The 116190-nt window shown below is 47.7% G+C and overlaps 1 protein-coding gene, 1 long non-coding RNA gene and 1 pseudogene across 6 annotated transcripts; 1 reads left to right on the forward strand and 2 right to left on the reverse strand.

Annotated features, from left to right (window-relative positions):
• Positions 1–860: 860 nt before the first annotated feature.
• Bcas1 (brain enriched myelin associated protein 1) lies at positions 861–83907 on the reverse strand. 5 transcript variants are annotated; one of them, NM_001415675.1, is made up of 13 exons: positions 83751–83850; positions 76627–76703; positions 74901–74979; positions 61418–61992; positions 42849–43004; positions 42221–42265; positions 38866–39000; positions 32579–32791; positions 24675–24716; positions 19517–19684; positions 11980–12045; positions 5458–5736; positions 861–1997 (listed from the first exon to the last, which is right to left on the reverse strand). In NM_001415675.1, the coding sequence occupies exons 2-13, from the start codon at positions 76696–76698 to the stop codon at positions 1923–1925; spliced, it is 1905 nt and encodes a 634-aa protein (NP_001402604.1). In that variant the 5' UTR covers positions 76699–76703; positions 83751–83850; the 3' UTR covers positions 861–1922. The 5 variants fall into 5 exon arrangements, with proteins under 5 accessions (NP_001402604.1, NP_663703.3, XP_063139162.1 ...); NM_145670.5 differs by lacking the exon at positions 38866–39000; XM_063283092.1 differs by lacking the exons at positions 19517–19684; positions 38866–39000 and having other exon boundaries at positions 1018–1997; positions 83751–83898.
• On the reverse strand, positions 2296–2827 carry Rps23-ps5 (ribosomal protein S23, pseudogene 5; annotated as a pseudogene).
• On the forward strand, positions 13978–32546 carry LOC120101805 (uncharacterized). Its single transcript, XR_005502763.2, has 5 exons — positions 13978–14102; positions 21783–21887; positions 27882–27988; positions 29342–29553; positions 31975–32546. It is a non-coding gene; the product is annotated as an uncharacterized LOC120101805 (long non-coding RNA).
• Positions 83908–116190: the final 32283 nt, after the last annotated feature.

Genomic DNA, 116190 nt, shown 5'->3' on the forward strand with positions numbered 1-116190 from the left:
ATTACCAATTTCCCAATCTGTTCTAGGTGTGGCTCCTGTGCTCTCATCCGTGCTAGGACAAGATATTCAATAAACATTTCTGACCCCTGTGATAGTTCTCATGTGGGGGGAGGGGGAGAGAGAGAGAGAGAGAGAGAGAGAGAGAGAGAGAGAGAGAGAGAGAGAGAGAGAGAATGAATATTTACCAGTCTGGCAAGAATGAAAGAATGAATATATTCTGAAGGAACGCATGCAATCTTCTTTGACTATCCTACTATTGAAACAACCAACCCCGAGAAGTTAAAATTTCCCCAGGAGTCTGCAAGAGGAGAAGGAGAAAGCTGAAGCCCTGGGTGGGTGGAGTGGGGGAGGGGTGCCGGAGGAGGTGTTTGTTTACTGGAGCAAGGTTTACAGCTCGTAAGGAGAGACGTGAAGCTGAGGTAGAGGTGGGCAGAGAACCTCACCTGGGCTTCCTGCTTTCTATTTGAAGGACCTTGAAGATGGACTGTGGGAGGTGGGAGAGACTCTTGGATCTCTTTCTCCCTCTTCCCAGTGTGGCCGCATTGAGTCATCTGTATTTTGTTTTGTTTTTTTAATCATTAATTTGGCTCTTTTAATGGACTTATGAAGGGACTGGTGGCCAAACCTCGTTTGCTGGGACAGAGGCTGTGAATTTAAGTTCAGGCGTAGGTGTACACCTATCTGTCCTTGTCTCTATGAGAACGTAGTAAGTATGAAGGTTCGTGTACACGGAGTTGCGTGTGAAGGTGTATTGAATGTGTGTGGGCATCCGTAATGGACACTGATTTTCAGCTGCTTAGAAAGACACAACCCTTGCAGAGAGAGTCAGCGAGCTGCATTTGAAGTTTAGAGTCAAAAGCTTTTCTAAAATTCATTTTTTTTTATTAAATTGGAAAAAGAAAGGTACGATACAAAGGATTATCAGTCAATCAAACGCTGCTTTGCGATTCCGTCTTAATGGACTCACGGTCCAACTCTGTTCTCTGTACAAGAATTAAAAAAAAAAAACACCTCAAGTATTTGCATAATCTGTCAATTTTTATTAACTGGGTTAGGGGAGGGTTTTTATCAGAGCACATTATGAAAACATTAGGATATTACAGACAGGCGTGAGATAAGCGTCAGACGGAACAGATGAAGCAAGTCCCTCAGCCATCTGAGAAACATTAATAACGAAATATTACAGAAACAAATCTTTGTTAGGGGTACCGGATGCAAAGGGGAAAGCGGAGGTCTTGGCGCCCCCTTGTGTCGCAAAACGAACCTGCAACTTTCATTTTGCCGTTTTTTTTTTCTTTTGAAGTTGGTAATTCATGCCCTTGTCCCTGTGCCTCAGAAGTAATTGTTCCCCCAAATCACTGTGAGCCCTCCTCAGCGAATCACTTCCCCATCACCGATAACTTTCAAGGACCCTATTTGAAAACCAATTCTTTTATAGCCCACACATTCTATTCCAAAAGTTGGCAGGTGCCCAACGTAGAGCCTGCCCTGAGTCCTCCTTCCCCCAAATGTGAAATGAACTAAGCCAGTCTTCCCTTCCCCTCTTCAGGTTCAGAGCGTACAGCAACACTGGCTACAGAGCCGGATATTCTTTTTCTCCTAAGCACTTTTCTTCTGCACCTTACTGGATACCTGCCATTTTTTTTCATAACTTAACACAAATGCCTTTATCTACTTACTTCCTCCCACCCTGGCACTCACCTGCTCCCCTAGATCAACTGGTTAACCTGCTAACCCATTTATACACTTATATGCCAGGAAAGACTGGACCAGAGTCATAAATAATACACCTTGATCTACAACAATTCAGGCAGAATTTCATTGGCTGGCCAGAAGAAAAAAAAAATATATATATATACACGGTGTGGGTCTAGACAGGAGATGGAGTGGGAGGAGAACCTGGTGGGAGCTAGGTGATTTGTTTACTTGGATTTTCCAACTGGTCCGATGGATACGGGGTCCGTTTGCACTTGAGCATCCAACATCCGCTTTGGTCCCTGGAGGAAAACACAAAGCAGCCAGTATGAGACCAACAACAGCAAAGGGTACCTAATACATACTTATTCTGGCTAGGTCGTCCTGTGCGACGTGAACACGCTGTGTTCATGGATGGATGTCTAGCTTCGATGCCTAGTGACATTGCTTCCCAGGTTTGTGAAATCTTAGACACGCTACGATTTGATTTTAAAATGGGGATGCTCAAACCCATCTCGTAGGGGAGCTCCCAGATAAAGTGTGCTCACACTGTGACACACGTAGAGCAGTCCTGGGTTGGGAGGGGACGACTTGCTATTCTTTTTTTTTTTCTGGATATGAAAATTTATTATTCTGTTTCCATTGTCAAAAATTTATGATCTTGGTCTTTCCTTCTTGCCTTTGTACAGAGCCAAAAGAGACACAGTGGCTACTTTAACCACCTTAAAGCAGACTCCAGGAATATATCACCCACGGCATGGCCTTTGTGACCAAATCCAGCAACCAGAACTTCATCGTTTTCCTCAATGAAGTTCAAGCAACCGTCATTGGGCACGAAGGCTGTGATCTTCTTGCCGTTCTTAATGAGCTGCACCCTGACACACTTCTGGATGGCAGAATTTGGCTGTTTGGCTTCAACCCCTACTTTTTCCAGCACAATTCCCTTTGCGTGAGAGGCACCCCCAAACGGATTGGCCTTCAGGGCTGTGCCCAAGTGGGCTTTCTTGTACTGTTTATCATGCCGCTTCTGGTCCCGTCGGTGACTGCGGAGCTTCTGGGCAGTACGGAGACCACGACACTTATCCATCTTGCCGGCGCCACGGGCCGGAGAGAAAGAGCGACTTGCTATTCTAATTCATTCTCCACCCCTAGTTACTGTCAAGTAGCTCCTTCTTCCCGTGCCTGACAAGATGGCGCCCTGGTTTGTTCCCCAGCGCTATCTGAAGTGACCTTACTCTCTTTGATCTGGCATCCTCCTCCTCTGTGGGCTTAGTCTGCTGCCTCCTCATGGGCCATGCGAGTGTCTGGCGTGTGGAGGTGGCACCTTGCTATTATCTCAGTGCGGCAGGTGGATGCACGCTGTTGTGACTGTACTATTGTAGTCTTGCCCTTTCTGTTAAGTGTGACTCAGACATAGTCAAACTCGTCCTTCCTGCGTACAAGTTCTACGAGCTCAGACTCTTACAAATGGTCGTGTTAGCACCACCTCAGTCAAAAGATGTACCTCCCTTGTCTCTCCCCATCTCCCAACTGTCAGACCCACTTACGAACCCTCATGGCGTACATTTTTCTATTCTACAGCTTTGCTTTCTCTAGGATCCTCTGTGTGTTTATTTTCCAGGTAGCATCTCACTGGGTAGCCTCGGCTGTCCTGGGACTCGCTGTTTAGCCCAGGTTGGCCCTGTTCTCACAGCAACCCTCTGGAGAGTTAGGATTGTAAGCCTGCACCACTATGCTGAGATTTTCCAGGATTTCATACCAAGGACTAATAGAATCCCTGTCACAGGGAGTAAGAAAACCCCTGGCCTTTGAACACAAGATCTTTCCTGTCACACGTGGGTTGAGATTCATACATATCACATAGATCAGAGACACTGTTGCCGGTGCCTCTTTTTTTTGCAGCCTTCCAAATAGAACCTCACAACACAGGATGGTGCACAGAGCACAGTAAAGGAACATACAGTACAGCTGTATGTGAGGTTCCTGTGCTTTCGTCCGTGTAAGTTATATGTAGCATAAAGGATATAGTATACTATAGAGGGCATATGCACAACCATGTGATTACTATATATAGCATATAGTGTATGTTACATAACATATACATACTATCTGCCACTTTCTAGTGTAGGAAACATGACAGTATAGTTTTGATTGTGTGTATGTGTGTGTGTGTGGTATGCATGTGTATATACATGCTCACACTGTATGGTACACATGTGAAGGCTGCAGGTTGATGCCAGGTGTCTTCCCCAATTGCTCTGACAGTGACGGAGGCAGAGTCTCTCACTCTCACCAAGAGTACACAGATCCTGTTAGTCTAGCTCCAGAGATGCCTTGTCTCTGCTTCCTTAAGTGCTGGGGTTACAAGACTAGGGCCACACCCTCTGGCATTGACATTGGCCTTGGGGATCCCAACTCTGATGATTTGACTGGATGGTTGGGACAAATCTGATTATCTTGGCCTCTCTGCCTAAAACTGCAACAGCCAAAGGAATTCTTCTGGCCCCATCAGCCCCAGTGGCTCCTTCGGTGAAGAAGTAATTCAACCGAGCATTTATATCCCTGACAAATGAGAGACCATAGGCCTGAGGCTGGCTCTTTAAGTTCTTATGCCACAAAGTACTGTGTGACTGAGTGGAAAAATACACCAAAAGAGAAGAGTATACTTTATGTAGCAAATAGCTGAGCTTCAGCCAATCACAGTCTAGCTTTGACCAATCAGAAGCTGGCAGTTTATCATACCATGCACAAATTAGCAATAAGGTAAGTGACACATCCCACCACTCTGACACCAATCAGTGATTACTTTGTATCTGTATCCAGCCTGTAAGCTGGTAGCTCATAGGGCAGAGCTGGACTCTAGGTTTCTCTTCTGGTTTAGTGCTCTGCCTGATCCACGACCCCCATGATGGTCCCTCCCTCAAATACTCCATATTAAATCTGTTGAGTTTTTCTTTTAACACTCAATAATGATATAGTACAAATGGGTCTGTGCTGGTTAGTTCTCCTTGACTCAGACAGAGTCATCAGGGTAGAAGGAGCATCATTTGAGAAACTGGGCAGTAGGCAAGTTGATGAGGGCATTTTCTTGACTGCTGATTGCCGTGAGAGGGCCCAGCCCACTGTGGGCGGTGCCGTACCCTAGGCTGGTGGTCCTAGGTTGTGTAAGAAAGCAGGGCTAGCAAGCCATGTATGCAGCATTCCTCCATGGTCTCTGCTTCAGTTCCTGCTCTCAGGTTCTTGCCCTGACTTCCCGTCACGATGAACTGTAGGCTGAAAAAAAACCTTTCTTCATCAGGTTGCTTTTGGTCATGGTGTTTATCACAGATAGAAAGCAAACTGAAACAGACCTGCAGCTGTTACCATGACCTCAATTTGACAATGGGGGAAACTGAGGGTTGGGTTAAGTGACCCAGCCAAGGACACAGAGCTAGAAGGCAGCCAGAGCAGGACTGCAGTCCGGCTGGATGGAGTGGCTAAGGAGCATAGGTGCTTGGTATTGTTCTCCTCGGCTCCGTTCCTGTTGCTATTTAGATGGTCCTGTCCCCAATACCAGGCTCAACCTTCCTGCCTCTAGCCTTGAGCTCAGGAACAGCCTGTGTGTCTGCTGCTCTCTGTGCCTAAGTGCCTGGTGGTACCCAGTAGGCACACAAGAATCATTTGTTTTGCCAGCTTTCCGGCGAGCTTCCACTTTGGAGTCGAATGCCACACTCCTTAACCAAGAACCGAAAAAAAAAATCCTCAAACACCCCATCTGCTTACCAGGCCCTTCAGAAAGCCCCCGAGGGACTGTCGCCGCTTCTCAGACCTCTTTGGGGTCTTGTCCCCAGTCTGCAGCGCGTTCACCTCCACCGTGGGCTGCTGCACACACGGCGCTGGTTCTCTGGCTTCCGGTTTGCCATTCTTCTGCTTGTTGCTCTCAGCCGCTGACTTCTTGTCCACCGACTTCTTGTCCTTCGAGGAGGTCTCTTTGTTTTTCTGGGCTGTCCCCGCGGGCTCCGGCTCTGGGGGTGAGGGCGTCTTCTCCGTGGAGTTTGATGTCTACAGCAATTTCAAACAAAGGCCCTGTTTAGTGCCCCTGTTTAAGATGATTCTTAAAAGCAGAGAGGCAAATGTATTAAAACAGAGATGCTCAGATGTTGCAAATGAGTTTAGGTAAAATATGGGGTGGGGGATGGGGGAGAAATCATCAAGGCTGTGCATAACAGGTGGCATTTATTTATATATTTATCTTGCATCTATCCATTACTTATCTCTGTTTTCCCTGCAAGAACTCCCTCTGTTCCTTGGCAAACTACATACACAACTTGGGCCGAGTCACTTAATTCCCCAGAGCCTCAATTTCTCCATCTGTAAACTGAGGCAGTAATGACAGCTACCCTATGACACCTAGGCAAATTAATCCCACTCCAGGTATGCGGTCCCCAGCCTGGCCAGTATCAGCAGCGTACATGATGGGGCATGGACAGCTCTGATTGGTTCAGGATAGCTGAACACAGTTCTGATTGGTTCAGCATAGCTGAGGACAGCTCTGATTGGTTCAAGATAACTGAAGACAGCTCTGATTGGTTCAGCATAGCTGAAGCTATCACTGATTGGTTCACGATAGCTGAAGACAGCTGTTGGTCTGATATTTGAGCTTTGTTAGAAATACTCCAGAAGGGGCTGGGGATTTAGCTCAGTGGTAGAGCGCTTACCTAGGAAGCGTAAGGCCCTGGGTTCGGTCCCCCAGCTCCGAAAAAAAGAACCAAAAAAGATCCAGCCGTTCCTGGAGCCCTTTCACGTGTAGACCGGTGTGGACAAAGTGTCCCATAGTTAGCATAAGTGACTTATTTCTTGAGGGTGCTCACCTCGAAATTCATAATTACATATGCCTTATATCTTTATGCCAAACTGTCCTTTTATTTCATAAAATGGTAGCTCAAAAAATACTTATTTTTAGTTTCAAATGCACATTTTTTCAATACCAAAATGAGAGGGTAGCTACAATGTAAAGGTTTTAAACAAACAAACAAACAAACAAACAAACAAATAAAACAACCCAGTCCTAGAAGAGTCTGGAAAAACCATAGCTACATTGAACCAAAACCCCCAAATCTGGTAGGCTATTTGGGGTAGATGGAGAAATTTGAGGAACTCAGGTCACATGCACCATACTGTGGGCTAGTGAATGCTCGCTGGATCCCAGCTGGGAGACGTCATGCCTACACGGTCAGTGCCAGCCTCAAACTTGTGGTCTGCCTGGCTTGGCTCTGCCTCCTTAGTGCTGGTGTTAGCGTTACAGGCCCATGCTCCCCTGAACCCTTGCCAATGAACTCTTATGAGATACAGTCCACATTTATCTTTAAACAGCAGCTTTGAAAATCACAGTAAACCTTGCAAGTGTAACTGCTCCCCCCCCATGGGTATATTCGGCCCCCTGGATACACGTCTACAGACTCTGGTTCACGAAGTCCTGACCTGTACCCAGGCAGGAAGTCTGACGGCAGGCAGAGCTTCAGTGTTGAGCGAAAATAGAAGCTAGCGTTTTACATCAGTGAAGCCAGCACAGCCCTGAGAAAGCAGCAGAAGACCGAGTAGAGCGGCTGCTCTGAGCCCAAGCTCATGGAGACTGCAGCTCCCTCAGGAAGCAGATGCCCATGAGTGTGGCCAGCACCCTTCAAATTATTCTGCAGACAAGTCCCTAATCCTGTATTTCCTGGCAGTGCTGAGACTTGAGGAGAAACTCTGAGTAGCATAGGAAGCCCAGAGCAGCTGTCTCCTCTGGAAAGGCTAGGGATGGGTACTGCTGTGCCCACAACTTCCACAAACTGCGTGGAAGGTGTCAGCATCTAGCAGTGACTCAAAAGCTCATACTGGAGGCAGAGCCCTGGATTGAGTGTAGTTCTATCATGTCCGTGCCGTGTGAACAGGCATGGAAGAGTCTCTCCATGACCTCTTCTGTGTAAGGAGACCTGAGGGTCCAAGTACCACAGCTGGCTCATGTGGAATGCCAAACTCGGAGTAGAGATCAGCTTGGGTTTTCTTAGAGGGAGGTGGTTCCAGGACACGGAACTGTCAGCTTGACGGACAGTCAGGAAAGTCCCTGACTAACAGGAGAGCTGGTCAGCCTCTTCCCACCGACTGCCTGCAGTTCCTCTTTTTAAGGAACTGTGAGGTTCTGACTATAGTGTGCAGATTAGGGGATGGGAAACGATGAGCCAGAGCCACAAGCTAAGGGCACACACTAGGGGCACATACTAGGGGCACACACTAGGGGCTCATACTAGGGGCACACCTTAGGGGCACACATTAGGGGCACTCTCTAGGGGCACACGCTAGGGGCTCGCACTAGGAGTACACACTAGGGGTGCACTCTAGGGGCTCATACTAGGGGTGCACACTAGGGGTGCACTCTAGAGGCACACACTAGGGGCGCATGCTAGGGGCACACCGCCCACACTTCCCAGCTGCAGGGACTCCCCCTCCCTTCTCAGGAAAAACTCCATTTGGGAGTGGGGGATTGGAGAGGGTTCCCTGTTATCCTGCCCAGTCTCTTGTTAGGGTCTGGGATGCAGGCTACTGTGTTTTAATCAAGTCTTGGCTCTTGGAGATCCTGTCCTGGTCCCCCACCCCCTTTAGAACACTGCTCTGATACCCTCTTTCTGCCTCCTGGTGCCTCAGGGAACACCGTGGCCTTCCACTCTTTATCCAGTACCAGGGAAGAGTGGCCACAGAGGGGTTTTCTTAAAATGTGTGGAATGACTGGCCAGCAAGTCACACTCTGTGACCTGAAGCCTTCCTAGATCACTGTGAGTCAGGACGGCGCTGCACAAAGGACCAACGGTGGGTTCCTGTGAGAGAACAGGCCCTGAGTGCCTCTTCCCTTCCTTGCTTACATTTTCCTTTTAATGGCTTAAAAATGAATTCATGTATGTGTGCATACATGTGTGTGAATGTGCATGTATATTATGTACTTGTGCATACATGTATGTGTATGCACATGAATATATGTAATATGTATTACTGTATAAGAAGGTATGTATTTATGCATGATGTACGTAAACATGTGTGTATGTATACATTGTTTATTTTCTCAGTGTACCTCTAGTTTCTTGGGCTGGAGACATGGTTTGGATGTTAACAGCACTTGCTGCTCTTGCAGAGGACCTGAGTTCAGTCCCCCAGACCCACATCAAGCACAGCCACCTGTAACTCCAGCTCCATGGGATCCACACCCTCTTCTGACCAAGCACCTGTGTTCCCATGATCACTCTACATGAAGACACACAATTAAAAGACACGTAACTAAAAGTAAAACAAGTCTAAAAAATAATCTGATAGAACGCTTGCCTACCAAGCGCAAGGCCCTGGGTTCGGTCCCCAGCTCCGAAAAAAAAGAAAAAAAAATCTGATTATTTTCCCCGAGACAGGGTTTCTGTGTAGCTCTGGCTGTCCCAAACCTTGCTCTGAAAACCAGGCTGGCCTTGAACTCACAGCAATCCTCCTGCCTCTGCCTCCTGAGCTGTTACTCTGGCTTAGGGAGGTGCTCTCCCACTGAGCTACATCCACACTTTCCTCTATATTGCTTGAAGCTTTAAAGCAGGAATTGATCGCTAAGTCGACCTGGTGTCCTTGAACTCACTCTCTACCTCAGTCGGGTCTGGAACTTTCAAATCCTTTTGCTCCAGAGTCTGGGTCACCACGCCTGGCTTAATCTGATCATTCCCTTGAGAGCAAGAATGGCTTTGTTATTAAGTACTGAAACCCTGACTGTTTTACCTCGAGTCTGACCTCTTTTACAAAATCTACACCAGAAACATTCACATGCGGACCAGCCAAGCAGGAAGTGGAGGCTCGTCTCGTTTTATTTGGACTCTGGAGACCACCTGAGGCTAGGAGTGCTCAGGTTTCTGTGAACACCCACGAGAGGGCAAACCTCAGAGGACAGGGTGTCTACTTCTCTTCTCCCTCCCGATGAGAACACTTCTTAAGGCAAGGTCTAAGGCTCTGGAAGATGGAGTTCTCAAATGGATTTTCGAACCTCCAGATTAACAAGAGGAGGATTCCCACCATGAACGTTACCGCTGTTATAGAACTACTAAAATTATTGTTATGGCTGTCCCTCTGCAGGGTTCAGGTGTGTGTGTGTGTGTGCACTCACACACTCATGCTTACGTGCAGTATGTATAGTGTGCATGTGTTATGTATGTGTGTGCAGTATGTGTAGTATGTATCTGTATGTGTAGCATGTGTGTGCAATATGCGTAGTGTGTGTGCATTTGTGTGCAGTATGTATAGTGTGTATGCATGTGTGTGTGTGCAGCATGTGTAGTGTATCTGTATGTGTGGCAGGTGTGTGCATGTGTGTGTGGTATGTATAGTGTGTGTGTGTGTGTGTGTGTGCGCGCGCGTGTGCAGGTCAGAGGACACCTTTCAGAGTCAGCTCTCTCCTTCCACCTTGTTGAGGTGGGTCTCTCTTTCTTTTGGGGTCATGGCTTGTTTTTGATTCTGTGCTGTGTACTGCATGCTGGCTGGCCCATGAACTTCCTGGTAATTATATCTTTACCTCATATTTTTTCCAAAGGAGACCTGAGATTACAGATGTGTACCATTATACCCAGATTTTTGTATGGTCTGGGATTTGAACTCAGGTTGGCAGGCTGTCATGACCAGAATTGACCCACCGAGGGATCTCACTGGCCTGTATTTTCCTTTTGGTATAAAGCAAGTTTACTGTGTTTCCAAGGTGAGCCTTAGAGTGCTTGGGCCCCAAAGTGCCTGGCATTGCATGTAGGTTTGGAGGTCCAATATAGATATAAAAAAGAAAAGAAATGGAAAAAAATCATGTTCTTTAACATTATATTTATAATATAGGAAAACAGTCGTAGTTTTATAATTATCAACAGAGGTAGAAATCTAGACTGTATTCTGAATTGTGCTGTGGATGCATGTGATATGAGCAAAACAATGGGGTGGTGATTCCCTACCAACAGCTTAATCATAATGACAAAGAGCCCCTACAGTTGGCTGAATCATTTTTTTTTGGTTAAGTTTGGAATAAAATGCTAATTCATGTTAAAAATGGGGTCATACAGATGGAACCGATTCCAAAGGCTTAGCGTCATCCCCGGAAGAGACACCAGGGGGCGCTCTTCTTCCTTTCTTCCTCCTCTTTCCTCAGGTTTCCCCCTGAGAGGTGGAAGGCAGCCATTTGCATGCAAGGGAGAGAGCCTGCCGTGGAGACTAAACCACGCAGCCTTTCCAGTCAACAGAAACGTGAGGCAGATGTTCCTATGGTTTGGTGTTTCGCTATGGTGGCTTACACTGATATTAAGTTATTTATTGAGTCCCCACATCAGGAACGTTCTTAGTGCTTTCCCAGTACTGGGCCATCTAGGTGGACGCTCTATTGACTCTGCGTCCCTACATCCTCCTAAGTGAGGATACCGGGGCACTGGGAGATTGGTAATCTTTCAAAACAAATATAGCAAAAACCCACAAAAACGAACAAACAAACAAACAAACAAACAAACAAGCACGCCTTAAAAACCCAGGATCCGACAGACCCAGGTCCTACGAGTCTAAAACACAGGCGTTTAAGCACTTCTTTGTATTGTTAAAGTTAGCACAAGAGCTCTGATTTTTTAATAGAAGTATCTATTTAAATGAAAAGGAGTGCCAGATTATAAAATAGTAACGATGTTGAACACCTAACTTCCCTCCCTCTGCCTCTCAAGTGCTGGGATTGCAGGCATGTGTTACAAATCATGGTTCTATGTAGTGTTGGGATGGAGCCCGGGGCTTTGCATGTGTGAAGTTCGTGCACTAAGAGAGCTGCTGGCCACCACCCAGCCCAATGGCCCCATTTTAAAAGGAAGGAACCTGCGCGACTGTCCAGTTCTGTTGGTTAACAGTAAAGAAGGTACCACAGAAGATGAGAGAAAACCAGAAGCACCTGCTTGTTCTACAGTGTTCCAGACAGGGGTGAGAAGGATCAGGAGAGACAGAAGAATCGTTACAGTGTCACGAGGTGAGCAAACCCTATGACCAGGATGACGGAAGGGCACAGGAGCTCTTGGAGAAGGTGACATTGCTGCTAAAACCCGAAGGCTGGGATGAAACTTTCCATATGGAGAGAGAAGAGCGCAGGACTGGCCCATGCCATGTCTGCAGAGCCCAATGCTGCTGGGCATACAGTGGGTGCTTAACCAGGCAACGTCTCACAGGCGTCTGAGAACTGCACTGAGAACCCGGGGGACGCAAGGCTGAACCGGCCCGCAGGCTGAGTTCACAGTCACTTACTTGGCAGCTGGAGTCTTTCCCGTTACTCTCTTCCGAGCGGGTGATCCCTTCGCTCCCTCTCACTGACTACAACAACAAACAGACAGCGTCCTCTCAGTTACCACAGCACAGCGACCGTGCGCAGGCGCACGCACTTCTTCCAAAACCGACGGCGACCCCTTCATTTACCGTTGATATTGAGGATCGAGAAAGCAGAAGAACAACGGGAAAGGGGGCCCTGGCTGTTTGTGTCATCAGAGTCTAATGAATTCAAGGGTTAGCGGCCCAAACGAAGAGCAAACAAACAAAAACAAACGAAATAAAAAGTATATATGGGGTAAAGAGACATTTGCTCCTGTCTCCCCAGGAAAACACTCCTAATCCCAGCATTTAGGAGCCGAGGCAGCAGGACTCATGAGATAGCCTAGGCTAAGTGAGATCCTCTTTCAGAAGGAGAAGATGAAAGAAAGAAAGAAACGTTGGAAGGAAGTGGTGGTTAGAGATATGATGAATGAATGAATGAATGAATGAATGAATGAATGAGTGAGTGAGTGAATGAATGAACTGGTGTATTGGTGCCACTTGGCTACCAATTCTTTTTGTTACTTTCGGCAAGTGGAGCTGGGTTAGCGCCCCCTGGAGCCAGGGGCTTCCTCAACAGGGTGACATCTAGTCGAATCACCGTCTTTGGTTCCTCGAAGCGGGTAATCTGAGCTACTGGTTCCAATTGTGTGGCCACAGGCCCAGGGGCGCCAGACTCACCTGAGGATTTGTTAGAGAGATGCGAGTTCTTGGGACCTGTTTAGATCCAGAGCCACAGGATCAGAAACTCTGGGCCTGGGGCTCAACCACCTGCGTTTAGCAAGGCTCTCGGGGTTCTGAGCAGTGCTCTAACTGGCTACAGCCAGACTCGGACTCACCCTGGGCCCTGTGACTTTAACTGTGAGTGGCGCGATCAAACTCCCACGTGACGTGAGGATGAGCGCTCATTGGTTAGCACCATCTCCTCCCAGTTACTCATGGAGCCCGCAGCTGCACCGCTGTCCACTGGGATGTTCTCTTAGCGGACAGCATACGCTCAGCGTGCATAGCTAAGAACACTTAATCCTAAGAACATGAGAGGTGGGCCGGGAGCTGGCCTGGAGTTTAAAGCACCTTCCATGAAAGCGGCAGGTGTAAGGAGACAGTTCAGACCCCAGGAAGCTGTGTGGGCATGGCGGCCACTTGGATCCCAGTGCACCGGAAGGAGGTGGAGACAGTATTCCCGGAGATCAGGCTACGTAGGCTAGTTGTATCTGAGAGCGCTCCTGGTTCGACCAAAAGACCAGGCCTTAACATGTAAGGGAGACTCTCAACACACGTGCACATGTGCATGCACACACCCTCACATGTACACCCATGTACAGGCAAACATGTTTATAAACACGCGTACCAAACATGCACGACAAAGAAATCCTTACAGCTGCTCAAATGCACTCTGAGGGTTTAGGGTTACATTCTCGGGTGTCTGAGAGACGACACTCGAAGTGTCAGAGGTAAGTTCAAAGGTTAACTCTGAGTGGTCTCTCACTGAGGGCAGGCACTGTGCAGAGAGAGAAAGATGTGTATGAATGGTTCGCCACAGCAGAATCTTAACAGAGGCAACCATCATTTTACAAGCAAACAAAATGAAAGCTCAGAGGCTCTAGGCGGGCTGTGGAGCTAGGCGGTTAGAGACCCGAGCTGTGACCGTGGGCGGTGACTCTAGGCTCTGTACTCTCAGCGACCTCTGCATTCTACCGCCCCAAGGAGGGGCAGGCACCACTCAGTCAACTATCAAAGAGTGAACATTTACTTAAAATTAGATTATTTGAATTAGATAAATTGAATAAGTGAAGCAACTAATGCGGGCTTGGAGAAGACAGAGGCCGATGAGCCTCGAGTACAGATTTTTGTGGGACACGTGTGGTATGATGTCATACAGGTGAGGCGGGTACAAGATAGAAGGAGGCCTGTCATTGGATGAGAAGGAAGGATGGGCGGGAGAAAGGTTTGAGGGAAGAGGAGGAGACTGGAACGGAAGGAGACTGGAGACCGGAGATGAGAGAGAAGCCGCTGAGAGAACATGGAGGCTGACCTTAAGATTCCACTCTGTGTATTTACAGGTTGCTATGAATGTTCTTAAGGGATGGATGTGAACAGGGCTTTGTATGTGTAGGTGGGCAATTTTATCTTATCAATTGGATTAGAGATAACCTCTGATTGTGTTGTGTGTGCTTTCTTTCTTTTTTTTTTTTTTTTTTTTTTTTTTTTTGTTCTTTTTTTCGGAGCTGGGGACCGAACCCAGGGCCTTGCGCTTCCTAGGTAAGCGCTCTACCACTGAGCTAAATCCCCAGCCCCGTTGTGTGTGCTTTCTTGTAGCGATGTAAGTGTAAGCGAGTGTGTGGTGGCAGACACTGGGCCGCCACGGAGTTGGGATGTGTGTTTCTGACAAGATGTCTACCAGATATCTTGGGGCACTGTGGTGCTGGATCTAGAGGGGTAAAAGAAAACCATTTTTAATATAATTTTACAACAACAGACATGCCCACTCAAAGGTAGAAACTACGTTTCTCCAATAATGACTCGACGTGGCTCTCCAGACAACAGAAGCACCGACTAGGGCCATCAACAGTTTGGACAGAGTGTGGGGATGGCGGGGTCTTTCCCTATCCCTAAAGCCACATCCCCAGTGCACCCCAAGTACAGAGCAGTCTCGGTGTCTCCTGACTGGCTGGTAATGGAGAATGGGGTGCTGCCAAGCTCTGTGAACTTGCTTTTTCTTTCTTTTTTTGAGATAGGATCTGCTACACTGCTCGGGCAGGCCTTGAACTCACCATCTCTCTGTCTCAGCCTGTACCACTGTGGTGGATTGAATAAGAATGGCGTCTGTAGGCGCATATAGTTGAATAGTCAGTCAGTCTGCCTCTCTATCTGTCTCTCTGTTTCTCTCTGTCTCTGTCTCTCTGTGTGTCTGTCTGTCTCTCTGTGTCTGTCTGTCTCTCTATGTCTGTCTGTCTGTCTCTCTCCCTTCCTGCTGCCCGTGGATAAGGCTCAGGATCTCAGCTACCTCTCCAGCACCGTGCCTGCCTGTGTATCACCACGCTCCCCATCATGATGATTACGGACTAATCTCTAACACACTGTAAGCCAGCTCCCGGTCAAGCGCTTCCCTTTCTAAGAGTTGCCTTGGTCACGGTGTCTCTTCACAGCAATGAACACTGACTGAGATGACCGACCACCGTTCCTGGCTTCCACACACTCTCCTTAGAGTGAGATTCACCAAGGTTTCCAAGTAAAGACCAGTGTGTCCTCTACATGGGACTGAGGCCCTCGAGGATGGAGAGCCACTCTTCCTCCCGCTGGGTCTCCTGTGCTCTTCTGAGAGGCTCAATCTTGCTCGAGAATGCCGAGAAGAGGGAATTGACTCCTCCAGCTATTGCTGTCGTCTGCTACTGTCTGACACTTTAGGATGTCACTCGGCCCCTCTGGCTCAGACTGTGTAGAAAGAACTCCTTGTACTCCCCTCACCTGCACTCCAGTGTGGCCTTCAGAACATGGCTTCTATCCACATCAGTTAGGCCCTGGACACCATGCATGTTTGTCGGTGCAGGTGAGTGGAGGCGCTCCCGGGTGGCAGTGTTCCTGTGCATGTGGAGGCCACAGGTCAACACCGAGTGACATTCCCCAGAACACATTCGCCTCTTAAGCAGAGTCGCTGAACCTGGAACTCGCCCATTTAGTTAGGCTGAGTGAACTTCAGAGATCTGCCTGCGGCTGTTTCTTCCATGCTGGGATTATAAGCGCATGCCGCCTGGTCTTTAGTGGGCTCCGGGCGTGAAACACAGGTCCTCATACTCGGAAATCCAACAGTTTACCAAATGAGTCACCCATCCCCACCCCGGGGAAAAGTTCAGTTGCAAAATGCAAACATGTGTGGTGGCTTGTATGAGGAAGTCCCCAGAGGCTCTGGCCTTTGAACACTTGGTTCCCAGCTGGTGACACTGTTTGGGGAGGCCTGGGAGGTGTGGCCTGGTTAGAGGAAGTGTGTCACGGGGGGCGGGCTTTGAGGGTTTAAAGGCTCTCACCACTGCTGTTTCTCTGCTTCCTCCTTTGAGCTCAAGATGTGAGCTCGCAGTTTCCAGTTCCAAACCCCATGCCTCTGAGTTGCCACAGCTCATTCTTACCTCTGTGGAGGTACAGGCCCGACTAGACTTTCTTTTACAAGCCGCTCTGGTCACGGCGTTTTTATCACAGCAGTAGGAGAGCAACCAACACAACATGCGTGAGAGGAATAGCTTTTCGAGCCAAAGGAGCAGTGCGCGTCAGGCCCCGGCCTCAACACAGCTTCAGGACAGCAATGCTCCGTGCATCCTAGGAGGGCGAGCACAATTGACCTTGACTTCCCCTTACTTCAGGCTCGTGTCCCTCCCTCAGAGGCTTCTCCCGTTCAGGATCTGGAGCTTCTTCCTTTCCCTCCATCTCTTCCATTGTCTTGGAGGAGGGTTGGGTGGGATTGGGTGAGAGCAAAACTCCAGGCCTCCAGGAAGATCACCGCCAATTTCCTCCCTTTTACAGAAAAGCACGAGAGAGTCCCCTGTCGTCGGCAACTTTTCTCCATTCCGTTTTGAGGCACAGGAAGCCACATGTACCTCAGGCTGCTGGCTTCAGATAAAGACATCATCAAGCTCGCCTGAGGTCACTTCCTTAATAATCCCTATTATGAGGACAGCCCCTCCCACCTGCCCTCCCTCACCCTGCTCCTTCCTTCTGAAGCCTGCAGAACCCTGTTTCAGCGATACAACTCAGATAACCCTGGTTGCACTTTGCCACCTAAACAACCCTAGCCACTGAGGCTTCCTTTTACTGGCTGTCAAAAGCAGCCGTTACCGTTTGAGGATGCTAAAAGCTCAGAGGCTCAGAAGCAGTTTCCGAGATTTTCCTACTCTCTGCCGAGTAACTTGTTCCGAGTGTGGTTTTCTCCATGTGACTCAAAGGTGAATCGTTTCAGCCTGCAGTTTAGACTCTGGCTTTGGTGTCTGGAGCCTTGCATGTTAATGATGCTGGTTCTTATTGCTTGCACGTTTTGATGCTTCCAACCCCGGTCGCTCAAAGGGTCAGCATTTGAGCAGAAACATTTGGTGATCGGTTCACGTATTGTTTGGAAAAAGAATGCAGATGGACTTTGACCCCTCAGTGATATCTGACAGTTAAAAGAAGAGGGATGGGTGTGGTGGTGCAAGCCTTTGGTTCTAGCACCAGGGAGACAGGGACATGGTAGATGTATTAGTCAGGGTTCTCACGAGTCGCAGAACTTGTAGAATGGTCGTCTATGACTTAGAGCTGTAGTCCAGTAATGCAAGAATGGCTGGCTGTGAACGGAAGGACCGAGAATCCGTCATTTCTTCAGTCCACAAGGTTGGATGTCTCAGCCGGTCTTCAGTATCTGCTGGAATCCCAAAGAAGAAGGTTCTAATGCCAGCGAGGGGATGGACTTGCTAGCAAGATGAGGACAAGCAGCCAAGAGCAAAAGTTTCCTTCTTCCATGTCCTTCTATAGGCTTCCAGCAGAACTCGTGGTCCTGATTAAAGGGTGTGTCTTCCCACTCAAGATGGGCATCAAAACCATGTATCTTCCTTCCTCAGAGGTCTGGACTAGGAGTGGATTGACCGCCCAGGCAAAAATGAGTTCTCATAGCTGTGCCTCCATTTCCAGATTGTAGTTCATTTCAGATGTAGTCAACTTGACAACCAAGAATGGCTATCTCAGTGGAGCTCTGTGAGTTCAAGGCTAGTCTGATCTACATAGTGAGTTCCAGGTCTACATGGGGATGTCCTGTCTCAAAAAAATAAAAGAAGTAGGGCGATCTATCTATCTATCTATCTATCTATCTATCTATCTATCTATCTACCTATCTATCATTCTATCTTATTTTATCTACCATTTATCTATATCTATCTATCATTATCTATCTGTCTATCTCTATCTATCATTATCTATCTATCTATCGTTCTCTGTCTATCTATCTATCTATCTATCTATCTATCTATCTATCTATCTATCTAAAGACAAGGCTCTTGTTCCCACCTGCAGTGTTCAGCTGCCTTTTTTTTTATCTACACACTGATTAGACCCCTGAATACAAAAATAGAGGTGCCCGATGGATGGTGGGAAGGATGGTGGGAAGGATGGTGGGAAGGACGGTGGGAAGGACGGTGGGAAGGATGGTGGGAAGGATGGTGGGAAGGACAGTGGGAAGGATGGTGGGACAGATGTTGGAGGACTTGTACTTCATTAACAGAATTGCACAGCGGGCTTTTCTGCTGTTTCCTGGTGACTTTAGTTTTCTTGTGCCCATTTAAGTTCCTAGATAGTGAAAATCACGGGGACCCAAAGGTGTCTGCTCACATTCTTTCCAGCCCACAGAGATTAAGAGCATGGCAAGTTCACCAAGCAAACTATGCAGCCAGACACTTCCCCTGTAAGAATATCAGGCAGCGGGGTTGGGGATTTAGCTCAGTGGTAGAGCGCTTGCTTAGCAAACGCAAAGCCCTGGGTTCGGTCCCCAGCTCCGAAAAAGAGAAAGAAAGAAAGAAAAAAAAAAGAATATCAGGCAGCAAGCATTACTATGTCCCAGTGACCTAGGTCACGCATATGTCACCTTCAGGAATTCTGTACTTCGGTCTGTGGCTTTGGCCTTTTTTGTTTTTCAGACTGAGTTTCACTGTGCAGCACAGTGTAGCTTTGACCTAGGAATCCACCCCAGCTTCTTAAGCGATGGGATTACAGGTGTAAAATCCTATGCTTGGCTATGAGTTACACTATTAAATATTTAATCCAGAGAATGCCCTATATTGTTTTTAAGGGCTTGTTTTAATTTATTTATATACTCTTTATTTTTTAAATGTGGTGTGTGTGTGTGTGTGTGTGTGTGTGTGTGTGTGTGTGTGTTTGCTTGCTTGGTTGTATGTGCATCGTGTGTGTGCAGTATCCTCAGAGGACAGAAGAGGGCATCAGGTCCCTTGGAACTGGAGATACAGAACGTTATGAGCCACTTGATATAGGGAGGCACCGGGAACAGAACCCTGGTCCTCTGCAAGAGCAGCAGTACACTGTTAAGCGCTGAGCCATCCCTCTGGCCCCATCTTTATATATCCTCGTGTTCTTTACATAAGCAATCTGTTTGAGTAAGAGGAAAGCTCGCTTCATTACCAATGGGAAAGCAGAGTCATCACCAACAACTGAACCAGACATCAAATGTAGGGCGAGAAGCCAGTAACGGAATTAACTTCTGGGTGGATACTGTTGCCAAAACTTAGAACCGAAGTTTCTTAATTTACTAGAAAGGGAATTATCAGTGGCAAGGAATGTTAGCAAGAAATAGGTCTCATGATGGAATGAGAAGAGCGAATGGAATTTCCCATGAGCCCACCATAGTCCCCACATCTCACCACAGTGATGCTCACACAGGGGTAGGACGCTCCCTACTCTCAAGAGATGGGCAGGCACGTCCTCTCTTCGGGGACGGGAAGTGGCTTACCATTTGTCTGAGAAACGCCATCAGAGGGGTCCTCCGGGGTTTGCTTTCTTCTTTGACTTTCACATCTGTGGGCTCAGTCTGGGTTTCTTTCTCAGTGAGATCCACGGTTTGTAAGGTGGATTCTACTTCCTCAAGCCTTACAGTCTCTACTGGTGGCTCACACACCGCCTAGAGTGTTTTGCCAGGTAATAAGAAAACAAAACAAAACAAAACAACCCCACCACACCCAAATACACCCCCCACCCCCCAAAGCATGTTTTATGAAGGAGTCTTGGTTTGTTCTATCTGCAGAGTAGCTGTGGGCTTGAACCTGTGACTCGTTTCTGTGCAGGCAAATCTTCAAGGGGGCAATATTCAGGATGTAAACAATGAGCTCACAGACATATGATTGTAGATCACCAGACAGACAGATGGACAGACAGACAGGAATGGAGTTGACAGATTCCTTCCCTGTGAAGGTACAGGCATAGACAGGAGTCTCTTCCACCCTTCCGTTCAGGGTAATTACATCCAGCCCGTGGAGAGGTCTCGTGGTGGTTTGAATGAGAACAGCCTATAGAGGCTTGCAGGTTTCAATGCTTGGCTCCTAGTTGGTAGAACTATTTAAGAGCGATTAGGAAGTGTGGCCTTGTTGGTGGAGGTGTGTTACTGGGGTGGGCTTTGAGGAACCCCATTCCAATTAGCTCTGTCTCCCGCTTGTGGATCAGATGTGAGTTCTTGGCTACCGCCCGGCCACCATGCTACCTGTCTGCTGCCATGCAGACAGGCATCATGGTGGCCATGGACTAACCCACTAAAACTATCAGCAAGCCCCCAAGTCAACACTTTCTTTTGTAAGTTGCCTTGGTCACAGCAATGCAACAGTGACTAAAGGATCATGAATAATGAGGCAACACGCGTCAAGTTCTTAGGCTTCTAACAGGTACCACAAACACTCAGCTAACCCTACCAGTTCATACTCATGTTAAGATTAAACCTATCAATCCCATGACTGTGTATGACCCAGAGCACCCAATGACATATGGGTCCATTTAGACCACTTTCCATGTCTGCTGTTGTACAATGTACTTCTTACATACGACCTTGGGACAAGGTTACAAAGGTAATGTTATCTCCATTTTACAAATAAGGATTATGAACAATTGGCTAACTTGGCCAAAGTCATACCAGAGGGTGGCAGCCATTTTGAGGAGAATGGGGGGTTTCCTGCTGACCAGTGAAACAGAGCTCTCTATGGCAGCATTCTTGAGAGAGCATTCGAGGCTCTGCCAACCTTTAAGAACTCGGACCCTCTGCCTCCTTTGGCTCCACTGTCCTTGGTCCCCTGGGATTTCATCCTTATGTTTGCTACCTTGTGGCCACAGAAGAACAGTTGCTGTACTGCTGTGGGAGGGTGGGAGAAGGCTCCCAAGTAGGTAAGAACTGACCTTGGCCTCTTGGCCTGGATTTAGAATTATTATTCTGTCTTCGGAACATTTTGAGCCTTTGTATGTAAGAACCTAGAGGGGAAATCCTGAGAGCACAATCTATAGCACGGTCATGAGTTGCTCTGTAAAGTCAGAACATGAGTGGATGCTGACCCAGCGGATGCTTCAGGAGCCCCGCAGCCATGCCTCACACTTAGCACTGCCTCCTCTCTGCTCCCTCCCTCTGATACCAGCAGGAAACAGTTACAGTTGTGGCTCCTCTGGGACAGCGCTCACCCAGTGTGCAGGAAGCCCACTGGTCCTCAGCACCACATAAACTGGATGTGACAGCTGCAATCCCAGCACTCAGGAGGAAGAGGCAGGAGGATCAGAACTAAAGTCCTCCAGACTGCACAGTTTGAGTCTGGCCTGGGATGCTTGAGACCATGTCTTTAGGAAGGGCTAGTGAAGGGGGCATACACTGAACTTTGAGACTTTGTTACCACAGCATAGGCTGACAGAAGCTGTGTCTCCTCCCTCCAGACTGCTAGGAGGCTGAAGCCCCAGTCACAGCCCGGCCAGGCTGAGGCAGACAGGGAACCCAGGTCCAGCCATGTCAGAAACTAATTCTCCTCTCAGCCGTGGTGACAGTGAGGCTGTTTTCTTTCTCATCCAGGCTGGGCGTTTTGTTTTGTTTTTGTTTTTTGTTTATTCATGTGCAGCTTTCAAGTTCTTGCTAAAAAGTAGCAGCTGCTACTAACCAAGGCCAAAAGATTTTTGTTTTACACCTGAGCTTTTCCGTAGCTGCTATAGACGAGACAGATTTTATTTTATTTTAATTATTTATTTCTTTTGGATAGAGACTGTCTAAGTAGCTTTGGCTGTTCCGGAACTCTCTGGACCAGCCTGGCCTTGAACTCACGGAGGGCTGTCTGCTCCTCTGCCTCTCAAGCGCTGGGATTAAGGTAAGCACCACTGAGCTCGACTGCTTCTCAATCCTGTAAATGTTTACTTATCTGTATGCGTCTGTGATGGGGGCATGCCCACGACAGAACATTCTCAGGAGTGGGTTCTCCCCTTCCACCACGTGGGTCTCAGGGATCCAACTCATACTCGCAGGCTTAGCCGCAAGTGCCTTTGCCTGCTGAGCCATCTTGTTGGCCCAGATTTTGTCTCCTATAGGATTAGAATCAAAACTTAGAAGGAGTTCTAAACTTCTGGTGGTCTTTTCATGTCAACGTGACATCACGTTGACGTCACATGCACCTTCTGCTCAGGGTGGGTCACGGTGGGCTGTGCACTGGCTTTCAAAAGGGTGTATATGGGTGCAGAAAAACGAAACAAACCAAAGCAGTCCAACCATGCCGCTCCAGAACTCAGGAGTCAGGCTCTGACCGCCCTGCTGTGGGGGAGCGCTGGACATTGTCACAGTGAATACGCTTGCTTCTCCAGGGACGAAGAAATGAAATGAACTTTGTTTGCACACACTCCTGCGCTCCAACTGGATGCCAAGCCAGCTAGAGAGAGCATCATTTCCCTGGGAATTAGCACAGTAATGGTGGGGCCAGCACTTTCTATGCTATCTGCCATTCACCCGTGCTCTGCTGGGGGTAGCCAGCCTTCCTGCAAAAGGTGTTACCTGTCTTGACCCACCTGGCAAAGCATCCAGAGTCGATGCATAAAGGGACATGTGGCTGAGTTCTAATGAAATTTGTCAACACTGGCACTTGAATTTATGTGATTTCCACATCCCATGAAATTATTTTTCTTTCATTTTTTCCCGCCAGCCTTTAAAAAATATAGAAGACCACTTTTAACTTGTGGGTCAGATTTTAAAAAAATGGGTGGCAGACTGAATCTGGTATGACAACTGTTGTTTACTGATGCCTAAATGAACATCTCATTTAATTCCTGCTACCACCGCAAACTTGTGTTCAGTCATTATCCCCATTTAACAGATGAGTAAACTGAGGTTCAAGCAGAAAATGTGATGTGGAGATAATGATGCCTAGGCTATAACTGTTTAGGCTCATTCTCTCCACGGGATGGGCAGCTAGATGGTGAATGTGGAGTCTTCAAATCAGAAATGGAAGTTATAGGGCTAAATGGGGAGGGGGAGCAATGTTTAAAACATTCCTTCATTTCATTAAAAATGTCTTGCTTTTCCTCACATCCCCACTAGCTTTTTTTACCTCTTGATATTAGGAACAGATCAATTAATCCAGTCCTAGTCCATGTTAAGTGTATGGCACGAGGTGAAATGCACTTGGCTGTTTCAGATCAACTCCAGATTTTAATACCTGAGCTGCAGGGACTATGGGGCTCCTGGAACACACGGATTTCTCCCCCAAAGCTCACAGAACTCAGAATCTCCAAGCCGACTGGTGCTTTTCAGGTTGGTAGGAGAGAAGATTCTGGGTTCTTAGAAAATATTCAGGAAATTCACAAGAACTTTCTGGAATCGTGAGAGACCCGAGCCTTGCTGACTTATTAACTTTGACTCAAGAAATGAATGCAGAAAGGAAAGAGTCAATGAAAGAACAAAAAAATGTATGAAGGGAGGGGAGGAACAATAAATATCAAAACCAACACATTGTCAGGATCTTTCTCCGAGTAAGAATCATAGCACATCTAGGGGAACAATGGGAACTGGCGAGGGGAACGGGAAGGGAGAGGAGGGGAGAGGAGTGTGGGGGTAGCACACTCAGAGTATACTCCATGCTCGTGTGAAAATGTCCTTATGTAATTTAATACCATGTGAAGCACATACACACACACACACATATAACATACATATATGCCAATGAAAACAGAAAGTGCACAAAACGAATCACACAAAGCCATTCCAATGACTACCCCCTATCGTGACTAACTTTCAGGGAAGATATTTGGATTTCCAGCATCCATTTGGCTCCAGTACCTGAAGGCTTGCATGCTGTTCACGGTAAGTGGACATGAGACTCCGGAAAGATCGAGACACATTTTGCTTGGGCAAAGTGATCACGTCCTATTGTATCTTATGAAGCTGTGGAGTCACTTATCCCAGTCATAACAATGTTCAAAGCCTGCACTGCCTTCAGCACTGAGAGCTGCTGTCTTGGGCCGGAAACTACCAACGCCCCCATCGATTAATTGCTCGGGATGACATTTTCAGCTACACATATGTGTGTGAGAGAAAGAGAGAGCTCACACAGTGCCATCCCTTCAGACGTTTTGACTATCTCTAGGACATTAAAGGCCAGAAATATCCGGCGATCAGTCCTTCTGGTGCAAACCCCTGCACTCAGCTTTCTAGCGGAGGCAACAGCCCATATTATCGCTCTATGACATTCTCTCTCATTGCCTGAGGCAATGGCCGGTCCTGAGTACCACCCAAAGTTATCGAGAATCTGGATAACCACGGAAATGAAGGCGAAGGAGAAGTCGATGCAGAATGAAGCAGAAGATGCAACCCCATCCCTCGTGGATGTGCAAAGCCATCACTCTGTGGTAGACTCGTTCAGCCCTAAAGCATGACAAGCTAGAAAAGAGAATTGCTGATTTTGCTCTTGCTTTTTTCCCTCTTATCATTGAGAATCGTAAAAACATCGATCCGGTCTTGGTTGCCCTGGTCCTGGCGCCCCTAATGGTAAAAGGGGATGAAAGAGTCTAACAGAGCATGTGCCAACCAGGCATCTCCGCGCTCAGCACCCAATGGCCCGGCACACCGAAGATGACAGGGGGATGATTTGAGATGGCACCCAGTCACTTACGTTCTCCTCTGCGCCTGTGGAAAGTGAATCCTCCTTAACTGACTAGAAGAAGATAAAAAAACAAAAGTCATGATATTATTACCAACACAAGTCAGGCGAAAGCAAGGGCCATCTGGTCTACCAGCCCAGTAGGGCAGTTCTCAGACACTAAACTGCTAATGTGGGCCTTGTTCTAGCAAGAACTCAAAGGAGGCTTCCACAAAGGGGAATAGCATAGCAAGATAGTACTAGTCGTATATTTCAAAAATGCAGCAAACGGAGAAAGAATACGATGTCACAGGTAGGCTAAGTGTGGAACAGGGACGCCACAGAAAGCCAGAGCCACAGAGTTGTGGCTGTGAGAAAGCACATGTTGCTTCACACTTTCTAGTAGCCAATAAAATCTGATTGAACTTGAACAGGACACAGTTGGCCCAGACTGGAGGCCCAGTGTTGACCAAGGACTATGATCAACAATATTAACTATACAATAATATGTAACGATAGTTATTTTTATTGCTGAATACCACGTTTCAGGCTAGTTTTGCACTCCCTCTGTAGTCAAAAGATGACTTTGACCTTCTGATTCTCCTGCCCCCACTTTCCCAGGACTGTGATTTCAAGTGTGTACTGCTCTACTCACTTATGTGGTGCTGGGGGAGCAAATCCAGGGCCCCCTAAATGCTGGGCAAACTTTCTGCCAAGTGAGCTACCTCCCTAGCTCATGAGAAAGAGATAGCCTCTCAAAACACAGCTACAGGTAGGGGAAACATAAACTTCTTAGGGAAATTCTATGAGTGAACGAGAGAAATGTGACTCATTTATGGAGCAAGTAAGCACTCCCACCCCATAAGAGGCTCCCAGTCCTCTCTGACCATAGTCCTTGGTCAACACTGGGCCTCCAGTCTGGGCCGACTGTGTCCTGTTCAAGTTCAACTTGACTGGAACCGTCCATGAAGGGCCAGGCCCTGGGGTTCCACACACACTCTAATTCAGACACTGATTTGTCCTCTGGAGTCTCCTGGCATCTGGAGTCCTTCCTCAAATAGAGGGTGCACCCCGATTCTTCCAAAGGTCAATGCTATCTTCTGTCAGTTGGCTATGACCCTGGAGGTCATCTTGATATCTTTCCTTCAGTGGTTCTTAAACTTTGGTGTGTGGGGTGTTAGTGGATATACAGATGGCTTTGAGAACGTTCCAGAAACAAATTACATCGCAAATGACACCAATACGCTCACAGACCTTTTTGTGCCTTCTTGGATTCTGAGTTAAAACCACTTAGGGAAGTGACTTTAGTCCTGCTTAGTAACAGGGAGGGAAGGAGAGAAGGGATACCTCCACTAGTCCCTCAGGCACCTGCCATATCTTATCTGCCTTAAAGCATCCCCAACAATACATATAGGACCACCATTTACAGTGTAAGAAACACACAGAGAAGCCAAGTCACTTCTAAGGTTAAACAGCCAGAGAGTGAGGATGCCGTGCTGAGGGCCAAGACCCTGTCCGGCGACTGGGAACTAGCGGTTTGCCTAGCTAGGATCACCAGCTTGGACTGTTTCTTTCTGCTCATCTTGTTTCATATCGATGACATCCTGGGCAGGGAAGAACACTTATAGAAGCCTCTGATGATGAGGAAATGGTGCTACAGTCAAAAGCTGTTTACAAGGAATGCTGCTTTATTGGCGTGTGAGCTAGTTGGTGTTTGCCAACTTGACACAAACCTACACTTCTGGGAAGAGGGGATTTTAACTGATAACTGGGGGGTGGGCATGTCTGTAGGGTATTGTCTTGTTTAGTGATCAATGTGGGAGGGCCCAGCCTGCTGTGGGTGGAACCACCTCTGGTCAGGGGCCCTGGGTTCTATAAAAAAGCAGGCTGAGCAAGCCAGGGGAGCAAGTCAGTAAGCAGCATCCATCCATGGCTTCTGCATCAGCTCCTACATCCAGATTGAGTTCCAGCCCTGACTTCCCTCGGTGATGGAGAGTGACCTAAAGTAAACTCCTTTGTACCTTGCTTTTGGTCACAGTGATTTATCACACCAATGGAAAAGTAACCAAGACAGAGCCAACCCCTCTCTCTAGGCCAGTGGGAAGCTATTACACACAGGCAAAGACTCAAAGAATACTTATAAAAGTTAGACTTCCTCAAGCGGAACCTACAATGGCTTCCGGGGTTAATATAGTGTTTACATTGTGTCAAGGAAACAACCCCTCTGTTTAAGAGTAGAGCTACAGGGTTTCAAGTCTCATTCTTGCCCTAGCTCTCTGCAGCCAAGGCCTAAAGTTCCTATCTTGTCACTTTCAGAAGACACTGTGGGCTGCACATAGGTGACAGAGAGGGATGGGCGGTGTTCATTCTGAACACCGATGTTCCCTTGATCTTCACTCTGGCTTTAGATTTCCAGATCCTTCTGTATGTTTTGGGGTTTGGGGTGCAGTTCTGTTGGTAGTATGCTTTCTTGGCATGCACAGAGCCTTGGTTTCCATAACCAGCATCACATGAACCTGGCAGGTGGCACATGCCTGTAAAATCCCAGCACTTGGTGGTGGGGGTGGGGGTGGGGAGGATGGAAGGAAAAGATTAGCTACCTAGTGAGTTTGTGACCAACCTGAGACTGCCATGTTACCCTTGTAAAAGTCATGCTACTTTTATTTGTGTGTGTCTTTATGTGTGGTACAGCATGTGTTTGGAGGTCAGAGACCAACTTGCAGAGGTTCTCTGCTTCCATCAAATGGGTCCCAGGGATCGAACTCAGGTCATCAGGCTTGGCAGCAAGCGCCTTCACCCACTGAGTGATCTCATCGCCCCTGACAGTCTTTATTTTGAGAACTAGCCCCACTGATCGTCCTTCGTACTTGAATAATTTTGGCAGCATCTTTGAGTTCAATACTGTCCTGCACTATTTGAATTTATATCCTTTTTTTTTTCTTTACATTGACTGTAGTTTTGCTTAGATCTACCCAGTCGACGTGGTGTCAGCATCTCTGCTGTGTCAACGGCAGCACATACACAAAACAGATAAGCTCCCAACGTCTAACTGGATTTCTTTAAAGAGGCTATGGGCACACGGCTGGCTGTTGTGGTCTTCCCAAACGGACTCCGTCAACCCCATAGCTAAGAATTTCTTGAGATAGCATCTGAGACCACGCTCCGCAGTGCCGTGGACTGATGCTCCCACCAGTATATTTCAAAAGCGTGCTGATTTATGACTTTCTTTGTTCTGTTAAGGTGAAGACATCGTGAAACCATGACTGCTGGGGTGTGGTGTTTCTGAGAACCTGAATCCGTATGTTTATATGGAAAAATGGAAAAGCCTTGTACTGTGCAATGTTAAGGTGTGTGTGTGTGTGTGTGTGTGTGTGTGTGTGTGTGTGTGTGTGTGTTTAGGACTATACCCAAGAACCACCAAATCTTTACTTTGTGTAAGTTCATACGTTTGACAGAAGGTTCCGCCTCCCCACCAGCAGCTACTGAAGATAACGTAAAGATTCCAAAAGGCCGAGAAGCCAAGCCCAGCCACATTTCCATACCCCATGTAAGAGAAAATCAATTCAGAACCCAGGTCCTGAATGCTGTGGCCACAGAACCCACAACAATTTATGATCACCTGCCTTGGCTTCCTAGACCCAGACAGGACAAGAGGGAGTGGGGCATAGGTTTGTTTATATCCATCAGTTTAAGGAGACTGAGGTGGCTCATTTGCATATGCAAGGCAATTAACACCCTGATGAACCATTAATGATCGGGACCACGTCTTGATCAAGACAACTTAGCTATGTATACCTCTTGCCTTCTATGTAACTTAAACCACAGTCAGACCCAGAAGATGGAGTCGGGGGTGGGGGGAAAATCACTGGGCTCTTTTATTTGTTCCTCTTCTAAATGAGGCCCCATTAAATATACCCCCCTTTTACTATTCATGGGTTGAGGATGATTAGCCTAGCTTTTAATAGTCACCAGGACCCAGGCTCTGACCCTAGCAACTCCAATGACAAGGAGTCACTGTTTCAATTGCACGGGCACCGACGTTGGAATGGGGTAGGCAGGCTGTGATATGGGTCTCAGAACCTGAATGGCTCACTCTCTGTAGTCAAGGGGCACACTGACACTCATAGCACGGAGTTCTAGGTCATAGCAACTCGGCCTGCCTTCTTGAGGTCTTTGCTCTCCACTGTTCAGACTGCGTTAATGACCTCAAGGAGCTGGTGAGTTTCATGAGAGTGTTTTTAGGACGTAGCACTCCTTTTACTGATAAACACATACAGGATTGAGTCCAGACTTCACAGGCTTCCCAGGAGGGAGCAGCCACTTGGTGTGGTTTCCATTCTTCCACTGTGTTCAGACAAATGAGAGGCAACCGCAGAGGTCAAAATACACAGAATGTCTACAGAAAAAGATCAAAACTGTGGTAACCAGTCACACGAGCCTGGCAGCCTGTTAGGGACTTCCCTTTCTCCGAAGTCATTTATCGCTTCTAAGTTGTATCTACCCCCTGTGCAAAAGCCTATCTTTCCATGGAGGAGCTGGGAAGTGTCTCTGTTCTTCTCTGAAAGCATGACGTTGCCTGGGTTGAGCTAAGTCTGTGTCACGTGCTTCATCTGTAGTTGCCCCTGGCCGGGTTTCCCAGCGCAGTACACAGGGGCAGATGAGAGCCTTAGGCAACCCTCTGCCCTCTTCTCTGTCCTTAGGAAAAGTCTAAGAAACAGGGAGAACCCGATAACAGTTCTGTGCTTTCCATGGCCAGTGAGCAGATGTGCAAGAGACCGTCGGAGGAAGGGCAGTGACAGTTTGATTATCCAGAATGTTCTGTGAGGGCACTGCCGAGGCAAGAAGGCAAACCAGGCAGAGTGGCTGAGAGAGAGGCTCACTTGGGTGCAAACGAAGATACAGTGTTTTGAAGGTAAGGCATAGGCCGCCCAGACTAAAAACGGAATAAACAAGATGGAGGCCAGACCCCAGAGGCTTCCTGTAGGGAAGCCCCCGTTTAATGCCCCATTCAATCTGAACGTCAGATCGGCAAATAATTTTCTGGCATAAATATGTTCCAAATAGTGCATGGAACCCACCTAAATTTATACTAAAATTACTTCTTTTACACTAATAATTTTAATAACACGTGGGGGTGTCTTTCGGGTTTTCAACCTCTTTGTGATAGGGACTGTCTGGTATGAATCATTCAAACCTGAAAAACAGAATTACCTCAGCTTCCCCCATCAGCCCCTGGCTCTTAATTGCTTAATCTAAAAGGTAGCCCAGTCTGTTAACAACAGTAAACACACTAATTAAAAAAACAAAACAAAACAAAACAAAACCTGGCAGAATCCCATGGAAGACTTGTATGTCGCTGAGAACAAGGAGCTATAAGCCAGTCTAAGTGCTCATGTGGAGAAAGTGGGCAGGAAGTCCCGCCCTAGCCAAGGTATGATTGGCAACTGACAGCTGCTGGGAAGCTGAGGGTAGGTCGGTCTTTATAAGAGTAAGCCCTGGCAAGTTGGCCACCCTCCAAGGGAGGGCCACACATCCAAGAATAAACGTGGCACAAAATAAACTTGTGGGGTGAAGAAGCTTAAAAACAAGACGTACAGCTGGGTAGGTACGGGAGGGGTGGGTTTTGGGGCAGCTGGGGGGGGCGTGGATATGATCAAACGCATTGCACAGAATTCTCAGAGATCTAATAAAAACACCAAACACCGCCTAAAGAGCCACACAGCACGTAATTTATCCGCGTCAGCTCCCTCCACAAGTGCTCTCTTGTTTAAAAGAATGCGTTCAACTCTTAGAGGTTCTTTACGATAGAAGGTGGCCCGTTTCGATCACATGACAGCTGATCTGAGCTCACACATGCCCGATGAACCCTCATCCCAACAGCCTGGATGTCCCGTCTCATCGCTAGTGTGTCTCTGACCTTCTAGCCTTTTGCTGGGGTCTTCCCTGCCTCGTGGGCCCAGGAGGGTGGAAAGGTCTGTCAGTGAGACAGCAGCCCAGAGGACCAGGACAGGGACGACATCCTGGAGCTGTATCAGACTTCCTGCAGGGATAAGATTCCACCTGTCACGCATTCAGCACTCCACGGTGCCTTCTTCGATGACTCTGTCACCCATAGAGCACAGAGGGGTCCTGGGTCTTCTGTTCCTGTCCAGTGTGGGACTCTCCACATGAACAGGATGGGCTGTAACCTTCCCCTGTGCTTCTGCCAGCACCAGCCTCAAGCCCAACCTGCCCCCCTCCTTCCTTCCTTCCCTCCTTCCTTCCTTCCTTTTCCTGCCCTTCCTCCCCCCAATCTCTCACTGTGGCCTCAAAACTCATTCCCAGTCTCTCCACCCCTTTGACAACCATAAGTCATTCATCCACTTCTTCTGTTTGGTGTGTGCTTCTTCAAGAATCCAAATTTTCCTCACACCAGGACCATTTTTTTTATATAACGTGTTCCCTTTTCACTGGATTCCTTTCTAAACTCAATGCACCTAGCCTCGCCTTGAGTAATAATCTGCTTTCAACAATGATTTAAGTTTTGTGTGTGTGTGTGTGTGTGTGTGTGCGTGTGTGTGTGTGTGTGTGGTGTGTGGTGTGTGTGTGTGTGGTGTGTGTGTGTATGTGTATGTGTGTATGTGGTGTATGTGGTGTGTGGTGTGTGTGTGGTCTGTGTGTATGTGTGTGTGTGGTATGTGTGGTGTGTGTGGTATGTGTGTCTGATGTGTGTGTGGTATGTGTGGTGTGTGTGTGTGTAGTGTGTGTGTGGTGTGTGTGTATGTGTATGTGTGTGTATGTGGTGTGTGTGGTGTGTGTGTATGTATGTATGTGTGTGGTGTGTGTGTGGTGTCTTTGTGGTCTGTGTGTATGTGTGTGTGGTGTGTGTGGTATGTGTGGTGTGTGTGGTGTGTGGTGTGTGTGTCTGGTGTGTGTGTGGTATGTGTGGTGTGTGTGTAGTGTGTGATATGTGTGGTGTATGTATATGTATGTGTATGTGTGTGTGTGGTGTGTGTGGTATGTGTGGTGTGTGTGTAGTGTATGATATGTGGGGTGTGTGTGTGTGTGTGTGTGTGTGTGTGTGTGTGTGTGTGTGTGCGCGCGCATGGTCACAGAAGCTCAAGATGTCAGGTTCTCTGGAGTTGGAGTTCCAGGCACCTATGAACCTCTCAGTCTGGGTGTCCGAATGGAACCCAGGTCCCCGGCAAGGGCAGTACTCCCTCTGAACCATCGAGTCATCTCTCTAGGCTGCAAACCTATGTCAATTGCAAGTTGCTTTGAATATATGTACAATGTTTGTTTGTTTGTTTTGTTTTGTTTTTGATTTTTGAGACCAGGTCTCTCTATTTTTCAGTCCTGCTGTCCTGGAAGTCACTGTGGGAATCCACCCCAGCGTCTCATTCATCTTTTGGAGAAATTCAAACCAGGTCAGCATTCTGAACATGTGGTACAGTGGGGTTTGCTCTGCGCCAACCCAGCCACCATTTCTGTGCAAGCTGCACCCTCTCCACCTTTGTTGCAGAGCATGAGCCTTGCCCCTGCTGTCCACAGGGTGGACAGCCTTATTTTCTAAAATGGAGGTCAAGAATCAGCCCCGAAGGGTGTATCTGGACAGGGAGGGGTGAAGACAGAATGTCCTCTAACCAGGTTGGGTATGTGTTGAGGAAGCCCAGGTTACCGATAGACCATCACAGAGGGACAATATAGCCACCACACACCACAGCCTTCTGTCACTGGTCCGGGTCACTCAAAGAATACAATTGTTACTTGTTCGTCTCTGTTTTTCCCCCACAAGGACCTGCAGCGTACAACACGATCACCCAGGGGTACATTAGGAGTTCTCAATTCAGTGACAAGTTGACTCATGGAGGGGGAGGGAGATAACCTCTGAGAATCAGGAAATAACTCCTGAGCCACCTTGGCCCCAAGGACCCTGAAAACTCCTCACAAAAACTCACCTTCTTCCAAAACAGCTTTCCCAGTGGTAAGGAGGTGGGCCCCGCCTTCTCCTTGCCACCCTCTCTTGCTGTGTCGCTGGTTCCCGCAGATGGCGCCTGGCCTGGCTGACTGCTGCCCTTGGAACTCTTGGCTGTCCCTTGGGTCTCCTGGGGGGTGAGGTCGGCTTTGTCCGACTTGAGATTGGCTGGAGTAGTGGGTGAATTCTCGGCGTCCTGTGCAGTTTGGTTTTCAAAAAGAAAAGTGAAACGCGAAGAATTTCATGCTTTCAAAAGTAAAAGGTTCTTCTCTGTTAATATATGTGTGGGCTGGGGGCCTGCATGATTGATGTTAATTTTTTCCTTTCAAACTTTCTGTTTTATGCAAATTTCCACGGTGAAAGTAGCTGTGTGTTAAAATCTTTTTTTTTTATTTACCGGTTATTTTCCTTTTGGGAAGGAAAAAGTGGGGAGACCTGTTAGTAATGGTGCTTATGTAATTAACTCGGGGGTAGGTTTTGGAGAGAGGAGGTGTGTTATTAGAAACCGAAGTCCTGGACTAGTTCTTGGCTCAGTGGGGGAAAGAAACTTGTTCATAGCCTGATGACCTGAGTTCAAAACCTAGAGCCCACATAGTGGAAGGCGAGAACTTACCCCTGAGGGTTGTTCTCTGACCTGCACATGTCTACTGTGGCTTGCATGTGCCTGTGTACACTATACACACACGCGCACACACACACACACATGCACACACATGCATGCACGCCTGTATATGCACCAATCAATCACTCAGTCAATGTAAAAAGAAAATAAGGAAGGAAATGAGAAAGGGAGGGAGGGAGGGAGGGAGGGAGGGGGAGAGAGAGAGAGAGAGAGAGAGAGAGGGAGGGAGAGAGAGACAGAGAGAGAGAGAGAGAGAGAGAGAGAGAGAGGAGAGAGAGAGAGTATTCTTGCCAAGGCTCTTGTCTCCAAATAGCTTTGACCAGACTTCCATCCACAGACCTGTTCTGACTCTCCACACAATCATGCACGCCAGCTCGTGTTTTTTGTGTAAACGCTGTTACCGTAACCAAGCCAACATGAAAGCTAAGCGAGGGTGGTGATACTATGTTGGCCATGGGAGTTCTGATTTTTTTTTCCCATGCCCCACTTTATAGACCCAGGCCATGGAGAAGGCAGAAAGGAGTCTGAACGCCGGTGAAGATCCACAGACCACACTCCTATTCTTGGATCCCCCTTCACAGCCCACACACAGCCTCTTCAGGAGGCAACCGTTGGTTCTGCTCCTTCCCCCTCTTCCTTCCCTGTCATCCAAGCTTCCCTCCTCCCCCCTCAGCTGTGCCGAAGCCCGGTTGAAGGTATCTCACATTTCTTTTCTTTTCTCTTTTCTTTCTCCTCCATTTTTCTTCTCTCTCCCCATTCCCCAAAGGGCTTCATGTAGCCCAGGATGGCCTCAGTTCCTTATACAACCAAGGCTGACCTTGAACTTCTGACCCTCCTGCCTTTACCACACCATCTCAAGTCTGAGAGCACAGCTCTGCACCAATACATCTGTTTTAATATAACCCCACCCCAGTATATTACTGTTAATTCCCAGTCTCTGCTTCTCCTGAATCACTGGGTAAGGACTCATAAAGTCCAAATATGTCTGGACATGAGTGAATATTGACATTCAAGTTTTAGCACCGGATTCTTTTGAGCTGACTTCATTACAGAAAGCATATTTAAATTCCCCGACAATTTCTGACTAAAAGAAAAATATCCGACAATAAAAATGGGATTCAGACAAATTCAGGAAAATTTGAAATAGTTTTTGGTTCTCGATTCTTTTCATTTGCTCTTTGGCCATTGCTAGAAGGCCTTTTCATGTAGCTCTGCTTGGGCCAGAAGCAGCTATCCTCCTGCCCCAGCCTTCAGAGTGCTGGGATGACATACAGATGTGTCACTATAGTGACACCATGACACTAGAGATGACTGGAATCCTAAAAGCCACCTTTCTAATGTTTACATTCATAGCTGGTGCCTGTGATCTTAACTAAACAGAGGGTTGGAGAAAGAGGGAGAGAGAGAGAGAGGACCAGATCCTGCCATGACTAGTTTCCATCCAGCCCTTGATTCCTGGGACAGAGCCCAGCAAAGCTTCTCTTGGTTTGCCTTCCCTGCCAGCCCACCTTCACACACACACACACACACACACACACACACACACACACACACACACACACAGTGTTCTGCTGACATTTGATAATCTACTCTCCTTTCTCTGGATTCTGTAGGGCACATTAAGATTCCAGACTGACTCAGAGGCAGGCTGCTCTAGAAGGTTATCAGACTGCAATTAAAAATGACAATATAGGGGGTTGGGGATTTAGCTCAGTGGTAAAGGCCCTGGGTTCGGTCCCCAGCTCCGAAAAAAAAAATGACAATATAGGAAAGATAGTGCAGTGGTTAGGAGAGCAACCTGCTCTTGCAAAAGATCTAAGTTTGGATCCCATATCCACACAGGTCGGCGCAGAACCACCTGTAATTCCAGATCCCGGGGACCTGATGCCCTCTACTGGCCTCCTTGAGCACCTGCACTCTCATGTGACTGACAGATACATACACAATTTAAAACGAGGAATCCCCCATTAAATTTGAGTTTCAAACCAGAAAATAAAACTTCTCTAGTATAAGTCTACCCTAAACATTGCATGGAATATACTAAAATTTATGCTAAAATTATTTCTTTTTATTAATAATTGTGTCTCTGTATAAACAATGAATTTCAACATAGAATCGTTTCTTGTGCATCTGAAGTCTGAATTTCACTGTGTGTGTTTCTATTTTACTCGGCGACTCTACACCTGGGACTCTTAACAGCTCTGGGGACAATCTTCTTAATAAGTGATCCCCTTGGCTTTATTTCTGGATGTGGGACACATAGTAAGGGCTCAGGAAGGTACAGACATCAAAACAAGAACCTCAAACAGTTGGCAAGTGGAAAACGAAGAGGCTTGGGAGCTGGCTTCTCATAACAAGTGCAGCTGCCTCACTGAGCAGTGGGGCATTGGTCAATGCCTGGCCTCCATATGTGTGTTCTGTCACTGAACATTGGAAACACTTGGGGCTAAGTTGGATTCTGAAGCATCTTATGTCCTAACCCCAAGAGACAAAGGTTCAGGGTTAGGAAGGGAAAGCAATGTTCTTGCTTCTTCCAACAGGAACATGGGTGAGGGCTGGAGGGCAGGAGTAGATCCCTCACCTTGCATGGAGTACCCCAGCTCTGCCCCCAGAACTTACTGTATTTATTAGTTCTAGCCTTCCTTGTTCACAAATGATGAGTCTTAGTAAGGGTTTCTATTGATACAATGAAAGGCCATGTGCAAAAAGCCAGCTGGGGAGGAAAGGGTTAATTTGGCTTACACTTCCATATAGGTGTTCATCATTGGAGGAAGTCAGGCGGGGACTCAAACAGGATAGGAACCTGGAGGCAGGAGCTGATGCAGAGGCCGTGGAGGGGTGCTGCTTACTGGCTTGCTCCTCATGGCTTGCTCAGAGAGCCTAGGGCCCACTATCTACAATGACTTGGCCCTCCCACATCAATCACTAGTTAGGAAAATGCCCTACAGCCTGATGTTAGGGAGGCATTTCCTCAGTTGAGTTTCCTTCCTGTCAGGTAACTCTGGTTCGTGTGTCAAGTGGACATAAGACCGGCCAGCACAATACATTTTAAAATTTATGTGTGTATGCCTTTGTGTGTGTGTGTGTGTGTGTGTGTGTGTGTGTGTGTGTGTGTGTGTGTGTGCAGGTATGCGTATGTGCCCATGTGAGGGGTGCACACGGAAGACAGAGGAAAGCATCAGATCCCCTGGAGCTGGAGTTGCCGGCAGTTATAAATTGCCGGATGTGGGTGCCGGTAGCCAAAAAGCTTTCAAAGAGCAGCAAGGATTCTTGACTGTTGCCTCTTCTCTCCAGCCTCCCAATCTTAATTTTAACTAAGAAAATCTACGTATTTATGCATTTGCTTTTAAGAAAGGGCCTTATTGTCCCTATGGCTCCTTGATACCAGCTCAGGCTGGCCTCAGGTTTGTTACGTGGCCAAGGAAGCTCAAGTGTTGGGGGTTGGGAGCATGCATGACCAGAATGAGCTTAACTTCAAATTGTTTGGATTCCCCCTTCTGTCAGAGAGGACAGCCTCATGGGGAGCCTGGGTGTTTTTTTCCTAAGGACAACAGAATCATCAAAAGAGAAGAAAGAAACAGCCCTTGACACAGAGGTAAAAGCCAGTGACAAATCTTTGCATAAAGGAGAAGGGGAACACTTGGGATCGCTCCCCTATTTTAATTTGCATCTGAATGGGAAATCAAGTGTCAATCAAGGTATAGCCCTGACAACCCTGAGGCTTGTGTGTCTGGGTTACAGAATCCCAGAAGACGGAACCCCCTGCAATGTTTTAAACGTCTGGATCCCATCTTCATCCCAAAGGAGCCACTGCTATTGGGGAAGCAGTAGAAATGGTGGACCGTGGGTGGGGTGGTCATGGTGGGAAGATGTTACAGATATGCAGCTTGGTGACACTCGAAATGCACGCATGTGATGATGCAGGGCAGATGTGGGGTAGAGAGCATGACACGCGTGTAGAGAGACGCCTCAAATACCCAAGGTCTCCCCTCCGCATGTAACCCCCACGCTAGGCCAGATTCCTTTGGGTAAAAGGTCTGTGATGTTTCTCATCGGCTGCCACTACTCTGTGCTCTATGTACCCAGGTGGCCGTACCGTTATTATTTACACGTTTATTTATCTTTTATTTAAGACAGGGGCTCTGTAAGCATTTGGGGTGATGCTCCTGTCTCTGTTTGCTAAGTTCTGGGATTAGAGGCATGCACTACTATGTCCAGAAGCCTGCACTACTTTAAAAAAAATTTATTGACTTTTTAAAATTTTACGTGTGTGTGTGTGTGTGTGTGTGTGTGTGTGTGTGTGTGTAGTGTGTGCAAGCACACGTGCACACTTGAGTCCAGAGCCCTCAAAGGTCAGAAGAAGATGTTGGATGCCCTGGGGCTGCAGCTTCAGATAGCTGTGACCTGTAGGTACTGGGAACTGAACTCACATCCTCTGAAAGAGCAGCAAGTGCCCCTAACCACTGAGCTTCTCTCTAGACCCCCCAGGACCACGTTTTAGTGTTCCTCTCTTTGTTACGGCAATGTCTGTCTTCATCTCCTTACAGAGCAAAATAAGCCTTTGAGGAAATTGAAGGTGGCCTTGTGTTATTTGCATATGCAAATGTAGATTCTGGAAAATCCCATTTGCATACACAGTCCTGGGACTTTACAAAATGGAGCAGGGAACTTTTTTTTTTTTTTTTTTTTTTTTTAAAGCAGGCTCACTAACTTTGGTGGACAGTGGTTAATATTTTAAGAAGAAATTCTAAGCATTTGACCCCAACTCCGAGTTCCTTTGCATCAGTGGTTTTAGACGCTTACTGTGTCTTCCCTCCTGTAGGAAGAGCTTGTCCCCAAAGCTGAGCTAATGTCAATCGATAGCATTGGCTCTGCCTCCATTCGCCGCTTTCCTCCGCTTGGCAGCTATGTGGGCTCAGTATGAACTCAGTCAACAGAGGGAGCAGGTGTGGCGGACGACAGAAAGGTAGTATTGTTATCGTGAGGTCAGAAGAGAGTTTCCCAAAGAGTGGGTGGCATAGCACAACTTTACAACCCGGATGCGAAGCAAAACTCAAATAGCGTTCTGTCCCTTTTCTGGCTTTCCAGTCATTTAATGATATTCTGCAGAAAAGTCTGCTGGTGGGATGGCTCTAATAGTCTCCTCCGGCCAGTGCCTTCCTAATCAAAGCCGGGAGGACACTGGATTCAAAGCTCAACAGAGATGAGCTAAAGTGTTACTTTTAATTAACCACATTAATGCTCATTTTCCTGTTAGGAAAAATGATTCTGGCTTTGCTCATATAATGGAAAATGAAGCTTTAATTTTTAAAGGGACACATAAATAGGACTAGTCAATTTTAGTATAAAAATACCAAGTGATTAACAATGTGTTTAAGTAAAGTTGTTGAAGGCATGCCAGCGACTGACATCTGGGAAACACGGATGAGAATTTCAGAACCCTGGTCCACACTTGGAAGGAGCCAGTTTTTTGTTTATAGCTATGGGGGCTTAGACGCCCAAATTTCAGGCCTCAGCCTCTTCAAGTCCCTCTCACTGATCCCACCCAAGGCTTGGGATCTCCTGACGAGGAGCTGGTAGACACTGGATCCTAGGCGTCAGAGTGAAGAACAGGGTCCTTTTTCCTCACGGTTTGAGGAGATACAGACCTTGTGCCTAAAGAATTTTCTAAAGGAGAGTCCTAGCCTGGGGCTGTCCAGGCGTTTCTTCTTGCTTTTAGCCTGCGTCTCCGACATCTTCTGGCCAGCGTGTCCATCGCAGACACTGTCTGCCTTGGTTGCCTTCTGGACAACATCAGGCACAGCTAAGAGATTTGCTTTTAAACAAACCCACGTGTCTCTTCTGTTTCAAAGTATATTCAGACACTCTGACAATTAGTTACTGGTGTGTCACTCACATCCCCCAACCGCAAAGCATCATGGGAGTACTCATCGCCTAACCACAAGCAAAGCATCATGGGAACACTCATCGCCTAATCACAAGCAAAGCATCATGGGAATACTTACCTTTTTAAAATTCTCAAAAACAGGGGATGGGGATTTAGCTCAGTGGTAGAGCGCTTACCTAGGAAGCGCAAGGCCCTGGGTTCGGTCCCCAGCTCCGAAAAAAAAAGAACCAAAAAAAAAAAAAATTCTCAAAAACAACTCGCCAAACAGTATATTCAGAGTCAATCTCAGGCACACATTTTTTTTTTTTTTAAAAAACAGGGTTGCTTATATAAATGATTCAAATCAACACATCTCGGAACCCCGCCCTCCAATCCAAAACAACCCCCTTACCCCTATTTACTCAAGGCAGTAACATTTTAAGCTGTGATCACGTGACTTAAAACATCAAAGGAAACATAACCGCAACCAAAAAGATAACACTGCAATCCTGGCTGACAGCTTTAAATATGTAAATGACATTGTCACCTGTGAAAGAAAAAAAAAAAACCCACTGGCTGACAAGTGATCTTTTGTGTTTTGATTTTGCTTCCTTAACTAAATGTGGTGGTAACCAAATGACTTTCATCCCCAAACCAATTTTCTTCATGAAAATAATATCACCCACAAACATTTTGAGTGACTTCTACAAGGGCAGATTTTCCTGGGCAATGGAAGTTGCTGGTGTGAACCAATTCATTGAGCTGAAATGGGAGGGGATGGGAAGGCAGCTGCAGTCATAATAAACTGTTGGCTCAAGTTATAAATGCTGTGAGGTTATTTTTTTAGGTGGTTGGAGAGATGGCTCAGCAGTTAAGAGCACCAGCTGCTCTTCCAGAGGTCCCAGGTTCAGTTCCCAGCACCTACTTGGTGGCCCACAACCTCCTACGACTCCTGTTCCAGGGGATCAGATGGCCTCTTCTGATCTCCATGGGCACTGCATGTATGTGGTACATTTACACACATGTAGCCAAAACACCCCTACACATAAAATGAATATATAAAAAATAAGGAAATAAAATTATATATCAAAATGACTCAGGGTTGAGTAGGACAGAGATGGAGATTTTTCAAAAGCACTCTGGGAATTTTAGAAGAAAAAGGTTCCCCAAAGACAAATACAGAGGAGAGGCTGGCTCCTCGGTATCACAACCTGTACTCATGACCCTCCTCTACAATCCAGCTCCCAGTAGGGACTTCTCAGCCTATTGGGACAATGAGATTTTGTCACCAAAGTGTGCTCTGTGGGGACCACATCTGCACTGTGGATGGGTCTTGGCCCGTGGACCAGCTGAACAGAAAGAGTGCATTGGGTCACTTGGGGAGCCACCCAACCACCCACATCCCCAGCTGACAGCCCAGGGTGCTGAGTATGGAGCTCCAAGAACCGAAAAACACAGAGACAAAAGAGAAACATTGTGACCCAACCATTCACTGGATTTGACCTTAGCTGCCTCCAGGCAAATGAGTACTTCTAAGGAATCTGTTTTTCAATGGGAGAAGACAATTCTAGAAGAATCAATCGATCCACTCAGTGATTTGGATGTAAGGCTATGTTTGAACAGAACACTACAATTTGCAAGGCTTTGTGGCGCCTTCCCTGCACCCTGCATCTGGTGGACAGAATCTTGATTGGGCCAGTTTTTACAGATGTGGAGACTTGAGTTGGGGTAAGTTAGGATCACACGGCCACCATGTTGAATGTGAGCTCAAATGCAAGCTTTTCAGGGTAAAATAAAGGGTGTTCCCTCCACCCCTGCCATAGCTTAACTCAATAGGTGGGGGCTGGCTAAGCCATTTACTGTATCCCTGTCCCCACCAAAGCACTTCTACTGGACACATATCTCTCTCCAGCTTCATCTGCCTGCCGGTTTCCATGAAATTTAAACCATATTTTCTATTACAGACCACCAGCCCTGCCACATGGAAGGAAAAGCATCCGTAAGATGGTTATTTCATCCCAAGTTTACGGAGAGAGGAACGGTCCACACTTGAGCCCTGTAAACCTCCAGGCTCAGCGGAGCCCTGATTCCACCTGGCCTTTCACAGCACACATCCAGTGGCAACTATTCTAGTCCAACATTGTCCTTCAATAGAGACCTACTATTTATGTGAAAATGGAGAACACGTGAACAGCCTCAGATGTAGAACTTCTGCCTACCACTTCGGGGAAAGTCTTAAAACAAACCAAAACAAACAAGCAAAAAACGAAAACAAAAAAATCAAAACAAAACGATATTTCCTCATTTTCTTTTCTAAGCACAATGGGAAAAAAGAGACAATGATGGTATAGTTAGTAGTAATTTGTATCTATTGTATATTTAACGGTTGGGTTAACAGTTATCTATTAACGGTTGGGTATTGTGACATTCTTCAGCCAGAATATCACCTTTCAACCACCTCACTAACTTTTCCCCTCTTCAAGACAGGGTTTCACTGTGTAGCCCTGGCTTTCCTGGAACTCACTATGTAGACCAGGCTGGACTCAAACTCATAGAGGTCCACCTGCCTCTGCCTCCCAAGTGCTGGGATTAAAGGCAGGTGCCACTATGCCCAGCTAAAATTTTTATTAAAATACCATTAACCGGGGCAGGGTAGCTAAGTGGGTAGAGGGCTTGCCTTCTAGGCAAGAGACTCTGGATCCGATCCCCCCAACACTACAGAAACTAAGCAAACAAAACCACTGTCACAACCTAGGACACCTTAAGGACAATCCATCAGTGCTATTGATTTTCTAAGTAGATTCATGTGCATATATAACACATACATGTGCATATATTAACACATATATGTGTATATATTAACACATATATGCACACATTAACATATACATGTGCATATATATTAACATATACATGTGCATATATATTAACATATACATGTGCATGTATAACACGTGTGCATAGATTAACACCTACATGTGCATATATTAACACCTACATGTGCATATATTAACACATACATGTGCATATATTAACACATGCTATTCATATGTATCTCGTCTGACACATGCTCACAGACAAATGCAAACCCAATTCTCTGCATCAACCCTGACACATATATACTTCAGTGTGCCTACCGTGTCTTCTGGGTCCTTCTTTGTTTCAGTTTTGTTAGGCGAAACCTGAAAAGTTTGAGAAATGTAGATGTCAAAAAAAGATGTCTCTTGAGGGTGACTTTTAGTTTGTGCTCTTCAGGGTGGTCTAGTTTACCACACTGAAAGGTGGGAACTAAAACGCACTTTCAGCCGAGTAGAGACCTGAGCATCTCACATCAACATTTTATTCTATAATGTATTAGATCTTAGGTATCCACCAAGATTTGACCGCATTCAGAGTCGCCTCCCAGAGGACCACCCGTGTTCTGTTAGTCCAAGCACAGTGCCTGTGCCACATCCCGACATTTCCCCCATTTTCCCTTTTGAAGTCAGGGTGATATTGCATACGACGCAAACAGATACCAGTTACTGATGGATCCCAACACGGCTCGTATCCCACAGTTAAGACCCCCTGCTCCCATGCTCTCGTCATGGCTTCCCACTCTAAACCTTTGTCACTGAGAGCAAGATGAATGCAGCTCCTTGAAGGAAGTTTGTCTCATGGCCCCGGCAATAATCTTGGTACCCACAACATTCAAGTAAGCTTGACTCTTGGAATTAGACACAGAGACAATGGAGTTGACGAAGAAGGACAGCGATCCCTACTTACTAGTGTCTTGAAGAAGCTCATGATGGAATTACTATTCTCTGTGGCGTCTACCACCTGGGGGTCCTCCTTCGTGGTCCCCAGCACCTCTGGATCCGCAGGGACAGAATAACTCAGAGTGTCAACTTCTTGCTTTCTCTCCTCGCTGTCCACTATGTCCTGGGAACAAAACAGACTTTTCACAGTTGCAACTCCTTGGACGTGGACTCTCAAGAGTCTTCCTTTCACAACACACCCCTCTCTTCCTTATCCCCTAATTCCAGCCATAGCTCTTCTGCCCACGGCCATGCAGGACAATCGGGAATTTATGAGAGTCCTTCTCTCTCCTCCCTCCCCCTCTCGCTAGCACATGCATCACAGTTGGTAGGAGGGACATTGTTTGGGGCCAGAGGGTAACAAACTGAACAGCGCATATCACATCCAAAACAAAACCCCTTTTTTCTCAAGTCTACAAGGAGGGTGTCAGAGAAGCCGAGGTTTTCCACATTCACAGTCTTCGTGTCTGATGATCTGTGTGATTTCCCCACAATCTCCGTACAGTCAAATCATGTCGACGACCGTAACAATAACAGTAACAATAAGAAGTCATATCCCAGTAACTGCTCAGCTTTGGGGGTGTGGAGTTTGTTGGTTCCTGGGAAGTGGTTGGGAAGTGTTCCTTCCTGGTTCCATTTTCACAATGACCAGGAGCCAAGACTGTCACCACTCTACACCATGATGGCCATGACTCTCGGCTGGTTTACTAGTTCCCCAGTAACCTCCACCTCCCTCCCGTGACTCCCATGACTTTGGAGTCAGTCCCAACTCTGTGTTAGGCCTGCTGGGCCTCTCTCTGATTCCTCTTTCTCTGTTCTTTCTGGTCTGTTGTCTTAGAGTTTCTCAAACATACCACACTACAAATCATTTCCCATTTCTGGAATCTTCTGCCCCTCTGGGTGCCTGGAGGTGTTCACATTCATTCTTTACACCTTCTTTTAGGGTGTTTAACAAATTAGGTGTGTAAAAACCTTGGATTCAAAATTTATCCAGTCTACAGGAAATTCAGGGAAGGGGGCTGGAGCAGAGACTGAGGGACTAGCCAAGCAATAACCGGTCCACCTAGAGACCCATCCCGTGGGCAAGCATTAATCCCGTACACTAGTAATGCTACTCTGTTATGCTTGCAGACAGGAGTCTAGCATGGCTGTCCTCTGAGAAGCATGTAGCTGACACAGATAGATGCAGAGACCCACAGCAAAACAGTGGATGGAGCTCAGGGAGTCTTAAGGAAGAGATGGGAGAGGGATTGAGGGGGCCCGAAGGGGATAGGAAATCCATAGGAAGACCAACAATGTCAACTAATCTGGACCCTTGGTGCTCTCAGAGACCAAACCACCAACCAAAGAGCATACAGGAGCTGGACCTAAGCCCCCCAATCCACAAGCACATATGTAGTAGATGGGCAGCTCAGTCCTCATGTGGGTCCCCCAATGACTGGAGCGAGGGCTGTCTCTAAAGCTGTTGCCTATCTGTGGAATAAGTTTCTCTAACTGGGCTGCCTTGTCTGGCCTCAGTGGGAGAGGATGTGCCTAGCCCCCACAGAGACTCGATATGCCAGGGTGGGGGATATCAGGGGTCTCCACGCAGAGGAGAAGGGAATGAGGATGGGGAAGGGATTGTGGGAGGAAATGACCTAGAAGGGGGGCAGCAAGAGGGATATAAAGTGAATAAAAAAATTAGGTGTGTGTGCATGTGTGTGCATGTATGTGTGTGTGCATGTATGTGCATGCATGTTTGTGAGTATGCATGTGTGTATGTCCATGTGTGTGTGCATGTTCAAGTGTGTGTGTGCATGCATGTTTGTGAGTGTGCATGTGTGTATGTCTGTCTGTGTGTATGTGCATGCATGTGTGTGAGCATGCATGTGCGTGCATGTACATTTGTGTGTTTATATGCATATGTGTGCATGCATGTTTGTGAGTAATTATGTGTGCATGTTCACGTGTGTGTATGTATATGTGCATGCATGTTTGTGAGTATGCACGTGTGTGCATATTCGTGTGTGTGCATGTGTGTGTACATGTGTGTGTGCATGTGTGTGTACATGTGTGTGTGTGCGTGTGTGTGTGTATGTATGAATATGTGAAATTGCCCATGGAGGGCAGAAGAGGGTGTCAGATTACCTGGAGATGGGTTCCGAGCAGTTGGGAACTGTTTGATGTTGACTGCTGGGAGCCCAGCTGGGGTCTGCTCCAAGAGAGTGTGAACTGTTAAGGGCTTAGCCCTCTCTCCAAACCCCACCCTCCCAGTCTTAAGTGTTACCTCTTCCAAGTCTTAAGAGTTACCTCAGAAAAAAGAGTTACCTCAAACTGCCAGTGAGGGAGTTTGCCCATCCCTCAAACTCCAGCAAAGCAGCTCTCTTCCCACATTTCTGTTCTTTCTACTTTCAATGCCCCAGTGTCTTCACTAACTTAATCTATCTCAGCCTCCATCCTCACCCCTGACACACACACACACACACACACACACACACACACACACACACACACACACGACCAGCATCTCCACAAGGACATAAAGGCTTCATATGGAGGCTGGAGGGAGGGTCAGCATCAAGGATCCTCACTGATCTTGCCGGGACCCTTGTTCAGTTTCCAGCTCACACATGGGTACTCGCATGCATGTAGCATGCATAAACTCACACAGCATCATATATGTGCATATAAACAAATTTAAAAAATCATTTTTGGAAATGTTTTATGAACAAGACGAGGATGTCTGTCTGAACTTGCTCTTCTTGCATAACAAGACGTGGCACCCCCATGACCAAGCACACGTCACTCTGTGCTGCCTGTGGGATTTATTATGTTTTTCGTATGCATTTGTTGTCTGGTATCCTTAATTATGGTGCTCGTGGTTGTACACTTTGGATGTTATAAGCACCTCACAGTTTTCCTTGTGAGCCTGAGTGTGCAGGTAGAGGTCAAAGGTCAACGTTCAGAGCTGGTTCTCACCGTCCACCCAGTTTCTGAGGCAGAGTCTCTCTTGTTTCTGAGGCTGCGTACCCCAGGCTAGCCGGCCCATGGATGTCTGAGCAATTCTCTTGTCCTCGCCTCTCACTTCCCACAGGAGTGTGAGACTGTAGACACACGCTGGGAAATTCAGCTTTTACACGGATCTGGGAATCGAGCTCAGGTGGTGTAAAGCACTTTTACCCTCTGAGCCGTCTCCTTCGCCCACACTTTTATTTTTAAGCCCCCATTGCTCCACTTCCTTTTGCAAATTACCAGAGTGAAATTGTGAAATTTACAGGTTAAAAGTTAAGCAAACTTTATAAACTGATATTTGCTGGACAGTGTAAGGTCACTGCAGGCTTCCTGCAGTTCTGATCCTGCAGGCCCTCTGTGCATCTGCCTGGAGAGTTGGTAGAGCAGGTGACACCTGTAACATGCCCAGTGTGGGCAGGGCAGAGGACCTGAGAAGGGACAGCCAGCCAGAAACTTAGTTTGTAGCAGCAAGATAGATCGAGTCTCACTTCACACTTACCTGGGCCAGAAGCCATCTCCCTTTATCACCATCCCTTACATGCATGCACGCGCAGACACACCTACACACACACACACACACATGCACACAGAGACACACATTCTTGCTGCCACATACATGCATACACATGCATCAGAGACACACCCTCACACATACACATACTGCCACACACATGCATACACATGCACACAGAGATATACACACATATATACACTCATAGCCACACACACATACATGCACATGCACACAGAGACACACACTCCCACCCCCCCACTCACATACATGCACATAGAGACTCACACACATTCTCACTGCCACATATATATATATACACACACACACACATACACATGCACAAACACACACATATGCATACACATACACACACATACACATGCACACAGAGACACACATTCACACATACCTAGACACTGCCACATGCATATATATACACGCACACCGAGACTCATACACATTCTCACTGCCACACACATACATACACACTCACTCCCACACACACACATACACACACATGCAAAGAGAGACAGACGCCCACACTCACACACACACATTCACTCACACATGCACACACTCACACATATGTCCATGTATAATCTTTTCCTTCATCCCCAGGTAGGTGTTTCTCCCCTTGCTAACCCAGGCTAACGTCCTGCTGTGGGACGGACAGAACGGAGCTCCGCTGCTTCTACATGAGCTTCCTCACAGCGCCCAGGGCACGAGCTTCTAGGAGCTCACAAGAGACCAGGCATTTCTACTGATTTTAACCACTTCCTCCTCCAGTGGAGGATAAAATACAACAAACTTGGTCCTAGATCAGACTTTGGCCTCTCCTCTTGGTAGTTTCTGGAAACCCAGGATGAACCGATGTGGTCTGAAGGTCTCAAACCTGAGAAGCATTTTAGTTAGAGGAATGGAATGATTTCTGTATTTTATGAACTATTTATCACTTAGTCAAGACTACTAGTTAGTAGTAACACATTAGTATTACTAGTCTTTTTTTTTCTTTTCTTTTCTTTTTTTCGGAGCTGGGGACCGAACCCAGGGCCTTGCACTTGCTAGGCAAGAGCTCTACCACTGAGCTAAATCCCCAACCCCAGTATTACTAGTCTTAATACATTGTTATTCATATGGAAATAATATGGCAGTCTTAAAAACTTTTAAAAAGATCTTTGTGTGCGTGTGAGTGTTTTGCCTGCACATGTGTGTGTATACCACATGCCTGACACCAAGGGAGGTCAGAAGAGGATGTCAGATCTTCTGGGACTGGAGTCATAAACAGTTGTGGGCTGTCATGTAGGTGCATGGATCGAACCCTTGGCCTCTGGGAGAGCAGCAGGTGCTCTTAAACCTGAGCTATTTCTCTCGCCCCTCGAGGTTACTTTTAACTGTCAATTCGATGCAGTCTAGAGTCACCTAGGAAGAGGTGTTAAATCAGATGCTGTCTCAGGTTAGCTCGGCCTGTGGTTATGTCTGTGCAGATTACCTTAGTAGTGGAAAGCCTCCCCATTGTGGGTAGCACCATTCCTGGGAAGGGAATGCTTGATTGTGTAAGAGGAGGGAGTGCAAGGTGGGCACTAGCCCGTGTGTGTAACTGATGCTAATTTAATTCATGGCTCCTTCCCTTAATTGTGGCCTAACATGACCAGTCAGTCCATGCTCCCACTGCAGAGATGGACTGTAACCCGTCTTGGTGAGCCAGACAGACCCTCTCTTCCCTCAGCTGCTTCTGCCAGGGTGTTTTATCTCAGCGATGAGAAGCAAAGCTAAGACAGATGCACACCGCAGCGTACAAACCACTGTACGAATCCAGATGTTACGACTTGTGACAGTTGTTCAGACAATGACACGGGAAATGGGGCTGCTGGCCCAAAGTCACACGGATGTCCAGACTCCACCCCCCTTGACATTACAGAGCTTCGCCACTACCAGCTCGGCCCAGCTGATGTTGGGTGAGCAGTAAATTAAATTCAACTCTGTGTAAACCCAGGGGGTGGGAGACCAACGGCTTTACAAAGAGTGACCATAAATACACACTCAGTTCTGAAATTCCCCCAACAACCCATACACCTTAAACACTTAAAGCACTGCCCTTCGAATTTGTCTCGGCCATATCGCTTTGACTTCTTGAACGGAGAAGATAGTCTCCCGGTTGTCAGGACCGGCACAAACCCGCCATCTCGGTCTCCCAGAAATGGTCCAAAGCATTTTACGGGAAAGGAGACTGTGGCCATGCACTGGTTAGCCGCCTCTCATTCATGCCTCCTGTGACAGAGGGACCCGACTACCCCTCACACATTCTGTTCTCATTTCTCTTCTCACACTTTTGTGTGTGACTGTTTCCCCCTTAAGCTTCCCCACTGCAGCCTTAGCGGTGTTTATGAAGCCCCCGGAACATGTCAGGCAGGTCCCTGCCCTGGTTTGTTGCACATGAGCTCCTGCTTGCCAGAAATCTTCCACCTCACTCCCTTCAAGTCTTTGCCAAAGCTACATTTCCACTGAAGTCTTTCTTACTGCCCTGCTTTACACAACTCCATCCAGTAACCCTGGGTTCTAATTTCTTTATTTACCTAGGACATTTCACTCTCTCATTGGTCCTTCCTCCTATCAGGGACTTGTAAGAATCATGTCTGGAGATAGTTCTGACTTTCATGACGGAGGAGCCAACTGGCACCTGGTAGGCAGACGCAGGGAACACCGCCAAGCATGTCTTCCAACACACGGGGACGGGGAATCTCCAGCCTAGACATCACACAGGAGCAAGGAGGTGGAGAAATCCCTCACCGTACTAAAAATATGACTCATTCATTTCCCTGTGCCTTCCCCCAAGCCCCCAGAATAGGAAGGAAGCTTTGTACTTTTCTACAGTGCCCATAGCTTACACAGGAAAATGCTTAAGAATTTGCTTAAATGAAAGAGCAAATGAATGATTTGGTCCAAGTAACACCAGCATCACACTCTTCTTCTTCTTCTTCTCCTTCTCCTTCTCCTTCTCCTTCTCCTTCTCCTTCTCCTTCTCCTTCTCCTTCTCCTTCTCCTTCTCCTTCTCCTTCTCCTTCTCCTTCTCCTTCTCCTTCTCCTTCTCCTTCTCCTTCTCCTTCTCCTTCTCCTTCTTCTTCTTCTTCTTCTTCTTCTTCTTCTTCTTCTTCTTCTCCTCCTCCTCCTCCTCCTCCTCCTCCTCCTCCTCCTCCTCCTCCTCCTTCTTCTTCTTCTTCTTCATCATCATCATCAATTTATTGAGTGTCCTGGCTAGTTTCCAAAATCACAACCTACTCACTGGGCTTCACCAAAAGTAAGAGATCTTTTCTTATTTTATTTCCTGTAGCTGTGAGAAAATACTCTTACAGAAGTAACTTAAAGGAGACAGAGTTTCTTTTAGCTGACAGTTCCAGGTCATAGTCTGTCATGGCACAGCAGCCAAGGCACCAGAAGTCTGAAGCAGCTGATCCCATTAAATATCAAGGCGGAAGAAGAGGGTAATGAATGCATATACATCGGAACTCGCCTGCCTAGGGAATGGTGTCACCCAAAGAGGGCAGTTCTTCCCACTTCAACTAACATAATCAAGGTAATTCCTACCAGACATGCCTAGAGGATCATCTCTCAAGTGATTCCAACTTTTGTTGACATTGTCTTAGTCACTGTTCTATTGCTGTGAAGAGACACCATGACCAAGGCAACTCTTATAAATAAAGCATTTAATTGGGACTGGCTTATAGTTTCAGAGGTTAGCCCATTACCATCATGGTGGGGAGCATGGCAGCAGGCAGGCAGACATGGTGCTGCAGAGTTCTATATCCTGAATCACTGGCGGCAGAAAGAGAAAGACTGGGCCTGGTGTGAGTTTTTGTAACCTCAAATCCCATCATCAGTGACACATTTCTTCCAGCAAGGCCACACCCACTCCAACAAGGCCACACCCACTCCAGCAAGGCCAGACACCCTAATCCTTTTACTCCTTTCAAACAATCTGACTCCCTGGTGACCAAGATTTCAAATACACGCACCTATGGGGAGCATTCTGATTCAAACCACCACAAACACTATCACAGGTCTGTCCTGTGAGATATCTAGAATATATAAGACATTGTTAACATGGTTCAGAGTGTTGTCGGCTCTTCCAGAGGACCTGGATTTGGTTCCCAAATGTACGATGGTTCACAATCGTCCTTAACCCCGGCTCCTGGGGACCTGGGGTTCCAGGGTTCTCTTCTGGCCTCTGGCAAAACACGAATACACGGAGAATAAAAATATAAATCAAAGGCACTTGCTGCGCTAAGGCTAGCGAGTTAAGTTGAATCTCTGCTACCCACGTGGCAGAAGAGAAATGGCTGCCACAGATGCCCTCCGTACATGCTCCACGTCACATGCATGTACATCATACAAACTAAAAAACAAAACAACCCACAATGAGTTAGTACAACGTCCCCACCAGAACGGCTAAGGTAAGACAGTGACGATACCGGCTGCTGACAGGGATACAGAGAAGCTGGGTGCTCAGGCGTGGTTGATAGAAACGCAAAAACGAAGCCGTCACGATGGGAGGCCGTCACCATGGGAGGCGTCTCTTAGCAGTTTACAACTAGAGAGCATTCAACCTTAGAGCTGCCGGCATCAATAAGTGTGGCCGGCAGCCTGCTCCTCCACCGGCCTTTCCTTCCTTCTCCCCTTTGGTCTCCCACCCTCCCGTGCTGCCCCCTCTTTCTGTTTTCTAAAAAATATCTTGTATTGGGACAGCCAGGTGGCTCAGTGAGTAAAATCACTTGTCAATAAGCCCGTCAACCTGAATTTGATTCTCATATGCTAGATCTATTTATGTGTCTGTCTGTCACCTTATCTATGATCGATAGATCTATCTATCTATCTATCTATCTATCTATCTATCTATCTATCTATCTATATCTATCTATCTGCATATACATGTATCTGACCTGCACGTGCATGTGTTTGAGCACGCACATATACACAAATAAATGCACTTTTAAAAATACTATCTTTATTTATTCTTTGACAATTTCATGCATCTATACACTGTATCTTGAGATGCCTACCTCAAGGCCCCACCACCAGCACAGACTTCTTCAGTCTTCCTTGTTCTTGCTCTTCTGTTGAATCCACTGAGTCCAGTTGCCTGATGGAATGTTTGCTGATCTCGCTGCTGTCCCGAGGGTCCGGTTGGAGGAACCACGGCTTCTTCCTTGAGTTGTGAGGGCGTTCCCTGAGATGTGGGGTGGGGTGAGGTAGATGTCCTGTTTAGGGCTGATCCCTCAATGGTCACTCTCTACACTTTGCAGTGTCATGAATCTCTGCATTCTGAGGCAAAAAGAAGCTTCTTGGACCAAGGCTGAGGGCGATGCTGTGTGTACTCCTGGACTTTTCTTCTGGAGAAACAAATCCTATATTCACAAAACCCCATGTATTGATGTCCATAGTATCTTTATTAGTAACTGCTCCAAACCGGGGGAGCATGGAATGAGTAAACAATTTTTAAAATGGTTAAACAAAGAGGCAAGTCCACAGGACTGGGTATTAGTCATCAGAGAGAGAGGACGGAAGGGGCAGAACTATTGATCTATCACACAGGCATCGATCTGTGGCAAAGCAATGAAGGGAAAATGTCTCCCAAAACCAGCCATGGCATGTGACCCTGCTTCCACGACAGCCTTGAATGGGAAAGCAACAAGATGGAGAACATATTGGTCAGTGGTTGCTAGGAGGAATGGAGGGGACCTGAGGCACACACAGGCCAGCAGTCCCAGCCCATAGGAGGCTGAGGCAGGAGGTTCGTGAGTTTGAGATCAGCCAGAACCACACAGTAACTCCAGTGTAGCCTGAACTGCAGTGAGACATTGTCTTGGGAGTTGGGGGAGGAGGCTGGGGTGGATTGTAGACCTGTGGGGATGGAAATATTCTGTGTGTGCATCAGGGAATGGAACTTCATGGGATGGTGCTGGAGGGGTGACGAAAACCCTTCAGAACCCTGATGATCCCAGGAAAGCCAAATGAATTGGCAAATGGTGTTAGTGTGTGACATGAGACTACAGCCACATGACGTGATATCACACTACAGCCAGCCACATGATGAGTATTCTGTAGCCACTGATTTTACTGAGGAATGTGCCAAGAGAAGGAATATCATGTTCTGTCATACTAGTAGCAACCCGAAACCCCAGCCTGGCTCTGTGCCACACTGGTTCTCAGGAGGACCCATGAAGGATGCTCTACTGACAATTCCAATTTTGAAGAGGGGGAAATTTATGTACGAAAAGAAGAAACACTTGCCAACGACCAAAGTGTAGGGTTGGGGTTGAATCCCATCCCACATAATCCCTCAGCGAAAGGCGTGGAGGCACCACGCCGCCTTAACTGCCTCATCTCCCTGCTCCAGGCTTCCACAGTATCTTCTCAGCAATGGATTCGAACTGAAGTTCACTCCTGCCTGTTGTTCTTCACTGCTGTGTGTTTTCCCGTGTTTCCAAAGAACATGCAATCTAGTTTGCCTAAAGATGTATGGGACCCAAGTCCAAGGCAGGGACGGCACTGCAAACCCAAGAACGTGAAAATATCCTGATGAGAGAAGAGGGGACAAACAACTCTCAGTGTGTGTGCACGCACATGTGTATGTGTGTGTGCGTGCATGTATGTGTGTATATGTGTGTCTGTTTGCATGTGCATGTATGTGTGCATGTGTGTCTGCATGTGAGTGTGTATGTACATGTATGTGTGTCTGCATGTGAGTGTGTATGTATGTGTGCATGTATATATGTGCATATGTGTGCATGTGTGTATGTGTGTATATGTGAAAATGTGTATGTGTGTACATATGTGTGAGTTTGTATATGTGCGAGTTTGTGTGTGTACATGTATGTATGCGTGCATATGCGCACACATGTGTGTATGTGTGTATACGTATGTATATATATGTATGTGTGTATACATGCAAGTGTGTATGTGTGTATATGTTTGAGTGTGTACGTGTGTGTATGTCTGAGTGTGTATGAGTGTGTCTGTTTGCATGTGTGTGTATGTGTGCATGTGTATCTGTGTGTATGCATGTGTATGTATGTGTGCATGTGTGTGCATGTGTGTATACATGAGCATGTGTATCTGTGAGTGTGTATGCATGTGTATGTATGTGTGCATGTGTGTGTACATGTGTGTGCATGTGTGTATATGTGAGCGTGTGTATGTGCGAGTGTGTATGTGTGTGTGTGCACATGCACACGTGTGCAGGGTTAACTTGGTATCCTAGCTCTGCCCAAGCTCAAAGGAATGATCCAAATGGATAAACTTCTAGAAGAATACACGAGGAAAGTCTTGCCGTTCTGGACTCAAGTTGTATCTATGACATGAACAGTCATGAAGAGAGAATGGAAAGTAAAAATTCCACACGTTATAAAATCCTTCCCCAGGCAGGCTGTGGTGACAGGTGCCCAGGCACTGCTGATGAAGCATGAATTAATTCAGCCAGGACGGAAGGCAAGTTAGTATTGCTTACCAAAAGAAATAAATAAATAGAAAGAAAGAACCTAGAAATTCCATCTCTAAGGGTTTATTCTAAACCTAACATCACACAGGCCACATGACAAAGAGAAGAAGATGCTTGCTGTAGGGAGGGAGACAGGCAAAGGTCATGAATAGGTCACGGCTAAAGGCAGCATGGTATGCCTGTCCATTCAGTAGAGCACTTCACAGGCACGACAGATGGGGAAGGGCTTCATGTGCAGACGAAGAAAGTATTAACTAAATAAAAGCGTGGTCAGTGTATATGCCATGTTACTATTCCTGGAAGACAGAAAAAAATAATTCAGACTTTATTTCTGTCCAAAGAAACGATAGAAAGACACACTACAATGCAAAGGGCAAGTATTTAGTCAGTGGCATGACAGACAAACTTTCTATCGATCGTAATTTCTCGATTCGAGCCAGGAGAGGGCATTACTGCCTTGGCTGGTTTTAACTGCCAACTGGATGCAATGGAGCAAGTCTTAATGGGAGCAGAGTCTTACTTAATAAGGAATTGTCTAGATGTAGATGACCTTTGGTCGTGTCTGTGGGGGATTATTTTGATGGTGGATTGATGTAGGAAGATGGGGCTCCATGTGGGCGGCGCCATTCCCTAGGCTGAGCTCTGGACTGTTTAAGACTAGAGAATCCTCTTAATTCAGTAACTGGCTGGCTGAGCTCGAGCCCCCACTTCCTGAAAATGATGGGCTGTAACTCAGAATTGTGAACTGCAGTAAAACCCTTTCTCCTAAGTTGCTTTTTTTTTGGTCAGAATATTTTAGTGCAGCAACAAAAATAAAACCGTGGCAGTCTATAAAATGCCAGGGTTAAATACCTTCTGTAACTAGAGAAGACATAATAATCATCTCTAGGGTCAAAGTATATGAGGCCAGGGGTCAGCTCCAGCTGTCGGGTCACCAGCTCAAGCCGGCTGTGTGCTTCTTGCAGGGCCATCTTTGTCCTCAACCTCAACTGTGTGCTCACTACAATTAATTCCAGTAGTAAGATTCCCAGGACACGCTAGAAGTGTTCTTCAGGAAATGCCCAGAAACTCCTTTTAAGCAAACAGATGTGGGTAATTATTCTCTGTGTCAGAAGTTTTCCTCCCTGCCTGTTGGCTTCAAAGAGCAAACAGGAAAGGCGCTCTGGATAAAGCCATCCTAATTGGGTCGGTTGAGAGCTGCTCCACTGGAACTAGGTTTTCGATGCGGAAGTCCCTCTGTGATTCCCTGCCCCCCTCCCTCTGACAAGTGCCAGTCAATCCTCAGCCTCCTTCACAGCAGGGTCTTGGCAACAGGACCACGGGCAGCCAGAAGCTTAACTAGAGCTAACTTCATTTTGAATCTTTAGACCAAGAACCAGGGCTGAGAACGCAGGGGCTTCTGAATGGAGCGGAGGAAGGTGCAGAAACGAGCAATCAGCTCCTTCCGTTCTCTCCATCTCTTAGAAATCGGAGCCGGGTGCTGCCTAGGATCAAAGGAAAGCGAGGAATCCGTCCTTCCTCTCCCCCGGGGGTGCCTGAATAGCACTGAGGGCTTCCTCTGCTAGGCAGCATGCTCTCTTATTTCCCCTTCTTCTCCCCAGAGCAGAGGCACCTACAGGGAGCTCTTAGATTCAGGAAGAAAAAGACGTTTGGTTCATTCTAGGACGTACAATTCAGACGCTAATTTGCCTAAAAGGAAAGTAAATTAACGAGCAGGAAGAAGATACTAATATAATTTTGTGGGTCTCATTGGTGGTTATTGTGATTTCCCTAACTCCCCCCCCACCCACCCATATAACCACAAAGCTCAACGTTACTAAGGAAAATACTACACTGTATTATCAGTGTAGGTTTTTTTTTTTTTTTTTTTTACTTTCATTTTTCCCACGATTCCTATCCTGGTTCACACCAGCTATTAAAAATGCATTCTCATGTTCTAAGCCCAGGGCGGGACTGGGAAAGAAAGCAGTTGAAGCAATCCAGGAAACGTCAATCAGGAAAGGGCGCCAAAAGCTGCCGCAGTCGCACAGTGCGGGAGACAGGTTTGTTTGAAAAGCCAGCGTTGTTTCAGAGGAAAGAACTGCCACACACGGTCTGGATCGCTGAGTTTGGGAACTGAGGAGAGAGAAAAATCATCTCTTGTGGGCGCCACTGTGGCCAGCAAGGGAGGGATGCGGATGTCCAGTGCGACTCGGGATGCTCTGGTCCCACAGCGCCACCTACTGGACGAACGGGAGAAATGTTGGCTGCGTTTCTGTTTTATTTTGTGTTTTTCTCGCGTGAAACAGACAAAAACCAGGCTTGGAGGCTCACGCCTGCAATCCCAGCACTTGAGAAGCAAATGCAGGAGGACTGCTTCGAGTTTGGGGCTATATCGCAGTGCCCTTTCTCAATCCCCTCCCAAATTAAAAAACAAAACACACCTAAAAATAGTGAGAGAAAATATAGAGGAACGAACGAATGGGGGAAATCGCACATCCACGGAGCCATCGTGAAAAAAAATCACTACTAATAATTTCAATATTTTTCTCTCCCTTTTCACTGTGCGTGCATGAGGACGTGGTAGAGAGTTATGACCTAGTGGGTTTTTCTCAATTCTAAACTTTCTTCTTGCAAGAGATGCTACAATTAAAAAAAAATCATTGTGTTGGAATTGATCAATCAAACACAGAGTGCTTGTCTAGCATACACAAAGCCCAGGATCCCATAAATAGAAAGTAAATAATGTTATGGATAAAATGTTGTTCAATGCTTCAATAAATAATTAATTATGAACTGGGTCATTTGAAATGCAAGTGTGCTTGAAAAAAAATTTTAAAAAAATTGTGTTGTCGATACCCAGGGTTGTCCTCAAGTTCCCTAGAGACATCCATGCTCTTAACTGGGTGTGACAGTTTGTTATATGCTTGCCCCAGGGAGTGGCAGTATTAGAAGGCATGGCCTTGTTGGAGTAGGTTTGTCACTGTGGGCGTGGGCTTTAATACCTTAGTCCTAGCTGCCTGGAAGCGAGTCTCCTGCTAGCTGCCTTTGAAACAAGAGGCGGAACTCTCAGCTCCTCCTGCACCATGCCTGCCTGGATGCTGCCACGCTCCTGCCTTGATGATGATGGACTGAACCTCTGAACCTGTAAGCCAGCCCCAACTAAAAGTTGTCCTTAAAGAGTTGCCTTGGTCATGGTGTCTGTTCTCAGCGGTAAAATCCTAAGACTCTGGGACATGACCAGATTTCAAATGGAAACCAACCAAATCGTAAGATATAAAAATCTAAGGGCAGGGGAGATGGCTCAGCAGTTAGGAGTCCTTAGCACCCACATAGCAGCTCCTACAGTAAAGTTTGTCTGCGTCTCCAGGAAGTCTCTCCAGGCCTCCAGACACTGGCTTTACATCACCCAAATCCGTTGGCTCAACAAAATTCTTACGTTAACCACACTGGCTGTTTGTGGCTGGAGGTGGAGGGAGAACATCAGAAAAGGCTGTCGGTTCTCCACAGGCGAGACCCTCTTTCCTTCCTTCCTCCATCCCTTCCCTTCTGTCAGTGTCTCTTCTCCTTGGCCGGAAGGTCGTCAACTTGATTCCCATTGGCTGAGCCAGGTGAATAGAGATTTTTCTGCTCCACGAAATGTTCTCCTTGCTTGGGTTTTTGTTTTGAGAGAAGTCTGGACCCCAACTCACTGTATAGCTGAGGACGGCTTTGAACTTCTGACGCTCCTGCCATCCATCTTCTTGGTGCTGGGGCTACAGGCTTGTGCCACCATGCAGTGCTGGGACCAGAGCCCAGGCTCTTGGGCACACTAGTTAAACACTCTGCCCACTGAGCTACACCTCCAGCTTCTGGCTTTTGTTTTCCAGATCCGTAATGACTTTGCAGCACCCAGAGAGAGAGACACACACACATAGAAGTGAGCTTACACATAGACACACACACACACACACCTCGGGCTCAAGGCAGAGGATGAGTTTTGCTGCTGGCAAAGTGTGGACACAGGTGCAGGCAGGGTAGAGGGCAGTGGGGTCACTGACAAGTACTTCTGTCATATACGTTCCTCGAGCCCGATAAGTGCATTTCACAGTTAGAAGGAAGAACCCCGGCATTAATAACTGCTTCAAACTCTTAACCCACTGTCTAGAACGGATGTGTGTGTGTTAAACGAACTTTCCCAGCAGTGAGACGTGCTTAGTGCTGCCAAAATGGGGCAGCAGCAGACTTTCTAAGAACTGCTTGGTGTTATGCAAAGACACACCACACACACACACACACACACACACACACACACACACACACACACACACTCAAGAGTCTTTTTAGATAATGTTTTCCAAATTCTCCTTCCAGTCATTTTAATTGATTTCCTATCCCGATTTATCCACAGGTTTGTTTTTGATTTTTTTGTTATTGGGTTTGTTTGTTTGTTTGGAGAGAGGATCTTGTGTAGTTCAGGCTGGCAGAGGATAACTTTGAACACCTGATTCTCCTGCCTTCACCTCCCAAGTGCTGGGATTACGGACAAGCACCACCACATCCGGTTTATTTTCTGGTCTTCTCACCAGGCGAGCATTTCTGAATGCAGTGCTGGAAAGAAGAGGAGCAGGGAGGGAAAACAGCAAGTTTGCTCTTCAGATCTGTGTGGCTCCAGTGACCTGGGGGCTCAGGGCTGGCATCCCCTAAGGAAGTCTACTAGGGCCTTCTAGAGGGCTCTGCAGATCAAGGTACATTGCTGCCTCCTGACAACCAGATATGGAATTCGGGGACTCACGTGGTGGAAAGAGAGAACAATTCCCACAGGTCGTCCTCTGACCTGCACGTGTGCATGCACACACACTGCTAAACAAACACACACACACACAAATAAATGTAATGAAAAGTTCAGGGGAGGGGCTGTGAAGATGGTTACTGACGGGATCACGATAGAACGACAAAAGCCAGCCATCTTTCTCTTCTTGTACAAGGTTGCTGTTGAAGTAATTGGTGCAGAACTTGAATAAATTTGTCAACAAAAAAGAAACATTTCTGGTTCTTAAGGAACCAACTATTCTTGGCAACAACTGCGCATCCTTGCACCCACCACAAAGATACCCCTGGAAGGACCCTGAGAGAAACAGGCACCCAGTGTTCTCTTTTATAAGCAGTAAAACCAGATTTCCATTGTAGGGTCATTTTGCGCACGTGCGACGAGGTCTATTAAATGTTTATCTTAGAACCCTGGTTCAGTTGGGGAGAGAGAAGGGAAAAAAAGCCCCGTTCCTGCCAACCAGTTGGTTTGTGTGAATCACAGCTCAGTCAGCTTTCAGGCCTATAATTTATCTTTTCTTCGGCCTATGTGGTAAATGCCCCGCTTGTCCATGAATTCTCGCCTTGTTTCAGTGACGCTATGGTCTGAATGTAGTTTTATAAGGCACACAGATAAGATTGTCGTTCTGAAAACACAGATTTGTGTGTTTCCCCACAAGGAGGAGATGGGGGGTTGGGGGCTGGTTATCTCTGTCCAGATTCACATCTTGGTGAGGCTGCGGCTGGAATTCCAAGCTCAGCTAGGAGAACTCAGTGGCCGTGTGGGGCGGAGGCTCGGAGGGAACTGTGGGGGATGGGAGAGGGGGCGGGGAGAGCTGACAAGGCAAAACCCAAGGCTTAATTTACCCGAAGAATTCTGAATACATTCATCCACCGGTCAGCTGTGCACCGTGGCGGTACTAGCTCCGAGAGGACGTTATAGATTGGGAAGTTTTGTTCATGTTATTTCCTGAGGGCTGTATTTTCTCACTATACTTAAAAAAAATGGTTTCCCCCAAAACACAGAAGTAGGTCACGGGGGCCGGATGAAAAACGTTTACAAATCAGAGGGCTGCTTTTTTGCTTTTGTTTTGTTTTGCTTTGCTGTTAGGTTAAAAAAAAAATCCCTGTGCATGTGTATGCATTCAGATATCCACACGTCTGTAGGCTGAAGACGAAATGGTTATCTCATACTATGTATAAAAAAAATAAGTTGTACACAGGCACAGTACACAGGACAGACACTCACCATTTCAAATTTCTACGATACTGCCAATCGGAACACGGAAGTTTGTAGTGTGACCCAGCTAAGCACATAAGTTACCTTGGCAAGTGTGTATCGGAGAGGAGGGGTCTTTTATCCAGGAAGAAACTCGTGTTGTAACTGAGGATGGGGTACTCTGAAAGACGGTTTTAACTGCGAACATCCCCCTGGGCCGGACTGCATTCATACTTCCTGTGTTTCTAACCCAGATTGAGTCTCGAAGCCAGGCTCACCTGGGAACCCACTGCCACTAATTAAATCTAGCTGCTGTCTCCGAGGGTATCCCTCACCCCTGCCCAAAAGAGGAGGCAGACTTGACAAGGCACCACTTCAAAACTGCTCACCGCTGAGGTTTTTGAAAGACTGGAGGAGTGTGCCGGGGTTTGTGACTAAAGAACTAGCTGGCGGCTGCCGCTTTAATTAAGAGGAGGATTTGGCTGAGTCACTAGGCAACCACGCAAAGATGGGCAGAGCACAGTTCTTCATTCTTTCTCCCTAGAAATAACTCTAGTTTTTCCTACTTCAGGTGACGACTGGCTTTGGAAGCAGACACCTTAAAAGCCAATGACTGTTAGAGAAGCTCACCACCTCTGAATGGCTCTCGACACCCATGGGCAAACCCAGCCAGAGTTTCTCTACACAGGCGAAATGTGTAAATGGTTGCCTGGAATCATCATGGATATCAGTGACCAGTTCACAGTCCCAAGAAGGGCAGCCTAGGGCTTTTGGCTTGTGCCATAGGATGCTTCCTGAGGTGAAGCTGACAGCCTGAGTCCAGACCCCTCTTCACGTGCTGCTCATTGGACCGTATGGCAAACTAGGAAAGCGTCTTCGAAAATAAACTCCGAGTCCAAATTTATGGGTGTAGAAAAATATTGGTAGCAAGAGGCTTCACTATATTGGTCTTATTGTCTCTTTTTACAATTTCAACTGCCTGGAAATTTCGGCTGGAATCTAATAGTCACGGTGTGGTTAATTCTTTTCTTTCCTTGAGACAGGGTCCTATGTAGCTCAGGCTGGCCTTAAGTAGCCAAGGATGACCTTGAACATCAGATTTTCTTGTTTCTACCTCCCAAGTGCTGGGATAGAAAACCTGAGTCTCCATCCCTGGGTGTATGAGCACCGGGGAGCAAATCCAGGGCTTCAGGGCTTCTGGGCAAGCATTCACTATCTACACCCCCAGTCTGATGTTTAGGCTTGGTAGAAGTCACTTTTCTCCCCTTGGTGCTTTCTTTCTGGGCTCATAAACATACGCCTTACGCCCCGGGGGCTTGGATTAGGAGGCAAGTTTCAATCTTTGTAAGTCACCTACCACCTCTTTTTCTTTACGTAAAACAGGGTTTACAGAGGTTTTGTTCTCCGGATGTTTGTGCCAACCCAAACGCAGAGGAAGCTTACCTTGTCTAGGACCCCGGGTGACTGTAGGGTGATGTGCAATGGTCGCACCCAACAGCACCCCCCACAGAAGCACCCGCTGGAGAGGAAGCCCGTAGCCTTCCACACACTTACCTTCCCTGCAGAGACACCATGAGGATTCCCTGGTACAGCAGGAGCCTCTATGGCCCGTTCTTGGCTTTTGGACCCTTTCCCTTCTTCAGGCGGGCTGTCAGCCGGCGCGCTTTCTCTTCCCTTGTCCAGTTTAAAGAGTCTGTTCAAAAAGCTGAAATCCTTGGGCCTGGACGGGGCTTCTGCCTGGGACTCAGGTGGTGAAGGTGCCAGTGGGCTGGTGGCAGGGAGGGTCTGCTGCTTGGCCTCAGTGCACCCTGGGGTTTTATCTGGAGCCGGCCCTGGTGCAGCTGCCACCGGAAGTGCCCCGTGCTCACTCGGGTCTTTGTTCTCAGGCGCCGTGCCTGGGCTGACATCAAGCCTCCCCGATGCAGCCGATGAATCTGTGCCTTGGTCCCCGGGACGTCCTGGTACAGGCCGAGAGAGTGTCAAGAAAAAATGGGACCTAGCAGCTGGTGCTTTGGGCTTGGATCCTTTCCCAAGATTCTTTCCGCTGGCATCAGCCACAGCGTGAGCCTCCATTGTCTCGGGGGAAGAAGCGGGCACATTATCCTTCAAGCTGTTGATTCCCAAATCGACTGTAAACACAAACATAAACAGTGGTCATTCAACAAGCCAGGAAATTCAAGGGTGGATAATGGACTCCAACTTTTGTCACACAACGTCCCTTCTGCACACTGGGACGGCCTTGTTCCCCTGCCGTCAGCCCAGTAGACATCTCCTGACCCTGCTCTTCCTGGAAGAGAAACCCTCTGAGGCTGATGAGGCAGACAAGCCAATGGCTGGGAAGCCACTACCTGCCAGGCACCGTGTGAGCGGCACCCAATGCCCACTGTCATCTTTCACTTCCTTGGAGTCCAGAGAAGTGTATCCTTAATTTTTTTCCAATAGAAATCCTAGTGTGTTGTTGAGCTCCAGAGCTGGGAGAGCTCTCACTCCCTTAATATGCTAGTCATCAGGGCTTGAGCTGTTCTTCATCATGGGATTGTGTCCTGTGTATTATATCCAGCAGCGCTGTTGGCCTCAACCTCTTGAGTGTCCCTCACACCCCAGTGCTGTGGTAATCAGACATTTTATAAGTGTCCCCTGGGAGAGAAAAAGCACTCACATTTGAGGACCGCTGAGGGAAGTCCTCTCTGGCAGGGAATGGTGGTCCCTGCCTTTAATCCTGGCACTACGGAGACAGGCAGGCAGATCTCTGTGAGTTCCAGGCCAGCCAGAGCAACACAGTGAGACCTTACACACACACACACACACACACACACACACACACACACACGCATGCACATGCACACGCACACTATTTTTGAATCCAAGTGATTTAATTTTTCTCTGCCTTTATTCTTTGGTAAAAATGAAGAAACCGTAGGCCCTCCCTCACCAGTTAGGAGATGACACTAGTTAATACGTTTAAAGTATACAGAAAAGTGGCTGAGAAACACTAACTGCTGAGTACGTGTCATGACACTTAGCTGTTGTCACCGCTGATGAGGGAGAACACTGACACCTGAGCTCAAGCCGCCTTCCCTTCAGTCCCCAAGGACAGAAGTCCACTCCTGAGTTCATGCTGTCTGTCTCAATGTAAGACATCTGTTAGCAAAGACTCTGGGGAATACGGAAGACTAAGGCACTGAACCTGCAGCACTCAGAAAGCTGATACATTGTAGCCTTGAAGAGCAGGTGTGTCTTCAGACCGGAAGTCTGGGACAGCAGCAGCACCGATATGGCCAGCTCGTGTATTCTATGTGTGTAAGTGGTGGCTTCCCAACCTCCTGGGAGCCACACTCCCAGACACCCACTGCTTCCTGCCTTGAATCAATCAAATTGCCTTTTTTTTAAAAGGCCCTTTGGTAGCAAAGCAGTGGGGAAGAACTTCGAAGTCATATTTGATTCTGAAGATCCTCACTGACAAGCTTTGAGGTCCTGGGGAAAGTCCTGACAAATGAGCTTGAGTTTCCTTCATTCATAAAATGGGAATGTTGGTCTGGGACAATGCCCTTGCCTCACAAGCATTAGGACCCGAGTTCTATCCCTGAAACACATGTAGAAAAAGCTGGGTGTCGTGATCACACCTGTAATTCCAGCCCTGGGGAGATGGAGGCATGGGGGGACCCTTGGGGTACACTGTCCAGCCAGCCTAACCGGCCTGACTGTCGAGTTCCAGGCTGGCAAGACATCGAGAAAACCTGTGTCATTTAAAAGATCAAAATGTATATAACCGCTGAAGAGCAATACTTGAGGTTATCCTCTGGCCTTCGCCTCACGCACCCATGTGTGCACATGCACGGAACCCATATGGAACCCATATGAACGTCAGCATGCATGCAAGCAAGCATGTGTGTGCACATACATGAACACGGGGAATAGAATAGTTCCCTAGTATGACAGTCGTGATGCTTCAGGAGAAGCTCACCCAGGACCTGGCCTGATGCTGTCTGCTACCCTGAATCCTGACCCCTGACCCCTGACCCCCCAGCAGGCACTTAGTGACTGGCAGATACTATGACAATGTTGAAGACTGCTCCCCAGCCTTGCCAACACTGCACATTGTTTAGTATACATTTATACAGGCACATCTTGGTATCTGTTTATAAGGAGTCAAGGAGCAGGAAAAAGCAGGGAGAGGATCTGAGGGTTTTTCGTTCTGGTTCCGTTACACATTAACATGGGACCCTAAACACACGCCCACACGTACACTCGGCCACCCGCAGCTGCTCTGCCAAACTCTGGTATCTTACAGGGTCTGGAGTCAGGACCAACCCTCTGAAGAGAGCATCTTTGTGTGCCTCATTGCTCTCTTAGTAGCACAGAGGACAGAGAAGTGACTCAGATGGGACCAATGATGGAACTAGGAAGTCTTCATGAGGAAGCCCCCAGCCGTGCATTGGCTACCTGGGCTAACTCTCCTTTGCTTGGCTCCATGCTCCAGGAATTCACATAGGAGGAGAGAGAAGCAGGCAGAGCAGGGTCCCAAGGATTGAGGCACATCTTTGGCTTGTCAGAGGGAAGAGAAATGGACTGTGGGTGTGTCCCAGGCCAGAGAGAGAGAGAGAGAGAGAGAGAGAGAGAGAGAGAGAGAGAGAGAGAGAGAGAGAATGAGAGGAAATGCTGACACAAAGGAAGAGACTTGGATTGAAAACAGGGAGAGGCTTTTGCAAACCCCATGAGAACACGGATTGGTTTCCCCCTTCACCACCTGCCTGGAAACCCAAGGATCGAAAAGGTCTTACAGCCAGAGGAAAACAAGATGCTCTTCCCGGGGAAAGTGCAGGATTCTGCTTTGAAAAGGCTCAATACCCAATGTGGACCTAGCACAAGACATACAGCCAGGAGCAGAAGGAAGCCACACGCTTGTCGTCAGAGATGAGGTAAAGCCACTCAATGACGTGTAAGACCCCTAAGTTCTGAGTGGGCTCCTTTCCTAACAGCTGGAAGCTGGGGGGTTCGTACTGATAGCAGAGTTGTTAGGGTCAAAGCCTGGGCTCTGGAGGTCTGGACCAGATCTGCTTGGCCAACCATCCTCAGTAGCTTGATTAAAAGAGAAATAGTGGAGATCAGACACAGGGGATTTAGTCAATCTTGTCACACTGGGGCGTGAGCCAATAAAGAAGCACACTGCCGCTCGCCTGTCCCCGAGTCCACCCTCAGGGTCCAGCCTCTCAGGGTCACTAGTGTCTTCTGTATGAAATTGGCGCCTGCATCTTTATAGTTGTTTTGTCTTCTTGGTGAACAGATCCGTTTCTTTATTACTATGTAGGGGTCTTTTAAGTCTCTTCTGACTATTTTTGATTCAAAGTCGACTTTAACAGGTACCAGATTATCTATGTAGTTTGTTTTTCTCCTTCCTATTTGCTGTATAAATTGTTTTCCTTATCCTTGGCCCCTCAGTCCCTGGGAGTCTTTACTAGAACAACGTGCTTCTTAGAAGGCAGTGGTTCTGGCTCCATGATCTAGCCATTCTCGGTGTGGGTGGATGGAGACCGTTTACACAAATGGTTCTCACTAGCCTTACTCCCCACCTCTGCGTTTCCCTCTTCTGCTTGGTGGAATCTATAATCCATTCTTTTCCCCATGTACTTTTTCTTTTTAAATAAAAATATGATTCATTGAATTTTTTTTTATTTCCAACAATCTTTTTTTTTTTTTTTTTTGAAACCCCAATGCCTTCGCCGATGTTTTCCGAGGTCACTGATTTTCTCGTCCGTTTTGCTAAGTGTCCCTCTGTGCTCCTGACTTTCCTCTCCTGGACCCAGGGTTGGGTTTGGAGGCTTCTTTGTGTGTTCTTCAGGCCATCAGCCATCTTTAAAGGACACTGTTTGAAACCTTCCGGGCATCTTACCCTCGCCAGTGTCTCCGAGCTTGGGAGTTGGGGACGATGACTTTTGTGAAAGTTCTGCTGCTTTTCTTCTTTTCTTTTTTCTTTTTCTTTTCTCTGTCATGATTCTTATGCTTGTTGGTTTGGATTTTTCTTTTAGTCTTTTTTTGAGGGAAGGGGCAGGGAGCATTTCTTACTAAATTTCTACTTATTTATTATGGATGCCGGATGGGGTGGAGGAGGTGGGGCAAGTGCCCTGGCACATGTGTGGATGTCAGAGGACAACCTGAAGGACTCCGTTCTCTCCTTCTACCACGTGGCCTCCAGGTGTTGAACTTAGGTCATCAGCTTGGTGGCAAGCACTTGCTAGGCCATCTTGCTGGCCCGTAAAGATTTTTGCAGGCACATATGGATGAGAAGCAAAGCAGAACGTCACAAGTTCAGTAATGTCCAGCATGTTAGGCAACCGGGGAATGGACCTAGAATGGACCCCCACATGGAAAGAGGGAACTATTGGAACTCCTTGTTTCCTCCTCACTGTATATGAGCCCTGAATGAACAGAGACTCAGGGTGTCTAATCATAGCCCCTGATGTCTTCAGGAATGCCTGGCAGTAAGGTGACAAGTCTGGTGATAAAGGTCAGGCACAGAGCAGAGCCTTGCAAGCACTGGGTGTGTGTGGGGGTGGAGGTGGGGGCAGTGATGCTTCCAGAAGAACAGCCACCCTGTAACAAGCTGCTGAGGACAGGCTCCCCTTTTCCTGAGCTTCACTGTCCCAATCCTCCCAGTTTTCAAAAGGAAGGCTAAGACTCCTCACCTTCCCTCTGCCAATAAACCATCTATTTCCAAATGCCTATTCTGTCTGACCATGGTGCTTGTTCTCCACACAAGCACCATGTGTGTGTGTGTGTGTGTGTGTGTGTGTGTGTGTGTCATGTATACACTTGTGGGTACACATGAAGTCACTCTATTTTTTGAGATAGGGTCTCTCACTGAACCCAGAGTATGCTGATTTACCAAGACTGATTACTTCCCAAGTCTCAGAGGTACTCTTGTCTCAGCACTGGAACTCTAGATGTGATATTAGGTTTGGCTTGTGTGTGCACGTAAGTATGTGTGTGTGTGTGTGTGTGTGTGTGCATGTGTGTGTATATGTGTGCATATGTATGCATGTGTGTATGTGTGTGCTCATGTGTGCATGTGTGCATGTGTGTGCATGTATGTGTTTGTGTGTGCATGTATGTATGTATCTGCATGTGCCTGTGTGCATGTGCATGTGTGCATTTATGTATGTGTGTGTGGGTGTGTGTGTGTGTGTGTGTGTGATGTATACACTTGTGGGTACACATGAAGTCACTCTATTTTTTTGAGATAGGGTCTCTCACTGAACCCAGAGTATGCTGATTTACCAAGACTGATTACTTCCCAAGTCTCAGAGGTACTCTTGTCTCAGCACTGGAACTATAGATGTGTGTGTGTGTGTGTGTGTGTGTGTGTGTGTGTGCATGTGTGTGTATATGTGTGCATATGTATGCATGTGTGTATGTGTGTGCTCATGTGTGCATGTGTGTGCTCATGTGTGCATGTGTGTGCATGTATGTGTTTGTGTGTGCATGTATGTATGTATCTGCATGTGCCTGTGTGCATGTGCATGTGTGCATTTATGTATGTGTGTGTGGGTGTGTGTGTAAAGTAAGTGCTGGGAATCCAAACCCAAGTCCTCATATTTGCATGGCGAGCACTTTCCCATCTCACCAGCCCTTCCAACATCACTTCCTACACACCCTTGTTTTACACTGACATCCTGAGCTATCAGAATAAATCACAAAGTGCCCATACAGTGCTCAGCAGTGACAAAGGGGAGACGTTGCAAATCCTGCAGATGCAGCGGGAGTTTGTAGAATTGGGGGAGTTCGCATGGGTAAAATTCTTGGATCAGACGCACAGTGACTGTTCGATCAGGATCCAAGTGCAGCCGCCAAAGCGGTTCATTGTAGAGGGAGGGAGATGCTGAGTTCTTCAAAAGACTATTCTATTTAAATATCAAAGGGCTATAAGATTCCCTTGGGAAAAGAGATAAAGACCTCGGAGGGGATGCAGTAATGACCCTCTGCAGGTTGGATTGGTAGGGTCGGGGTCGCTTAGCAAGAGTCAAATGACACTTCAAACAACTGTGGCTCTCGGTGCCTGGCAGATGCGTTTGTTGTTCTGAAGTGTCAGGGTTCGTGGGGCTGATGCCTGTGGCTTGGAGGAAGATGGGAGATTTGGAAACTTCACTGACAGATCAGATTTCAAGCTTTCTTCTCAGCTCTCAAGAGCCAGGATGTCTTGGCCAGGAAACCCTAGCACACAAACAACAGAGGGGGCTTTTGGACAGGAGGAATGGAGTCTTGATTACGAGGTTGATTTGCTTGGACATTGAGTGATGTCATGGGATCCAAATGGACTATTAACCCTGTGCTGCCCAGAACACTGCCAAGAGGCCACGGGGAAGCTCAGTTCCAGTGGGTAACACCAGGGCAGCGGCATCACACCGTCTACTCCATTTCTTCCTCCTCCCCACCTTCTATGTGTCTGCTTTGCGAAAACCGTGGAGTGTGCAGGGTTACTAGCAGCTCCAGCACGGCCACTCAGAGGCACAGCAGATGTCTGAGTTCGTCTTGGGGGTTTTCCTTGGTTTTCTGTTTTTGTTTTTCCTTCTTAAATCGGGTGATAATACGCACCTGACACGTCTTTCCTACCGCAGCCATTTTCCTTCCTATCTCTGCCTTCTACCCTTTCCACAATTAACATTTGCAACCTGATGTGGCTTCTCAAGCATTCTCAGTATTGTACACGGTGGCTGCGTTTACCATGGGAGTGGATGCGAAGGCCAGAAGAAGACAGTTATCAGATGTTGTTCCTCAAGTGACATCCACATTCTGTCTGTCTGTCTGTCTACCTATCTTTCTACCATTGCCTTATCCATGAATATTCTAGAAGTTTCTACTTCGTTTCTTTCATCTTCCCTGTCTTAGTTAGGGTTTCACTGCTGTGAACAGACACCATGACCAAGGCAACTCTTTTTTTTTTTTTGGTTCTTTTTTTCGGAGCTGGGGACCGAACCCAGGGCCTTGCGCTTCCTAGGTAAGCGCTCTACCACTGAGCTAAATCCCCAGCCCCTCCAAGGCAACTCTTATAAAGGACAACATTTAATTGGGGCTGGCTCACAGGTTCAGAGGTCCAGTTCATTATTACCATGGTGGGAGCATGGCGGCATCCAGGCAGACATGGCCCTGGAGGAGCTGAGAGTTCTATATCTTGTTCTGAAGGCAAACGGGAGAACACTGTCTTGCAAGAAGCTAGAAGGAGTGTCTCAAAGCCCACCACCCAACAGTGACACACTTCTTCCAACAAGGCCACAGCTCCAAACAGTACTACTCCCTATGGGCCAAGTGTATTCAAACCACCACATTCCATACAAACAGGTCTGTCCTAAACTAGTGTGTTTCTTTCTTCTTTAGGTTGGAAGAGCAAATGTGGAGTTGCTGCCCCCTAAACCAATTCAAAAAAAAAAAAAAAAAACTACTGCCAGATTTCTTTCCAAAAACTGTCCAGAGATTCAGAGCAGTAATGTGATATAGTTACAGCACCCTCACCATGGAGAGAGTTGATCAGATACTATGTTAAGTGGATTTAAATATTAAGTAAATTGCCAAAGAAGGTAGTATTTTATTCTTCTTGTGCCCACAGCTGCTAGGACAACAAGGGGAGGGCCATGGAGATGGGGGTGGGGGTAGTAGTGCGAGCCGTATTGGTAAGGTCAGGGCTTGTCTGAGAGACCCTGCCTTGAAGAATAATGTGGAGGAGAAATGAAGGATCACTAATGACATCAGTCTGGAGCCTCCACATGCACACACACACACACACACACACACACACACACACACACATACACACACATACACACACACAGACACACGCAGACACACACAGACACACATAAACACACAGACACACACACACGTAAACACACGCACAAGCACACACATACATATATACATACATACACACATACACACGCATATACATGCATACACACATACACACATACATACACATACAAATACACACATACACATACATACATACACACATACACACAGACACATACACACATATACACATACAAACAAACACACATACACACAAACACACATACATACACATACACACACATACACGCACACATGCACACGCACACTCTCATGCTCACGTGCACTCACACTTGCACATGCTCACATATAGGCACAGGCGCATGCACATGTATGTGCTCACACACAAACACACACACATGCAAACATGCATATGCATGAAAAGAAAAAAAACAGGAACAGAATAAATGTACAGGTAATTAAAAGAAAGAGAAAAATAAAAGGAAAAGATATAGAAAAGAGATACAGGATTCAAAGCCATGAAAGAAATCTTCGATGATGGTGATGATTATGACGATGTCGTGATGATGCTAGCTGGTGAAGATGGTGATGTTGATAATTAGAGTGGTCATGATGTTAATGATGATGGTGATGATGATAGTGGTTAGGATGATGTTATGAATTTTTGAAAGCTGTCTTTTGAGACATATGGAATAGTGGTGTGAACATAGCAGCAGAGGTGGCTGACTCTAGTGTCTGCTGTGTAGTGTGTTTGACCAGAACACGGGCAGATGTTTTAAGTGGGAGGATTCTAAATGAAAACCTAACCTGGGGCTGTCCCTGGAGGACCGCCGAGCTCTTATCGGCTTCTCCCAGGAGCCACACACAGAGGTGTGGAGACAGGCACTTCTAGCTCCGTGTAGTTTCCCTGTCTCACACAGCCTCCAGCCACTTCTCCGCCAGCCTCACCTTTCCAAGATATCAGGATCTCCCAGAAATCTGGAGAAAGCTGGGCTGGCCCAGGTCTTGAGTATATTGCATGTGCTGGGCTCTGGACGTGTCACAAAAGATGACAGCCAGCCCTTTGCTCCCAGAGACTGCTAAAACTTAAATGTCTTGTTTAGTCTTAAGTGTAGGTGTATGTTCATGAGTGTCTAGTATATGTGAGGTGCTTCATGTGTGCGGGTGTGAACCTGCATGCAAACTAGAGGCTAGCCGTGGGCATCATTTTTCTGCTATTACCTATCTTGCCTGAGACAGGATCTCTCTCTCTCTCCCTGGCTGGGGACTCGCCAAGTAGGCTAGACTAACTGGCCAGTGAGGCCAGGATCTATTTCTCCCCTCTCCAGTGCTGGAATCATAAGTAGATAACATTATGTCAGCCTTTTTTTAAAAACTTGGATTCTGAGGACCGACTTTCCTGACTCCAGTACTTTACTGACCCCCAGCCCCCTATCAGACCTTCATTTAAGTTATGGAAGCATTTCTAAAATGTAGAGTTGTTGCGGTAAAATTAAAAAAGGCGCGTGACCTTGCTCCCGCGAGTTCCCTCTCCACGCGGATCCGAGAGCTCTTGCTGTTTCTCCGTCAGCCGCTTTCACACACTGTCCCCTCAGCAGGTTGTTACCATGTCTGTTACCATCATGGTCCTCGGGCCATGCTAGTGTGGCCCCACTGCACACTAGCCCAAGCATTCTATAGCCCAGCATGGTTTCCTGTCACCCACTCTGTTCACGCTTCCAACAATCTAGTAAAGACATAACTCAACAGACTGTAACCCAGCAACCAGATTTATGTGTTAAAAGCTCAACGTACAACACATCCACACAATTAACTTACAACCACCTGATAAGGATATAAACTGCCCACCTAGATAAGATATAGTCCGCTGCTTATCTAGACACAGAATCCTGTACACATCCACCCCTTAAGAACATTCATAACAACCCGTATGTGTGTGAGGATGCACGGTGAGAATTGTTTACGTCTGCTTCCCTGTTGCTTCTCCCTCTGCTCTCCTCTCACTCCAGTCTCTCCTCCTCTCTAAAACTTTTCTCCCACCCATCCTTCCTTCTTGTCCAATGACAGGCCTCGTCCTATCCTATACCTGCCTTCACCTGTACAATGACATCAACCTACATAGAGTAGCCTGTTTCGGGGCTGTAACCCCAGCTAAGGTAGGATGAGGCAGGGGGTTTACTTCAGGGTCAGAATGAGCAACAGTAACAGAACCCCAAACAGAAGCAGTGAGAGCAGGGACAGTGGCTGCTCAGAGAAAACAGATGTTATTAACGTCGGCCCGGGGCCCATCATATTTTTTTTCCCACTGCCAATTAGCTATGATTTGGGGCACTGTCTGAGACAATTCCTCAGAGATCCAAACTGGCAAATCCTCACTCTGTATCACCAGCAGAAGCCTTCCTACGTGAGTAAGGAATTTTCAGTTCGCTAAGCTCATTCCTGATACGTGTGCATAGACACACACGTGTATTTCAAGGGTGCACAATTAGACAGTTCCTTCTTTACGAGCAGTTGACGAGGGATGAAAGGGAAGACACCAATTCTAAGACACTCCTTATTCGTGTGTGACAGACAGGCATCGGCTTTTGGGGAAGAGATGCGCTCGGGCTCATCTGTCATGTGTTGGGCTCTGCCATTGATCAGCCGTAAGGATGGAGACTTTTGTCTTTCAAAGAGGACAAACTCACTAGAGCGGAATCAGAGGAAGAGAAAAATGGGGCACTTTTATTTCCCCCAAAGAATTCTGAAGTTTTAGGAATAACCAGGAGGGAAGACCTGGCCAGGTAAGACTGATTCGCCCAGGGCATCAGGGACTAAAGACAGCCTACGCTGTCTGTAGTTGGCCTCTCCTTTATCCCCTCAAGTTCGTCCTTCAAAGCTGCCATTCTTACAGCCCCCCTTTACGCCCCCAGAAATTGGCACCACGGCCATCTTACAGGCAAGTCTTGGGAGGTGCCAATTCCACTCCAACATCACACAACTAACAAGTGCAGAGCTGCTCCCGCTGCCACCGCCCCCTTCCCTCCCAGCACTCAACCCAAGTTGGTTAGGTCGCAATGCCTGTGTGCAACGTGGGAACAAACGCTACGACTTCTGGGGCTTAACACAGCACGGGTATCTTAGAGCTCAGAAGGCCAGACGGTTAAAAGTGGGCCAGCTTCTAGAAATTTCCATGCCTTTTCTGAGGCTGTGTACTACTCCACAAGTCAAGTCTACCAGTATCCGTCTTTAAGCCCCACCCCATCTCTCCCTCCCTTTCCCCTCCCTCTAACATCTGTTCCCAATGTCACTTCCGTCCCCCTGGCTTCTTTCTTTATAATGAATGACCCTTTGGGTGACATTAGACCTTCACGAATAGGTCAGGAGCACCTGTCCATCTCACCCACCCACACAGCCTTCTTTGGTTACCCACAGGGAAGATATCACACTCACAGGTGCCAGGGTGACTCCATCTTGGAAGAGGAAGAATATTGTTTTGCACATCCCCGTCTCCCCTTATTTGCAAGATTCTGTGCCTTCAGGACTACTCACCTCACAGATACCCATTGCGCCCCAATGCATACATCCTCAGCGAGGACGCAGATCAGCTCCGAGATCCCCAAACTGTCCAGGTGAAGGGATAAAAACCCCCTACTCTTTTCACACAAACCCAGACACACACACACACACACACACACACACACACACACACAAACACACACACACACACACGAGTCCACTTCCATATGACAACAGAGAAGATGGCATCCTCTGAGTAATGACTACGTCACCTCCAGAGTCCCAGTAGCCACCTGTGCGTCCAGCCCATCCTCCTGCCCTCTCTACCCCACCCCCACCCCACTCCACTGTTCCCAGAGCCCACTCCCTGCCTCCTTCGGCTCCTGCCCCAGCCCCAAACCTCAAGTCTGATTAAGAGTGAAGGTGCCTCTTTGGAGAACAGATGTGTCTTTTAAAGCACATCTTTGCGACTGAGGGACATAATGTTAATTAAACAGCAGCTGGGCTATCTCCGCTCACACAGCTTGGTTTTACTTGAACTGTGAACTACGGTTAAAAGCCCCTTCGACCTTCCTTCCTGGGAGCTCTGGGCTTAGTGCCCTCTCTTCCTGCTTTCAGTGGCCACAGGTGAGCTAGAGAGCTGACTTCCTCCCGCCTTACCAGCTGGGATGGGATTGCCAAACCACAGTGGGGCTGAGGCATTTCTGTAGCTGACAACTTACAAAGGGGAACAGTACAGAGACCATGTAAATTCCTGTATTCTGCAGGCATGCAGGAGCCCGTGGAGGCCTGAGGAAGGCACCAGATGCTCGGAACTGGTGTTATAGATGGTTCTGAACCACTATGCGTGCTGGGTATCGAACCCGTATCCTGAGGAAGAACGGCAGGCGTTGTTCTTAACCACTGAGCCATCTCATCAGCCCCGGAACAGACCCTCTTCCTATATGGATAATTGATTAGGTCTGGACTGGAAGTGTGTGTGGAAGGGTTTGTCCTCTAAGTCTAGGATCTCTGGGGGGACTGAGGTTTCCTATCTTCTAGTTCTCCGAAGTCACACAGGGAAGGAGCCCCTGCACGCAGCAGGGAGGCGAGGCTAACTTGGTCACTACGTGGTCATCAACTGCAACAGAGTCACACCTCGTTTGTGTCATGTGGCATGTGCCGAGTCACATAGCCAACGAGCTGCCAAGCAGGGCCTCTGAGTTAGGTATCTTGTTCCCCAAAGCCAGGCCCTTGACTCTCTCAATTGCTTCTTCTCGTCCACTGAGAAGGCCGGCCCACAAGTGTTGTCATGGCTTGAATTGTATTTTCCCCAAAGATCCTAGGTGCTAACCCCTGTGAAAGTGACCACATTTGGAGACAGTCTTTCAGATGACTAAGACAAGGTCGTTGGGGTGGGCCCTGATATGGTACAACTGTTTCCTCATGACAGTGGGATCTCGGGTCTACAGAGAGACCCACATAGAGGGAGAAGCCAACCACCGTGGAGTCAGGATGGCCTGAACTTGGTCTTCGCCAGAACTCACAGGAGACAACTTGATGACACTTACATTCTGACTCTAGGACAGGCAGCTTCCAGTGTATAAGCACGCAGTGTGGGCCCAGTGTTTCTGTCACCCTGGGGAATAAGTACATGAACTTTCCTGGAAAGCCTGTGGCTCCCGCTTCCTCTGTCCACTGTCCACAGGACCAGAGAGGCCCACACTCCAGCAGAGTGGTCTTTACCCACAGCACTGACCTTCCTCATAGTGTTGAATCACACGAGTGGACACCACCACCGGGATGCCATTCTGAACACACTCGTTGTCCGACGTCACCTGCAACAGAACAGATGGTTTCGGTGGTCTGGTCACAGGAGGAACTCATGGGAGAGCCTCAAGGCTATGTTTGCAGAAACTGCCAGCTTTCTATCCGGCCTTCGAGCAGCAAAATGACTCTCTCAGGCCAGATTCCTGTCATCCTAAGAGCACTCGGGGGTTCATGTTTCATCTCCCCAGCTTTACATCAGCAGGCAAATCCCTGCAATACAGATGGGAATGAAAGGGGCGCTGTCTCATAAGGAACTGAGTAAGAATTTAACCTGGCGATTCAGTGTCTGCCGGGCTAACTTCACTAGTCTGTCTCGGCCTGAAGGCAACCATTAGCCACGCCTTGTATGAACACACCTGTCAAACACAGGAGGTTCATTCACTCTGTGCATGCATAGATGTACATGTATGTTTGCAGATGTGTGCACGCTTGTGGAGTTGAGAGGGCAGCTTCATGTTTTGTTCCTCTGGTGGCATCGTCCTGTTTTGAGACAGTGGCTTGGAACTCGCAAAGTAATCCAGAGTAGCTGCCTTGTTAGGTGCACGGGCCTGCCTGTCTTGACCCACTCAGAATCCATGGCTGGCTTTGTTTTGTTTTGTTTTAATGTGTGGGCTCTGGGAATTGAACTCTGGTCCTTGGGCTTGTAAGGCAAGCACTTTACCAACAGATCTAACTCCCTAGCCCCTTGACCGACATATTGACAGGCATCTTTTAGATATTCCTGACTCTAGCTCACCACCAGTGATATATGTGAAGTTATCAAGGAACTTTGAAAACACTCTCCTCCACTCTGATTCCCACATGGCTTCCTGTTAAACTGTTCTGAGGGGAAAGTCAGATACTGTGATTTAGAGGTTTCCCAGAGGTTCAATGTACAGCTAAGGTCTTGGACCATTGGAAAACACCTAGGGTTGTCAATGTCAATATGATGACATTTGGAATTGGTAATTCATGTGTGTGTGTGTGTGTGTGTGTGTGTGTGTGTGTGTGTAAGCCTGCACATGCATGCATGCATATGTGTGCATTCCTTGTTCACTGTAGGACAGTCAGTGACACCTGTGGCCTCCATACACAGGACATTAGCAGCATTCTATTCCTGAGCTAATTGTCAAAGACCTCTGCAGACACTGTCCCATGTCCCTAGGGAGAACACCGAGAAACCAAAGCCTGCGTTTGGAAAGCAGCCTTGAAGCAGCTACTGACCTGGCTTTGCTGCAGGTCCTGGCCCGCGGAGGTCGTTGGAGACGCAGGCTCCATAAACCGCCGTCTCTTCAAATTGCTCCACTCTTACATGGGGCCTGCATTTGGTGGAGGCCTACTCCTAGGTGCCCATGTGTGTGCATGTGGAGGTCAGAGGTGTACATTGGGATCCTCATGTTTTTGGGCTGCCATGCCCAACTTCTCACATGGGATTAGAACTCAGGTTCTCATGCTTATGCTGCAAGCGCTTTACCCATGGAGCCTGTCCCCCTCTAACATAGAACCTGCATTTTATCCAGCTCCTTGGTGGACTCTAGGACTTCAGCTCCCCTGACTGACAGTCCTAGCAGCGGCCCTCACACCCCATCTCTCTTCAGTGAGCCCTGGGGAGGTAGAATAGAGCTGTTTGGACCCCACTTTCTGGTATCCAGTGTGCCAGGGACTGAGGGTGCTACCTTGTAAGTGTCTGCTTCCGGGTCATGCTCCTGGTCTCCAGGTCTTAGTGGGACGCTCATCTGGTTTCCCATTGTTCCTTCAATACAGAAAGGGGAGGAAAAGAAATCAAAATACAAACCTAAGTCTTGGCACCTGCATATGAAGCCAAGATATAGACAAACTTCCGCTCTGGCTGGCACCTGGCACCTGGCACTTGGCACCTGGCACCTGGCACCTGGCACCTGGCATCTGGCACCTGGCTTTCACCTTCTTCTCACAGTGAAATTCATGGGGGGGGGGAATCTCAATGTCTTAGATACCAGTTTTAGAACTATAATTGTGAAAAGGTTTATTAATTTCACCTGTATGGGTGTTTTGCCTGCGTGGTATCTGTGTATCATGTGCATGCAGTGTCCCTAGGGGCCAGAAGAGGGCGTGAGATCCCCTAGAGCCGGACTTACAGAGTTGTGGGCATTCATGTGGGTGCTGGGAACCGGACCAGGTCCATTGGAAGAGTCAAGAGAGGAACATGGTGTCTCTAGACCGTCTCCACTGCTGACAGGACCGGGCACAAGTCAGACAAGCACCGTCATGGTAAGTTAGAATAGGAGCAGCCTTTGCTGAGGGCTTTCTCTGTGTGAAAGAGACACAATTCTAGGACTTTGTAACTAGGATCATGGACTTTGTCATGGACTAGGACCATGACAATATTGTTCATATTTGCAGACGGGGAAACTGAGGCATGTAGGCAGGTGTGTGTGTGTGTGTGTGTGTGTGTGTGTGTGTACCTGTTTGTGTATATGCACATGTATGTGTGTGGGCATGTGTGTAGATTCGAGGTTCGCCATCTGGGGGTCTTTCTCAATTGCCTCTGCCTTAGTTTTTGAGACAGAGTCTCCACTGGGCTTGGATCTCCCCGGATCAGCTGGGCTGGTTGGCTGCTAAGCCCCAGCCATCTTCCTGATAGACACGCACCCTTGCACACAGCTTTTTACCTGTGTACGGGGACTCTAAACTCATGTCCTTACATTTGAATGCAAGCACTTTGTCTCCTGAACCATCTCCCTGGGCTCTTAAGTGGCGCGTGCTTTCAGTACACATTTAAGGTTATGAAATACCTTGGGCTGGGAGACGTGTGATAACTATAGTCAGGTGACAAGCCTTTGTTTCTCACAGGGCCGAGGTTCCCTGACCCTTTCACCACCATTTAAATAGTCTTTCCGCAACTTCGGGGACAGGCGGGAAATGCAGGACCTGCGTTTTGCTGAGATCACTAGGAATCAGATAACACTGCTTTCTTCAGAAATCAGAATGTCCCTCGAAAGCTGTCCCTCAACTGTTTGAAACGCAGCGCTAAAATCAAACCAAAGGAAAAGGCTTACCGCCACCTACCGGCAGATATAAGTACAACAGAAACAGTTTGGTTCCCATGACCTCTGCAGAGGGGTGGAAGGGAGCAGTTTGGAAAAGAACATCTCACAGCTGGCGGAGGGTGGCTAGGCTCACAGGGCCCAACAGTGCTGCGACTAATAAAGCAAGAGTGACAGCCATGCCTGACGGGTCTGGGGGATTCACACAAGCTGGTGCAGAGAGCTCTAGGCCAGTGTTTCTCAACCTGTAGGTCGCGACCCCCCAAAACCACTGGATAACCCATGACGATTCGAAACAGTAGCAAAATTAAAGCTATGAAGTAGCAATTGAAATTATTTTATGGGCGGGTGACGGCACCACGAGGAACTGTATCAAAATGTTGCAGAATTAGGAAGGTTGAGGGCTGCTGCTCTAGGCGAGCACGGAATTGCAGTGTTTGCAGTGTCCTCTGGAGCTCCTGCTCACCATGCACTGAAAAAACGCTACTGCGAACCAGTTCCTAAGCCTGCCCGAGCCCAAGTCTCCTCATCTAAATGATAGCTAAGGATAATGTCAAACTTTTAATTTACATAGGCCTGATGGTTCAGACTATCGAACAGCTTTTAAAAAATAATTTTGAGGGGCTGGGGATTTAGCTCAGTGGTAGAGCGCTTACCTAGGAAGCGCAAGGCCCTGGGTTCAGTCCCCAGCTCCGAAAAAAAGAACCAAAAAAAAAATAATTTTGAAGGTTTCTAAGTGTTTTACATCTTTATGTGCATCATGTGTGTACCAGGTGACCTAGGAGACCAGAAGAGGGTATGGAATCCCCTGAAACGGAAGTTATAGACAGCCGTAAGCTGCCATGTGGGGCCTGGGAGCCAAACCCAGGTCCTCGAAAAGAGCCACAGGGCTCTTAACCACCGAGGCAGCTCTCTGGCCCTGAACACTTTAAAATACTTGTTTGTGTTCTTTCTTTTGTTCTTTCTCTTTATCTCAGTAGCTCATTTATAGATTGTCAGTATTTTTAGGTATGAGATTTCCTTTTTGGTGTTTAATTTGTGCAAATATATATATGTGTGTGTGTGTGTGTGTGTGTGTGTGTGTATGTGTGTGTATCTAGTATATAATATATACTAGATGTTAATCCTCTGTCTAGATCTAGCTGGCAGAGGCCTTTCTCCCATTCCCTGTAGGCTCCCTGCGTGCTCTGACGATAGTTTCCTTTGCTGTGCAGTGACTTTTAAATGGCGTGGAGTCTTCTTAGTTATCTCTTGGGGCTGTGTCCTATGTTCCCGGAGCACAGCTCAGAAAGTTCTTGCTTAAAGCACAGAAGCAGAAAGGGAGCCGCTGGGATTGGAAAATATGAGGGGGATCATGACTGTGGGGGAGGAGACATGGCAGGAGGATTCACGGTAACAACAAAATGTTTGACGGTGTCATGCCGAGACCCAGCACCTCAACACTAACTTAAAACTAATTAACTAATTAGGACAATATGCCCATCTCCAGAGATGGTGTTCTGCGCAGGGCCTGGCACGTGACAGTCCTGCCTAATTCTAGCCACAAGCAGGATCACCTTTGTCACTGTCCTCACTTTTCCTGGCCAGCTTCCCTCAAAGGTGCTTGGTAGATCTGTGCTTGGTTCTCAGTCCTGTGAATCGTGAAAAGTTCTGTCATTAAGGTTCCTTGCTCCCATCTCCGGTACTTTTGTTGGGAGATGGCTCTGTAGGTAAAATGCTTGCCACGCAGGCACGGGACTGAGCCCAGTCTCCAGGAGTTCTGTACGCAGCTGGCCATGGTGGTGTGCACCTCTAATCCCAACACTGAGGAGGCAGCAAAAGGCATACGGGTCCCACTGATTATCCTATCTAACCTACAATGTAGGCTCCAGACCAGTGAGAGACGATGTCCCCGAAAACGCCCTTGCAGAGGACCTTGGTTCAATTCCCAGCACCCACACAGTGGCTAACAAACATCTGTAACTCTAACCCTGGGGGATCCAACATCTTTTTATAGCTTCTGAGAGCCCCAGGCACACATGCACACACACATGTACACATGCACGCACGCACGGCCATGGCTGTACCGTTGCCCCTCATTTTAGCCATGGCTTAGCAGCAATCCCCATTCCTGGGTTGGGGATAAATGCACACAGCATTCGAGCCTGCCTTGGCAGAAGGACCTTCCTGAGAACTTCCTCTCAGCAGGCAGCTAAACGACTGTTAGGTACAAGGGGGAGGGCTTGGAAGGGCTGGACGGCGAATTAGTCACCCAGCAAACAAGAAACACCTTTGATCAATGCAGTGGAATTCGAGCACACCATGAGCCACCCGCCACTCCTCTGACAGTGTGCCAACGTGGCCAGGCTGGCACACTGGGCAGCACCAGCCTCTCTCTGCCCCCCACCCCCATCCCCAGGCAAGGTCAGCATTGCTGGTGAATCGTGAGAGTAGACCTTCCTGAGGGCCTGGCACGGTGCTGGTGATTTGTGGCTACCACCAGGGCGTCGGTCATACCCAGTGGTACAGCTTGCTTCCTGTATGGGGGCTAAGGACAGAAATCCGCCCTCCCTGAACTCCTCACCCCAGCTCGGCATGGGATGCCTGGGATCCAGGGGAAGGGTGTCTGGCTGCAGGTTTAGGCATGTGCTCCGCTCCTGGAACACTTGGGTGCTTTTGCTTACACAGTGACTGCTTCTGGAAGGTGGACAGCGTGATAGTTTTTTTCCCCCTTTTGTTTTATTTCTCTCTGTCTCTTTTTACAGTGTTGGGGATTGAACCCAGAACCTCAAGCATGTCAGGCGAGAGGTCTACCACTGAGCTACCTCCTGGTCTCTGGCTTGATTTTAAAGAGAACATTTCACTACATTGCTTAGGCTACCCTTGAGTTTTTTCTGTAACCCAGTGAGACCATGAACTTGCAATCCCCCTGCTTCAGATGATCCGGAGTAGCTGAGAGGACAGGTACCTCCAGGTCCAGATTTGACTATTCTTGTTCTGAGGACCAAACTGAGCATCTTTAAATGAGAGATAGGGGTAGTAATTAGAGGTCCCCTGTGCACTGGGCAAGGCTGGTACTGGCCTCCCTGGGCACCCTTACATGCAGGTATCTATCCTTCTTGGATCCTGGGTGGCCACCCATGAGTAATGACGGGAGTGTCCCCCTGCAGTGCACTGTGGGCATCTGCTCGCCTCACATAGCCTTGCTTTCTGCTTCCCTTCCGAAGTTTCCATTCCACAGAAGAAGAAACTGAGGTGTGGCTCTGGTCCCTCCCCATAGGCAGGTGATCTCTAAGACCTCCACACCTTGTCTGTTCTTCCTATTGCCTGTCCTTCCTGCATTCTTCCAGGCCTCGCTTCGTGCTCATTGGTCTAATGGAGAAGAAGAAAGCTCTAGAGAGGCATAGGTAGAGTTTGAACCCCAGTCCCTGAGGATTCAGTGCAGACCTCAGCCACTTGACTGCACAGTACTAGGGTGACATGTGCAAGCACTGGTTAGGACACCAGGCACTGTGCAGGAGGAGCAGAGCCTGAGGAAGGGAGGTGGCTGTCTTCTCAGAGCTGTCTGTCCTTCTCCCCCTGGATCGCTAGACACAAGCCAGCCAGAACGGGGCGTGGCACCCACACTGCTTCCTAGAATACATATCCTCTTCCTCAAAGTGAACACGCACCCAGGATGCGTGGTTTCGCAGTGCGTGCCTGCAGTCCCAGCACTCAGCTAATGCTGAGCTTGGAGCCGGCCTGAGTTTCACCGTGAGACTCTGTCAAAACACTAAAACCAAACCAGATATGCCCCCGAGGGTCTTAGAGTTCTTTGGGGGGGGGAAGTAAATAAAAATATCTGGGTCAGAGCTGGCTCCTTCTGCCTTTCTCTCAGGTTGAAGCCACTGCAGTGTACACACAGGCACACATGCCCCTGGGCTGAGGGCAGCAGATCACAGCAGGGCTGGAACCGGAGTTAGGTGGCTTCAGGTGCCAGGAAAGGCAGGACAAGAATCCCAGGCATCAGGATGACGCAAGGTTAACAATTTTCTTTTTCTTTTCTTTTTTTTTCTTTTCTTTTTTTCGGAGCTGGGAACTGAACCCAGGGCCTTGTGCTTGCTAGGCAAGCGCTCTACCACTGAGCTAACTCCCCAACCCCTTCTTTTTCTTTTCTAAGAAGGGTCTCACAGTACTGTACAGGTTGGAACATACCATGTGACAGCATGGCTTCCAACTCACTGCAATCCTCCTGCCTCAGCCTCCCAGGTGCTAGGTTCTGAATATGAGCCTTCTTTTTGTCTGTTTGTCTTTTTCTGTATTGCTGAGGGTGGAACGCAGGGCCTTGGGTTTGCTAGGCAAGGGTTCTACCACTGAACTAAACCCCCAATCCCCTTTCAAGACAGCTTTTGAAAAACCAAGATTCATGGCGTCACCGATTTTATTTTTACCGAGTTGAGATTTTGTTAATCAAAGATGCCTTGACATTAATTTTTCACTTTGTGAATTTTGTCTTAAAATGTATTTGATCTTTTTTATACTTTTATGTTTTTAATTTTTAAAAATTTTATTTATTTTTATTGTATGTGTATGAGCACTTGCCTCTCTCTCTGTGTGTGTGTGTGTGTGTGTGTGTGTGTGTGTGTGTGTGCATGAACATGCAGTGCTCACAGAGGCCAGAAGAGGGCATCATACCATAAGATGGTTGTGAGCTGTCCAATGTATACTGTGAACAGAACTCTGATCTTCTGCAAGAACAACATAGCATCTGAAATGCCCAGTCGCCTCTCCAGCCCTTGTTTGTTTGTTTGTTTGTTTGCAACAAGGTCTCACTTTATCCCACTGGTTGGCTTAGAATTTGCCATGTAGAACAGGCTGGCCTTAAACCAGGTGCCACCTGAGTGCCTCCTGAGTGCCACCACCCCCAGCTTTAGCTGGTCTTGATGACTAAGTCTTGTAGTGTCCCTTGTGAATACAGGCTCCTTCCTTCTGGCTGTTACTTGGATCCAACAGCTTCAGGACCAGTCCCCAGTGCCCTCCCCAGCCTCGTTCTCTGCACAGGAATGTGCATGCGACCTGACACAGACTGAAGTTTCTCACACATATGGGCTTTCGTGTGTATTTGCCCTCCAAGCTGAGTTCCCCACATTACAAACGAGCAAGTGGAGGCCCACAAGGCTGAAGGAACCTGACTCCTGGTTACGTGACCAGCTTGTGATAGCGTGGAGATCCTCTGAGCATCCTGACTCTTCTAGGCAGCAGAGTGGTTCGGAGGGCAATGGGACTACCCAGGGATTTGAATGCCAGATAGAGAGTGCCAGATTCACAGAGAACACTTAAAGAGCCCCTTTCCCTGTCTCCTTGGGTCCTTGAACAACACCCCTAGTCACAGATTAGAAGTCTGTTTGGCTGTGAGATTCTTTTTTTTTTTTCTTTTCTTTTCTTTCGGAGCTGGGGACCGAACCCAGGGCCTTGTGCTTGCTAGGCAAGCGCTCTACCACTGAGTTAAATCCCCAACCCCGACTGTGAGATTCTTGACCTGACACTGGTCCTCAGTCTGTGATGACTCTTCATTGCTCACAGAGGCCGGAGTGATTTATGCTGCTTCATACTCAACACAGCCCCCATGGCCAGTGATGCTTTTTATGAAGAACAGTCTCTAAGTCCATTTCACAGACAGTAAAACCAAGGCTCTCACATGCCCAAGACCACACAGCAAATGAGTGAGAGATGGGGCCAAGTTCTACCCTCTATCTGATCCCCCACCACAAGCAATAGACACTCCAGCTGAGTTTCAAGGGTCTGGAGGTGGTTACCTGGTGAGCTGGTTGGAGTATCTTGTGTCCCCCACAGTTTCCAGCAGTCGGTTCTGCTCAGGGTCCTGAGTCTTCAGCTGTTGCTGCCTGGTACTAGACTATCTGCAGAGGCTGGTCCTCTGCCCTTTGCTTCCTTGTCGGGCCTGCTGGCTGAATACACAGAGTAGGACAAACATACGCTGGGAGGAGTCCTCCCCGCCCCTGCCTGCCCCATGGAAGCGTGTCTCTTCCTGTATTCAGGTGCCTCTGCTCCCAGTAAAAGACAGAACACCCACATGCTCTTACATTCATGCCTCCGAGGCACTTAGAGCACCCATGTGGGGCTGTGCAGGTGGACCTGGATGCAATCCCTCTCTGTAGCAATTGCCTGTCACGGTCAGAGCAGGGAGAAGATGTTCTGTGAGGGTCCTGCCCTTTACCTGCATTGATTCTGGGGTGGTATCTCTACCATGTCCAGGTCACCTAGCCAGGAGACACCTTCCCCCACAAAGCCTAGTCCTGTGAAAGCCCTAAGTCCTGAAAAACAGTTAAACAAAGAGTGGCTTATTGCTGTAGCGAAACCACATGACATTGCTGAGTGTTCTTTTCCTCCGCTGGCCAGAAGTTATTTACTTCTCTGTTTGCTTGAAGCAGGGTTTCATATAGCCCAGGCTGGCCTTGATCTTACTATGCAGTTTTTTTTCTCTTTTCTTTTTTTCGGAGCTGAGAACCGAACCCAGGGCCTTGCGCTTACTAGGCAAGCGCTCTACCACTGAGCTAAATCCCCAATCCCTTACTATGCAGTTTAAGAGCATCCTTTGGTCCACCTGCCTTCACTGCCTCCGTGCTGGGATGTCCGACTTACATGATTCAAGAAATGGAACTCTGGGCTCTGTGCATACTGGGCAAACTGCTCTTCAGCGAAGCTACGTCCTTGAGCCAAGACAGTTGAAGTGTGCAACAAGTTAGTTACATTGTGTGGTAGGGATGGATCTGATACACTTGGGAGCAAAAACCAATCAAGCCAAAGAAGACACAAAAAAGACGGATCAAAGAAGCAAGTGTGTAGCCAGCCAAGGGGGTGCAAGCCTTTGACCCCAGCACTCAGGAGGCAGAGGCAGGCAGACTCCTGAGTTTGAGGCTAGCCTGGTTAACAGAGTGAGTTCCAGGACAGACAGGGCTACATGGAGAAACCCTGTCTTGAGAAAGAAAAAAAAAAAAAAACATGAGAGAGACAGAGAGACAGAGAGGGGGGAGGGTGGGGAGGGAGGGAGAGAGAAGAAAAATAAAGAATAAAAAAGAGTAAGTTTGGTATTATTGCAAGTAAGTTTGGTATTATTACACTTGCTAAGCAGGAGCTTCCTGACAGTCAAGGCAAAGGGAAATGTGTTAAGAACACTCCTGGGAAAACATTCAAGAGAAATGTAAACCAGTAATTAGTGAGGCTTCGGTCAATAATGCACCCATTCAGATGCGCTTCATGACTATTTGCCGAGCATCAGGCTATATATGGGCCTGGTGGGCGGGGCCTCTCCACCCACCCGGGCTCATCACTGGACACAGAGTCCTAACAATATAAACTGGACTCACGGCATAGGGTCTTGCTGACAAAGAATAGCCACAGCAACTGAGAGAATGCAGAGCATAGAGTCAGAAAGCCTCAGAAGAGTCAAGCCTGCTTTAACTAAACCGATTCCCCAGGCAGGCGCGCTCAGCTCTGGCCTCAGCTCTGGCGTCCCCGGAAACCCATACGCAGAGCGGCCACCACTGCGCACTGTGCGCACTGTGTAACGCAATCTACTCTTGGTCCTGGCTCAGACCTTGATTCTTATAGACCAACTGGGTGACGAGTGTGTCACTAACTCCTCAAGTGTCTCACAGCCTCCTGGCTGGGAGACCCCTGTGTTCATTTTGCATCCTATTCCCGATTCACCGGAAAGGGCAGTTGGCGGGCAAGACTCCAAGAGCAAGGTTCCATGGCTAAGAGCTGACTGGCCCTGTTCACCCTCAAATTATCGCTCGCAGCTACTTGCTGCCCTCCTCTTTGGACCTCACTTATGCTCACACTGCAGAGGGAGTTTGACTGAGGACACTCACTGAGGGGAGGCTCTCAGGAAGTGGCAGAAGGTCGGAGACTCCCATTCAGCACTCACTGCTGCTGTCAACAGCCACACCGAGGGCTGCACTGATAAACTACCAGCCTCCTGTCGCTACAACGAAACGCCTAAGTCGGGGCTGCTTACAGAGCAAAAACGTGTGCTTTGGATCATGACTTGGTGGTTCCAGTCCATGACTGAATGGGTCCAGAGTCTGAACTGCACAGTGGGGAAGAGTGGCAGAGTGACCAGACTCACTCTCTGGGGGCAGAAAGAAAAGAGGAAGAGGAAGAGACAAGGGATCTCATAAAACCCCTTGCAGAGAGGTTCCCAAAAATTGAAGGACCAGTAAGGCCCCACCTCCTTAAGGCCACAGCACCTCCAATGGCTAAGGGACCCTTATCCAAACCATAGCAGCTGGCTATGGAGTTTGCAAAGAGAAAACAGTGCAGGCTTGTTTCAAAAGCAGGGAGAAGTACGGGGGAGGAATGAAATCAGGATTTTCTCCTTTCTCCTTTTCTCCTATGGTCTCCTAATTCACCTTTCATACATTATGTTGGTTGCTCAAGTCATTGCAAGTTAAAACAGAATTTAAAACATTAAGCAATCATGCGAATTTTACCCTCTCCTGTACACTGTGCAGAGCTGGCTTGACGTGCAAGGAACTCTTGTCATGGAACCCCAGAAACCTCACAACTGCTCTCTCAGCAATGTGTGTGCATGCGTGCTTATGTGCTTGTGTGCTTGTGTGTGTGTGCATGTGCTTGTGCATGCATGTGAGCGTGTGTGTGCTTGTATGTGTGCATGTGCTTTGTGTGTGCGCATGTGCTTTGTGTGTGTGTGTGTGTGTGTGTGTGTGTGTGTGTGTAGGCTGGAGAGTTGCCTTGGTGGTTAAGAGCCCTTGTTCTTTACAGAGGACCTGGGTTGAGTTCCCAGCACCCACATGGCAGCTCACAACCACCTGTAACTCCAGTTCCAGTGGATTTGACACCCTCTTGTGGCCTCTGTGGGTACTGCACACTGAGTGCACACATCCATGCAGGCAACACACACACTCACACACATACATAATGAATAAATCTTTAAAAGCTGAGTAAGTGCTTCACAGGACTAACAAAGGAACTGTCTTCCCTCCATATTGGGACACTCAACCTTCTGGCTTTGATTTACTGATGATGAAGACAGAACAGGAAAGGAAAGAACCTTTGGGTCCCTTCCTTCTCCTTGAGCACAGATTGGTCAAGAAGTGGAATTAGGCTTGTGTGTGTGTGTGTGTGTGTGTGTGTGTGTGTGTATCCTTGTGCATGTATGTTTGTATATATGCAGATACACAGGCATATGTGTGTGCATATATGTAAAGACCAGAGGCCAACCTTAGCTCCTGTTCCTCAAAAGCTGTTCTTTCAAGAGAGAGTCTCTCACTGATCACAAAATTAGGGTTGGCCAGGTGCCCAAAAGACTCAGGGACCCTCCTTCTTCCTCCTTCTTCCTCCTTCCTCCTCCTTCCTCCTCCTTCTTCTTCCTTCCTCCTCCTCCCTCCTCCTTCCTTCTCCTTCCTCCTCCTCCCTCCTCCTGCCTCCTCCTTCTTCCTCCTCCCTCCTCCTTCCTCCTCCTACCTCCTCCTGCCTCCTCCTTCCTCCTCCCGTCTTCTCCTGTCTCCACTTCTACAGCACTGAGATTACAAGTGTGCAACACCATGCTTGGCTTTTTTCACCCGGGCTCTGGGGATCGAATTCATTTTACTGATTGAATTATCTCTCCAGCTGATATCTGTGGCTCTCGGAACATGCGCCCCCACTTCTGGGCTTGGCATCATACTGACTTGCTCAGCAAGCAGACACAAACTCAGACCACACACACAGTTGCAGATGCAACATCTACCTTTTACTCCCAGGCTTGCTGGACACCCCCACGTGGATGACGGGACCCCGAGTGGTAGGTGTGAAAGGGTGGTGAGCACAGCTATTGTGCATACACGCCACGTAAAACTCTTCATGTACTCTCAGCTTTGCTTATACAACCTCAGCTCACAGATTACACTATTGAGAATATCAAGTAATGGGGCAGAGAAATGGCCCGGAGGTTAAGAGCACTGACTACTCTTCCAGAGATCCTGAGTTCAATTCCCAGCAACCACATGGTGGCTCACAACCATCTGTAATGGGATCTGATGCCCTCTTCTGGTATGTCTGAGGGCAGCTACAGTGTACTCACATACACATTCATACACATTATCTACACATACATATGCTAGAAGAAGACAAAGAAGATGAAGAGGAGGAGGAGGAGGAGGAGAAGGAAGGATTTCAAGATGGTGACCACAGAACACTAAGCAGATCAGAACGCCCTGGGTGGAGATGGCAGTGAGCATCCAGGGCCAAGACTTCCTGGTGTGGGCCTTACCTCCCGATGAGGCCATGCCATGCTGGACACAGAGCACAGCCACTCTGCCTACAGACTTGAGGTGCTCACGACACACCCCTGACATGATTCACCTCCTAATCTTCTCGCCCTAGGATCTCCACCCCTCTTCAAATATTGACTGACCCACACAGTTGTCAACTCCTGTCTCCAGAATCTGGATAGAGCCAGTTATAGAACAGCCTCTAGAAATCTGAAATATCCTAGCACCATCTCCAAGCCAGTCCTGACCCTGTGTGTATTCCATTGTCTTCCAATACGGAGCTGTGCCTCTGCTCACAGAGCCAATGTCAGCTTTGCGTGTGTGTGTGTGTCTGTGTGTGTGTGTGTGTGTGTGTGCATGTGTGTGCGTGTGTGCATGTGTGTGTACGTGTGTGCATGTGTGCATGTGTGTGCATGTGTGTGCGTGTGTGTGTGCACGTGTGTGCGTGTGTGTGCATGTGTGTGCATGTGTGTGTGTGTGCGCATGTGTGTGTACATGTGTATACACATGTACATATGTGGCCAGAGGACAACCTTGATACAGCTTCTCAGGTGTCACTGGTTTTGTTGTTTGTTTGTTGTTGAGACAGTGTCCCTCACTAGCCTGAGCTCACCAAGTAGAGTAGGCTAGCTGCCAGCAAGCCCCAGGCACCCACTAGTCAGACCGTCCTAAAAGCTGGTTTTGCAATGCCTCAGCTCTTTTTTGTTTTTGCTTTTGTTTGTTGTTTACATGATTTCCGGGATCGAACTCAGGTCCACGTGCTTGTAAAGCAAGTACTTCACTGACTGAGCCGTCCCTCCGGCCTCTCTGCTATGCTTTAAGGATCTGAGCTGGCGTGGACGTGATCCCTTACAGTGCAGTCCTGTGGACTGAACCTGCAGATGGCAGTCAGCCTCCTGCCTGGGTGAGTTGGCCAGTCTGCTCCAGTGGAGAGAGCAAGTCGGCTGTCACCTTTGTCTGTTTGTCTCACTGGCCACCTGGTGTTCTTCTGAATGGTTTCCCTATTCTATCTGATGATGTTCTTCCCATAATCCTGTGATGCTGTATTTGGGAAGCTAGGAAAGGAAGCTGAGGGAAGCCCACTGCCTTCCTCAGTTCAATCTGTGGCTGACGCTAGCTTCAGAATTCACAGGGAGATCCAGGCCTCACTCTCATGAGGAAACTGGGATCTAGAGTTCCTTCATGAGACAGAATAACCCTCGGAGGCCCCTGCCCACTCTGTTCATCAATTCTCACATGTATGAAGCGAGTGTATTGGTAGTCACCCGTTGCAGGGTTCCTGTGCGAACTAAAGGCGGATAATTTGCTTAAAACGCTCGACAATGTTAAATTACCATGGCCATGAAGGGATGGCACTGAGATTTCTTTCACAGATAACATTGGTCTTTAGAGGTGCAGATTTTTAGCAACAGAAGGTCCAGTATGCGTATATAAAAGTACAGTGTGTGCATGTCTGAATGAAGCTCTCCAAGTATCCAAGAACATGGGGCAAATAAGGCCGTGTAAACGCTGTGGTGTGGTCCTCACAGGCTCTGGGAAGACAAGTCAGAGAGTTGCTCCTCCTACTTCTCTGAGGCCGAGCCGTGCTATACAGCTAGGCTCAGCTGTCTTCCTGTGTCAGCCTCCTGGGTCCTGGTATTCCAGGCACGAGTCACCACATCCCATCCGAAAATTGTCTTGATCTAGACACATCTGTCAATACTTTAAACGGAGTTAGAAATACATTGCCCAGAGGTCCTAAAAATTTCCCTCACCAAATGGATTTCTGGGTGGTTTTGATTCTGCAACAAACATAGTTAAGAGGCAGAAAGTATGGAGTTGACTGGAGAAATGGTTCGTGGGTTGGAGCATTTGGTGGGTAAGCATAAGGACCTAAGTTCAAATCCCCAGCACCCTTGAAAGGGGCCAGGTGTGATGTGTCACACATACAGTGGCAGCGCTGTAGGAGGCAGAGAAAGGAGAGTAGTTAGGGTTCTCTGTGGTCAGCCTAGCTCTAGTTCTGATGAGAGATTCTGTCTTAGGGGCAAAAGGCAGACAGGGGGAAGCAGGACACCTGACTTCTACCTCTGGCTCCCTTATGTGCACACACCAGCATGGACCCCACACATACATGCATATCCACTACATGTAAACCACACAGAGAGACACACGTGCAAAATAAGATGAAAAACATCCGGGGCTGGGGATTTAGCTCAGTGGTAGAGCGCTTACCTAGGAAGCGCAAGGCCCTGGGTTCGGTCCCCAGCTCCGAAAAAAAAGAACCAAAAAAAAAAAAAAAAAAAAAATGAAAAACATCCTCCCTCAAAAGGGTTCTATTAAAAATGAAATCAGGTTTCTTCTTCAGATTTGCAAAAGTTTTACGTTTTATAGCATCAAGCATTCTTAAGAATAATTTATAACCTTCTGTTATTTCACAAATGGCTCTCTTTTATCTTATTTTTGAAAATTCCAAAGAATTAATTAAAATGTTGTACTAAAAAAAAAAAAAGAATCCAAGTACTTCCTATTCAGAAACCAGTGACTATCACAAGAGTCAATAGTAAAAAAGGAAAAAAAAAAAGAAAGCCAACAATATTATTTTATTTTTATTTATGTGTGTGTGCTTGTGTGTGTATATATGTCACATGTGTGCAAATACCCACATTAGCTAGACAAGGGCATAGGATCCCCAGAGCTGGACTTACTGGCCATGTGAGCCCCCTCCATCCCCCGACATAGGAGCTGTGAACTAAACTGTGACCCTCTAATAAGCAGGACACGCTCTCAACTTCTAGCCATCTGGTCAACCCCTTGCTTTCCTTGTTTTCTCTTATAAAATAAAATAAAATAAAATAAAATAAAATAATAAAATGAGACATGCTCACACTTCAGTTTGGTATCGTGTTAATAGTTATCTGAAAACAATGGTTAGATTCTGTCTCTCTTCCTCAGCTGCGTGTGTGTCCTCCCTCAGCTGCACACTTGTGGAGCTGTGTGTTCTTCACCTTATCCAAGCAGCAGAGGCAGAGGCAAGAGGAGATGCCGCTCTCTTTCATCACGGCAGACTCCCAAGAATCACAAAAATCTAAAATCATACTGCTGGCTTTTGCCTCTTTAAAATCTTCAACGCGGGGCCTAGACAGATGGCTCAGTGGTTAAGAGCACTGACTGCTCTTCCAGAGGTCCTGAGTTCAATTCCCAGCAACCACATGGTGGCTCACAACCATCTGTAATGCGATCTGATGCCCTCTCCTGGTGTGTCTGAAGACAGCGACAGTGTACTCATATACATAAAAATTAATAAAAAAAAATTAAAAGAAACCATTTAAAAAATCCATGCAAAACAAATAGTTTTGTTGGAAGACTATTGGAGAAAATAGTTATATTTTATACTAATGCTATTTTCTTTTCTTTTTCTTTTTCTTTTTTTTTTTTTCTTTTGGAGCTGAGGACCGAACCCAGGGGCTTGCGCTTGCTAGGCAAGCGCTCTACCACTGAGCTGAATCCCCAACCCCTAATGCTATTTTCATTAACATTGAATGGGATTATTAGACTCATAAATGAATTTACGACTATTTAAAACTTGTTAGTTTTGATTTCCAACATGACAAAGGTCACTAGATGCTGGAGATTGGTCCTAATGCTTTGATTCATCAGGAGTCTACTTGTCCAGACGCTGAAGGTTGTTGTCCCCAATTGATTTTGATCAATCAGTAAAGATGCCAAAAGCTAATGGTTAGGCACCGGGCACAGGTAGGACACAGAGAGGAACGGGCAGATTCACCACTGGCCACTTCCCCAGTCAGCCCTGAGGTAGCAGGGGAAGGTTTAGCAATGCCCAGCCTGGGCTGGAGAGATGGCTCAGTGGTTAAGAGCACTGACTGCTCTTCCAGAGGTCCTGAGTTCAATTCCCAGCAACCACATGGTGGCTCACAACCATCTGTGATGGTTAGATACACCAGACGCCCTCTTCTGGTGTATCTAAAGACACTACATTTCATTCATTCATTCATATATATATATATATATATATATATATATATATATATATATCTGTCCAACCTTTGAGGTAGCTTATTTTTAAAAATAAGCTAATGTGTGTGTGTATCTTTCGCTCTCAGATCTAAGCTAGCTCCTGGGCAGGTGTGCGCGTGCAATCTTCCAGGAGCCAAAGTGGTACAGCAAAAAGCTCACCGATACAGCTAGGTCTTGTGTGAATAAAAACCTAAACTCCTTCCAGCCCTTGATTGTTTCTGACGGTGTCAGGGTGTGAGTCTGAAACGTCCCCACAGGTCATGCTCTGAACGCTGTCTCCTGTAGGCAGGGATACTTCGAAAGGCGAAGGTAGGGTCCAGTTGAAGCAGATGGGTCACTAGGGGGCTGGCCCTTGAAGGTAGTTCGCGCTCCTGGTTTGGTCCTGTGTCCTCAGATGTCTGTAGGGCACCATGATGTGAGAAGCCCATCACAGGCTTGTCCGGCCCCTAAGCTTACTCATGCCTTTCCCCATTGGGATGCATTAGCACTTTGAAAATGCTGAGCCCTAACCCTTCTGCATCTCTTACGTGTTGGGTGTTTTGTCTTAATGAGAAAGGCAAGTGATACGGCTCCAGAGGACACAATTTTAATTATTTTTCCATAATTTTACAAGAAGTAAATTTTCGTTAGAAAGTCCACAGGGAGTAGGGGCTGAGAGTGTAGCTCAAAGGCAAAAGAACTCAGCGAGCCCTGGTTCAAACACCATTATGACTCAAAAAGATGAATGGGAAGAAAAAACTGCAAAGGAATATGCAAAAAAAAATCTATGAGCCTGTCTTGGGAAGACCCTTTTTGATAGTTGTCTCATTTCATATCGATATCATACACAGAGCACTCATTCCAAAACACTGCTTCGGTTCTGTTTGGAGACAAGGATTCGGTAGTCATGACCACCCCGTTTTTGTAAAGCTCCCCCTCTTGGGTTAAACAGTGACAATCACTGACATTATAGCAATTTGGTCCCTGGAACTAAAGTAACTTGTTCTTTTAGATTCTCCCCTCCCTGGTCACTGACAGCCCAGGAACGGCTGGCCGGCAAGATGGTTATTAATAGCTCACAAAAGGAAGCTTTTCAGTCCTCCTTCCCACCTCTTGCCATCCCTCTAACTCTCCTGGGACAGCAGGTGTCAGGTTCTGGTTCTCACACCAGAGATCCCCAAGACAGATTTCCTCCCAAATGAAATGTCAAGACATGGATCATTCTTCTGCCATTGATTCATCCTTCTGGTCAACCTTACTCCCTATAGGGCGTCGGGGAGTTCCTTTCCCCAGTAGGGTTCCTCTCCCCTCTGTTCTCCTTTCTGCTTCCCCTCCTTGATTGATTCTTTCTATCTCTTCTCCTTGAGCAGCTCAGACAAAGACTATTTCCATCACTCTCATCACCACTGCCACTGGGTGAGTCACCATTAGGTGACGTTTGAGATCTCCCTGCTTTGGAAATTCTTCTTTCAGACATGAGCCACACAGACTTCTTAGAGGTCCAGACCTGAGGCAGAGAGTTTCCCTTGTGGGAACCGGTGGACAGGGCTCTCTCTTCCTCCCAGTGGGTTCCTACTAAAGAGCCAGTGACTTCAGTTCATCCCTTCCCTTTGGCTTAGTTTCTGTTGAATCTTCTTCTTCACTCTGCTGAGCAGACATGGGCCACCAGTCCTCTAAAAGGGGCCCCATTACCTCAGTTTCTCTTGTTCTGCTGTAACATGGCCTGGCTAAAATGTCCCCTCATTAATTCCAGAGGGTATAGTCCATCTAACTTCCAAACTCACTAAGACACTAAAGATTCTCTCCAATATGGTGGAAGATGGGCTGGGTTTTATGTTCCCAAAGCCCCACCCCCTTTCTTCACCCCCACCACCCTTCTCTCAGCTCTCTCTACTCCACCTTCCAAGATCCTGGACTTCATTCTCGAATCTGACCCTCCTCCTAACTGACCATGTTCCCTTTCTCAATGCCTCCCTTCTTTGTCAATTTCGTGCTACTTTCCAAATCCTGTTATGAAAATTCTACTCCAGAAAAAAAAATGTCTTTCCTTTTGCTGGCTGGAGAGCAAGGGCTGCCTCAGCCATTTTCCTTCCTAGACAAATCTCCTCCCACATCAAAGTCCCTGCTCTAATCAGGTAATTGGAGCTGTCCAGCTCCTCCAGTGGTCAATCAAGTTCTGGTCCCAGTGAGCTGTGGCTATCAATTTGACACAAGCCTAGAGTCCGCTGGGAAAAGGGAGCCTCAGTGAAGAATTACCTCCACCAGACTGGCCTGTGGCTACGTCTATGAGACATTTTCTTCATTGCTAATTGACGTAGGAGGACCCAGTCCACTGTGGGTGGTGCCATTCCCTAAGCAGGTGATCTTGGGCTGTATGAGAAAGCAGGCTGAGATGGTCAGAGGGGCAAACCAGTGAGCAGTGTTCCTTCATGGGTTCTGCTTTCTGTTCCTGCCCTGGCTTCTCTCGACGATGGACTGCAAGCTGTCAAATGAAAAATCCTCTTTCCCCTAAGTTGCTTTTGGTCTTTGTGTTTATCACAGGAGCAGAAAGCAAATGTTATTATGTAAGAACGAAACAAAAAACAAACAAACAAACAATCCCCCCAAACCCAAACAAAACAAAACAAAATAACAAAACAAAAACCAGTAAGATGCATAGTCCCGACATAAAGTGAGTGAATAAAAACCATTCCTATTTCTTTTAAAGATGTGTGGTTGGGGGGTTGGGAATTTAGCTCAGTGGTAGAGCGCTTGCCTAGCAAGCGCAAGGCCCTGGGTTCGGTCCCCAGCTCCAAAAAAAGAACCAAAAAAAAAAAAAAGATGTGTGGTTGGGGTGTGTGTGGATGTATATATACATACATATAAACGTGTTTAAGATGGTATAATTTAAAAACTATACAGTCTGCTTAATGACACATAGTTCTCTTTTAGAATACATTTAAAGCGATTGCTTTACTCCTTCTATGTTTACGACTGTTGGACACTTGGGGCACAGCGTGCTTTTGATGTGTTTAAAGTACATTACTAAGTTTTAATTTAAGACATAATTGATTTCAAGATTTTACTAACAAAATCAGGTGTAAAAAGCCATTAAAATGTAAAAAGACGGGGCTGGGGATTTAGCTCAGTGGTAGAGCGCTTGCCTAGGAAGCACAAGGCCCTGGGTTCGGTCCCCAGCTCCGAAAAAAAGACCAAAAAAAAAAAAATGTAAAAAGACATGAAGGAGCCGTAGATATGACTAAAATGAAACCTCAGCTCTTAAGGCGCACCCTCTGCGGCCATTGCTCGTCTTAACTCTGTTTACCCTCTGCGCAGGCAGTCTGAGGTGCCAGGCTCACACACTGCGGTACCTCCCAACCCGTTTCCTTGTTTCCTCGCAACACCTTTACATCCTGTCCGGTTCCTCTCCAGGCTTTGCCTTACTGTTGGGGTTTTGATGCCCCCTTCTTTTCTTGGCTCTTGCTGCACTTCTTTCTTTCTGGACTCCGGCCCTCAGCAAGATTCCTGTTCCCCTATCCATTCTCCGGGACCCCTCCCTGTTCACTGTGACAAAATTCCCAGGACTGAGTTGAGGATCCCTACTGGCTTTGAATCAGAGCCCACTGTCCTTCCGTGTCCCCTGTGATCGCCTAACCCAAAGGGGAAACTGGGGCTAAGAAACACTGATCTGCTTTCTCTTTCTCTCTGCCCTATGTGGACCTACCTGACTCAGCTGATGGAGACTGAGACTCCCTCCCCAGTGGGCACCATTCCCTCTTACCCTCCCAAGAATGACTGCCATTCCCGACCTCAAACTAACCTCTAAGATTAGATCACATTTGTTACAAATTGACTGTGTTGTAGTGCCTCTTGACCACAAGACCCGTGATAAATGAAAACAGCAGTTCCGGGGCACGCTGGGCACTCTTCATAGCCCTCTGCTTTTTTCCGTGGCGCCTGACCCAGGGCAGCCTGCATAGCCAAGGACCTGCCAGCAGAGAGCCGGAAGGGTCCGGTGAATCTCTTATTTCCTCAGGGACTGTGAATCTGAAACTGTTCTATTAGGACATTTGCCTTTATGCTTTAGCAGTTGATAAAGCAACGGGCTCCTGACAGCCAACTCCCGTCATCCTTCAGTGTTCCAGCTCTTCGTGATGCGACCTGAAGGGAGACTGAAGCTCAAAGCGAGGATCCATTGTCCTTGTGCGCTAATTAGAGGAACTTAGACGAAAACCTGGAATGCCGGATTTTGGGATTTCGCTTTACAAAGCCGGAAGGGCTAGCAATGTCCTCACAAATTGCATGAACGAGGAGCAGGGAGCAAAATTGAGAGCTGGCTGTCTTTTTCAAAGGACACCACTTTGCAGTGTTTCTTGATCCCCACTCACGCTAGATACTCCCCTGGCTCCTGATCCAGCCGCTGCTGCCACTTAGCCTCAATTTTGCACCGTCCCCCTCTCCCCCTGTTTCTCTTGAGAAAAATTCACAATCATCAAAGCTGTTTCTTATGCCGTGTTTTATCAAAAGTTTGAAAACCGGTGAGAAAACCCCAGGTCTTTGTGAAATATGGGAGAGTGTTTGTAAAGGAAATGCTTTGTGTATTTCATATTTTATATTCTATATTTAATCTAATACAATAGCCATGCAGTTTAAAAGATACATACATATATAGTTTCATATATATATATATTACACAAAGTAAAGATTCAAAGACCGTTTAATGTTCAGAACAGCAAGCATGATTTTTTTCCTGTGCAATGCTTAGATATTCTGATAATTTAAAGTGCACTTTAGAATGTGTTGAGGAAAACTTTGGGCAGAGAGTCTCTGTGGAGGTATTGATCGTAGGCCCTGGGTCACCTTCCTGATTTCTGGGTCTGAGTTCATGCATGTCTATACGTGTGGGTGCTGTGTGCACGCATGTGGAAGCTGGAGGTCAGCCTCAGGTGTCACCCTCAGGATGCTGTCCTCAAGATGTTTTTAAAACAGGGTCCCTCACTGGGGTGGAGCTTGCTGGTTAGGTGGCTTGGGTGGTGAGCGAGCCCTGGGAATTCATCTGTTTCTGCCTCCCCTCAGCTGAAATTAAAAGGACTCCGTCCACCACACCCTATGAATTCTTGGGATCAAACTCAGGTCCTCATGCTTCTACGACGATGACAAGGGTTTTACTGAGGGAGCCATCTCCTGGGTTCTTGTTTTTTGTTTTTTTCTTTTTCTTTTTTTCGGAGCTGGGGACTGAACCCAGGGCCTTGCGTTTGCTAGGCAAGTGCTCTACCCACTGAGCTAAATCCCCAACCCCCATCTCCTGGGTTCTTATGTTTCTGACTCCTATGACGTTTGGGCTAGCAGTCTATCCATCCACCTCCCCTGTGCACTTGGAGAGTTCTAAGCTGAACCATTTGAGCAACAGATCTTTCCCTTCAGAAGATGAGTTTGCTTCTTTCCCATATCAAGGGTATCTCTGTCTCTCTAGAGCTGTGGCTGAGAATGAGAGATATTCTCCTGAGGAGCAATAAAGGACTGTTCAGACCACTGAAGCAGGAACCAAAGAAAAGCAGAAAAGATTTTCAGAGCAGGAGGCAAAAGTCGAACACCCAAACTGCATCTGTAATTTCCTTCCTCCTGTTGTTCTGGAACTTCAGTTATCGGCAGACACATTCCCTGTAAAGTGGCTCACAATGTATCTACTGAATTTAAAGAAACCTCAGGGCTAGGGAGATAGCTCAGCAGATAAAGGCTGTTCCAGGCCAGTCTGACTACCCGAGTTGAAGCCCCAGCCCCACAGTGAAGGAGAACCTACTCCTGCAAGTTGCCCTTTGACCTCTATAGGTGCACCAAAGCATATGCATATCCTAGAAGTTGATGTCTGTCACAGGCAGAAAACAAATACTGTCTTCTCTAGATTAAAATAAAATCTAAAAGCTACATATACAACAGAGGTTTGAAAACATCTTATATTCTGGTTAAATTGTATCGCCTGATGTCGGTCTGACTGGCCTGAGATCCACCCTGGACGTTAGTAGGTGCAGGCAGCTCTGTGTGTCTCTGAGGGCACCACCAGACAGCATTCACTAAGGGGTGTGCTAGTGAATTTATTCCTTTCCCTGACCAAATGCCTGACCAAGAGCAACCGAGGGGAGAAAGAGGTAGTTAGGTTCCCGTTTTGAGGGTGGGGTCCATCATGGCGGCAGGAGCATGAGGCAGCTGGCCACATTGCACCTTCTGTGTGGAAGCAGAGGAAGATGAACACTGCCGCTCAGCTTGCCCCTCCCCCTCTTCCTGATCCAGTCCGAGCCCATGGGGTGGTGCTGTGCACACTCAGGGATGCTCTCTCCTTTTCTGCTAGGTCTTTCCAGAAGCACCCTAAGACGCTCGCCCGGAGGTGTACATCCGTGCTCATTCCAAGTCTAGTTTAGCTGGCAAGGAAGATGAATTATCTATCACACGGGACTGACTTTCCCCGATAATGTGAGCAGTGCTATCCAATAGGCTGAGGATCCTCCGGATCGAGTAGGAGACAAAGGAAGGGGGAACTTGGGAACAAAGGCTACCACTTTCTCCTTCTCCTTCACGGCTGCCGTGATTTTGTTAACTGTTGTGCTCTGCCCTCCAAAATGGAATAAAGCCGGCTGAAACAGTGTATCAGGTCTAATCCCCTAAGGCCTTTTTCAGCAGGCCAAGGGGGACCAAGCGCCTGCCTGAGATCCAGAGGAGATGCTGAAGAGGTTCTGACATCAGACCAAGGCTTTGTTTGACTTTGACGCAACTGTAAATGCTAGTTGGCGGCTGAAAGGAAGTAGCCACGTGAGTCCCCTCCTGCTTCCTCCTGGCTATGTCAGTGTCATCTAACAGAGAGAGCAGGAGGTCCCATGCCTACAGATAAACACCAGAGAAACCAGGAATGCTAATCACACAGGTGTCTCTTCAATGGCGGAAATAAAGACCTCATTTCCACCCAGAACTCTGGGAGTGGATGTTGTTAATGGTCTGGTGATCTTTGTTATCTGTAGGGCCAGACCTCATCCAAATGTCCCCAAATGTTTATCCTAGATCCTCCCTCCCTAGACCTTTATCTTTGGCTCCCAGTTAATAGAGGGTGGGGAGGTCACATGTCCTTTACAGCCTGACACCTCTGTGCTCTCTGGGTCAGAGACCATACCAGATCATAGGTTCTTAAGCTATGAAACCCGTCTTCATGGTCACGTGTACTGAGTGCCCAAAAGAGTTTCTGTGCAGTATTATTGTGCACCTGGAGCTGTGATGATTGTTGCTTGGAAACCTTTCTCCAAATTGTGATCTATTTCATTTGCTTACAGCAAGTGACCCAGCATCGACTCTCTCAAGGTTTGATCCAGCCTGGCTGACTTGGGCCAGCTGAATTGAGGTCTCGTTCTCATCTCTTCATGGTCTTGATGGCCGTGACACCTGCATGGACCCCACAATTTAAGACAAACTTTATGTAAAATCCTCTTGCCTGCTATTGGCAAGGATTCATGGTTTGTGGGACACGGCCTGCTGCAAGCTATTATTGATAACCGGATTGAACATTTTGATTATTTTTCTTTACCAGCTACCATATCCATGTTTTACTGGCTAAGCAATTTTACCCCATTTTATTTTGTTGCCTATTAATATAACTCTTTGCAGTAATTATTAAATAATTTAAAGAAATTTAAGATCTATTTTATTTTATGCTTATGAGCTTTTACCTGTGCAATTCCCAAGGAGGCCAGAAGAGGGCATCAGATTAATTGGAACTGGAATGACAAAGGCTTATGAATCTTTGTGCTGGGAACCAAACCAGTCCTCTCCAAGAGCAGCCAGTGCTCTTAACCACTGAGCAATCTGTCCAGCCTGCATATTACTATTTTAAAAGGTTTCTGCTCTTCATGTTTAAGTAAAAAGTCAAGAGAAGCTAGAAAAGAGAAGAAACTGTATTTCCTCAACTAGTCCCTGACAGAGCTAACATCCAAACCCAGATGTTACTTTCTAGTTTGAAGTCACCCTTTCTTCAGATCAGTCACTTGGATCTTGAGCTTCCACAACGTTAGACAAACGAGACTTGTGGGGGGTCTCTTCTTGGGGATCTAGTGTAGCGCATTCCCTAGGAAGAGGAATGGCTCAAGGGTCAAGAGGCTTAGATGGAATCCCAGGTGGGTCCTGCATCGACATTCTGAAGCGAGGATTTACTTTATCCCCCAGCGATAGGTTTTTGGAATTGTGTGGACTAATCATAGGTGGGGAAGCACAGGTTTCTTCAAATTCCAGAATAGGGACACCCTTGTCACTGTTATCAACTGTCTCACTGAAGCAGCCATCAGCACGTTAAACCATCTAATCAACTGGCCATTCATCTACTCACCTACCCATATTATTCAGATATCAATCCGTTCATCGACCCATTCGTCTACCTACCCATCAACCCATACACCCACGCCATCTCTTCTAGCATTTATTAAGCACTCTCTGTATGCTGGACACTGAAGACCGAGCTTCCAAAAGAGAGAAAGTGACAGTTTGTCTGCCTCATGAAGGATCGCTGTCTAGAGAGGCCTGTAAGGAAACCAGGACTGTTCAAAGGTTTGTAAACTGAGGGACAATCTCAGTCTGAGAAGAGTTTTGCCTCCCAGCCTGGGGTTGAAGCAAACGCTTTATAAACCACGAGTTGAATTTCAAAAACACTAGCTGGCCATGGTCGGGTTAGAAACACAGTCAGGGAGGATGGAGAGGCTTTGTCTAGCTCGCCGACCATCTGTGCAAAAGGTATTTCTAGTGGTCCACTGTCAGACAGAGGCCCCAGCATTAGGCCCCAAGTGGGCTGCCTCAATCCTCCACCAATCCCTCCTGGTGTTCAGTTACTTCCTTGGCTTCTTCCTGGCCAAGAAGTTGGGTTTTCATTTGTGTTTGCTGGCCGGATCTGCGTCAACATTGGCCAAGTTTGTCTGGGCCCAGGATCAAATGCCAGAGTCTCCCTGAAAGGGACTAAGCTTTGGTGTTCAGCCCATAGAGTCCTTGTGACCAAGGCCTCAGGCTCTCTGCCAGGTCATCTCTCCAGATCAATTATGGTTGCAGAGTTTTACAGACTACAGAGGACCTGGAGGTTTCAGCTGCAGTCTGAGGTTAGACCAGGGCACAGTTTGCATTGTAAGTCGTTGTGTCCCCATGGAGGCCATAATTGGCCCTCGTATGCTTTTGTGGTACAGCTGATGGATGAGAGCCAGGATCTAGTTCCTCAGCTTGTGCAGATTCTTCCTGTGGCAGCCCACTGACACTCTTAATCCCCGTCAACAACAGTGCGGGCATCTCAGTCCTGGACAAAACTGGGCTCGGATCAGAAAGGCCGTGCCACCCTAGGGTGTCACCTAACATCTCTGTCCCTGAATCTTCTCTGCTTGTTTCATTGGGCAATGCTAACTGTAGCAAGATTGGAAATTTTTATAAAGTATGTACAACTGGTATTTGAAATGTCCAGAGCAGTGGTGGGTGGCTTTTGTTTGTTTGTTCCAGATGAGGTGGAAAAAAATTAAAAAAAAAAAATCACGTAACTAGAGGCAGAAGAGATGGCTCGCCAGTCAAGAGCACGGCTGCTCTTGGACAGGATCTAGGTTTGGTTTTGGGCACCACGCGGGAGCTCACCTCCATTACCAATCCCATCTTCTCTTCAGTTTTGAGAATTTGCATTCTTGTCTACAATGAAATACGATCACATCTACCCCGTCTCCTGAACCCCCCCCCCCCGACCTCTTCTCCAACATTCTCAACCTTCTGCCATTTTTTTTTCCTTTTCGATAACACAGCAGGTCGAGCCGACCAGCAGCCACATTTCCAAACACTATAGATGCTCCCCCCTTTCTAATGCCTCCTCCGTAAAGGGTGGGTGTCCTGGAGACCACCTACTCCTCCGGTACCGGGATTCTGGCTGGCTTGATCTTGTGCTGTGTCTCTCCACCTGCCTTTCATGGTGCCCCTCTGCATCCTCCGGCCTTGACACCCCACCCCCACCCCGTCCTTGAGCCCTGATGATGCTGGGGTTGATGGACAGGTCCGCCGTGGAGCGGGACACTCGTCACTTTAACAGTTTTGGATCTCTGCGCTGACTGCTGTCCACTCTCTGACCAAACTTGAGAGCATCCCAGGGCCATGGGTACAGACAGAAATATTTATTTGAGAGCATTTTGGCAGCAGGCCCTTAGTGAGATAGCATTGGTGATTCCTCCGTGGAGCAGACCTCAAATCCAATCAGCAAGTGGTTAGTGATCCCCTAACGGTCGAGCTACTGTGACGCCAGTGGTCACACCTCGTGTGTCAGGATGGTAGTGTGGTATGTACGCTTAGCCGGTAGCTTTTCTCCTACAGCGACTTGCACTATGCAAGTGGACTGAGAAAGTCACCCAATTGGTTCACTATTGACTTCTCTATGTCAAGGACAATATACGGACCCCTGTGTGTGCCTGGTCCTCCCTTTCCTTATCCCCAAACAGGCTTGGAGCCATGGACCTGTGGCTGAATTCTAGTTCAGTCGCTCGCTGGCTGAGGGAGGGTTCATGCATCATTTTAGCCCCATCGACTGCAGATTTCTTACCTATAGGAAGACTGTCATAACCAGACTGAGGGTATCCTGAAGGAAGGCCAAGTGCAGCAGGGCCAGACCCACAGTAGGTTCTTTATTATTAGTGTCTGTAGGTCTTTGCCTACGTTACTTTTTAACCACTCATATGATCCAGCATGGCACACTTCCGACACCCCTCCTCTAGGCTTCCAAAAAAGAACTTTTGGTAAGCAAGCAGAACCTGAGGGTTCTCGACCCCACCAGCCGTCCACAGTGACACATTTATGGCTGCCCACTTCCTGGGAACTATGTGTTTGTCTTGTCCGAGCTACAGTGTTCAAACTTTGGAGAGGGCTTGGCCTGTGGAAACAGCTGTTCATGTATATAGCAAGGAGGTTTGCAAATAAGGGCCCTGCCCTCACTGCCAAGTTTGTGTCCTGAAGGGTGGCTTCAGATATCTGACACCTACCCCGAAAAGGAATGTATCTCAGAGGCTGCTTCGCTCCACCCACTCCATTTCTCCTACAGTTCCTAACCATGAGTTAGCCAAGAGATCCATGGAAGCATCCACCGTGAGGGACCACAGGACATGGGTGACATGTTCCACTCTGCAGGTGATTCAAAGCAAGGGCTGTCACCAGGGAGACTCATTACAAGGTGTGCGTGCGTGTGTGTGTGTGTGTGTGTGTGTGTGTGTCGCCAAAGAGACTCGTTACAAGGGGTGTGTGTGTGTGTGTGTGTGTGTGTGTGTGTGCAAAAAGACTTGTTACAAGGTGTTTGTAGCAGGACAGGATAGCACGGGAACCCCTGGGTAGCAGCGACATCCCCAGGAGAAAAGGAAGATTGGAGCTGGTTGCTTTAAGAACAGCGAATTCGCTTTTGAAACCTGGCCTCACACTGTAGCACAGGCTGGACGGCCTCTCACGATGTAGCCTGGGTTTGACTTGAAATGGCCCACGTTCTGGAATCATAGGCGTGGGCCACTACTATACTTGGCGTAAGAACAGTAGCTTTGGTTGAAGAATGCTTCAACCGGAGGCCCCAACTCCCCTAGTATCTTGCCTGGTGTCTACCTCAGCCAGAGCCACAGAGGAGCTCGGGGTGCAGAATCTCACTACTGGGTGTGGATATGGTGCATCTGCCACAGGAGACAGGAGCTGGGGGAAGGCAGAAAGACAAGCCAGCTGGACAAACAGAGTAACTAGGACAAGAGAACGGAGGCCAATGGGCTGCCTGCAGCAGACGCCCTGGAGTTGCTAGTCTCGCTACCCTACCCGTTCCATGGTCAACCAACTGTCCTGTCTAGCCAGCAGCTCCGGCTGTCAGTCAGAGCTGAGCTGCCCCGTAATCCAAGCAAGAAGTGGCTTGTGAGAGAATCACTCACTGAAGTTACATAGATCCTATTACTCATGCTCATGGTAGAGCTTCTGGGCTCACATTTCCTAATGCACTCATTGACAAGTGAGCTTTCTGTTTGGGCACAGTGGCCTGTAAAGTGCCAAGGCTATTGTGATGGCGACTGCACCTGGGGTTGGCGAGTCTGAGGTCCGGGCTTCTTTGTTCTCCTCTGCTGAGTGTTTCTGTGCACTAGGATAGGCGGTTTGTTCCAGTCTTTTTTTTTTTTTTTTTTTTTTTGTTTTTTTTTTTTTTGGAGCTGGGGACCGAACCCAGGGCCTTGCGCTTCCTAGGCAAGCGCTCTACCACTGAGCTAAATCCCCAACCCCTTGTTCCAGTCTTGCTTACACCTGAGGCGCTTGCCAGAAGCCATTGAAAGAAATACCAAACAGACCAATACAGTACAAGACTGAAATGAAGTTGACTCATCCATTAAATTCCCTGAGGGCAGGAACCAAAAAAATCAACAAGGGCCAACTGTTAAAACGTAATTGGTGTGGTTCTTACAACCGTCATGGCAGAGTGGGTGGCCGTCCTTTGTTCACTCCAGCTTGAAGCCGGGCTTGGCGGCCGAAGCTGTTTTATGCTTAGCACTCATACAAATCCAACCCGATCTGAGCAAATCTATCTAGAGCAGCACAGGAGGAGGAAGACAGGCAGAAACCTCGAGACCACCATGCCATCCACAGACCTGCCCTCCAGCAGGCACAGGGCAGGCCGTAGACACTCGCTTGCTCACACACCACACAGCGGGGATGGAGGATGTCACCCGAGGGTCCTGCCCACCCTGCGGCCAGCTCTCAGCGTGAGCCATCACAGTGTGTGAGTCTGTGGTGGTCAGACAGGAGAGACAAAGAAGTGGAACAGCTTGAGCACTATGAAGAGAGATGGGACTGAAGACTCAGGGTGGAGAGGAGTAGTCTGTTGTGGGTGGCCAGCCCTGTCACCTGGGGCCACGGTGAGGTCCCAGCCTGAGCTGCCACTGAAGGCCACGTCTGCATTTATGGCTATACGGCAGCATGGGTTAGTGCCGATGTCCACAGTTCATGTTACCACCGAGAACATAGGGATGTCCCTGGTCAGGGCAGCCACTGAAAGTTGGCCCCCATCTCTCACCTGCTGTAGCACTGAACAGGCCCACTGAAGCTGGCCCTGGCAGCCGGAGTGTGGGTGAACTGTCCAGAGGAAATAACTGTGGGGGAGCTGACCCTGCCATGCATCTGTCATGGGTGCAGAGGAGATGTCCTCCCACCCCCTCACCACCTTCGACTGTTGAGAAAGCTGCCCACAGGGTCATGAGCTCAGGAGAGCTGGTCCTGCACTGCACCAGCTGCGGCACTCAGGAAGAGGAGCCAGCATCTCACCTGGATGGCAGAGCTCAGATGAGCCAGCCCTGAGAGCAAGCATGTGGGAGAGCTAGCCCGCCGCTTGTCTGCTGTGAGGTGGCATGGATGCTGGAGTGGTGCCTTTCCCGCACCCCCATCTGTGGCAGCTGGGAGGGCTGGCCCTGGGGTCATAAAAGCAGGAGAGCTGTGCCTGCCCTTCCTCTGCTACCCTTTGAGCCAGCCCTGGTGGCAGGGTCATGGGTGAACCAGCTCTGAAGGAGTGAGAGAGGGAGAGCTGGCCTCAGCCACTCCACCGCTGTGAGATGGCACAGGTGAGGAAGTGATGCCCGCTCCCTTCTCCCTTTGCCTTAGGTACTCAGAGAGCTGGAACTGAGGGCAGGAGAACAGGAGAACTAGCCCTGCCCCGTCACTGGCTGCAGCACTTGGAGAGTGGGCCCTGCACCTTGATGGGCAGCAAAGTACAGCTGGCCCTGGAGGTGTGGGTGAGCCATCTAAGGACCAGAGCAGGCGAGCAGGAGGGCTGACCCTGCCTCCTGCCCATGGCTACACTGGGCGGCACAGCCAGAGCAGTGCTGAAGAGCTCCCCCTGGTGGAGAGACCCATTGCACTCACTGGTTCAGCTACCCCCCAGGCTCGATGCAGCGCTCTGATTGGCCCACCCCCGAATCTATATCCTCTGAATTGTTGGGACGTGTGAAAGGGCCGGTCCTGCTGACCCAAAGCTGCAGGATCTCCATGACACGGAGCAACAACAGGATAACCGGGAGGAGTCCCGGTGAGGATCCAGTATTGATGGTGCCACTGAAGCCAGAGACCCTGAACCGGACCAGTGACTCATTGCAATGAACATCAGCAAGTAAAGAAGTGTGGACCAGAGGGTGTACTGTGGGACACACTGTGACACACCACAGCTTCCACGACGAGATGTTTTCTATGCTTTGGTTTTATTGTTTGTATGTTTTATTTGGGGGTTGCAAGGGCAAAGGGGGATACAAGGGTATGGGGAGATATGTGGGACCGGGGTGCATGATGTGAAAGTCACAAAGAATCAATGAAGAAAAAGAAAAAGAAAAAAGATGACTACGAATGGCTGGGGACATAGCTCCGTTAGTTGGGAAAGCACTTGCCACCTAAGCATGAGGACCTGGGTTCAGATCCCCAGAACTCCTGTAAGTCTGGACTGGGCAGCTCCTACCTAGGATCCAGCAAGATGGGAGATGGGAGATGGAGAATCCCCAGAGTCTCAAGGGCCTGGGTGCAGCAGAGAATGAGAGAGGCCCTCAAAGGAGGTGGAAGGTGAGGACCAGCACCCAAGGCTGACTTCTGAGCTGCCCACACTCACATGTAAACACACACACATACATGTATGTGCCCACACTCACATGTAAACACACACACATACACATACAAATGCACATATGCATACACACAGGCACACACATATACATACACACAGACACCCCCCGCACACAGACCCACATACATACATACACACACACATATGCACACAGACACACATAAACACAGACATACACAGACATATACAGACACACACATACATACATAATACATACATACATATACAATATGCATATGTACAAACATACACAGATACACACACATATACACACAGACATATACAAACAGAGACAAACACATATAAACACATAGAAAGACAGACATACACAGACATATACACACATTCACATATACATACATATACACAAACATACACAGACACACACATATACACACAGACATATACAAACACAGACACACAGAGACACAGACATACACATATATATACACACAGAAAGACACACATATACATGCATACATACACACACACACTTATATACACAGAGATACACACACAAACACACATACACACTCTTAAGCTGGGTATGGGAACATGTATCTGCAACACCAACACTTGGGAGACCAAGGCAAGAGGACGGCGGGTTCAAGACCAGCCTGAGCTCTCTACTGAGACCCTATCTAAAATCAAACAAACCATAAAAGTCACCACCAGATTCTCTTTGACACCAAATGATGAGGAAAACTGTAAAGCTCTGGGGATAATATTTATGCTCTGTAGCTGTCAATCATAGATAGGTCCCCGTGTCCCCACTTAGAGGTATTGGCACCTGTGACCAGGCCTTGAACGTTCTTGCCTGGGGATTCTCCAGGATAGGAGAAGCTATTTTGAGGGTAATTGTTAAAACTGGGTTGTTTTGCTGATCTTCTGGAAATTTTCACATCTCCTTCCTTTCACCCAAAGACTCATTCGTCTCCCGCTTTGTGCCTCATGGAACTTGGGAAAAGCTTTCCATCATCCCCTTTGCTTTTCCAATGGTGGGACACACTCCTGGCTTCCTACCGTATCGGTTCTGACCTCAAACTCCCAGAGAGAGCATTGTGTAAGTTTCTCTATTCTTTCAGAGAGTCACCCCTTGCTCATCTGCGTGCTGGTCTCTCGGGCAGACAACTCGCCTGCGAGCATTTGGAAAACATCACAGACGTCTTAGCTCCCACATTACCCACAAGTCTTTGCTGCATTCAAAGCTGCCAATAAGGCTGTTCGCTTGTTTGGAAGCTTTGAAGCGTATCCTTGGAGATACCCCTTCGAGCACTCTCCAAACCCTTGAAATTAGAAAAAGTTGGTTTGGGAGCTGAGCTCGTTGAAGGCCATGATCGAACAAGCGAATCATCAGAGATACAAGTGTGAGATTTTTTAGGGGGACTGAAGAGATAGTCCAGTGGTTAGGAGAGCTTGCTGCTCTTCCGGAGGGCCCTGCTAGCCACAAAGGCCTGTAACTCCAGTGGATCTGCTGCCCCTGCTGGCTACCATGTTCAGCTGCACTTATGTGCACAGACAGACATAATGAAAAAAAAAATGAAAGTAAATCTAAACGAAAATCTATTTCTAGATCAGGATAGATGGCACCTTGAAATTGGTTCCTTCCTTCCTTCCTTCCTTCCACTTATTTCTTCTCTTTGGCAAATCTGCATTTTTAGGGATTTCTCTTCTCTCTAAATTGCAGAATGCCAGAACACAGTGGTTCAAACTGTAAACCCACTTATTTATTTCCTGAGACATCCGTAGCCATAGTTTAGCAGCCCAGTGGCTTGCTCACATCATTAAGGGAATGGTGTCATTCCATCCCTCCATGAACTCATGTTCTGAGCACAGGCTCTTGCTCCCAGGCCTGTCATATCCCAGGGTGGCCACTGACCCAAAGGTCATACCAACCCAAAGTGAGCTGTCCTCTTAGGTATTAAGAATCCATATTCGAGTCTGGGCAGCCATACTTCTTGTTTCTTAAAGTCTACTGAGGCCTTTCTATGTGTGTCCATGGCTGATGTTCTCTACAGCAAGGGGCCTTATCTGCTCTTCTTTCTTCCTTTTCTGGTTCTGGGATGAGATTGCAAAGCAGACTAGCTAAGCATGGGGCAGGTATTACCCAAGATTGGATGACATGTACAAACAGAACACCATGTGTGTCATTAAAGCAAGCACATGTAAATCAACACGTGCCTTCCATTGCAGCTCTGTGTCTCCCTCCCTCAGCTGGCTCATGGGTACATAACCCCATGGTGTAACTAGCCAGAGAGAAGAAAACATGAAGTGCCATTTCTAGATACGATTTGTGCTAGTTATACATTCACTCCTCAGCCTTCCTGAGAGGAGAGAACAATGCCCATGTTGAGGAGGTTTGTGGCTTGAACTTGATCTGGCTTTAATAATTTCTGCATTCTCTTTGTGTGTAATTATGTAAACGTCCAGGGATCATGAGGTCTGCCTTAAAATTAAGGCTTGCCTTCTCTCATCTGTGGCATTAAAAGCCCAAAGACTATATAAAATTAAGGCTTGCCTTCTCCTATCTGTGGCATTAAAAGCCCAAAGACTATATATAAATATAAGGTTTGCCTTCTCTTATCTGTGGCCTTAAAAGCTCAAAGACTATATCCAAATCGGAATCCCTTTCTTGAATAGATAGAAGAGCTCATGGATTCTAAGTAGTTTCTCTACATGGACAATGTATTCTTGGAGCCAAGGCACTGCCCTTCATAAATGACGGAGACATGATTCTCAGGAGGAATGTCCACTCCTTAAGAGGCAGCATTATGAGGTCATGGTCTGTTTGTTCCTTGATGTGAAAGAAAATATTCACTTCCCAGAATTCAGTGCTCATGCAGCTCAATAGTTGCTGCCTGATTTCTAAGCACAGTGAGACAGTATATAGTATGGAGTTTTGCAATGAAGTGGGACAGTAAAGTTTGCATCTTCTAGAGCTAACCTTCCTGGAAGGTTGAGTTAATAAAGTGAAAGATTATTTAGTAGTCACTCTCTACAACTTTTGCTTTTTTGGAAGGTTGAGCAGCATGGAGATTTAAAGCAGGATCTCTGGGCAAGGTTACCCGGTTGGAATCTTGTCCTTGCCACTTTTTGCTGTGTGACTTTATACAAGTTGCTTGAATTCTCTGTGCCTACATCCCCCCCTGGAAGCCTGGAGCAGTGGCGTTCATGTGTTAAATGTCCCTGTGGGATGCCTGACGCACTGCAGGTTTTAAGTACTAACTGATTACAGCAGGCCAGGCACCACTGGGTGAGGGTCAGGAAGCTGGTCTGCTTGTTTATTTATTCATTTACTCAGTATGTATGTGTGTGTGCTCTCAGAGGTCATCTCGTGGGAGCCTGGGATCAAACTCAGGTTTAGAGGCAAGCACCTTTATCCACTCACTGATCCACATCACTGTCCAAAGAATCTTATTAAAAAAACTACCCAGTAATAGTATCCCCAGGGAAGACAAGTGAACATCCTGGCAGTGTCCAACGTGGTCCTGTGTTTGCCTAGGTATGTATTTGCCCCAGCCATTCTTCAACAGAATCCAGACACCGCATGTACTTCCTAATATTGTCAGCAGGTGGCGCAGCTGGACCACATTTTTAGATGGACGGGCTGGGGAGTTCCGCCCTGACGTTAAAGAGTAACAGACCGAATACACAGTCGCTGTACTTAACAGCTAATGTGATAGAACCAGTGTAAGGAAACGTCCCGGCCAGTGCTAAGAGGTCAGCACCCGGCACCAGCCTCACCTCCTCCGAGATACTCGAACCTCATGCTTAACATTACAATAAACATCCCAGTAGTTTATGTTTCTGAGAGTTAAATGCTCTGTTAAATGGTTGACAGCATCCGTGACAGCAAGCCGGTGTCTTGTTGCTGCCGTTAAGAAAGGCAGGTCAGTAGTTACACTTGGCCTGAACTCAAAGGAGAATTCTAGTCTCCTTAGATATATTAAGTTTCCCACAGCAAGCTTCCCTTCCGTCTGCACTAAGCTTGTTAATTGGAGGGTTTTAGGTACGGAGGCTGCTGCACCCTCCCTGAATACTGGGGGAAGGATGCTGGGGTGACTAGAAGCTAGGTAGTGAGGGTTACAAGATAGACCCATAGCCTGTGACCAGTAGCGAGCTGATCAATACCTTGTGCCTCCCAGGTGTGTTTTGAGGCTTCTGAATAGACAGGGCATTCGGGAAAGGAGAAATGTCCTACCCCATTAAGTGCTTGCATTACCAGTGTGAGGACTTGACTTCAGATGCCCAGAACTTTGTAGAAAGCTGTATGTGACAGTGAGTGGCTATAATCCCAGGGCTGTGAGGTGTGTGTGTAGGGATGGGGTAAGGGGCCTCAGCTGGGTGATAAGTTCCAGGCCAATGGGAGACCATTTGTCAAATAAAAGGTAGAAGGTATCCAAGGACCATGGGGTTGTTGGCTAGCCTGGCCATGCTCACTTGTATCCTGTGTGCACCCCCAAACATTCTCTTCCCATGCAAGCCAAAGACCTTACTCCAAACCCTGTGCAGACTGCTGGGCTCCATGGGCTTAGTCTAACTTCCCCTCTAAGGAGAGGCAGCTCAGCCCACACGAGGTGTAGGCGTGTGTGTGTGTGTGTGTGTGTGTGTGTGTGTGTGTGTGTTGCTGATCTAGACACTTGCCCAGTGTATGGCCTGTTACCATCCATCTCTCCCACCCAGTGCTCTCAGAACAGCCCTCAGCCTTCCCTTCCTCCATTTCCCCTCCCCCATGACAACATACTTCTCTCAAGACAGCTGTCAGGCAGAAGGCAGCCTCTGTCTTTCCCACCTGGCAGCCCTGAAGTCCTTTCTCTAACACTCACAGGGATGAACTAGAGTGGAGGTATTGCATGTGGACACAGTCGCGAGGCACTAACCCTAAGACATGCTCCCCAAATCAAAGAAAGATACTTCAACCCTCCCCGTCTGTCTGAGTCTTCTCTGTGAGCCAGCCTGAACCTTGAACTTGCTATACATCAAAAGGAGAAGGGGGTTTGAGGTGACACTAGACTCCCTCCCCCTCCCCTCCCTCCCTTCCCAACCCCCCTCCCTCCTCTCCTACTTCCCCTCCCCTCACTTACCCCTTGACCTTTCTCTTGTACCACAGCTCTTTAAGCTTCCCTCTCCCAGGAAAGGGAATGCTTGAGGGAGTTAAGAAACTATCTGTGGTTGTTGGAATGAGAATGGCCCCTATAGGTTCCTATGTTTGAATACTTAGTCCCCAGTTAGTGGAACTGTTTGGGAAGGATTAGGAGGTGTGGTGTTGTTGGAAGAGGTGCATCACTGGAGGTGGGCTTTAAGCTTTTGAAAGTGTTCCCAGTTAGCTCATTCTCTCTCTCTGTCTCTCTCTCTGTCTCTCTGTCTCTCTGCCTCTGTCTCTGTCTCTCTCTCTGTCTCTCTGTCTCTCTCTCTCTCTCTCTCTCCTCCCCAGCCCTTATCTCGAGATGTGAGTGTCCAGCTACTGCTCTGGTGCCATTGGTGTCTGCCTACCGTCATGCTTCCTGTCATGAAGGTCATGGACTGACTCTCTAAAACAATAAAACCCTAGCAAACTCTTTCTTCTGTAAATTGCTTAGGCCATGATATATTCTCTCGGTGACTGAAAAGAAACTAAGACAGGTTGCAAAGGAAGAATTGCGACTGGACAATACGTCAGTATAAGAGAGAAGAGCTTAGGGAAAAATCTTGAAGTTCAAAGAGACGTTTTGAGAGAACAGGCTTTGAACATGCTGAGGGCTTCCAGGGACCAAGGCTCACAGGACGTGGTCACTTTCTGAGTGTTTAACTCTCTTCCTCTGGGATGCATTGTTTTAGTTTGGAGGGAATCACTATTGAGCCTACACACACAGCATGCGCAGACACATATGGGTCACGATTCTGTGGCTTTCATTGTCTTGGCCTCTTCACAGTGCTCACCACTCTCTCCTCGGCTAAGATGTTGATCTGTAGCTGGCCTCCTTGGGACACATCTCTGGACCCTCATTTATGAGCTGGGTCCTTTTGTCAATGTACTGATTTCCCTGAGCGTGATACTGAAGCGCCTGAGACCATAGCGGGAGCAGCCATGTAGAATACATCCTAGCACAAAGGCCGGTCGGCATTGCTACTCAGAGAAGGTTTACAAACCTCTGTTCTTACCTCACAAAGGCAAAGAATTCAGCCAAGAGACACAGACGGTTTAACATGAAGTTTACTTAGTAAACCCAAGCAAAGGGAGCTAGAGAGGTGGGGGAGGCTGACCCCCAAGAGGTATGGCACCCACTGGCACTGGGTTCTTCATTCCAGATTTGAAAAAACGTTTACAAGATAGGTGTCCTATTCATGGACGCAAAGAGACCCCTTCTTCTTCCTAAACCACGATGTTGCAAACCCCGCCCTGAAGGCATTTCTCTTTATGGTCCCTTTACAAGCCTGAAAGTGGGGGTGTTGGCAGCAAGGCGAATGATACGGAGAGAGGACATTCTTAGCTCCCTGATCTTTCTTTTGTTTATAAAAAGGAAAGGGAGCCAGGAATGTGTTTGGTAGAGGCCTGGTACAGTGAGGTGGAAGGGGCATCTCTGGTGGCCCGTGCTGAAGTATCCCTTCCACCTGAGGGACCAGCCACACAGCATATAGTACAGAATTGAGTTTATGTAGGGCATGGGGAGGGGAGTTGAGGGGGTAGAGACAGAGAAAGGCAGAGAGAGAGAGAGAGAGAGAGAGAGAGAGAGAGAGAGAGTCAGACAGACAGAGAGAGAGAAGTGTGGAAGAGAGGAGTAGAAGCCCCTTATGAACACATGGAAAGAGAGAGTGAGGGGAATGGGGAGAGAAGGGACGGAGAGAGAGAGAGGAGGGGGCAAGCAGCCCCTTTTATAGTGAGTCAGGCACGCCTGGCTGTTGCCAGGCAACCGTGGGGTGGAACCAACAGTCCACATTGCTGCAGCTTCAGAGACACTGAACTGTAAAGGGGAACCCTCCCATCCTCAGGACACACAAGGACACAGGAGACACCTAGAGCTCAGCCTCCCGCTTTTTTCTCTTGTGTTTAACTCATCGCGTGGTCTCAGATGCGCTCACTAAATTCTGTTCTCCCCCAAGGCAGTTTCTTCTCGTTGAGTGGTAGCAAAACCCCATCACAATCCTCAGGGGCTGCGAAGCTGATGAGAGGGACGTCCCCCTGAGCCAGATGTGTCCTACTGTGGCAAATGGGGCCGCAGTCTCACAGGGTGGTCTGCATCTTTGGGTGCAGTCGAAAGAAGAGCGGGTAAACAGATATCATTGAATGATCTAGGAGTGACTTCTGAAAGCACTTGACCTTTGACCTGCGGCAACAGCCTGTGCTCCCTGAGCAGGCGCACGGCCCAGACTCAGCTAACACTTATCAGTCATGGGTGTTGCCTCCTTGAGGAGCAGGGGGCATCCCCGGTTGGGGTCATTGAGGTTTGGGGACAGTTGTTCCTCCAGGTCACTGTGGTCACCGACTGTGGAGAGTGACCCCGCCTGTGATTAGTTTAGACTGATAGTGTTACAAAGTTCCCCTCTCAGCGCTTGTTTGCTGTGGGGGCGATGCCAGGTGTCAGTTGGGGCACTGAGGTCAAAGCCAGGTGGAGAGTCCAGGAACGCCCTCCAGGTAGCGGGTCACCAGGTACATGACAAACCCGCTTATTGAGGTCCAGGTGTGCGTGCCAGAGATGGCGTCAGGGGTGTCGATGCCAGGGGAGGAAGGCGAGGCATGGGGGTTCTGCAGCACACCCCAGGGCTTACCCCAGGGCACACCCATGACAGAGGGACAAAAATAGCAGAACTCTTTTTGTGTTTTGAGACAGAGTTTCACGTAGCCTGTGCTGACCTCAAAATTTCTGCTTAATGTAGGATGACTTTGAACTTCTAATCCTTCTGTCTTTACCTCCCGGGTGCCGGGGTAGCAGGTATAGCCCACTCATGGCCAGTTTAATCTGGTGCAGAGGAGGGAACCTAGGCCTTTATGCATGTTAATAACACACTCTGAGCTATACCATGGATACCAAGACCTAAGCTCTCATAGAATACTAATGCAGACAGCAAATGCCGTGACCGTGGTGCAGAGTTACCTGGTGAGCTTTTACAGAGGCATCGTGTGCCCATGACCTTCGAGAGTCCCCCAGTGACCTGGCAGGGTACTCACAGACACACACGAGGGACACAGGCAGGAGTATATAGGACATGACAATTTGATCTAGAAAAGGCAGACATCACCTGAACATCCAGCAAGAAGATAACGGTTAAACAGCAGGGATAAGTCACTCAGCTGATATTACGTTCAAATTAAAAAGTTAAAATCAACTGAAGCTCGGTGACATATGAGCGGGGTGACGTTGTCAAAATGAGATGCCGAATTAAAAACCAAACTGCAGGGGTTGGGGATTTAGCTCAGTGGTAGAGGCCCTGAGTTCGGTCCCCAGCTCTGAAAAAAAGAAAGGAAAACAAAAACAAAAACAAAAACAAAAAAAACCAAAAAACCAAACCGCAGGAAGACATGTTGAATGAAGCTCACAGACAATGCCAGGTCCCGGTCATATTCTGAGCTCATTGATTTGACGCAGTATCATCTAAGGCTGAGCACCACGGTCTGGCGTCAGGGTGGGTGTAGCCTCGGAGAGGGAGGTGAGGGCAAGGGCTTGTTCACGGGAAGCCAGGGTCCGCAAACACATCTGGAGTATTTTGTTTCTCACTGAAGTGCTGAACTGTGAAAGTCTGAATAAGTCAGATGGATGACCACTGCTTTTCCGGACGCTGGAAACATTTCTTATCTGTAAAATGACCTGTGTTATAGTCAGGTGTGGAGGTGCACAGCTTCAATCCCAGCACTTGGGAGGTAGGGGCAGTTCGATCTCTGTGAGTTCAAGGCCAACCTAGTCCATAAAGTGAGTTCCTAGATAGCCAAGGCTACACAGAGAAACCGTCTTCAACCCGTGTGCTCCCCACCTCCCAACCCATCCCACCTCAAAAGAAAGAAAGAAAAAATCCTGTTTTGTGATTTGCTTTTTGTCTTTGTGTGTGTTTGTGTGTGTGTGTGTGTGTGTGTGTGTGTGTGTGCGCGCGCGCGTCCCCTTTAATTTATACTTTATGTGTGTATGTGCACATGTGTGAGCAGGCACAGAAGAGGATGTCCCCTCTGTCATCCTCCACTGGTTCCTTTGGGACAGGGACTGAGTAATCCTCTTGTCTCTGCTCCCCCAGACCTGAGATTCCGGGTGTGCGTGAGACCCCAAGCTTGTTACTGAACTCTGGTCTTTGTGGTTGCCTAATGGCGCTCTTACCCTGTGGGCCTCTGGACCTTTGTTTTCTTTGGCTTGCTTTTGAGACAGGGTCTATCTGTGC

The sequence above is a fragment of the Rattus norvegicus genome, chromosome 3 (assembly GCF_036323735.1).
Source record: "Rattus norvegicus strain BN/NHsdMcwi chromosome 3, GRCr8, whole genome shotgun sequence".
NCBI lineage: Eukaryota > Metazoa > Chordata > Mammalia > Rodentia > Muridae > Rattus > Rattus norvegicus.

Coding starts and splice junctions, on each gene's coding strand:
- Bcas1 (NM_001415675.1), bottom strand. CDS start 76,698: ATGGGAAACCAGATGAGCGTCCCACTAAGACCTGGAGACCAGGAGCAT. Junction 42,266..42,848: donor TGAGCTTCTTCAAGACACTA/GTAAGTAGGGAT, acceptor CAAACTTTTCAG/GTTTCGCCTAACAAAACTGA. Junction 32,792..38,865: donor GAAAATTCTTTAGGCACAAG/GTCTGTATCTCC, acceptor CAAACTGCACAG/GACGCCGAGAATTCACCCAC.